Source organism: Eublepharis macularius, chromosome 3 (genome assembly GCF_028583425.1).
Source record: "Eublepharis macularius isolate TG4126 chromosome 3, MPM_Emac_v1.0, whole genome shotgun sequence".
Classification (NCBI taxonomy): Eukaryota; Metazoa; Chordata; class Lepidosauria; order Squamata; family Eublepharidae; genus Eublepharis; species Eublepharis macularius.
Window position 1 is genome coordinate 73,727,180 of NC_072792.1, and position 144,179 is coordinate 73,871,358.

Sequence of the window (144,179 nt, forward strand, 5' to 3'; positions counted from 1 at the left end):
GGCAGGGTCTTATAAATACATTAGCTCTTTTCAAAGAAAGTTGTGGTATGCTCATCTGTTTATAGTCATTTCTCAAAATACTTTTGAGCAGGTCGAGGGGGTCTTAGATGCTTCGCTAAAGAGTTAAGGTCCATAGACTTCACCACTACGTTGCCTTATGTACTATCTGTTGTTTTAAATATGTGTTCCTATTAACTAACTGTGCTTCATGTTGTCTAATGTCAGCCCTAGAATTGCTTATGTTCTGTTTCAGCATTTCTTCAACTCTGTATTGGATTCTTACTAATGCTATGTCTTTGTAAACTTGTATTTATTTACCCTATGGAAATGTCCTTGAAACTGACTGTTCTAATCTCACACTGTGTAATTCACCTTGAGTCTCAGTGAGAAAGGCAGACTATAAATGACATAAATAAAAATAAATAAAATAATAAATAAAATAAGAAGAAAATCTTTGGTGATTGTTGTAGGGAAGGAACCTGGGGGAAAAAGAGGAAACTCTTAAGATCTTAATAAGTTTATTGTAGCAGAATAAAAACTGTTGAATGCCCCAGGTGTTTTGATTAGAAATCTTAAGGGGCAATGGGATATGATATCCTTTTCTTGACATGGTTTCTCTTCTTTTGATTCCTGTTTTTTTTTTGTGTGTAGTACCCCACACCCTTCACCAGGCAGCTCCCGAGAGTCTTCCTGGAGTTTGCCAGCTTTCCTTCCAGATGTAGAAATCTACATAAGTTGTTCCGCTACTGTGGTACAGTGGGAGTGCTTAGTCTATAAAATAAAAATGAAAGCTTTAAAATGTCTAAAAATAGCAAGGAAAAAGAATGAGATGGACATCATGAAGGATGTCACAGCCTTAGGAACAGGATACCTTAGTCACACAGCCCCAGTAAACATAACACTTCAAATGGCAAAGGACATGCTAACTGTGGGGAAAATTGCATTTTGCCAGTGGAAAATATTGAGGTTTAAGTGCTAGGAAAATCTGAAACAGATGTGTTAGCTGGAGGAGAAGTCATTAAGATCCCATAAATACTAACAACTGCATATTTATCGCACAATAAAGCAATTACCTGAGGGGAAAACACCTAAGACTCCCATGCAGACTATTTACTGTAGAACCTCTCTGTGAGTTTGGATCTTTCCAGACACTTATCTTTTCCTACAGGGAGATAATGTTTCTCTTTGTTAGCATGAAACTAGCAGCAGCCACAGCTGGTGACATTCCTATCCCTTTGGAATAGGCTTCAGAAGGGAAAAAAAGGCAGAAAAGCCATTACGAGTTGTGGGCCACTCATAATGTAATTGGCATGGTCTAATCATTCCCTATGCTGCAACTGCAATCATCATCCCTAAACAAAAAAATGCAAAAAAAAGTATATCAAACTAAAAATTTTGTGTGGTGCTGTTTCCTCTGACCTATCCCTGTTTAAACAGGAGCTGTTAACACTAGGATAAGAAGTCATATTTCTGGTGAAATTGGCCTGTATCGTCTGAAGGGAGAAAGTGAGATAGCAAGGACAGATTGGCAGCCATATGCACAATTACTTGGAAGTAAATCCAGTTGAACTTATCGTGGCTTATAGACATGAATTCAATTGGGCTGCAAGCTAACTAAATGGGTAGATGGCATTTGTCAATTACAGCCAAAACTAATGTTTGCAAATATCACACCTTTTTTCATTTGAGAAAGTTGAAACAAACTAAAGATTTGCATTCCATCTGTGAACTGTCTAATAGAAAACGTCAGATCTGAATGTGATAGGGAAGTGTATAGCTCTCTTCCAGTTCCTAATCACAAGATCACAGGTATTGGGAAAGATGACGTTCTTGCAGTTTTCCCAATTCCCAAACAGACATGGTGAGCTACTGCTTCTGAATACGCATGAAGGGCAGGGAAGGAGAAGATAGATAACTGGCCATCTGTCTCACAGAAAGAAGAGCAGTGTATGCCTCTTTCTGCACTTACAGTATTTTCTCTATTTTTCATATATAGCTGGATAACTCTTAAGTCCTTGCAGAGATTCATCAGCACAGCTGAGGGTATCTTTTTAAAAAAATCTCTCATAGTAAATGTGATCTTTTCTCTGCTTTTGGAAAGCCTATAAATAAATACACTCTATTGTCCATCTAAGCTATTTTAGACTTCTTATTTTCAAAGCCAACATTACATCTTGTCACCTTTACTCTTCTGTTTTGTTTGGAACAAAAAAAAAGAATCCTAAGTTTTCTTTTGTCTGTGAGGGAAAACTGTTTCAACTTGCTTGTCAGCTGGATGTTTCAACTATAAATCTGGAGAACAGTGATTAAAAAACACTCCCATGTTGTGTTACCATTGAAAAGATGGCAGGAGGTGTATTTAAATTGCGCCGCTTAAAGGCTTGACAGCTCTTCTGTCGCTCAGTAATGCTAATATTTATATTCCTGATGATTTTTTTCTTTTCTAGCAATTCAGTTCTTAGATGAAAAAGGATGCAAATCACTCAGCAAAATTATGCTATTTAGTTAAGAAACTGAACCAAAATAAAAGAAATGGACAAAGAATATCATAAATACTGTAGGTTGAAGGGTAAAGAAGTAATCAGTTGCTGAATTCCATAGGGGAATATTTACAGATAACACAGAGCACATATTGATTCTTCTTATAGGGCAGGCCTTCATCTTATAGATATTTCATATTTAGTTCTATGACTAGTTGCAAAGGGTGTATTCTTGCTTTTGGTCCTGTTGCATATACAGTGTACATCTTAGTGGCTCTTTGATATGCTACCTTAGGTTCTTCTAATCACCATTCTCCAATGTGGCACCTACCCCATGTTTCAGGCAAGTGGGCAAGGCCCTTGCCCAGTGGGGCTTGAAGTTGGCAGTTGGTTCCCTGAGGTTCAGATCTCATAGCAGGGATGGAAATAAATGTGCCTCTTTTTTGGTTGATGGTAACTGCAAATATCTCTCTCCATGAACTATAGAGTAAGTACCACTGATCTATAGGATGGTGCCAGGGAGGATGGATTATGGCCTCATCTAATCTCTGTAATAAAACTCATGTCTTTATTCATCTCTAGATGCTGCTGCAGCTCCTCACACCATGGCTCCAACAAGTATAATAAGGCAATTTTCCTTCCAACCTCTTTCCAGCAGCCCACTGTAGATACTTCTGAAATGTGGGAAACAAATATATGCCAAAACACTGAAAGCACTGAAGCTCATGTTAACAAATGTTCAGTGTTTCCCAGCTGCAGGAGCTTGGTGCAGTGTTTTAAAAGAAATACTATGTTGTTATCAGAAAAAGAAAGGTTTGTGTATTAGTTCTATTACTGTGTTTAACTTGAACCTCACTAGTTTATAAAAAGCAGCTTACATCATAAATAGATCATACAATTGTTGTTATTAAAATATTTATTGAAATATTCCTCATACATGGCAAATATATTGAAAACAATATGCACAAAAGAATGGGAAACCAATTATATTTCCATCACTGTAATCTGAAGAAGATTGAGAATTACAATAATTAGTAACACGGAGAGATGTAATATCCTGTATTCATGATATGGCTTTTGTAATATTTCTTACAGAATCTTTTATATTATAATAGGTCATCTATGCAACTTGTTCCAAGATAACCTGGAAATTTAATCTTGTTTCAAGTTGAGTGGATGTTCCAATTTAAACATTTTCATGTGCATCCCTCTCACATCAGTCAATGCATGTTAGTATATTATACGTGTAGGTACTGGATGGGAACAAATACAGATATAATTCCTCAGTTTCATTGGCTTTATTTTCAGTATAAGCCAACTAAACTGGATATATGGGTTTGTTTGGTGGGCGAGGGACATGTTTTCCATCCTGAGCTCCTTGGAAGAGAAGTAAGATAAAGATTGACTTTATTTAGAGAATGTTTGACATACAAGTAAAGCAAGAAAATAGCAATACATAGCAACCTTATCCAGGAATCATGGGCGCAGGCAAGAGTCCTTCGAGGGAATCAAAACATGGTTCAAAGAGAAAGACTGTGGCATGCAGTCCAAGTCTGGTTTGGGGTGAGTGACTTTAGAGTCCATAAGGTAATAGTTCAAGTGATGGGACTTTGGGCAAAGCTCTGGTCTGCTATGTTGGTGGCTGGTGGGCCATGGTCATTCTTCTTCACCACTCATAGCCACCAAATGTGGATCCTGGGCATCTTCTCTGGGTGCAGGGTGTCTTCCTTGGGTGGTAGTGGTGAGGTCACTGACTGTTCCAGCCAGGTTTTGTCTGGGTTCAGGGAGTCCAAGAGGGACGATGGCGCTAAGTCAAGGTGAGAGAACAGGCTGAGGCCTGGTCTCACCTTTTGTCTCTCTTAGATTGTCTGGTACCATAGGCCTCCTCTGGCCCCCTTCATGAATGGAGAGAGATCAAGTGGCTGGGCCCCCTTCCACACAGGCAGGAGGGGGCAAAGCTTGAGCTCACTGTCTGTGGACGTAGCAGGGTGAGCCCATGGTGTTGGTGGCCAAAGCCTCTCCCCTCTAGAGTTAGAGAGCAAGCTGATGGAGGCTCCTCGCATAGGAGGGCAAGCCCAGGCCCAGAGCATGTGAGGGCATCTCTCCTCTGGGGTCAGGAGAGGAGGCCGGTTGTGGCTCCCCCCTCTGGGGATAAGGGGGAAAAGCTGTTTCTATGTACTGGCCATGTCCCAAGATATGCTGTACGTGAATGTCTCTGGACCACCGTACAGTGTCAGGCACCATAAGCCTGCTCATTAGCTTGACATAGCAGCTACCATCACCACAGGCTTACAGAACTGGTTCATTCTTCTTGTCCCAGATGGCGTCCCTCGGGCAGTGTTCCAGGGACTGTCTCTTCTTGGCAGGGATCAGGGCCAGTTCTGGAGGGTTGCTGCAAAGAAAGGCCACCATGGTGTAGTCCTTCTAGTTCCAGGCCCACTGGCAGCCAATCTGCGTGTTCAGGCAGCAAGTGGTGTTCCTCACATGGGTCCAGAGGGACAGAAAGTCACCACCATCTCAGCCAAACTCATCCTCCAGGGAGCCGCTGAGGTAGATGGCCTGGTCCTCACTGGAAGGGTCCCTTTCCAGCCTCTTTCTAGCCATGGTGTGGAGCTCCTCCTGGGCAATGGACTTCAGGGTGGAGTTGGGACAAGTTAAGAGGCAGAAGGCATGAGTCATCACTGCGATGTGGCTGACCTTCATGCAGTGGGCCCTGCAAGGTAGCCACCTGGCTTCCCCTGGGGGGAGAGTTTGGGCTGGTGCCACACCTGGTGGGCTCTCAGAGAGGGGCACCCCTAGCCCTGATTCCCCCCCCCCGAGACCTCCAAGAAGGCCTCTCCTGGCACCTTTTGCCTGCTAGAGCAAGGACTGGCTCCAGTGTGGGGGCCCTTAGGCCCCTTCATTGCGGCCTGCCCCAGACTCTGGCTGATCAACATGAGGGGAGTCTTCTCCATCTGCACTGTCTCTGATGCTGGGTTTTTGTTCTCCATTGAAGCCTGGTCCCCGCCGTCCATCAAAGATCAGGTCGAAGATCCAGAGAGGAAATTGGAGGAGCTTTTCAGGAGTAGATTTGTTGCTCATCAGTGTCCTTAAAAGGACAAACAGAATAGAAGGAAGCATGGTTCCAGCACAGCCAAACCAGCTTAAGAGTGATTGCTTCTGACAGTGATTTCAGCAGAGCATGCTCCAGGCAGGGCAGCAGTAGACAGGGAGAGATCAGTGGAGATCGGATCATATGCAGCCAGTGGGGGCCATGCCACCCTATTAAACTGATAAGAACAGATAACTTGGTCACTAATGTTTAGCATCTTAGTCAAAAGTCTGAAAGCAAGAAGATAGATATATACTAAATGAAGAAAACCCAATTTATAATTCACAGTTATAACAGAAAAGATGGTGTGGCTAAATCTTGTTAAATTGTCTTCCAGAGCAAAAAAGAGCAAGACACTAGATGTGAACACATATTTGGTACTCTTTAGTTCTTCTTTGTCCAAGGAAAATATGGCAATATCACTACTGTGTGTGTCAGGAAACATGCAAAAACAAAGGGGAATCACTCAAGTTTAATAAACATTTGCTTTAAGTTTTACCCTCACTGTACACTGACACTGTTCCCAGAAGAGCTATGCACTCTTGACCTTCTGAATTTGGCAAAGATCCAGATTTATGCCAGTATATCATCAAATGGTACAACTGTATATTTGAAGGTCAGTGTATCAGAGAAAGGTTAAAGATAACATTTTAGCCTGTTGAACATTCAAACCAAAACAAGCATGATTCTTTGTGCTTTATAATGCAGAAAGTACAGATAAAACAAGAAGAGCATCCTGAAAAGGTAATTTGACAGAAAACTGATTTAGCACCATTTTACATTGAAGTGATTGACTTTAAAATATAGCTGTAGATGAGGAATTTAAATGTAAAATAATTTTGGTGGAAGAACATTAGTCATGGCTGCTTCCACACAGAAAATTCCTCATGTAGCTCTCATTGCTGCTATGAATGCCACTGCACTTGCAACAGAAGTGGAGTATCCCAATGGAAGTTTTCCCAGCACTTTCCTTTCTGCTGTTCCTCTACCTGTGCCATCACTAGGCTTTTTTCAAGATTGGCTATAGCTATATTGCCACAGTGTTATATAATTATCTATTGAAACAATGTACTAGTTCCTAGCTTTGGTTTTGTAAAAAAAAGTAAGTCTCTAGCTCTTTTCATTGCAGGGTTATAAGGAAAATGATACAGCTAGCATATTTCCCTGGCCAGCTTAACTCCACAATGAAAAGGGCTAGATACTTACCTTTCAAAAAAACGAAAGCTGGGAACTACTACATCGTTGCAATATATTGTTATTTATTTATATGTTATTTATAGTCTGCCTTTCTCACTGAGATTCAGGGTGGATTACACAATATAAATCAGTACAATCAATGGCTGGGACATTCAATAAACAATACAATAGGGTATATAACTTGAAAACAAACATCATTCAAAATACAAAGATGAAACATTGCTTAAGCAAAGCATAAGTAATTTGACATGATATATTAAACAACACATAAAGTACCCAGTAGGAACATATTTGCATCAACAGACAGTATCCACTAGTACAGTCTCGATAGACCCTGTCCTTTTACCAAAACTTCTCTGAGCCATTTCTTACAACACAGCCCTGTTACCTGAATGAAAAGACCCCACTCTGAATAATTCAGTTTTGCATAGTTTATAGAAAGTCAAGAGAGTGGGACCTCTCCTGACATCAGACTAGACAGACAGACAGACAACAAATGTCTTCTGCAACATACAGAGGGGGAAGGGACCTCATTGGTATGCTTTGGCTCTTCAGCTATTCCAGAGATGTAGTCTCTTTGAATAGCTTGTTCTCATGATAATCTCACTTTCTTCTTTGTTCTTCTTTGTTCTTTGGCTCTTCAGCTGCATAAACTAATCAAAGAATTGCACTGAAAATGCGTTTCCAGATAGGAAGTTTGCTGATGCACTGAATCAACATATCTAATACCTACAAGTCATACACATGTTGTCCTCATGCAGCCAGTTCAAACAGACTGGCAAGATCAGCAAAACTGGCATAGAAACTGTTTAAAAACCAGAGATGGAAGCACAAAACTTGTGCTATCTGTCTAATACATTTTTGTCCTACCCTTCCTCCACGGAGCTCAGGGTGGTGTACATGGTTCTCCCTCCTCCATTTTATCCTCACAACAGAGAAAGCAACCAAGGTTACCTAGCAAGCTTCATGGCAGAGTGGAGATTTGAATCTGGCCTACCAGCTTCTATTCTGAAAGTTTCATCACTCCACCATAATGGTTCTCTAATAGCTATTGCTTTTAGAGTCTTCTTTTTTTACATTTATGCTGCTAGGAGGAATGCTTAAACATGGTTCTGAAAAACCATTTGACAACCAACCTTCATGATCTAGTGGTGGGCCAGGTTTATAGCGACTTACTTGATCTTAGATTTTTAAAGGATTGTAGAAATAAGTTCCTTGGTCCAGCAAAGGTAACAGGTAGACAGAAACAGACTGGGAGGGGGATGCATGTGAAAAAGGTTGCTGTGTGTCAGCTTCTGGCTCAGAGGCATTGGCGCATGGGGGTGGTGGGCCTTCCAGGTTGGCCTCCCCCCTCGTTCAGGTTAAACGGTGCCTCAAAATAGGGAGAGGAGTGGGGTTTACAGCACCCACTTCCCTCTCTCCCTCTGTCAGATAGACAGCACTCTCCTAACTCTCTCTCTCTGGCTTGCCTTGCTTCTCTCTCTCTCTTATCCACTTTATGGGGCCTTCCCCTATCTGGGCTCCGGCCCCCTCCAGGCACCAGTCTGTCCCTGATGTTCCCTTCCCCCTCCCAGAAGTATTGCCAGTACAGCTAGCCTATCTCTGTTAATCCCTCCCTCCCTTCTAAACCCAGGATCTGCCCCTTGCCTTCTTTTTCCTCTTGCAGGGTGTGGCTGTCTGGGCCACACTGGGCTTGGCCCTGAGTCTTCTGCCTTTCCTCAGCTTGGCCTAGGTAGGTTCCCTCCTGGGGGCTTGCACTCCTTGCTGGCATCCCTCCCCCTTTGCCAGGCTGTCGCAGGAGTGGTAGGTGCGTTGGGGGCTTCCTGGGCGGCTTCTGGTGTGCTGGTGGCTCTGAGTCGGGCCTGCACATTGGGGTTTTCCCTCGCTCTGTCTGCTGCTCCCCTGGCTTCTGCTGCCACCATGAGCCGGGCTGGTGCATCAGGGGCTTCTCCAACTCCAGCCCCTGCTTCCGCAGCCTCCGCTGCCACTGTGAGCCAGGCCGGTGCATGGGGGGGGGGCTTCCCCAGCTCTGGCTGCTGCTCCTGTAGGTGCGGGTAAGTCTGGGGGTAGCAGACACTTTCCCCAGGACACTGTAATTTAAAAAAATCTTAAACCTTGAATCTAAAGATGGAGCACTACATCCTGATGCTGAGGTTTAACTTATACTGATTTCTAAGCAGCAGCCTTGTTCCAGGGAGCTGTGAATGAGGGAATTAACCTTTTGCAATGTTCTGTAATTAAGGGCAAAAATAGATCCATGTACGTTTGTTTACCCATTCTGGACAGTGTGGGACAGTGTGATTTTTAAAACTTCTAGTCAGGCATAAGTCATATCTACAATGAGAATCTAGAAGCAGCGCTGAGTATTTATTATGATTATATCTGAAGTTTCCTGTCAGCAGCATCCTGCCAGCTTTCAAGCATCATAGACAAAGCAGAGAATGACTGAAAACAGAGAAGAGTTTTAAAGTTGAGGAACATTGTCTCCTGCCTTCAGAAAACACACAAGAAGTGATCTCCTGGTGGCTCTTATATTTTTCAACCATCTATTGCTATAATCCAGTTGAAAAGAACAGTACTTTTCCTAGCAGCTTGTCATAGAATATTGTTGAGGGAAAAAATGAACACTGTGAAGATATAATTTGTAAGAGACAGATGCTCAGTGTTTCTAAGGGAAGGACAACTGTATAATTCCCTAGTATCTGTTTCTCTACCTCTTTTTCTGTAATTTTGTAAAAATGCCATTTCAAACTATAATTCCTTCTCCTTGGTGGGAATATTCCCTCACCCCTTGCCATGTTATTGGTCAGTATTACTAACTTTTCAAATGTATTCTTTCTTTTCTCAATATTTGGTGATCTGAACTTGAAAATGCTGTAGTGGAATTACAATAATTTAAAAGCAGCCTTTTATCTGGAAGGTATAAAATAAAAACTGACAAGAGTAAAAAGTTTACCACAGTCTCTTTGTTTTAGGGTTTAACCTTTTTAAAAAAGTAGCTTGAAAATGGAATGGGCAGATGCTCACCACAGCCTTGCTTAGGTTTCCCAGCGCCCACCCTTGCCTCATGCAAGCTCTGGCTTTTAAAACAGTACTTGGAAAACGGGTGGAGCAAATATTTGGAGCCTTACTATATGTCACATTTTCCTCACATCCTGCCTGGGGTCTTTTTTGCCGGGGGTGAGGGGTGGGGGTGGGGAGGGGGGCGATTTTCAATGTTTTGGCCCCATACCTCTTCAGTGTCTCTTCCAAATTCTGGATGCTTAACTCCCCCTTCAGATTTCAATGTGGTGTTTTGAAGATTTCGCTTTGGATTTTTTGCCTGCATTTATTCCCCAATGTTTTTCTCAATGCAGTTTTGAGTCAGCTTTTTCAATCATGCAGAATTTTCCTTTTGTTTTCCCCCTCCATCCTCCGTTCTGCCCTCTTCTCCCCTCTGCAGGCCACTTCTCGCTGATTAGTCTCTCCATCCTCCTCTCAGCTCCTTCCTCCCCCTTCCCCCACCTCTTCCACCGTTCCCAAGGTGCTTCTCTTTTTTTGTGAAAAACTTTATGACGTTATGAAGCACTTTTGTGTGTGTGTGTGAAAAAAACCCTTTATGACCTTATAACAACATAACGTCATTGTTATTGTATTATGTTGGTTTGCTCCCTGGAGTTGGCCTCTGCTTCCGAGTTCTGGGCCAGCCTGCACGGAGCTCTCTGGTTTGGACCGTGGAGGAGGTAATAAATCCGAAACAAAAATGTCTGATTGAAGACTATCACATTTTTACAACAATGGCAGAGAGACTAAATGTTCTCCAGATTTAATACATGAAGATTGAACAGGATTTGTTCCAAAGTGATATATGAGAGATAGCATCAGATATTTGCTTGACACAATCAAATATTCAAGAAAAAAAAAGGAAAAAACGACATTTATGTTTTTGGATGCTGAGAAAGCTTTTGATAATGTGTCTCGGAAATTTTTGATGAAAGTATTACAAAGTATGAACTGTGGCATAAAATTTTAAAATTGGATGCAGAGCATCTATACTCATCAGCAAGCTAAAATTCTAGTAAATGGCTCTTTAACAGGAAAAATTGAAATAGCAAAAGGAACTTGGAAGAGATCTCCACTATCATCACTATTATTTATTATTGCATTTGAAATACTGGCTGTAAAATCAGGCAGGACACCAGAATTGCTGGATATAAAATGCTAGTGGCCTGGTGGAAGCGCAAGTACGGCACAAGTTTCCATGCCAGTGCTGGAAGGGGCAGGCCGTGAGTTAGTCGGCTTCCAAAGCCACTCTGGGCCCAGGAACACCCCCTGCAGTGGCAGAAAGTTATGCCATGAAAGTTATGCTCTGGCGTAGCCCATAAGCGTCAATTGGATGGGAAAATTTGGGCCCCTCTCCTGGTGCTCAGTCTCACCCACACAGCCCAAATGGGGCATAGGATGGTCACTACCGTGGGGACCAATCTGCATGTGCTTCTGGGGTGGGCAAGCCCCCCTCCCCACACCCAGTCACCTGCCCATACACCCCACAAAACCTCCAGCTGCGACGCTCATGAACTCAGGTGAGTGGGTGACCAGCCGCACTCCAGTGACAGCTGGAGTCTCTGCTGGTCAGTCCCCTGCTGCAGGGACTTTGTGCCCAATGTGGGAGAGTGGGTACTCACAGAGGTTGGTCAGGAGTGCATTGAGAAGACTCAGCAGAAATTTGGGAGCACTTTGCACTTGCTCAAGGGAAGAAGGTTAAAGTCCAGAATGTCTGACTAACTGTCACCACCCAAGTCCCCTTGCAGGTTATCTAACTCCAGAGTCCCTGCTCAGGAAGGAGCAAGAGAGCACTGACAGGTAAGAAGAAGCTGGGGTGGCAGCTAATCTGGCTTGCTGATTTGTGCCAGCTGCCCTCCTCACCTGAACTCTCCTGACCACCAGCCTCTGCAGGCAAGGCTCCTGGGGGGTGGGGCCATGGTGGCAGTGCTCACCTGCCACAGAGGCAACTGGCTAGAAAACTAGTCTTGACACAGCCATGTGGGAGGGGCTGCCTGCTACCCATTGGGGGGCTCTGTTAAGACTCCCTCTGCTGGGGCCCCTCCCAGCAGAGGAGGAAGTGCGGCCACGGGTCGGGGTGACTGGGGGTTCAAAATTCCTTGTTGCTGGAGGGTGCTCAGCCTCTTGACTTTCTCCTGCACAGGAGAAGAACATCCCAATGCAGAGCGCTGTCTCGCCAGAGGGTCAATCATCATGTGCTCGCGAGCTGCACCTGTGGAGCTGCCGCCACAGCACGCAACCATGGACACCCACGCATGGGTCACCCATGGCCTGGGTCATGTGCAACACATGTCTCTGTTTCTCTTGCAGGCAGGTTGCAACTCATCTGGGAGAATAAGGAGGACAGCTGTCCCAGCCCCTCGTAAATCTCCGCGAGTGCCATTCAGGTCCAGCCCAGGGAGCAGTTTCCCAGGGCAGCACGCATCTCGGCCATGCCCCCATGAGGGCTGGACAAGAGATCGGGTTTGTGGCTCAGAATGCTGCACAAAAACTGCCTTTGCTCCCTGTCTAGCTGAGACACCTTGGCAAGAAAGACATTCAGAGCACAGCTTCATCGTTTCCAGTTTAATAAAATGTGTATTGAAAAACAACAAACAACACAAACTGCCTGTCTGCTTGCATGCTTCCCTGCCATTGACAGAAGCTCTGCCCCAACTCCCCATCAGGATGTCTCTTCACACATCCCCGCAAATGTTTCATTGCTCCAGGCTGGGATGGATAGGATGGGCTCTGCTGCAAGAAGGAGCAGGTGTCAAGGGATGGCCCATCCCACTTCCCTGCCCTCTTCCCCCCCTCACTGTAGCTTCAGGCAATGGGGAGGGAGTTGAAGTGTGGCCCATGAATGTTTGGCGGGGCGGAGGGGCGCTCCACTGCAGGCTTTCATGCTCTGACAGACTGAGCTGCTGGCATCTGATAAGCCAGCCAGATGATTCCTGCATGCCGGGGAAGGAGGACGCTGCTGCCAGGAGTGACATCTTGGGATCTCCCGGGCGCCTCCTCTGGTGGGGAGAAGGGGGGAGAATGGACCACCCTCCTTTTTGCTGTTTGTGAAGGCAAGGACAGACTTGGGAAATCTGGAGTGGGGATGGGGGGACGGTGGCCCCTGGAGCAGTTTCTCTGCTCCTGTAGGTCATCAGTCCACTCTGGGGGGTGATGCCCTAGGACCAGAGAATGGCTCGAGGTCCAACCCGCATTCTCCTTACAACTTTGCGAGCAGTGATGTGTTCAAATGGAGGGGGGGGAACCTGTTTCTTACAGTGGCGGCAGCAGCGGGGGCGGGGATTTGCAGGCACACCGAGCTGCAGCCACCGGCCTGGCCCTCATTGGAAATAGAGGGTTGGACAGGTGAGATGGTGGGTGCTCAATCCACACTTTCAGTGTTACCTGCTCCACTTCTGATCCCAGCTGGGTTATGGAGGGGGGCATTGCCACCTGCTCCATGCCTGATCCCAGCTGGGTGAAAGCAGGGGGCAGGCATTGCCACCTGCTCCATGTCTGATCCCAGCTGGGTGAAGATGGGGGCTGGCATTGCCACCTGCTCCACGTCTGATCCCAGCTGGGTGAAGATGGGGGCTGGCATTGCCACGTGCTCTGCATCTGATCCCAGCTGAGTAATGTAGGGGTGGGCATTGCTATCTGCTCCATGCCTGATCCTAGCTGGGTGATGGTGGGGGGTGGGCATTATCACCTGCTCCGCTCCTAATCTCAGCTGGGTGAAGGCGGGGGACAGGCATTGCCACCTGTTCCATGCTTGATCCTGGCCAGTGTTTCCTGCCATGGTGTGCTCTCAGAGGGACGGGCTGCCTCTTCTGGGCATCTCTCCATGGCAGTGCCCTCTGGAAGTGCACCAGGGAAGAAGTTCTAGAAAGCCTAGAACACAGCCTTTTATATAGTAGGATAACCGCGCTCTGTACAGATTATTTCACTGATCACTGTTAATAGGTGATATAGAAAGAGGTGCTACCAACTGTCAACACACAAACCATGGCTATTTCCATATGGGTTATTTACTCCATGTGATACTGTTGGGAGAGTTTTTTCCCTGCTCTTCACAACATCATGGTGTATTGTTGTAACTCCTGGGGTTTACTCAGATTTTCTCTGATCTTTCCCAAACCTGCTTTCCTGCAAAGTTTGGGGAAAGATCTCAGCAAAGCCTGGTTGAGAAAGACTGGGTTTTCTCAGTCCAGCCCACACAACAACTATTTTCCCCTGCCCGGTCCCTGTAGTAGCGATTTCTCCCCCCCCTACTGTGGGGGGCTTTTTTGGCCTTTTTTTTTTGGTAATTCAGTATCATTAGATTGTTATAATGGAATAATAATCCATATGTCAGATTCTCTTTGGACCATTTTATCCTGGTCCAGATGCGATAATCCCAGAGGTGCTGAAAACTGATCCAGAGTGGTGGGCCCCTCTGCTTGCTTCTCTCTTCACTATGGTAAATAAGACTGGCCAGCTGCCAACTGCCTGGACCAATGCGATAATTGTTCCCATTTACAAAAAGGGTTGTCATCTTAACCCCTCTAACTTCAGACCAATCAGCCTTCTATCTGTTATTGGGAAACAATACGCTAAATTCCTGCAAATTAAGCTCAGCACTTGGATGTCATCTAGCAAAATATTAGGTCCAGAACAGGTAGGGTTTTGTCAGGGGAAGTCAGCTTTGGATAATTGTTTAGTCCTCGCTCATTTGATTAATAAATACATGAGTAGGAAAAGATCTAAACTGTATGTTGCCTTTCTGGACCTTAAGGGAGCCTTTGACTGTCTCAAGAGAACTTCTCTGGGCAAAGCTTGAGGGGATGTCATTAGATAAGAGGTTATTATCTCTTATCAAAATACTTTATTCATCAACGTCTTGCCAGGTCAGGTGTTCTTCCTTTGGGAGACTCTCACCCAGGATCTTTATTAAGAAGGGGGTTAAGCAGGGTTGCATTTTAGCCCCCCATTTGTTTAATCTTTTTCAAAATGATTTTGCCCCTTTTTTGTCACTGGTTGATGGTCACAGTCCTAGACTCAGCTCCATTTCTATCCCTTTGTTATTATATGCGGATGATGCGGTTCTTCTGCCTTCTTCCCGTGTTGGATTGAATCATTTATTGAACCGTTGCCTTGAATACTGTGTGACCAACAGACTGGAGTTGAATTATGAAAAATCTAAGGTATTGGTTCTTCCCAATTCCTAGGAACTGTATACCTAGATTGTCAATGGTAATAGACTTGAACAAGTTAAGCACGTTAAATACCTGGGTGTTTATTTCTAATCTAATGCTACTTGGACCTTCCACCGTAGGATGGCTATTAATGCAGCCAAAGTTAATGCTGCAGCAATATCTCTCTTTTATTTTTCTGACCAAGGTAACCAATATGTGCCTGCTGCTCTTAAAGCCTTCAATGCTAAAATTGGAGCTCAGTTATTGTACAGGGCCCCACTCTGGATTGATGCTATTGACAATTCAGTTGAACGTGTTCACTCTAACTTTCTGCATAAGATCATGGGGGTTCCTGTGTGTGTTCCATATGCTGCCTTATGCTTAGAGTGCAGTCAGAATCTGTTGGCCCCCAAGGCATGGTTTCACACTATCAAATATTGGTTGAGACTCCATTTTAATTCCGATCCCCCTAGTTATACATATCATTTATTATCTGAATTTGCCAACTTTAGTTGGTCAGCCTGTATTGAAGCTGAAATAAGTTCCTTGAACTTGTCTATAGACTCTTTATCCCTGCTATCTGAGTCTGAGGCCTTCTCAAAAATAAAATCCAGTCTTTTGGGATTAGAGTTACAAACTCTATAGTTCTGCTAATAGAACTTGTTCTCCCATAAACTTGGGGATTGTCCCTAATGTAAGTATCCCAGCAGTATACCTTTACTAACTCCTGGCTCCCAGTTTACATAGAGCCTTTTCTCTGGCCAGATTTAATGTTCTTCCAGCCATTTTATCTGGTAGATTTCATGGGATTCCTTATTATAGCAGGTGTTGTCCTTGTTTGATGGACTGTGTTGAAACTGTCTCCCATGTTCTTCTCCAGTGCTCTTTTTATCTGGCGCCACACTGGGATCTTCTACATCCTATATTAGCCCAACTTTCAGAGTTTTCTGATGATTTTAAGGTTCAGTTTCTGCTTGACAACCCAGATGGGGAAATAACTGAAATAGTAGCAAAGTTTCTCTGTGGTGCCATGGCTATACGCCCTGACAAGTAATATCTTATACTGATTTTGCTGTACTGCTGCCCTGTTCCTATCTGTAATTTTAATCTCATTCTGTATGGACTCATTTCTGTATTTAAAATCTTATATTTTTATATATGCCAATAAAGGTTTGCTTGCTTGTTTGTATCAGAGTCTATCAAAGAACAGAATGGACAACCATGAGGTATAGGCAAGGGCAGGAGTTTCTTATCTCACACTAGCTGGGGGATGCAGATGACCAAATAAAATTTTTAGGAGAACGTAGCAATAGTGTTAATTGCCCATTTTTCTAAGTCATTCATGATAATAAAACAGTAATTCATTCAAAGAAAAAAGTTCATCCAGAGCTGAAGGGCAAGCTCTTCTTCTGGTGTCCTTGCACTAAGGAAGTAGATGAAAGGGCAGGAGAGGGTAATTAAAGGAGGGCAGGGAATTGGCTGCAGGGCAAAATGGGCAGATTGCAAACAGCTGAATTGGAAGGGAAGGCATGGAAAATCTTGACTAATTATTTTCTACATGTTTATAAGGCCACATGGCATGCCACAACAGAAAAATCACCCACAAAACTATTGCACTGGAGAGAGATGCATAATAAACCAGCATGGTGTAATGGTTAAATTGTTGGATTAGCATCTGGAAGAACCAAATCTGAATCCCAGCTCTACTATGGAAGCTCACTGGGTGACCTTGGGCCAGTCACAAACTCAGCCTAACAAACCTCACAGGGTTGTTGTGGGAATAAAATAGAGGATAGGAGAATTATATAAGCCACCTTGGGTCCCTATTGTAGAAAAAGGTGGGGTATAAATAAAATAAATACTGAAGTGAATGTTGCTGGAATGTTCTTAAGTGAAAAACTGATGCACCTTCAGAATCTAATATAAGAAAAAGAATGAAAAAGGAAAATATAGAAAGAAATATAAGGCTTAAAGTCAAACATTGTGTAGCAGAGGAACCAAAATTTGACTGCGGCTTTTATTAGAGTAAGAAAACCTGGAATTTTATGAAAAACAGATATATATCCCCTCTGAAATCTGTTGATGAAAGAGGATCTTACACTTCTAGATTTTCTGATGGTGGTGTTCATAATGCTTCCCATCTTGCATCAGCTTATTCTGCACATGATGAAACTGGCTCTTGTAGATTACTGTTCCCGGTCACTGGCACTAGAAGATGCACCATAAGAAACTGGGTTGAAAAATGGGTTACCAGAACCAGGCAATCATCTGTGTGGATTAAAGACTATTATGTAATATTAGACAGTGGGCTTAATTTATTAGCCTAACATTATTATTTGTATCAATCTGTGCTATATAACTATCTAGGTAGAAAAATGTATAGATATACATTGCATTATCACATGACTAAGTTTAATAAACAAGAGAGTTCTTAAGAGAGATGAAAATATAGATATAGTAGTATCTATAACAACAGAGCTGAAAGCACTACCAGCTGGTAGATGTAATATAATAGGGTAGGAAATGTGAAGTAGAAGGGAGGACTTTACTGGGAGGGCGGTGGTAGGAAAAGCCAGCTGATCCAAACAAAGCTCTTTTTGAGGACTTTCTCCTCTTTCTCTTCCAGAATAATTGTGGGGACAGAAGAAAAATTCTCTTGTCTACCCCCTTCTGAAACTTGGGTCCTTGCTACTGCTTAGAGGAGAGGGAAGGGGAACTAATTTGTGCACATTATTTTTTGTGCATAAATCAATATTTTAAAAAAAATTCTGGTGAAACTGGCAAAGATTTCCCCTAAATTTTGAACAGTTTCATTGTGCTAGAAGTGCATATCAAACAAATGGTGCAGCACTGGGAAGGAAGGTAATACAGGAAGGTCAGGTTACCACCAACTCTTGTAGATCAGGTGTGTGGCAATAGAATTATATCAGTTTACATCTGAAAGGGTAACACAGCAATTCTTAGCAGCTAAATACATTGTCATAAATCATCATTTGAAGAAAACAGGAAAATACCTGGGAAAACACTAAAATGTAGTGATTTGAGAAGAACATGTTTGCTCTGTGTCAGATTTCTACTTTCTTGTACTGATTTACACTATGTAATCTGCCCTGAGTTTTGGCAGGAAAGGTGAACTAGTAATAATGACGATGATAATGATGTGTGGTGTAGCTAAAGTGACAGATTAGGCTTTGGGAGACCGAGGTTCGGTTCCCCCTCTGCTATGGAAACTTGCTGGGTGACCTTGAGCCAGTCACATACTATTAACCTAAGCTACCTCACAGGGTTGTTCTGAGCGGGGCGGGGGGGGGGGGGAGGAGGAGGAGGAGGAGGAGGAGAAGAGAATGATGTAAGCCGCTTTGGGTCCCCATTTCGGACAAAGGCAGAATATAAATGAAGTAAAATAAAATAATGTGTATTTGGAGTTATAAATCAGGGAATAAATAGTATTATTAATCGCCGGAGAAAGGTGGGTGAGTATTGTCTCGGCTGTGCGCAAGAAAGCGGTTATTTATGTAATGTAGTAATGTTTGGGGATCTTCCCTCTTCTGCTCGCTTTCTCTCATCCCTGTGCAGCATGCCCCACAAACGTGTCTTCCAATTCTCCTAGAGGCCTGGATTCCAACAGGTAGTCTTCGCGGCTGCGCCGTCTTGGGCGTCATGGTGACAGCAGGCGGTGCCTCCTGAATGGGCGGGGCGCGGAAGCTGGCTGCTTGTTGCCCAGTCAGAAGGCGGCTTAGGTCCGGAAGGCGGGCACTGACTATAGTCGCTGGGCCCAGCGAAGCAGCCGCAGGCGAGGACGAGTCAGCTTACTGCTCGCCGCAGTATTAGGGCAGGGAGGGCGAGCGTGCTGGCCGCTTGCGATGAGAGGGGGCGGCTACGCCGGCTCATGCCGCCCCCGCACTCTAGCTTGACTGTGGAGTGCTGGGCCGTTGTGACAGGCGCGAGGGCCGCCCCGCCCCGGTGTTTGTGTGCGTGAGCCTCTGCACGCGCCTGGCGGTTGCTCGGCCGGTTGTTCTGAGGCCCGTCTTCACCCGCCCTTCCTTTTCTCGCCATGAGGCTGTGCGGGGCGCTCCTGAAGAGCCCCATCCCCAAGCAGATCGAGTACTATTCCCGCTTTTCCCCGTCGCCGCTGTCGATCAAGCAGTTCCTCGATTTCGGTGAGTGAAGGAATGGCATCCGCCCGCGCGCAGCACCACACCAAACGGCCTCCCCCTCCCCCCTTTTTCCTTGAAGGGGCTGGTGAGGACGCTCGGTGCGAGGCGCCCCCTTGCATCGTGCCCGGGCTGAGGGAGGGCTTCAGTTGGGGACGCCAAAAGGAAAGAAGCCATCGAGGAGGCTTTGAGAACGACAGCAAGCTTGAGCGGGGCCTGCTGAGGAAAGAGGCCCTGGAGCCTCGCTTGAGCCGCGCAAGAGGGGTCCTGGTAGGACAAGGGCCTGTGGAGAGCAACCCCTACAAGAAGAACTGGGGGGAACGCTAAGGAAGTTAGGGCTTGGCTTCTCTTCCTTTAACAGATATGCGGTAGACAAAAGTTCAACAGAAGGGGCTTTTCTTTACCAGGGAGATGTGACAGGAATGTGCCACCTGTTGTGGTGTTATTTATTTAGTGCCTTTTTAACCAACCTTTCCTCCAAGGAGCACAGCCAACATACGTTATTTGGAGCTCTTCTGTGTTATCCGGACAGCAACTCTGTGAAGCTTAGAGTGACTAGCTCAATGTGTCCCAGTAGCTTTCATGCTAGACTTGGAGGTTGAACCTGGGTCTGCCAGATCCTAAATTTGACATTCTAACCACTGAAGTATGCAAGTGTTAGTGGGAGCAGATTACCCTCAGAAAAACAAGGTAGCAAACTTCAGTTACGCAGTTCACACATTCTGATCCTTCAAATACCAGAGGGCTGGGTCATTCACCAATCTAGTGTGACGTATCCCTTTTTCTTTTCTGTGTTTCTCCTACCGATAGTTTGTTATGATGCCTGGCTGGGCTATTAACAGTTACAGCTGACTTCCAGACTGTGGCTTAAAACCATGGGAAGTACGGTTTGAACATTGGCATGAACCATACTTATCTGATACCAGTTTCTATAAGATGAGAGGGCTCTTATTAAAGCTCCTTGGTACAACTGCCGTAGATCCTTTCCACAGTTGCACTTTTCCATAAAGCTAATTCCATTGTCATTGTTTCTATTTTCTTAAAGTTTTTTCCCCTCTTTGTTATTTCCCATTTTGCTCCTGTTAGCTTCTTACATTCCTCTTGTGTTTCCACAGTTCTCTTACAGATAGTTTCAGGTGGGTAGTCATATTGGCCTGCAGTGGAACAGGAAGATTCAAGCGTAGCGACACTTTGAAAGACCAACAAGATTTTCAAGATAAAGCTTTCCAGAGTCAGAGTTCCTTCTTTCAGATGATATCTGAAGGAAATTTTGACTCTTGAAAACTTATACCCTGAAAATCTTATTTGTCTTTAATGTGTCACTGGACGCAAATCTTATGGACTTAAATCTCATGCAATTCTCTTTGGTCCTGTTCCAGTCTTTACACTCTTGTCTAATGAAGTTCATGTATATTGCCACTCTGAAGCCCACTAAACCTTATAAGTAACCTTTTATGGCAACTCTGCTTAGGACTGCATTGTTAATTATGATGATCTGTGGACTTTCTGAATCCAACAACCGTTTTAATTGTTGCTAACTTGGATAATGTACTCAGCTTTCTGTCCGTACAGATTTGTACTGCATATGCAAGAGAAGTTGCACTATTGAACTTCTGAAAAACACTCTAGAGATTTTGGTATATAAGGAAAAACAATAATGTGCAGTGAGATGAGAAACAACTGGAATTTACATGTATCTGTTTACAGACAGCAAGAACAGAATGTAACCAGTTTAGTAGTAGGTTAAGTGGTCTTTGCTAGCTGTTTAGGAAGCCTAGCTTACTAAAGACAAGGGTATATGAAAGTCTGCCAAATGCAGTCTCTGAACAACTCCTATAAACTGTGGAAACTGTTGCTGTAGTTTATGATGATGTTCTGAAAGGGGGGCTTTAGGATTATTAGCCTGTGTTGGATAGCAATGTGTAAAACAGATAAAATATTTAAATATGTAAAGTTTTAGATTTCAAATCTGTAGTTGCATAATCTGGTTAATAAATTCTAGCCCAAATAAGTCTTGCACCAGTTGGCTTTGTAGAACTACCAATGGGACTTCTGTGAATAAACCATATTTATAGAATATACCATTCAGATTTGGCACATCAAAAAGTTATACTAAACTGCTCAGAATGTTTTCTAAGGTAAAAGGAGGTAAAAGCTAATCACTTAGAAAATGTTTCAGAATTACTTTGTCATTTATTTAAAAATGGTACTGTGAGATAGTGCAGTTATTTCTAGGAACACTTTTCTGCGCTTTACAACTGGCTAAATCACAAAGTAAAAGCCTTGGTAGCAGCAAGGTTGCTTACATGTGCACATTGTGTAGATTACAGTTCAACCTGGCTTGTGCTATCTGCTTAGGTTTAGTAATGATGTATACTTATGTGCTGTCTTGGTTGAGTTGGAAGCAGTTTTATGTAGCTTGGACAGGGCATTCTCCTTGAATGACCAACAAAACTGCAAAGACCATGCTTGAGCAACTTATGTAAATATATTTATTTAGATTTTTCTTTAAGATATACAAAACATATGCTTATAAGAATCCCCATCTAATGTATTGCCACTGAAAACATTTACAAAGGTCATTCACTCTTCTGGGAAGAAGATGTAGCTTCATTAGATCTTCAAGAAAGAAAGTTCTACACATTACTAAGTACACATTACTAAGAACATCATTTTAAGTGTCTCCCTTCCAACGTTCCATGCACTTGCTTGCACAGTCACACTTAAGTTTGCTCCGCACTAATATATTTACATATTTGATATCAGTTCTTCCTCAACTGCTAAAAGTATCCCAGTTTCCCCCACCCTCCACTACAGAACTTGACACTTTCTCCCAAGTTAAAGAAATACAAATTGGTAAACCAAAGGAGCCTACATTTATTTATTTATTTTATCGTATTTATATTCCGCCCTCCCCGCAAGCAGGCTCAGGGTGGGGAGCGCAGCGAAAATGGAGCAGAGGTGCAATCACACAAAGGGAGCTTTGTGAAAGGGGCATGCACATGTGCTGAGCAAGAACAGCTGCATGTGAATTGAGGACCACACATAAAATCCTGCACTTGAGCATCCCCAAGTATTTAGTAAAATGTGTTTCCACCCTTAGAGAGTACTTACTGAGAAGGCCTTCTCCTTGGACCATTGTTATATAGAGTGCAACCCCAGAATTGCATTCAGCTGACAAAATAGATATGCAAAAGGTCTTTCTGGCATAAACCATAATATGTATTTAATCTAGGAAGTAAATGAGGTGCCTCTCTTTTGGACATGTGTGCTTTTTTGTACATTCATGGGCCTACTAATAAGTGGTTGGCCATAGGATATATTGATTCAGCCATGTAAATACAAGCATCTGCAACTGTGGGCATCTAGTACTTGGTATTTTATGATATGGTTAGCTCAAGACACTGACTTTATGCTATTTTAAAAAATAATCATTTTTCCAGCAAGCTTCATTCACATATACCCAAGCTACCTAGTATGCTGCTGAGGACAGGACAGAATATTTGTAGTATGTTTATTGCTTGCAAAAGTAGCAAGTACTTAATTGTTGGAGAGATGTGTGGTTGTTGGGTTTTTAAAGTACCGCTGTATACACACACACATCCCAAACAGTAATATGACATCAGAAAAAAAGCCCCTTCAGTCCATATATTGATCTAGTAAAGAAGGCAGGAATAAAGTTTTTCATATTTCATCATGGTTGCTAGAGATGCACATCATATTCAACAACAAGCCATGTGCTAGCTGTTATAGGAATGAGTCTCGAAAATCCTCAGGCTTGCTTATTCCTACCTGTCCTCCTTCCTATTCCCTTATGGAAATTAATCACTTCCACTCCCATGATAAATCTTAGTGTACCATTCTCTCTGAATCATAATTGTGGTTTAGAGGTAAGAGGACATACTGTAGTTTCCTGCAAAATTGGAAATCATACATTTTGGATCTTTGCACAAGGTTTTGGATCTTATGCAAGTCTGAGGATTTTTTAAACCCTTTTTAAATAAAAAAGAAATTGTCACAGATGGGAATAATATCATTGTCTCAGAAAATTTTACTAACCTAATTAACAGTCTATAAGACATTAATATAGAAGTTGAGATAATGGAAATATTGAAACCGTGCCGCTTTTGGATAGGCAGCTTGATAGAAAACGAGTGAAATCCTAGCAGAGTTACTCCAGTCTGATTTCAATGGGCTTTGACTGGAATAACTGGATAGGATTGCACTGAACATCTCAGCTTTTATTAGGCATTGAAGAAAGTAGATTAAGTCTTGATTCAAACATGATGCTTATGAATCACAGGAAAGCAACAATAGTATAACTGCATACCTTATCTAGGATTTTCTGTTAGTCATTTAAATTTTAAAATTATTTTAAAGATATAGTCTCATATTGTGCATGTTTCACATTCTGTCCAGATAATTATATATATTCAGAGGAATAAATTATATCTAGTCATGGTCCTTGAGATACACTAGGAATCTTCATTTAGGCCCTGTGTAGACATAATGTTACCTGATCGTGTAAACTTAAAAGCACTCCTTGAGCTGTGCTCTCCTTTTTTTATGGGCATTTCCTTCTCTTTACTTTCTTGCATGGCCAGTTCTCCTTTTTTGTAACACTAGTAATTTTGCTAACTGTAGTTAACAAGAGCCAGAGTTTCCTAAACCTGCTTCTAACTATTTCTGCAAACCAACGGCGAGCAAAGATATCAGCCTAGTGTATGTTATGTGCCATCAAGTCGCCTCCGACCTATGGTGACCCTATGAATAAGATACCTTCAAAACGTCCTATCATTTAAAGACTTGTTGACATCTGCAAACTGGACATGTGGCTTCTTTTGTGGAGTCAAGCCATCTTGTTTTAAGTCTTCCTCTTTTCCTACTGCCTTCCACTTTTCCTAGCATTATTGCTAGGAAAATATAGCATTATTGACTTTTCCAGAGAATCTTGTCTTCTCATGATGAGACCAAAGTATGATAGTTTTGTCATTTTAGCTTCTAGTATAGACATGGCACTAATTAATGGCCTGCCATTTCTGTGGGTGCAAGGAGGGAAGGCTGTTTTTACCAATCTCCCCTCAAATAGGAGACATTCAATCCCCCCAAGCTATTTTCTGGGGGTCTTTGTCCCCCAGGAGCAGCACTTCAGAGAGTGTTTGGGGTTGACACAGGAAGGGTGAATCAGCAAAAATTACCCTCTTCATTGTTCCCATCTATATCAAGATGGAGTCCAGCCTATAGTTCCAAAATGTAAGGGAGGAGAGAATGCCAGCATGACAAAGGAGGAGCATGTAAGCTGTCAGAGTGCAGAATTACCCAGCCATAGTTAGGCAGTGGAGCAATGTTTGTATCAATAGGACTTAGTATGTCTTTGTCAAGAACTGTATCTGTTTCTGTATTTTCTCTTCAATGGAACCTGGTTTGAGCATTTCCCTGATTAAAGCTGAGAGTCTGCTTTCTTGTTTGGACTTGGTTTTGTTGGGCGTGGATAAGGAGAACTTTGCATCTGAGAGGGAGCTGTCTGCTGACTTTCTTATGAGGCTCTGTGGTCTTGTTGAAAAATTAATGTGTTAGATTGTTTTGTATACTGCCTTAAAAAATGAAGACAAAAAAATTGACAATCAAATTTTTGGGGTTTTTTTAGGCTGTGTATGGAACTAAAGTCAGAATGGTTAGGAAAAATTGTGGCGCATGCTTTGAAAGATAGGTTTTCATAGTCTGGAAAGAAAAATATTTTGGGATATGGTATATAGGTCCTTTGTTGTATCTTGATGTTGGGAGTCAAATCAGTCAAATGATTTGGAACATAGCAGTGCAATCCTAAACACAGTAGCAATTACTTCAATGGACTTAAAATGATATAACTCTGAGTGTCTCTACACAAGACGCCTCTGCGCGTGCTCATAAAGTGTAAGAGAAGCAATGTTAGCTGGGAAGCAAGCCATGGAGATCTCCTCAGAGGGTTTGTTAATTTCATCTTTGCCTCCCCAAAGGCTCTGTCAATTTTGCCTCTCCTGTCTAAAACTGTGTGGAATAGCAACCAGAGGGCAGCATGGAATGGAAATGGGGTGGAGCTGCCTTCCAGAGCCGGGCTTGAACCTGGAGAGATTATAATGGGCTGAAGTTTCCTTTCTGGCATTTCACAGCGCCTTCACACGGCTGTAGTGTATAATAAAGCTTTTGCCCTGTCGTCAGCTCTTTCTTTTAAAACTACCCTTCCCAGCTAACATTGCATTTCCCAACGTGTTGTTCACATGTCAGATGTCTCATGTAGAGAGACTTTCTGTTTAGGAAGATGCAGCTGGTTCATTAAAATATTTAAAGGTTAACATGATAGATGCAATTAAAATGAAGATTTATGTTTTTAATATTCCATTTCAAATGATAATGTTGTATTTTCAAGCAAGATAAAACTGTGTGCGAAGTTTTATAGGAAATAGCAACCAAAAATGTAGGAAGGGATAAACATAAAATAGATAATACTTTAGGTACAAAATAAAGACCATTCACTTAGAATCCCAGCAAGCCATTGAAGTAAGCAGTGTGTTGCATGTTGTCTTTATCTAAATGGCCTGCAATTACTAGTAAAAGTAGTGAAAATATTTGGAAAGGCTTCAGACTCCAGTAATCCAGCACAAACAATATAATCTAATCTTCAGATTAAAAAAATGTAAATATTGACTTGGCAGCATACCCCTGCTCAGTTCTTTAACAGGAACGAATGAGGAGGAGATAAATTTGTAACCTTGGATAGAATTGTCGTTTCTCATCACTTTAGTTTATAAAATAAAATCTTGAAAATTCCATTTGAATGGAAGGTGCATGTCATCAGTATTGAAGCCATTTATGTATATGGGAAAATGGTGGTTGGATCATTAAGATTAACTTAAACATTTGATGCAGCTGTAGAAACACCTGTGACCTATGACCAGTAATACTGATTTGGAGGAATAGTTGACTCAAAATTATGAAAAATTTTACAGAGCTTATAGGTTTATATGGTTAGTGACAACTATTTGTTACTAATATAATATGGGTAAGGTTATATATGCAATGTAAAGTTTAGCAGGGAAGATAATTCAGTATCAAAGTCAGTCTCAGTTAGCTATATTGATTCATTGCTTAAGCTTTAATATATACATATTTACTGTATGTATTTCATTAATCATAGAGTTAAAAAAAACATATCTTATTTCTTAATGTTTCTAGCACATCCAGTTCTTAAGACTAGGTCAATTACAAGTTAAAAATATCCACCTAAAATACTTGTTACCGGAAAACCCCTAAAATTTATGCTAAGCACCCCACCCTTTCAAAGTTGCCTCCAAATCCTGTCCAAATTAAAAGTATTTAAAATGCTTCTGAAAATTACTTGAGTCATAACTAGACATGGGCACAAACAGAAAAAAACCCCCGAACAGGCTGTTTGGTGTTTGTTCCCGATGACGAACATGAACAGCCGACTGGAACCGAACATGTCCCATTACTGAACGTGTTCAGTGTTCGTTGGCGCCAGAGCAGCCCCCTTAGCGCTTAGAGAGCCCATATTCACAGGGAATGTGCAGCAGGCTCTTCTCCAGCCACCACCCAAGTTTGGTCAAGATTGCCATATGGATCTTGGAGTTATACATTCCCAAATTCAACGCCCCCAGGAAACTCCCAATCAACACAAATGGAGCCACCCTCCCCAGTTCACTTGTGCCCCGTGCGGTGTTCCTGAAGGCGTGCCACCTCCCCTCTCAGGGACAGCGGGTCTGGCCACTCGCCGGTGGCACCCCCTCCCCATGTGCCTGCCCGCCAGGCCTCCAGGTCGGAGGCGGACAATGCATCAGCTTGTGCAGCAAGGTGGGTGAAGACTGCGGCTGCTGGGTGGCCAGGGTTTCTGGCTGCGGTGATAAGCTGCACCTGGAAGATCCTGCGAGGGGGACGGGAAAACCCTGATCTGTCAGCGGCTGCTGGCTTCACCCACCTCCCTGCCATCACGGAAATGAGGGGACAGGGCGGTGCAAGTGTTGGGGAAGGGACTCGTGGCAGTACCCGAGAGGGAGAGGAAGAAAGAGGGAACACAAAGTGGTCAGGGTGGGAGAGGGAGACCCAGGGGTTCTGGCCGCGGCAACGAGCCACACCTGGAAGTTCCTGCGAGGGGGACGGGAAGACCCCAATCTGTCAGCGACTGCTGGCTTCACCCACCTCCCTGCCATCACGAAAAGAAGGGGATGGGGTGGTGCAAGTGGTGGGGAAGGGACTCCTGGCAGTACCTGGGAGGAAGAGGTATGGACCGGGAACTGGAAAGCTCCCAAGCGAGAGGTATTTGGGAGGGGTTGGGGTGGTCCCAGAGAGGGAGAGGAAGAAATAGAGCAGTGGCAGCAGCTGCCATCCTTCCTACCTTTGCGGAAAGGACGGGAGTCACGGGACACATTCCCACCCGGCTCAAAGGGGTCCAGTCAGTCCTGTTGACAGGGGAGCCATCATGCTGTGCAACCAACTGTATCCCTATCCAGTACAATTGGCTGTGCGATCGCAACTGAGCTGTCCTTCGTGACCAAGGAGGGAGCAGTAACAGGATAGTCTCTCGTGAACCGGCGACTGACATGACCCGCTGTCCTACCTTTGCAGAAAGAAGGGGATGGGCAGGACAGGAGAGGGTCATAAGGGTTGGAGTGGTTCCACAGAGGGAGAGGTAGAAAGAGGGACCAGCAGCCCCAAGAAATGAGGGGGGCCAGAGCAGTTCCACACCACTCTGAGACACCTCACCTGTGCAGGCAGTACAGGCACTACTCATAACAGTTTGGGCGGCACTGCCAGACACCAACCGCCTTCCTGCCTTCTGTCATGTATGTCTCTGCCCAGCCATCCATGCCAATTTTGATTCTACTGCTCAGTGCTGGATGCTGGATGCCAATGTTTGTAAACAGAGGCTTGATGTACTTTGATTTGCTCTTTGTTAGTGTTATAACTGTTTCTCAAGCTTACCGGTGGCTATCTGCTGGACTCTACTGTTATGACCTTGGGCTTCCTCTCAGACTATGATAGTCTTTCTCCTTGGCAACGAAGCGTGATAGCACAAATATGTAAAATGTTCTCACAGAGAAGGAGCGGGGAAACTGCTGATAACTGGGAGAGGGAGGAGAAGAGTGAACTAGAAAAGAACTTTCTCTTTCTCGTGTCGTCATTCTGGTCAATCTCTAGTCAAGCTGCTTAGACGTTTATATTACTCCTAAGTAGACCTATGGAACTGTATATTGAAATGAACTGATTTCTGAATAAAATCCATTTGACTAAGTACTAGTATCTTATTGCAAATGGGCCAGAGATCTGTCTGCAGTATCTTGTCATCCATAGCCTGACACCTTTGCGGAAAGGAGGGGATGGACGGGACAGGAGACATTGCTTGGACAGGTCAGAGTGGTTCCAGAGAGGGAGAGACAGAAACGAGACAGCAGCAGCAGATGACATCGGCCACCTTACTGCCTTTGCGGAAACAAAAGGAGTCAAGGGACCCGTTCCCCCCTACTCAGAGGGCACAGCGTTTGCAATAGATAGATCCACCGTGCGGCTCGACTACATGTGCAACAGCTCCTGAGCTGTAGCAAAGTGCCCAAAGGAGCTGCCGCCAGCATCATCCACTTTCCTGCCTTCACAGAAAGGAGGTGTCATGATGATCTGGCTGTGCCAGGAAGGCCTATCAAGGTCTCAGAAGCCTGTTAGCAGTGGGAGTGGGCTTGGCTAAACCTGACCCAAACGTGCCAGCCCTCATTCGAGATACCCGCAGGACTCGACGGGCAAGGGTGTGCGGCGATGGCATGGAGAACCGAGGGGCAGGATGCTTTAGTAGCAGTTTAGTAGTTTGGGATGGGGACAGGAGGGATCTTTCATAAAACACAAACCATTCCTCCAGGGATCCGTCACCCACCCCCTCCTCAAAATGTTGAGAGAGATCCTCTCCCCCCAGCGGAAAGACCTCTTTGGCCTCCTCCACAGCCCCCACAGGTGAATTTGGGGGAGGGGGAGGACTCTCTGCTGCCCCCGTGCCACACCCAGTACTGCTTTCCACAAGTAAACCAGGAGGACTGCCTTCGCACTTCACCCCATGACCACCCTTGGTGGCCAACACAACAGGAAGACTCATTGTGCCACCAAACTAGAATTAAGGAGGACAGAAAAGGAGAGAACACTGTGAGCTCTTAGCCAAGGTTCCCAGTGAGCTTGGCCCCAGGGCCTGGCAGCAGCCCTGGAACCAGAGGGAGAGAGGGACTAGAGCCCTAGCCCAACACTCCCACAGACCTGACCAGATCAGGCAGTAATAATCAGGGTGAGCCCTCAGCCAAGGTGCCCACTGAGCTTGGCCCCAGGGCCTGACAGCAGTCCTGGAACCAGAGGGGATAGCTCCCTATCCCACCCACCACACACAGAAAAAAGCCCAGCTCCAATGCACTCTCCCACTCTCTCCTCCAAAACGCTATTAACAGCTCTGTCCCACTCCACTGCTTGCTGAAAGTAAAACCAGAACTGGGAGCGCAGTGCCCTTTTATAAGCTGAGGACTGATTGAGAAATGCAGGAGGCCTGTGGTTGGCAGTCACAACTGCCTAACAGGGTTTGCAGGGATGAGATTGGAGTTCCCATGGCCACAGAACACCCCCTTCCTCCCTCCCTTCCTCCCCCCTAGTGTCTGCTCCCACATTACCAATTGTTACCGATTTGCAACTTCACATGTGGAAGGAAGACCTGCCCATCAAGCTAAGGTGGGCTTTGATTGGGGTGTCCAGGGCGACGGAGTGCAGACAGAGTTCAGGCACTCCCCCCCTCCATTGCTGAGGCAATTGATTGAAGGCGCCTGAGTGTCTAGCTTCCCGAATGGAGGCTGAGCACAACGAGCAAGGCTTGCGCTGACCCACTGTTCATCTGGAATGGCGCATCACGAACAGTCTGTTCGCGAAAAGCCGAGCGGCCTGTTCATTGATTTTTTCCATTCGTAATGCTGTTTGTGCCGATGTCTAGTCATAACAATGGCAAGACTCCAAAGGGTTGTATAATTGTAGAACATCTTCAAGGACACCTACAAGTTCTAGATAGCCCATAGGTTTTGTACTTCCTTCTCTTTTTGTAAAGTATTAAATCATGCAGAATTCCTTGACGTTAGCAGTCTTTCGACTTGAAAATGGTAAGGTACATATAGTGAAATTATCAGAGTTACCACTATATTTATAAGTGTTTTCAGGATCAGATATATTACAAACTCACATGGTATACTGCTATATAATATGTTCTATTTGAGTACCTTTCATCTCTCTGTGTAAGATCTCAAAAGTACCAGCAGTGGATTAGACTATAGAATATAGAAGTGATCTGATTCTCTCCCAGTAGATCTAAAATCTATATAAGATGGACAGGACAGACATGAAAAGTTTATGCTTCACAGAGAAACAACAAGACTAAAAGTTGTGTCTGATACTGTGTTAAGTTTCAAGTCCTCTAAGGATATACATTGAAGGTAAGGCATACAGTTAAGCAATAGGACATTATGGAAGCCATTACTTTATAGGGTCGCCGTAAGTCAAAAGCGACTTGATGACATATAACACATGCACAAGGCATAGTTACAAATTTTTTTTAAAAAAAAAATCCTTAAATTACACAAGTTTTCAAAATTCCTTTTAACTCCTTTTTGTTGATGATGCTGTTAAGTTGGAATGTTTCAGTGAAAAGCAGGGTATTAAGGACTTCCTCTGTTCCCTCATTCCCTATAGCTCCTTAATTACATTGCACCAAAGTTCACCTCTATAGTTATCACAGACTTCAGAAATGACTTGTCAAGTGGTACAAAGGCTGTGTATGGAAATATGACTCTGAGATTCCCATGATCTGTGTGGAATTTTCCCACCTGGCAGCCTGGCTCCTGCAAAATACTACAGATAAAAATTCAGTTGGACAGTGTGTTTCTGCTTACTAGAATTTGAATGAAGGGCAAACATGAGCGTATTTGTTTGGTTTAAAACAGTGTTGAGTTAATGAACATCCTTTTTGAATGCTGAAGAATATAATAACACATTCAGATTCTTGAAAAAAATATTTTATGCAGCATTAATTTTGTTACCTAAAAATTATTAATACATTTTGATTCAGTCCATCCTTGAAAATAGGAAAGAATTTGGTTCATGGCTTATTGCCTAGGATTTAATCTTTTCTGGATCATTTAGTATAGACTCAGTAAAAAAGATTAGGTGCATGTTCTCACGCTGTGTCTTGTTTTTAAGAGAGAGAAATTGGGAGATGCAGTTATTTCCCTTTTTCTTTTTAAAATCAGCTTTGTAACAAAATTGGCAGCTATAACAGAGGTCTATTATGTAACGATTTTTCATTGGATCTTGCCAGCAACTGTGCAGGTACTTTCCTGTATTAGTAAAAAGTCCTGTAGAATGGTGTCAGGCAGATTTCATGATGATGTCATCATGTATATTAATGTGAATGCTTAAGTCAATCAGAGTATAATGCTATTAAGTATTAGTGAAATACAATTGGTGTAATCCACCAGTTTGCAAAATTAATTTCAATCATGATTTCTTAGAGTTCCTTGCATGAGTTCAGATGAAATGGTTGAGGGACAGCAGTGGCATGTAGATTACAGATAATTGTCTTCAAGGCTATTAAATATACCTAAAATGTATTAAGATTTCACAAGAAAAAAATTGGGTTTGATTCAACCAGCTTTTCTAGTGGTGTAAGAAGAAGGAGGGGCAATCATGCCAGGTTCCACTACTCACTGAAACATCCCATGTGGTTTTTTGTCCTTGCGGACCTCACAGTCTCTGAAATAGCTTTGAGGGTGGGGTGTCAAAAGGGGTCCATCCTACCTTTTTGCCAATAAAAGTACCAATTGTACTTCACTATAATGATGTGATTCATTATAGATGAATCACTATTTTATGTGATTAAATTTGATTGGTATATAATGATATGTAATGATAACATATACTGAACAAAAGTAGGAAATGAGGAATAGAATAGCAGGGGTTATAGTCCAGGCACACAAACATGGGCATTAGAAATAGACAAGTGGAGGTGGGGGGGGGGCTCAAGGACTTGCAGGGGGACTCTCATGTTTCCCTGTCCCCTATAGCCTCTCTTTTCTGCTTCCTTTTCTCCTTTCCATCCGCCTTTGTCTCCCCCCTGTTTTCATTTTTCCCTCTTCCACTCCAGGCAGTCTCTCCCATATGGCCCAGTTGCATAGTGCTGGCTGAGCTGGACCCAGTTACATGGTGGGGAACTTGTAAGGACTTGTGTGGGGTGCTTCACTTTTCCCTGTATCCTCTTCCACACATGATTTCCTTTCTCCTAGGAGCCCCCATATGCTCATCTTTCCTTATGTCCTTCTTCAAACCCATTTAAAAAACTTACCTTTATCTGCCTTCCATCTTCATCGGTATTTACTAATTTGCTTCATTTATATACTGTCTTTCTCCACAGTGGGGGCCCAAGTCATGCTTCTTGCCTCCATATTATCCTCACAACAACCTTGAGTGGTAGGTTAGGCTCAGAGTCTATGACTGGATCAAAGTTAACAAGTGAGCTTCCACAGCAGAGCAGTGATTTGAACCTAGGTCTCCCACAGCTTGCTCTGAAACTCTAACCACTACACTACGCTGGCTTTGGGAGGGGGCTGCTGTTGAGCAGTAGCAAACCAAACAACAAGGGATACCTCCGAACCTGCTGAAATGTAAAAAGGAGGGGGAAACCCCCGGGAGGCAATTTAGCAATTGTATAGTAGCTGAAGTCTTTACAGTACCCTCAATTACTTCGACAGTGAAAAACAATCACGTAAAACACTTTAACAGCCATTAATTGAACTGTATTAACAACTTTAGACAAACAAAATGTAGCAGAGATCACGACTCAATATACACAATTTAAATGCAAGTAAGTTACTAGTCCTTATAGAACTTATAGTTCAATGAGTCCTTACTTAGTTTTTTTCTTGTTTGTTCTTCCAGATGTGTGAGAACGGTTCTACTCCAACTCAGCAGCTTCATTCATATTCCACTGTAATGATGCAATAAAATGTTAATTTATTCCAACCTCATGTAGGATGTGTGATTTTTCACAACTAATTGAAGTCAGAATAGGGGAGAGCCTGGATAACCTCTTGATAGCCTAACGGGTGTGTGCCAGCATTCTCTTCCCGTTTCGTATTGGTCACTTTTTCAAAGGCATAACATTATACAATCATCTACCCAAAACGATAATATTATAGATCAAACAATGTACTATACAAGAATCACATACACCTCAATGTACTATCAGAGAATCCCAAAATCACAGAATGCAAGTGAAATCTAAACAGCAACATAGATTTCACTTGCTTTCTGTGATTTTCTTTAGTTGTAATTGTACTTACAATTGTATGCAAGTTTTTGCATTAGGCATGTGATGTCCCTTTAACTGAACTAACTGACTTTGTTTATTAAGCAATGATGCAAGCAGTGCACCATGGTAATGTCCATCAAAAACTACACATGGTAACTGGATGAGAAATGGCCCTACACCTTGTCCGCCCCCACAACTCGTCTGCCCCGTTTTTGCTTCGCCCAGCTCCGGAGCTTTTGCCCCTCCTGCTTGAAAGAAGGCAGCAAGCATGAGCGAGGCACAGGGTGGCTCAGGAATCAAAAGGAGGCAGCTCAGCCGTGGCTCCACAGCAGCTACCCATGTCCTCCACCACCACCACCTCTTCGCCTGCTCCAGAGGCCACTGACGGGCCCAACAGCAGACACTGGGTGCCTTGCAGTCACCCTGGTTGCAAGTGCAGAGTAGCAGCTGGATGCCTGCTGGCACTTCACATTCCCCCATCAGCAGCCCTTGGCTGGGCCCTGGCCGGGACTTCCTCCACTGTGCTCTGCCTGCTGGAGAGAGGGAGGGGCTGGTTGAAGCACTGATGCCTCCAGATTCCTGCATGGGCAGGAGGAGTGGGGAGGAAGCTGGCAGGGGATTTCAGGGACGCCCTCCCTTTCCACCCCTTCATGTTTCTCAAAATGGAGCAAATTGCAGCTCTGAGGAGCTGTTTTAAGACTGGGGAAATTATGCATGGCTGAGCTGGCAGCGGCTGGCAGATGAGACGCCTACACTTCCCATCAAAACTTGCAGGAAACTGACACATGTCCTCCTCATGTCAGGCGTCACTTGTAGCTTGGCTCGGTCCTGCTGCTTCAGTGAATGTGTATGTATGATGTAGTTTAACTACTCCGTTTGCCCATTTCATGTAATGATGTCATGACTGTATTGTAGAGAGATTAACCAGATTAATCCTTTAGGATGAAAATGTTGCCTTTATATCCTTAGGCCTGTACAACACATTATGCAGTGAAGCATGTCCTCTAGTACTTGTCTTTATATACAGTTGTATGCAAACAAATTTTTTAAGGCTTGGTATATGAAGTAAATAAATTTAGTATCTTTTTTATTTTGTAATTCTTGTAGTGGCTGTGGTGCACTGGTTACCATACACATGAACAGGCAAGACAGATATTTCTACAAACCTGTAAAAATGTCCCAGGTTTGAGAGGTTAACATTCCTATACACAAATAATAGAAGTGGTACCCATGTCTTTAAGAAATGAATGTCCTCAGTGGCCATTGCTAAGCATCCGCAACAGTATTGCCAGCCTTCAGGCCTTTGTTTCTGTTAGCCAAAGGCAAGGGGAGAGGACAGGAACTTTTCCAGGGTTGTTTTGATTTTTGGAGGAGGAATCATTGGGGCCAGGATCAGCAGCTTCCATCAGGCTGCTTGCTATCACATGACTGGCATGATTCAACCATGCCTAGCTGCTTGCTGTTGCTCAACAGAAGCCACCCCATGAAAGCCAGTGTGGTGAAGTAATTTGAATTCAGGCATGAACTGGGAGACCCAGGTTTGAATCACCAGTCTCCTGTGGAAGCTCACTGAGTTACCCTAGCCTGAGAATGTATAAATGTCCCAATATACCTCACAGAATAAAATGGAGGACAGGAAGATGATATAAGTTGCTCTGGGTCTCCATTGTGTTGAAAGGCAGGATATAAATGAAGTAAATAGATATAACTGAAGATGAGGGTAGGTGGGTGCGTAGATGGGAAGGACAGAAGGAGGCAGGGAAAGTGTGTGTGTGTATATATATATATATATATATATATATATATATATATATATATATATATATATATATATATAACATTCAATTTAAGTTGCTATTTTTATGTTCAGAATGTTGTTTTCTCTCTAGCATTTTTCACTTAATATTTGTCTTGGATTTTCTATCAGTGAATCCTGTAGCAATATTTATTTAAACTACTACTAGGAAAATTTTGATCATACTGGAATGAGATTGAGTAGGCTATTATTAGTTTACTATACTGAAGATGAAAAAATGCAGATCTGGCAATGGCTGCAACCTGGGCCTCCATAGAAAGTTTGGCATCCAGGAGCACACCCAGGCTCTTGGCTGTAACTACACTCCGTCAAGGACTGGGTTTTGTCATTGTAGATGAACATTAACAAACATATAAAATTATTCAATCATATAACTGTGCACAGTCATAAAACTTTATTTCTGACAAATTTAGTTGTTTATATAATCTCATGACCACTCTTGTCAAGTGAGTGAATTTGAGAAAAAACTTCACTGTTGTAGGCAAATGCTGCATTTAGTTGTCATGTGGGGTGAGAGTAAAAAAATTCCTTTTTTTCATTTTAATCACTTTCCTTACACATCAGTTTTTATTAATGTTGGCTGCAGTATAGAAAATGTAAAGGTTTTTTGCATGTACTTACTCCATAGCACAGGGTCCCCAATGTGGGGAGGGGGTGTGGTTCAGTGGTAGAGCAGCTGCTTGGCATGCAAAAGGTCCAACATTCAATCCTCAGCATTTCCAATTAAAAGGATCAGGTAGTGGGCAATGTGAAAGACCTCTGCCTGAGACCTTGGAGAGCCACTGCCAACCTGAGTAGACAATACTGACCTTAATGGACTGATGGTCTGATTCAGTCTAAGGCAGCTTCTTGTGTGTTCACTGTGACACTTTTTATGGCATCTGCCAAGCTTTTTTTTTCTGCTGACACATTTTCTGGCACCCACCAAGTCTTTTTAGAAAGTGGATGGGGCCAGATGAGGCTTTTGCCTAGCAAGGCTTCTGATTGGCCATTGGAGATCTGATTGGCTGTGCAGATTTTTTTTAAAAGGTTGCTTTGGCAGTACTTGCCACCACAACATAAGAATCTTCACTGTATAACTGAAAATAAGCTGTGTATATGTATGTAAGAAATTATTTTAAACCAAATGAAGTATTAGAGGTTGTAGCAATAAAACTAGATGCATTGTAAAGATTACATAGATACAGTGCACCTTAGCCTATACATAAATGTTAGTAGAGCAAATAATACAGGTGAGGATACAAATACAAAAATGTGCAATGTAGATACGATATAAAATTGTATACTCATAAATAATGGTGGTTGCTAGTGTGGAACCTGTTTGTTTGTTTTATTCTCCGGTGGTCCTAGGAGTGAGGCAGTCCTTACTTTTGGGATATAGCTCCTCCTCTCTGAAGGCAGGGTCAGTCAGCTGATTTTGATCCTGGAGGGGAGAGGCTTGTCCCTGGAATCACCAGTCTTTCTGGCCCTGCCCATCCAAGCAGGACGTCTTCAGCAACGCTCTGCAGAGCGTAGTGATCCTGGTGAAGAAGAAACTGCTAGAGATGAGCCGGGCGTGGCGGTGTATGCCTGTAATCCCAGTAATCAGGCCGAGGCCACAGGCAGTGCGGAGCTTGCAGGGGAAAGGAAAGGCCCTACCGCCTACCCCACCCCCATTTCGCTCGGAGTGACAGCGAGCATTAGAGCCAACAGCCCTAGGTTGTCCTAGGTTCCACAGCCACAACCGCAAAACTCCACCGAGGTTCCCCACCTTCAGGTTGGAAGGAACCCACCCCTCAGACGGCCAGAGGGTGCGGTGTTATAGTCTGCGGTAGCCTGTTGTAGAGACCGATACTATCGAGAACTCCCTCGGGCTTGGAAGGAGCAGCCTCCAGCAGCAGCAGAGGACCTGCTCCAACCCCGGCAGCCCCAACTGAACCGCGGTAAGACTGATCCTACAGGTAATGGGGGCAGCGAAAGGAAGGAGGGAGGAGAAAAGAGTAGCAGGAGCCTAAGAGACAGCTGGCCCTAAATAAAATGGAGCCCTCCTTTATTTCTCTTTCAGCTGGGATTTGTGAGGTACGCTTTCACTTTCATTTCTCCTTTGGGAGGGAAAATTTCTGTTGGCAGAATGTCAGTAAAGGCAGGCCTAGCCACCTCATAGGCCTCAAAGAGTGTAAGTCTGCGGCCTAGACTTTCCAAACTCCCAGGCCTCAGCCCCTCCTGTGTCTCTCAACAGGCCAGTGAAAGAGAAAAAGCCCAAGGGCCTGAACCCGTCAGGCAAGAACGCCTGGAAAATTTTCTGCTGGTGGTAGGTCAGCAAAGGCAGGCCTAACCTCCTTCCAGGCCTCAGAGAGTGCAAGCCTGCAGCCTAAACTTGCCCAATTCCCAAGCCTCTGCCTACTCCCCAGCATCTCAAGAGACTAGTAAAAGGGAGAAGGTCTGGGGTTTGCATTCACCAGGCAAGGAAGCCTGAAATGAGTTGCTGTAATGTTGTGGTTAAGTGTTGGGCCATGAATCATTACCCTGCTGGTCCGAGTCCCATAATTATTTGAACTTGGTGGCTGACCTTGGGTAAAAGTCTCAATTAACTAGCGGTTCTGGGGGAATAATGATGATTCTGACCTTATCACAGCCCCTGACTGTGATATCACAGTCCAGGCAAGCCAGGTTTCATCTGATCTCAGGACCTCAGCAGGGTTGGCCTTGGTTAGCAATTGGATGGGAGACCTCCAAAAAAGACCAGTGTTGCAGAGGCAACTATGACTGGATGACATTTTCCACCACTAAGGGGAAAGAAACTACATGCCCCCTATTTACATAGTCACAGCCATAGTTACTATTTAACAAACAAACTGGCATGGCCCAGGATGGAAATAAGGAATTCAAAGAGGTCCTGAAGGCACACCAATAAATAGTCTAGCAGCTAGACTCTCAGATGGGCAAGAGAGGCATTCCAATATGGGAGTCTGACTCCAGATAGGTAAAGGGGTGCCCGCTCCCCAGATTAAAGAGGAGACAAGGGCCATTAAGAGCACAGATCTTGGTTAAGCCTTCAACCTGAGGACCCTGAGCTATCAGTTTTCTTCCTCAGCCAAGAAGAAAGGGGAGCTGTTAAAAGAAGGGAAAATTCCCTAACAGGTCTTCCTCAGGAGCCGTATCCTAGAAAGCTCCCTAAGGTGATGAGGATCCTGGAGTCTTCTCCCTTAAGGACTAAGGGGCTGGAGAGAATCCTCCCTAGAATCAGGAATAATCCCATCAGGGGTTCCCAGTAGTCTCTCATACTTGTAGAAGTCTAAGTGGGAAACTTTGGCAAAACTAACTACTCTTATTTCCTTTTCCCCCAAGCCTTATACATTAGTTCCAGGGGTTACTGAGCGGATCAAGCTGCCATTGGTGGATGATCTGGTAACCAGCCTGCCATCTAACCCTGCGCTGCCCGTTGACAAGGACGGACTACCTAGGATTCTAGCATCAAGTGGTTTGAACTGACTGTGTGCAGAAAATTGGAAGTTCCTGCGACATCCTTCAGAGCATTGGTGACAGCTCCACTCCTTCCTAGAGTCACATTCTCTCGGGTCTCAGACCTGGCTGCAGTGAGCAGTAAACCCCTGCCAAAGAGCAAAACTAAGAAAATAGCCCCAGAAATATGCTATGCTGTGGTCAACAAGGACCATGGTTTTCAGGCAACCAGGCACAACACTTAGCTTAGAAATTGGAACGTCGACCATTTGCCCCAAAGCCAAAGCAACCGTGGTTCCTTTCAAAGATATCAACCTGTCTGGAGAAACTCTAAATAAAGGAAAGCAGACCAAACATCGAGAGGAGGGTAGTACCTGCTCCTTCAACAAATCCAATCAGAATACTAAAGGGAACTCAGTGTGTCTACACCAAGGCAGCAGGCGTGATGGTGTTTGGGGGATGCTTACAATGTTTGGCAAACCCTTGGCAGCTAATAATAAGAAACAGGCAGGTGTTGGATAATGTGATCAGTGGAATTCAGTTCTGTGCCACCTGGTCCCTTTTCTCCTAGATCCAAAGGAATTTGGTCAAATAAAATAGGTGCCTAGGAACAAGAAGGTCGGAATGGAAAGGCTAAAATTTGTCATGACTGCCATTCAGAAGGGAGATTGTCTGGCTTCCATCAGTCTCTCAGAGGCACTTCCAACACTGGGCCCTTTCCTTTGAGCTGAAAACGCCACCTATGGTATTCTTCAGAATCCTAGTATCACTGATAGCATGGCTAGGCCATGGAGAGTGGCTCCTTTCCCATATCCAAACAACATCTTGATCTGTGCACTTCAGGAATGCCTGTTGCCATCCCATGGGGTGTTAGATCACAAGAGGTCCAGGACAGTTGAATTGCCAGAGATCCTCAAACAGGAAAACAGCCAGTGGCTGAACCTCATTCAGTCCCACAATGGTGTCTCACTCAAGGAACCAGAGAGAACAGTGATGACCATGGACATATCTTTGGGGATGGGAATCCCACACCCAAGGAAGAATGGCATAGGGCATCTGGCTGAAGGACAACAGGGTAAACCCTTTGGAATTCGGAGCCATCAGATACGGTATGGTGGAATCTCAGAATCTTCCCATAGGTCACTATATGTTTATACAGAAGACAACTCTGAGGTGGACTGGCTAAGCCAGAGAGTGATGAACCAAGCAGAATGGATGCTATCCAGAGAGATTCCCCAACTGGTCTACCACAGTTTTCAACAAGGCGCAAGGAGAAGAAACCCTCAAACCATAGGGATAGATGATGTGAGCAGCAAGCTGCCTTCACACGTCCTGTATGTCTTCCACAGTACAGCTGTTGCACAGAGCTGTTCAGAAGATCACACAGTAAAGTGCAGAAGTGATGCTAATAGCAACCTTCAGGTCCAGAAAGACATGGTCTCAAAACCTGAAGAATCTTTCAAGCATGGATCCCTGGCACCTCTACTGAAGGAGGGCCCATTGATGCAGGGATCAATATGACACCTCTGACCAGCTCTGACAAGCCTCACAGTGTGGAGGTCGAGCACAAACAGCTAATAGGGCTGGACTAAACAGAAGGCATGATTGGTACTATGCTAGCCTCCAGGAAGAGTTCTACAGAGTCTATAAAAATTCCTGCCAAGTTCCCAGAAGAGTGCATGCATAGAGTCATGTAATCTTTTGGGGCTAATTAGGGAGTTACTATCCTTTCTTCAAGAGGGGTTGAAGAAAAGTCTTAATACCAACACGCTTAGACAACAGGTAGTGACCAATTAGGGGTTCTAGGAAGGGATGTTCCCTTATATATCACCTTCATGGCAGTGGATTCTAAAAGGGGACCTGTTATGACCTTTACTTTTGGGGGGTAGATTTTTCTTTTAATCTTCCCCTTACACCCTCTGGGTAGTTAGCTGCCACCAGGAATATTATATTCCAATATGTTTTAATTAAGTTTTCCCTTTGGTAACGTTCCTAAGCGTCAGGCTTCTTCGTGATTCTATGTGGCCCTGAGGATAGGAATGGGATATAACACTGACAGCTACTCTGGGATATAACAAAACAAAATAATGTTTATTTTTCAAGAAGCGTATTGGTTTCTTAAAAGTAGTTCTTAGTTCTTAATGTTACTTCATTTAAACTCATTCACACAGATCTCTTGTAAGGCTTCACACACAGTTAGCCTCTTTCTCTAGGCTCTATATTTCTCTCACATAAAACTCCTCAGGCAGCACACAGCTAGCCTCTCTTTCTCTTATTCACAGAAATATGAAACCTGCTCAGGCAGCACACAGCTGGCCTCTCTTTCCCTGACTGAGTGTCCTTTCACAAACATGCTCAGTTCAGGTTCCACACAGGTTATATTTCTCTCATAAAACACTTCAACATATTCAGACAGCACACAGCTAGCCTGCTTTCTTCTGACTGAAAACCTTTCTCTTTCCTCTCAGTCTCAAACTGCATTCGCCCACACTCTCAGTCATCAACCAATCACATCACTCACTCTTCCCTCTCTCAACCCCACTCTTCACCTAGCTCAAACCAAGCATTTAAAGACACATGCACCCATTTCTTGAAATCATTACAGGGCCTCATTGTAGAATCTTCCAAGGATTCGCTGTTTTTCCCCCACGTGAAATTTTAATCTGGTATTGAGAGCCTGATCCAAAAGATGCCTTGAACCTATGACCTCATGTCCCCTAAAGGAACTGACCTTTAAAGCCATATTTCAGATGAGAATAAAATCAGCTAGACAAGTGTCAGAATGGCAGGCAGTAGCAGTAGAGAGCCACGCCCTTTGCTCCAAGATGGTAGGGCAAATTGTGAACAAAAACAACTTTCTTCGAAAGGTGAACTTCATGTTTTCATAGGACAGGAGAGATAGTACTTACCTCCTTCTAATTTAATCCAAAATACAGGAAGGAAATAAATAAATAAATCTCACTATCTTGATATATGTAGAGATGTGAAATTCCACTTGGGCAGGACTAAACAGTGTTTCAGAAGTCTGGGACGCTAGTTGTGTGTTTGCAGGAGGCCCTTCTTGGGACCCAGAGTGTCCTTTTCTTGGCTAAGCAGGTAAAGCAGAGGGTAAATAATTCTGGCATGTCAAGCCAGAGGTCTGGAGATGCCCATAGATGTCAGGGCACACTCACTAAGGGAAACAGTGACACAGGCAACCTATAAATCCTTTAGTCATTAGAAACTATCAATAAGGTGGTCACATGGAAATCAGTATATTCTCTCATCAAGAAATATAGGATAGATAAGTTGTCTTCCCCAGAGACAACCTTTAGCAGGAGGGTACTAATACACACTCTCTAGGCCTGGAAGCTGGACTACCCACCCTGGGGTACACTGCTCTTGTATGTCCCAAAAGTAAGGACTGCCTCACTCCTAGGACCACCGGAGAATGGAAGATTTATATTCACTTACCGTGAAGCTTCCTTTCTCAGTGGTCCAGGAGTGGGGCAGTCCTGCCCACCTGAGTTTCTTGTGGGGCAGCTTCTAGGATTGGATGAAGAGTTAGGACGATGGTCTTCCTCCCAGTGGATTCAAGGGAGGGATCTTTCTATTAAAAAAAATTGAGAGTTATTATTTTCCCTTCTGGTATCATGATGGGGAGTCAGGGCTTGGGAACAGACTGGTGATTCCAGGAACAAGCCCCTCCCCTCCAGGATCAAAATCAGCTGCCTGACCCTGCCTTCGGAGAGGAGGAGCTATATCCCAAAAGTAAGGACTGCCCCACTCCTGGACCACCAAGAAAGGAAGCTTCACGGTAAGTGAATACAAATCTTCCATTCTACTTATACCCTGCCCTTCCCACGAGTAGGCTCAGGACAGCTTCCAACAAAATATATTATTAAAATACAATAAAACATTATTACAAGTAGCATAAAAACCAATATTAATACACAATTATACCAACAGCATAAAAATCCAGACACCACTAAACAAATCTGGCTACTACAGAATCACCATAACCATGGGCACCGCCATGATGTAACTCCAGGGAGGCTGCAAAAGGAGGATGTGATGGTCAGAAGAAGGGCCAAAAAGCCAGCCCCTAGTCAAAGGCCTGGCAGAACAGCTCTGTCTTGCTGGCCCTGCAGAACTGTAAAAGGTCCTGCAGGGCCTGGATCTCCATCGGTGAGCATTCCACCAGGCCGGGGCCTGGGCAGAAAAGGCCCTGGCCCTATTTGAGGCAAGCTGAATGTTCCTCAGTCTGGGGACCACCAGAAGCTGTTTATCTGCAGAGCGCAAGGCTCTGCGGGGGGCATAAGGGGAGAGGCGGTCCTGTAAGTACGCAGGTCCCCGTCTGTGAAGGGCTTTAAATACTAAGACTAGTACCTTGAACTTGACTTGGAACTCAACCGGGAGCCAGCACAGCTGGTGTAACACAGGACGGATGTGAGCCCTAAACAGAGTCCCTGTAAGGATGCGTGCTGTAGCATTCTGGACCAGCTGTAATTTCCAGGTCAAGCCCACAGGCAGCCCAGCATAGAGCAAGTTGCAGTAGTCCTATATTGAGGTGACCGTTGCATGGATTACAGAAGCTAGGTCCTGGGACGAGAGACAGGGCTCCAATTGCCTGACCTGCCGAAGATGAAAAAATGCAGATCTGGCATTGGCTGCAACCTGGGCCTCTATAGAAAGTTTGGCATCCAGGAGGACACCCAGGCTCTTCACCGTCTACGAAGACTGTAACTGCACTCCGTCGAGGGCTGGGTTTTGTCATTGTAGTTGAGCAGTAACAATCATATAAAATTGTTCAATCATATAAATGTGTGTGCTGTCATAAAACTTTATTTCTGACAAATTTAATTCATAATAGGAAAGGTATCCCATGTCTACTACATGCAACTTTAAAGAAAAGCCTGCTTCATGACTTAAAACCAATCTATTCTTTGAACTTTAACTTTTTTTCCTGCAATAAGTACCCTTTCATTTACACACACAGGAAAGTCTGATGTAGAGTTTTGTCCTAGCAGAGGTGAAATGCTGCTGACTCTTTTACAACGAGGTATATGAAGAATATATGAATACCATGAGATACTGTAGAAGGCTTTCCATCAAAATGTGTCTGTCTTGTGAAAAAAGAGATACGTGGAAGTGTTATCTTATATTCTGTCTTGGTTCTAAGGAATGGTAAAAGTGCACTGGGCAACTTTTGTTTTAATTTGTTTGGGTTGTTTTGAAAAAATTTTATTAGGTGAGAATATTAATACATACAACTTTCAAATAACATCTCAATATCATTTCCCCCCACCCTTTCCCTCCCCCCTTTTTCAGGACTTCCAACAGCTTTCCAACCCTATATCTTAATCTATTCCTAATCTATTCCCTTTTTCTATAACTTATTATATCGTGTTTACATTCTGCTTTGTTAAGCTAAGCTCTATCTGTTAGCTTCAGATCTATTATTATTAACTTAAAATCTGTTATCTATTACTATCTGTTAACTTCAGATATATTTAAATTTAAGCTAACAATTAAATAAAATATCTACTTTATTAATTTTACCAATATCTATTAACTCCAAATCCACTTAAATTTAAGCTAACAATTAGCTAATACTTCACTCCATATGGTAAAGATTCCATCTCTTCCAATCAAAAGAAACCCATTCTAATAATTTTCGAATTGCCATAGTTCCCCTTTCACGTCCCACTTCTTTTCTAAATATGTTTTCAGTCTTCCCCAATCAGTAAAGAATTCTGCCAGATTCTGATCTCTCAGCTTTCTTGTCATTTTATCCATTTCTGCCATGTACAGCAATTTATATATCCAGTCTTCAATAGTTGGTATTTCTTGCACCTTCCATTTCTGCGCATATAAAAGTCTTGCTGCCGTCGTCATGTAGAATAGTAATGTTCTGTATTGCATAGGAACATCTTCCATACTTAAATTCAGTAGCAATAGCTCTGGGTTCTTCTTTATTTGGGTCTGCAAAATCTCATTTATTACTTCTAATATCTCCCCAGTACTGTCTAGCTACATCACATGTCCACCACATATGATACAATGATCCTTCATGCTTTTTACATTTCCAGCATTTATCTCACATTTTTTCATTTCCAAGCACAATTTTCTTAGGCGTTAAAAACCATCTATAAATCATCTTATAGACATTCTCTTTAATACTGGTACAAGTTGAAATCTTCAATGTAGTTTTCCATAAATATTCCCATGACTCCATTGTTATTTCTTTGTGACAGTTAATTGCCCACTTCACCATCTGTACTTTGACTGTCTCATCCTCTGTATACCACTTCAAAAGTATTTTATACATTTTAGATATCTTCTTTTTATTTTCTTGTAGTATAGTCTCTTCCAACTCTGAGTTTTTCCATTTGATTCCTCCTTTTGAACAATCCGAGTTGTAAAGGTCTCTAATCTGTCTATATTGGAACCGTCCATAACAGGAGGATAACTCTTCCTCCGTTTTGATTCTTACCGTTTTTTGTTCCATAATGGTAAACATTGTTCTTCATTATAGATAGCTCTCGGATAGATCACTTCAAACGGTACCACCCAAGAGGGGATACCTTCATCCAGATATTTTTTATATTTTTTCCAGACCGTGAAGAGGCTCCTTCTAATATAATGGTGCAAAAACATAGAATCAGTTTTTATTTTATCCTGCCACAAGTAGGCATGCCATCCGAACAGCTTCTTACAACCTTCCAATGTTAAGAGCTTACAATCTTTCAGTGACATCCACTCTTTTAACCAAACCAAACATATTGGTTCATGATATAATCTTAAGATTCGGCAACTGCAGTCCACCTCTTTCTTTAGCGTCACACAGAACTTTCATTTTTACTCGAGGTTTCTTGCCTGCCCACACAAAGTCAGAGATCTTCCTCTGCCATTTTTCAAATTGTTTGGTATCTCTAATAATTGGAATTGTTTGTAATAGGAACATAATCTGTGGTAACATATTCATCTTAACTGCCGCTATTCTTCCCAGCCATGACAGATTTAATTTATTCCATTTAATCAAGTCTCTATCAATCTGTTGCCATAGCTTTTCATAGTTGTTCTTAAATAAATCAATATTTTTCGCAGTTATCTCAATTCCAAGATATTTACCTTTATGTGTTACTTCACAATCAATAAGTTCCATTAACTCTTGTTGCTTTTGTTTAGTCATATTCTTGCATAGTATCTTTGATTTCTTCTTATTAACATAAAATCCAGCCAGATCTCCGAACTCTTTTATCTTATCAAGCAACTTCGGCATGTTTTGTATTGGATCTTCCACTATGACCATCACATCATCCGCAAAAGCTCTAATCTTGTAGGTAAATTCTTTAATCTTTATGCCTCTTATAGTATCATCTTCTCGTATTTGAATCAATAGCAGTTCCAAAATCAAAATGAACAACAATGGAGATAATGGGCACCCCTGTCTTGTACCCTTTCTTATTTCCAATTTTTTTGTTAAATCATCATTTACTACAATTGCTGCACATTGGTCTCTATATATTGCTTTTACTGCTTGAATAAAATCTTTTCCAATTTGCAGCCTCTCCATTGTGGCAAACATAAAATTCCAGTTCAAATTGTCAAAAGCTTTTTCTGCATCCACAAAGAAGAAACCAACTTCCTTTTCACAATGTTTATCGTAGTATTCTATAGCATTTACTACAGTTCTCAAATTGTCTCTAATTTGCCTGTTTGGAAGGAACCCTGCCAGCTCTTCTGCAATAAACTCGACTAACCAGTCCTTTAATACTTTTGTTTTAATTTGATTTTTAAAAATCTGCTAAAATGTTCTGAATAATTTGACTTTAAAACAACATACCCGCTGATTAGTTGATTTAGACCAAAGACACATCTTGTAGAGTGAAAATTGGCATTTAATGGTTTTTAGTGTAGAGCTGTAGCTGACAGTGATTTCACTCAGGAGTACAACCACAAGTGCTTGGCAGCTTTTGTATATCATGAAATAACTGTGATTTTTATTGGGTGTAGCAGCCTTGCAAGTTTGACAGTCCAATTCTTGCAACAAGAGTTAAGAAAAGGAAAACTGGAAGAGAAATATACAGAGAGGCTGTTGGAATATGTATGTATTAACTCAATGGTCTCTCTTCCTTTTCTGTAATTCAGTTGTTATTGTACTGCACTAGTGCAGATTTGACATTCCAGATCTCTTATCTGTGATTAGGAACAGACTGCTAGATCACGCATCCTCTCCTCTCCCTATCCACCCCAGTTCTTCTCAGGACTGAATTCCCTGGATATCTACAATTAACTTTATTTGCAGTCAAGTATCTCACCAGCTACATCATTAATAGTGGTTTGCTGTAATCAGATTTCTGCCTTAACAGGGATTCTGAATCAGTTTCAAACCTTAGTTTAAGTGGGATAGCTATGTTAGTCTCCTGCAGCAAAACCAAGAAAGGAATCTTTCAGCACAGTAAGGACTAGTAGGTCTGCTGAATAATATGCATTTGATCAAGGGTTCTAATGCATGGAAGGTTATACATCAGTAAATCTGCAGTATTTAAGGTTCCTGGTTTAGAAGGAACTATGGCCAGTGTTATCTGCATCCCATCTGGGGTGTCTAGCAATAAATAGTATCAGGTACTGGCAGGCTAGGTAAATAAACTTTTGGGGGGCATTTTTCACAAGTATGCTTTGTTTTGTGACAGGAAATTGTGGTGTGGGCAGATAGTCCTCAGTTAATTCCAAAATCAGTATGTGCTACCATTGTGAGGACAATGACAAAGGGCTGTGGAGGGGTTTTCCTACCAAAATATATTTAGTGCCCACTCCTGCCACCCCAGACACCCTCATGTTGCTATCTGTGTCCTTGCAGTTTGCTTTTAATATGACTTTATGTGATCAGTTACTGTGTTTTTATGTTTTTGTAAATATTTTGGGTACTATTTCAGGGACCTCTGATGACAAGCTGAATTTCTTCCTGGTTGTTGTAGGGCTGGTGGATCTTTAGTGCTGCTGTATACTGGTATTATGTCTGAGTTGATCTTGCTGTTCTGATGCTGGGGCTTCATTTCTCCTCTGTGGTGATCCTGGCCTGAAAGTGCTGGAACTCTCCTTGCAGTTTGAGAGATCTGAAGTTCTAGTAGAGAGAAGTCATAATCTTTTGTGATATAAGTGGTTCAGATGACTGTAATGGAAATTTGGCTTCTTATAATCAGAAATGGCTTACTTAACTCAACCAGCTGGATAATTTGTTGAGTTACAAGTCAGCTGTGTCAGAAAAGTGGAGAGAAATGATTGCAGACAGCTCTGGGTGTTGAGGAAACTTCTCACAGATTAATTACACAGGAGACTAGAGCTTCCATCTTATATAATATACTAATTCTTGACAAAAAGACCTCTGGCAGAAAGAATATGTGCATATATGCAGGTGAACAGGCAAAGGCATGCATCAATAAAATACTTGCAGTATCATATCTAAAACAAAAAAATTACTAAGCTATAACAAGCCATTGTCAGGCATGCCTTAAAGGAGCAAGAAAAACTGGGTACTTAAGGAGGGGGAGTTGATTGGGCTCTATCCTGCCAATGTACATTATCTGTGAACAGATGCTGAATGATGTGCTGTTGAACTGATTATAATGGGACTGCCTTAAAAAGTATGACCTTGATTGTGCCAGTTGCACTACACTTAAGGATTTTTCAAATTGCAAATCTTAGTTATTATATGCATAGCGATGCTTTTAACATTATTTCCTGGGCTGCATGAACATAACTTAATCAGTACCTTGTGGCACTTGTTCATTTTGAAGGCAGTTGTCTTTTGTGAGCATGACTAACACATTTGCAATCTTTCTCTTGCCTAAAGTGGAATACTGACAGCTCATTACAGGTAAAACACAGGTCTGTGAGTTTACCTGGCCTTTTTGAATATTACTGTGGAGTTGTCTGCTCTTTGGGAGGGGGTTAGAAAAATGAAAATATGTGTAGTCTCTAGTCTGAAGCCTAAATGTCTGACTGCTGGGTACTGTCTAGAACAGCCAAGGTGTTTTAAAATACCAGTGCATAAGCCTTGACCAGAAAAAGAGAAATTTATCATCTGAAAGCTCTATACTGAGTGTTTGAATTTTTGCATACTATAAAGTGTTCATAGCAAAAAGTTGCAGTGTAGTAAAAGTTAACACACACACACACCCCGTCTCACTGACATGATTGAGAGAGAAGTATGCAGTTATATGCTTCATTTTTATTGATGTCAGTGGGACTAACCCACCTCAAAATTATGATAATTTGTTTTGCAGATTTTTTAAACATACTTTACCACCCTATGCATTATCAGCCACTGTATCACAACAGTGTGTGTTATGATTGTTACACAGTTCTCTGCATGCAGCCTTCTGGTGTCTGTGAAGTTTTATGCAGTGAGACTCTAATCCAAACTGCTATTATGAGGATACTGAAATAACTATTAGAGGGATATGGTGAAATGAGTGGAACGGTGCTACTAGAAGACAAGTAGTATGAGAACAATAAAATGAGTTGTGGCAATATGGCATTATAAGTGAAGAAAGTTTAATTAAAATCTTTCCAGAATGGTTTTTAACTGTTAGTAAAAGTCATCCTGCTATGGTATTATTGATCTTGTCACCAACAGAAGAGTCATCATGATGTAGTGGTTAGAATGTTGCACTATCATATGGGAAACTAAGTTTGAATCTCTGCTTTGTCGAAGCTTGCTCATATGGGAAACTAAGTTTGAATCTCCACTTTGTCATGGAAGCTTGCTGGATGATCTTGGATTAGTCACACACTCTCAGCCTAACCTACCTCACAGAGTTGTTGTTAGGATAAAATGGAGGAGATGAGAACTGTGTAAACCACTTTGGGTTTCCATTGGGGAGAAAGGTGGCATATAAAAGAAGTTGGAATCAACAAAGCAGTTAAATAATATTAAAAATCAGAGCCATTAAAAATTTCCAATTTAGTCAGCATAGTAATATTTTATAGATTATAGTACGTAAACATTATAGACAATTATCAATTACTGATCTACACAATAATATTCCTTAGCCCTGCCTACTGCACTAATCCCCTCCAGAAGAGATGAGAGGGGACTCATCTCTATCTGGCCCCTGCCTTCTGCAACAAAAACTTGAAAGCAGTCTTGTATGATTCAAGCTGACTTTTTGTCACATAAATCAGTCTTGCTTTAACTCAACACAGTCTGCCATGTGTATTTTCTTTTTTGTTTATGCATATAAATTGTCATTAAAATGCTTGTTGAGACACTGTGGCTCAGTTCAGACATCACACAAAACCAATTAAACTGGGATAAATGTGATTGTCTGAGAGCATGTGTCTAAGTGTCTAAGTGCATGCTATGATTAGTTAGGGTCCATCAAGCCAAGATCTGGTTTATTAATTATAGTCATAATTGTGGTTTCACAAGATGTCTGAATGCTGAAATCCTGGCTTGCTTTCTGACATCACCATCAGAAGCTACAGAGAGAAGGCAATGTAATCAGCATTTGTCAAGAGTTCAGCATCAGGGTTTCTGGGACTCAAAGCTGCAGAGGAGTTAGCCGTGTTAGTCTGTAGTAGCAAAATCAAAATGAGTCCAGTAGCACCTTTAAGACTAACCAACTTTATTATAGCATAAGCTTTCGAGAATCACAGTTCTCTGACGAAGAGAACTGTGATTCTCGAAAGCTTATGCTACAATAAAGTTGGTTAGTCTTAAAGGTGCTACTGGACTCATTTTGATTTTGGGACTCAAAGCATGATTGTAAATCTAAGTGGCTAAGAGCTGGACTCATATCCAGGTCCCAAACTCAAGACAAAGACATGGCTGAACAAAACCAACCTTTATTCCCAAAACCCCAGCAAAGGGAGCAAGATTAAATTAACGAATGACATTGACATAAGGACATGAGGCTCTGCAGCTGAATCAAGCTCCTTCACCATTGCCCATCCTCTTCTTGAGAACCAAACTGACCCAGATAAGTTAATGATATGGAATGTTGTCCAGCTATGCTGTCCTTGGGTGCCTCAACTCCCTTTCTTGGCAGTTTCAAGGGAGACTTGCACCTGGGACAGATCAGCTTTGTGAAGTCTGTGGAAATGATAGTCTTTCCTGCTAATGCTTACACAGAAGGTATTGATCCATAAGGTTTCAGGAGACTCTGATCAGGCAGGCACAAACTTTTAGCATGAATTAAGCCCAAAGTAGGTCTGGTTTCTACAGTGGCCAGACTCGGTATTTATCACAGTTGATTTATTTTATGGAAGCAATGCAAAGGTAAATGTTCTTACATTGTTTAAAGTTAGTGCTATAAATTATTATGATTGCGTAAGCACTCATGACATAATGGTTGTTGACCAGTATAAGGATCAGATCATGCATAGAGGTATTAGGCCCAACATCAACATTATAGTGCTGCTGCTTCCACTTCTATTTACGAGCAGCTGTGGATGACAGAGGAGGGAACCACAAGTGCCTCCTCCCTGTAAATGTTGACTTTTTGCAAAATGCCTTAATGTTGGCATGAGGAGAAGCCATGGCTTCATGAGGGTCCTGATGTGGTAGAGAAGCAATAGCATGTTAGTGCAGTGCCTTAATAAGGCTGTCAGAAGAAGGAAGAGTCTTCTCTCATATTAGAGTACAAAATAAACACAACAATTGCTTTTTCCTTTGTGTTCTTGCATTCTTCTAATATGCTTTTTTCCTCTGTCCCTCCAGTTTGGGATCTGCAGTAAATTTGTAATATAATATAAATTAGTTTAATTGGTTTAACTGTAGTATCTCTGGGAGCCATTTATCAGTGTAGGGAGTCGAGAGAGAATTCTCAGTCCCTTCTTAAAACTAAAATTGGTAGAATCCTTGAGGGAAGCCACGACACCTACACATTTTTAAATATAATTTTAGATTTATATTGCAGATGGAGTTTAGCTTCTAGTGGATGCTGGTGTTTTGGGGACTCAACAGATATTTGTGGTTTTGTTTTTAAATCCAAAGCCTGTGGGATGGGTTCAGACAGAAGAGAATTCCATAAGATAGAGGTCCTAATAGTTAAGAACTTACCACAGTTACTAGAGGTGACCCAGGCCTATATAAAGGTGACCCAGGGTCTATATAACAGATCTCAAATTAATATATGCAATATCTAGGCCATTAAGATTAAAATCAACATTTGACATAAATATCAAGCATGTTCTGCAGGAGCCACAACAGTCTAGGACTGGTTAACTATTCCTCCATTAAGCAGCAGTATTTTGTAGTTTTTCAGGGTATAGCTTTATAGTTTGTATTACTTTTTGTTCCTTAACAGTGCAATCCTAAGAAGTCTAAGCCCATTGAAATCATAGACGAATAACTCAGTTTAGGATTGCACTGTAAGTATCTAGTAATGAATTGTCACCTCTTCTTCCTCCACAAAAAGATAATGACTGTATAGCAGGAACCTGTTATAAACCATATTTTTGACACAGCCTACAAATCCAAGAGTTCTGTTAAGCTACAGACCAGCTATCTGGAGTGGCAAGACTCCGCAAACAACAAAAATTTTCCCATTCCATGGATTATAGAGGATATATTTGCCATCATTGCTCCTATCATGTCAGGATTCAGTTCAATCCCATTAACTCAGTCTTTATTTTTAGGCATTTGCTGAAGACTGAATAGATTGGAAAAGGAAGCTCTGGATATCACAGTCAGAGAAACTGTCCATCACGCATGTAAACAGTAAAATTATATGGAAACAGTGGAACAGCCCATAGAAATTGAGCACCCCTTATGGGAAACCATCATTTCCTTTTTTTTCCCAGTGGCAATTTTTTTTTTTACAGAGGGACATTAGAATCCCACTTGGAATGCAGCAAATGACAAATCTTGTTCATCTTAAGGTAATGCCAGATGTGCTCAAATATAAAATTATATTAGTAGACTGATTAGTGCGATCGCATAATGGACAGGAAGCACCATGTGGAGTTCCAGATCACATACAGTATATGTGAAATGTTACATGTATGCTTAACATTTAATTCCCAATTACTTGATTGAATGCAGATTTAGTAGATAAGTAACTGTTTATTGCTGATTTTACTCTTACGTTCAAATGGTGCATATGTATTTTTAAAAATTGTTCTTGTCTTGGTTTTTGTGTTTATTGTTTTGCACGTATTGTAAACTGCCCCAAGCCCACATTTGTGGGTAAATAGAAGTACTGTAAACAAAAGTAAAACCTCTGTTGTTTTTTCTTTCCGTAGGGCGTGATAATGCATGTGAGAAAACATCATATATGTTTCTGCGAAAAGAACTTCCTGTGCGGCTTGCTAATACCATGAGAGAAGTAAATTTATTGCCTGACAACCTGCTGAATAGACCTTCAGTTAAGCTAGTCCAGAGCTGGTAGGTAAAGGGAATTGTTATGAATCTGTGAATTAGACAAGCAAGGATGTTTTGCAGCTTGGACAACTATAGTAGCTTTTTCTCTTTTCCTATGCTGATACCGAATACACTTTTTCAAATACCAACATTCATTATCAAACCAATTAATAAAGAAATTCTCTGTTACAGATATAGCTTCGCTTCCCATCCTTTTCCTTATGCACTCCCTTGTTCCAGCTCTATTGTCCTTCCAACTGTAGACTATGCATCAGTTTTTCATAGCTGAAACTAGGAACACTTCATGCCTGAGTGGGTAGGATAAGGACAGGGAAAGGGGAAGCATTACTTATACAATACTTTCATCCCATTTTACAGCTGAGAAATGCTGAGGCACAGCAGTAAATTACTTATTAAAAATCATAGTCCATGGCAGAGAATTCTTGAGTTTTCCCCTTCCCACTAAGCAGCTACAATTTCTCTCTTGTCCACCAAACTTTGAAGTAAGGAGTTTACACAGAAGTAAGGAGTTTACACAGATTAGTGCACCATCTATATCAGTTAATCCCTGATCCCGCTTACGTTGCTAGCAAACTTCATTACATAATTCATCATCAGTATATCTACTTCTCAACATGGCCCATCAGTGGATACTTAAATCCAATGATTGGGACCATGAACATACAAGACAGAGCTTTCTATAAACATGAGAAAAGCCCCAGGTTTGCAGAACAATCTGAAAAAAAATCAAATAATAGAAGCAATGCCTGTAACTTTAAGAAACAAATGCCTTCTCAGTGGTTGTTGTGCAGGGCTCATTTTGAAGGAGAACGCACAGGTACGCAGTTCCGGCAGTTCCCTAAAGAGGTCTCATGTCAGGTGGCCCCGCCCACTTGACTCTCAGCCATTTTGGGCCCTTTTTGGCCTGTATTGGGGCTGAAATGGCCTGGATCGGGCCTCTGATGGGTGATGGATCACTCTCCCGCTCAACAGCAGCCCGATCCTGACCATTTTGGGCCCCTTTTCAGCCATTTTCATCCCCTTTTTCTCATTTTGGGCCACATTTCGACCCTGAATGGCCAGGATTGGGTCCAAAACAGCCAGGATAGGTGATGTCAGGGGTGTGTGGCATATGCAAATGAGCTATGCTAATGACACATTCCCAGTGATGTCAAGGGGCATGGCATATGCAAATTAGTTATGCTAATGAGTTCCTCCAGCTTTTTTTCTACGAAATGACCCCTGGCTGTGAGTATTGCTAGGAAACCACAACAGTATTGCCGGGCTTCAAGCTTTGGTTTCTAGCAGTAAAAGGTAGTGGAAGGGGGCAAGTCTTCTTTTCAGGGATGTTTGGGCCTTTGAAGTAGGAATCAAGGCCAAGCCTGTCAGCAACCAGTGGGCTACTTGCTCTCACCCAACTTGCATGACTCATCCAGGTCCTAACCCAGGCCTGGCTGCTTGTTACTAGAGTGCAGCCACTCTGCTAAAGCCAGTGTGGTGTAGTGATTAGAGTATCAGGCTAGGTTCTAGGAGACCAAGGTTTGAATCCCCATTCCTCATTGGGTGGCCTTGGGCCCATCACACACTATTAGCCTAAACTATCTCACATGTTCTTGAGAAAACATAAGCTGTATTGGGTCCCCACTGGGGGACAAGAGGGGTATAAATGAAATAAATAATAAATATAGCTGAAGATGAGAGGGAGGCAGGTAAAAGTTGCTTGGTTGGTTTGTGGGTGGAAAGGAAAAGATGTTGAGTTTGCCTGGAGAAGGGAAAGAGGATATAGTGAAAGTGGTCCATAAGTGTTGGAAATAGTGAAAGTAAAGTGCCTCCCACAAGGCTTTGCATATTCCCCACCACACAGTTAGGCCACCAGTCCAGTGACCAGCATGTGTAGAGTTTTCCCAGGGAGAGTGAAGGACAGAAGGGTAAAGATAGGCAGATAAGGTTGGCAGATGGGTTGGAAAGAGAGAAGGAAGCAGGCGAAAGAGGAGGGGCTATAGGGGCTTTCAAGAAATGGTAAAAGGGAACAAAAATAAGATGACCCTGACATGTCCTTGTGGGTCTCCCAGTTGTATATTTTATTTGCCTTCACACAAAAGTCAACTCTTAGTTTTTCCTTTTTTTTCTTTCTAGTGCCTGTTCAGAAAAATGGGCTCTCTTTTTCACAGCTCTACATGCCCTTTGCCTCTCCTCTAAAGTGGCCTTCCTGCTAGCTATTACATCAGTCAGAAAAGTTAGTGAGCTCCAAGCATTAAGAGTGGATTCCCCCCACTTCCTACAGGTGCATCCTCACAAAATGTTGATGTGTACTATTTTGCAATTCCTGCGGAAGGTAGTGTCTAGATTTAATGGGTCTCAAAACAAAACCCTTCTTGTATTTTTTCCTAACCTGACAACTTCACATTAACATATGTTACACATTTTGAATGTAAAGAGAGGTTTTTTTTATTTTATATGGACAGAACACAACCCTTTTGCTAGTATAATACTTAGGGGGATTTTACTTAGAATACATGGGACAATGAGAATAGTTAAACATATATTAATGTGGTATATTATATATAATACATTATGATGGGTTAGTGGATCAGATTTTATACTATACTATGTTATTGTGTTATATTATGTTGTGTGCTGTGCTACATTGGTGGCATAGCATACAATATATGTTTTATAATATATACTATATTGATAGTATATCTGATAGAGCTACATTGTGTTATGCTACATTGAGTGGTATATGATATACACCATATTGACAGTATATTTGATAGAGTTTATGTAAAAGAATTAGAATGCGCTTAGAGTAAGAGGTATTATGATTTATAGGTGGTAGGATAAGATAAATGAAATAGATTTAAGTAATAAGAAGGGTTAAGGGTTGGAAAGCTGTTGGAAGTCGAAAGGGAGGGGGGAGGAAAAGGGTGGGGGATAGAGTAAGGGGGAAAAATGGGATTATATGTACTAAACTTGGAAATCTTTCTTTTTTTCCACTCACCAATAAAATTAAAAAAAAAAAGAACACAACCCTTTTGGAAGGAATCTGCATTTTTTTTGTTTGCGATTCTGGCCCCAATAAAGGCAAAGCTTGGTCCTCTCAGACAATATCTAGATGAGTGTGTACACAAACAAGGCACCCAAAAGCTCCTGTTCTAGGTGCTGACCCACAACCATACCAGACTCTTTAGGCAAAAGGAACGTGCCTGTTCATTTTAATTGTGAGACTTTTCAGTCTCGGGCCGTTCTGAGGTTGTACCTGCAAGCAACAAGTAACTACAGGCACAGGCTGAAATAAAACATCTTTTAGTTTATTAAATACAAGTTGCAGAGAGTATTGGCAAAGCATGAAGCACTCTTTAGGCAATAGGCAAGTTAAAACAAATTAACACTATTGCTAGCTAGAATTATCTGTCTAAACACTTAAAAACTTGCTATCTTAGCGTCTCTGACATAGCTTCTTGACTTACAAGTAGGGGTGTGCATCCCCAAAAGATTTGGGTTTACCTGCCTGCCAACTGAAGCCAGCCCCGGGCCCCGAAGCAATCCGAATGCTTCAGGAAGCTTTGATTCAGGAATTCCGAATTTTTACAGATCAGATCCGATTCAGGCATTTTTCCTAAATTGGATACCCAAAGCGCACACCCCTACTGACAAGTTCTCACCATTAGGTTTAGCAAAGGAGTCCATTTTTATGCCAAGTAAGTCAAGGCATCTTGTTGGTAACAGGAATGGAAGCAATCTTCCCTCTCACATGACGGTAAAGGAATAATGCCTAAGAGAAGGGAACAGTGTATAACAGGGAGCCATCTTTTCTGCCCTGTCACACTATGAAGCTAAGAGCCAGTCAGGGCACACCTGGTTAATTGGTAATGCTAGCTGTGTAAAATTAAAGAATACAGCTAAGGAAGCTGAGAGCCCGGTTCATCCAGGTCGCTTCCCTTGAGAACTGGTAGAGGTCCACAGGTGCTGGAAATTTATAGGCCAGCACATTTGTTCTCAAGCTAGGCCAGAGCCAAGCCTTCAAGAACTTACAGATGAACCAAAGTTCAGTGACACTGACCAAGATATTAAGGGTAAATGGGCCTGATCTTTACAGAGTGGTACTTGCTGTTAAAATGTGTAATAAGTTTGTTCAAGTTCCTTGTCTGTTTACTCTGCTTTCCAATTTAACAAGAGCACAGGCAACTTCCACTGGTGTTCCTTTATGGGGTGCCGCTGGTGGACATCTGTTGAGCAGCGATATGGTCTTCAGTGGATACTTTCATCAAGCATTATGCAATGGATGTTAACTCTAGAAGAGAAGCAGCAGTGGGTAAAGCAGTCCTAAATCTCTTTGTGTGAGAGTATCACCACACCTGTTTTGGTGAATAGCTTGCTATTCTCCTAATGTGGGACTGCACTGAAAACAGGGTTGCACTTACCTGTAACTGTTGCTCATTTAGGTCATTATGTATGCGCATATTCCCTTCTGCTCCGCTGTGAGCTGTCTACAGTAAGTTGATTGGGAGGGTTCATGGTGGCACAGGAGAACTGAGGGAAGAAGAGGGGCAACCTCTCCGTGTCACATGACAGTTTTTCGGTGTGAAAAACTGCTCTGGAGTAGCCCAGGGTGGGAGGAGTTTCCTCCTCAGTATCCTGAAAGCTAGAGAGTCCTGTTCTGAGCGACTGGCCTGCTCAGGAGCAGTCCCCAATGTGTGCTTGCATGAAGACCTAGATGAACAACAGTTACGGGTAAGTACAACCCTGTTTTACTGCCCTCATCCACTTGCAGCCACCACATTCTCCTACCCCATATGCCACTGCTGGACTTTTTGCCAGCTTTTAAAATAATTGGTAGCTGCTGTAGCCTTATAATGCTAAAGCGATATAACTACTGATATTTTTAAAAGCCAGCAAATGGTTCTCTGGTGGTGGCTGAGGACCATTTGCTGGCTTTTTAAAAATATTGATAGTAGAGGCATAAGGGCTGACCAAGGAAATCATGGAGGAAACTTCCATGTGGACACTTCATTGCTACTCTTGAGTGCTTTTGCATTTCCAGAAGCAATAAATCCAAATCAGAGAATTGTTGCTGTGTGGGTACAGCCTTAGTCCAAAGACTAAGAAGTTCAGGACCATTTTTAAATTAATGGACAAACAAAATCTCTTACCATGTTTCTTTGGAAAACTCACATATTTTTCCATGGCTTTTCGTTGAATAATTCTGTGAAATGTTCTCTTCCTGTCTATTTTAGGTATATGCAGAGCTTTATTGAGCTTTTAGAGTATGAAAATAAAACCCCTGAAGATCCACATATTCTAGATAAGTAAGTGATTGGGTTTTTTTAAGTTAAAATTGTGGAAGCAATTTATTAATCTGTTGCCATAACTTAGCTCACAAAATTATCTGGGCTTAGCCTGAATATTTTAAATTGGTAAATGATTTTACGTTTCCCTTAAACTAAAAAGACTGCTAGTTTCCTAACTAAGGAACATACAAGTATTCTCTGTTTTTCACTCAGACCTAAAATAGTGTAAGGATGTGTGTGCGTGTGTGTAGACAGGGAGTTATGCGCTAAGTCCTGAACATCTCAGGGCTAGTCTAAACAATGCACTGATACTTGGGAGATTTCCGTGTTCATGTGCTATACCTGTTTGTTTAGAAGAGTTATCAAGCACATTTGGCATGTTAAGTTGTTAGCTTGCAGCCTCAAGAATCTATCGTAAGAATTTTGTAATAGTTTTATATGACACTTTTAGCCTTCTAAGCATTTAGATTATGCTTATGGGGAACTAGGCTTCTCTGGTGGTTGAGGGTGGTGGGGCAGTCTTCACTAATGAGACAAAGCTCCTCCCTGGAGGCAGTCAGGATTGCTTTTTTGGTGACTCCAGATGGGAGGGTTTTTTCCCTTGATCACCCAGCCCTCTTTGGCTTGCAGGCAGATAGTTACCAGCTCGGCTTGTCAGATAGCATGGTGACTCTTTTTCTCCACAGCCTTTTTGTTACTCTTCTTCCTCTCTGTTTCTGTCAGAGAGGGTTTCAGTGTTTCACTTCCCAAGGTGGTAATAATAATAATATTAGATTTACATACCGCCCTTCAGGGTGATTTAACATCCACTCAGAGTGGTTTACAAAGTATGCTATTATTATCCCCACAGCAGAACACCCTGTGAGGTGGGTGGGGCTGAGAGAGCTAGAGACTGACCCAAGATCACCCAGCTGGCTTCCAGATTAGAGTCCTGCGCTCTTAACCACTACACCAAACTGGCTCTCAGTTAGAGGCAGAGGTAGAGGCATGCTTGCCTCCAAAGAAATTGAACCCATCCCTCTCAGCGGTTGCCAACAGGGGGAAGAGGGAAAGGCTGCAGGGACTCCATGCTTAGGAGGAGCTTCCTAGTTGCTTTTATTCCTGGTGAGGACAACAGGAGTGTCAATGATAGGAACCCTGTCAGTTTTGCCCCACTCTAGTCTGGAGCTGGCAAGGAGGCTGTATCCTCTTCCTTCCCACCTGAGCCGAGGAAGTTGGACCTTGAACAAAGGCAAGGCCTATGCCCTCCAATTTGCTACAGGGCGGCAAAGAGCCTTTTTGCTCCTGCTCCTGTCTGGGACAAAGGAGTGTATGGCTGTGAAAGTACCTATAAGAGCCCTGTTACCTGTGCCTCACCTCCACATGAACTGGCAGAGGCACTCTTCTCTTGCACCTGGGCCAGATAAGCCCACCTTTGTGCCTGAAATAGGCCAGAGTTCCCCCCTCCCTTGATGCAAGGCACAGAAAGGATGGGGAAAGGCCTTAAGCCCCCAAAGCACAGAAGGGTAAGAAAGGGCCTGAGATGGCACTGCACACAGGTGACGCCTGACATGAGGTGGACATGTGTCATGTTCCCGAAAGTTTTGATGGGAAGTGTAGGCGTCTTTTCTGACTACCACTGACAGCTCAGCTCCTTCTCAGCCACTGGGGGTTGGAGTTTACCAAAGGAATTCACATAGTTAACATAAAACCCGTCCAACTTGCAGAGTTGGAGGGAGAGTGCCTGCATAGAGATTGCTAGTATTTACAGCAAATGTTTATTACAAGCAAAGCCCATTGGCAGTTTGGTGCAGGGAGCTCACCTTCTGCCAGCCCAAGGGAGCCCCTGGTAGTTGCCACTGCTCCAAGCCTCCTTGTGCTGTTTTCCCAGTGGTTGGCAAAGCTGCCAGCAGCCAGGACAGTTGGGAGCTCTCCCACCTTCCGCAGTGCAAGAAGCTTCCCATGCTTCGCACACCCCACACCTGCTTCACCCGCCGGCAGCAGCGCACCCCTTTCGGCCTCTGCGACTCCCCCTCCTGCTCTGTCTTGGACCGGAGAGCCATATGAGATCAGGCAGGAGGTGAGGCAGCTTGTCTCAGGAAGCTTCCCGTGCCTCACACTCCCTCAGCTCTCTCCCCGCCCTTGGCTCTCTTCAAGCACCTTGCACGCCCTTGGCTCTCTCGTTTGGCTCCCCAGCACCTCTCCTGCTGCCCACCTGCCTGCCTCTCTCCGCCAGTGCCTGGCTTTCTGGACGCCCCCCCTCTCGTTGGGCGAAGCAGGAATGGGGTGTGCAAGACACGGGAAACTTCCTGCACCGTTACCGTTTCGGCAGCAGCTGGCAAAGCTGCTGGCAGCTGGGACAGTTGGGAGCGCTCCCACTGGTGGCAGCGGCAGGAGAGTTGCTGGGGAGCTGAAGGAGAGAGCCAAGGGTGTGTGAGGCACAGGAAGAGAACCGAGGGCGGGGAGAGAGCTGAGGACGTGTGAGGCACAGGAAGCTTTTTGAGTCTCCCCACCTCCTACAGGATCTCACATGGCTCTCCAGTCTGAGACAGGGCAGGAGGGGAGCCCCAGAGGCTGGAAGGGGTGTGCTGCCGTGAGCTGGTGAAGCAGGCGCAGGGTGTGTGAGGCGCGTGAAGCTTCCTGTGTTGCCACTGGCGGGAGCGCTCCCAACTGTTCCGGCTGCCAGCAGCTTTGCCAGCCGCCCACGAAACAGCGTAAGGAAGCTTGGAGCAGTGGCAACTCCCAGGGGCTTCCTTGGGCCAGCAGAAGGTGAGCTCCCTGTACCCCGCCACCAGCAGGCTTTGCTTGTAATTAACGTTTGTTGTAAATACTAGCAATCTCTATGCAAGCACTCTCCCTCCAACTCTGCAAGTTGGATGAATTTTATGTTGTTAACTATATGAATTCCTTTGGTAAACTCCAGCCCCCAGTGGCTGGGAAGGAACTGAGCTGTCAGCAGTAGTTATAAAAGATGCCTAGACTTCCCATAAAAACTTTTGGGAACCTGACATGTCTCCACCTCGTGTCAGGCGTCACTTGTAGCTTGGCTTTTAGCCCTGTCTCCCAAAAGTTTGAGGCCTTGGCTGAAGCTTTGATGTTCAAGTGAGCAAGACTTTTGAAGATGGCATAAACCTGTAGACGAAAAGGATAAGAAAATGGTGCTGCTGACATACAGGAAAGAAAGTAAACTGAAGAAGAGGTTCCACTTTTATAAGTCCCAACCAACCATCAGTTTCAGGTCCTTCAAATCCAGTAATGGAAAATGGCAGCAGCACAAGTAGATGAGTAACTCAGGCTGTACCTTTCATAAGGCCTTCTCTCAGCACGAAGGAAGAAAGAAAAATTCCTCTGCCTGACACCATGAGTGCTGGCGCCTCCAGAGCCCACAGGCAGACATCTACAATCTTTCCCCTGCAATTGGAAACTCTTTATTAGTGATCAGTGAGTAACAGACATGGTTACGAAAGCGTATGCCTTTCTGCCAAACTGATTCATTCAGGTCCCAAAACACCGCTGCCGAAATAAACATCACCTCTTGTCCTCAGCTATAGAACACCTTCTGGCAATAGGAGCAATAGAACCAGTCTCAAAGGACCAAAAGACATCTGGGGTCTATTCTCTTCATAGCCTTGGGGAAAAAACCCAGAAACTTCTACAGTATCCTGGATCTGAAATGGCTGATCCACAGGTGGGGGGGGGGAGAGAAAATTCAGGATGGAAACTTTCAGATCAATAATTGCAGGGGGAATTTTCTGGCATTGGTGGTCCTGACAGAAGCATACCTCCACACCCCAATTCTCAAGTTTCACAGGAGATTTCTTCAGTTTGTCTACACAGGATGACACTTCCTGAACTGATCCTGTCATTCAGGCAGAAGAAAGCCCCTGAGTCTTCACAAAGGTTCTGGCTTTCCTAATAGAGCTGCTGCAGACACACAGGATATTCATATTCCCTTACCTGAATGACACCCTCATCAGATCTCCCTCCTTTTAGCAGCGGCTGAGGAACTTGGAACATAGCATTACCCATCTCCAGATTCATGGCATGGTGATCAACAAGGAGAAAAGTTGCCTGGTTCCCTGTATGGTGCATAGTCCATTTTGGGGGTGGGTCTCCGTAGATACCCAGCAAGACAAAGTTTTTCGGTCTCAAGAGCAACAACTCAGGATCCAAGAAATGATTCAAGAGATCTGCTAGAAACCTCTGAAAGATGTGATAACACTGGCAAGGCTCGTGGGTATGTTATGTAAGTATTCTGCCAAGATATAATTCCTTGGGACAAGTTTCCACTTGAGGCCCCTTCAATATGCCCTTTTCTCATATCAGACTGAGATAACAAGCCACCAACACCTAGTCATTCTCTCCAAAGTTGTCTTCAGTGGGATTTCCAGTGGTGGCTATTCGGAGTCAGACTTAAGATGGGCTGTCCCCTAAGGGAACCATCCTGGAGGCTGGTTACCACAGATGCCAGTTTGCTGGACTGAGGAGCACATTCCCAGGGACAGATGGCACAGGGAGCATGGTGTTACCCAGAATCCAAATGGAGCATCAACTGCTGGAATTCAGGGCAATCTGCCTGGGCTCTTTGTTTCAAGAACTCTTGAAGAGAAAAGACAATATGACCACAACATGAAATCAGGCTCTTCATGTGGAAGCATTCTAATCATGACCTGGGCAGAGTTTCACCAGGTGTCCATCAAGGCAATACATATAGCAGGGACATTATCACCATGGATTGGCTCAGCAGACGTGGTTAGATCAGTGAGAATGGATGTTGACCCCAGAAGTATTCCACATGGTTTGCAGATATTTTGATAAGCAAGTGTAAATCTGTTCACACTGCCAACAAATCATTAGGTCCTGAAAGTTCGTTCGTTCGTTCTTTCTTTCTTTCTTTCTTTCTTTTTTTCTTTCTTTCTTTCAAGCAGAATTGGTCCTGATTGCACCATTTTGTCCTCTTCTGGCCTGTTTAAAGACTTGATGAGCTGGTCATTCAAGGACCCTTGGAGTCTTCTGATAGGAAGGACCTGCTGTCCTAGGAACCCCTCTTCCATCTACAACCAGAAATGTTAAAACTAACATCATGGAAGTTGAGCAGCAGCAGTTTAGAGAGAAAGAGGCTACTCTCATTAGGTAATCTCAGTCTTATGCACCTCCAGGAGGTCCTCCACCAGTAGAATTTATATCAATACATGTCAGTTTTTTCAATCTTTGTGTGAAGAGAGGGCAATTAACCCATTTAGGGCACAAATTAGAAAGCTTCTTATGTATCTTCAATCTGGGTTAGATAAAACATGCCATGTTGTGGCACTCTCAGCCATAGTGTGAGCCCAAGAAGGGGCAGGGGATTTGTAGCCACCCTAGTGTCAAGAAATCCATCTGGGGAGTAGCATCCTCTGAACATCCTCCTTCCCCCAGTAGTTCATAGATTCTCTACTTGGAGCTTAAACACAGTGCTGAGGGCTCTCTTCAGGACTCCCTTTGAACTCATGGCCATTTGTCATCTTAAGAAACTTTCCTTTAAAACTGCTTTCTTGGTATCAATAATGTCAGCCCATAGGGTTTCTAGGCTTCAGACTCTATCAGTAGACAGGGATCTCTGAGTTTTCTATTAAGGTTGTGCTGCACAGACCCAGCATTTATTTCCAAAGTAAACTCATCCTTCCATAATTCTGAGGAAATGGTCCTGCTTTCCTAAGAATGCATGAGAAAGAGAATGGCATTATTTGCTCATAAGAAGGACCCTGAGCTTGTATATGGGTAGAGCTCAAGTCATTCAGGAAGACAGATTGCATGTTTGTGTCTTTTAGACAGGCCTCCTTAGGAACTAGAGTTTCGATATCATAGGTTTTATTTCCTTAGCCTATAAGGTGAGGGGATTGGAAACCCCAGAGGGGATTGTGACAGCACCTGGTTGTCACAACAGTTTGTGCTGTCAGTGGTTTTACATGTGCCATAGCCCTGATATGACTGGGGAAGGAGAAGGAGGGAGACCTGAGAGGAGACTTCTGAGGTAAAGGAATAAATGTACAGCTGGCTTACACTCTATCCCCACAGGTTTCTTCCACTGGGAGTTAATTTGTTAAATCTGAGCCTAAATTGACAACACAGACCCTGAGAGGAGAAATTAATGCTTTTTTTCCAGACATTGCTCCTCAGCATTTAAGATTACTTTGTATCCCTTTATCACAACTGACAGGCTCCTACTCTTTTAAATTTTCAGAGAATCTGGCCTCAGAACCAATACCAGAAAAGTTAGGTTTGGGGCAGGCCTTTTACAGGGTGCTTGTTTAATTCCTTAAAACAAGGTTTCTACCTTGTCCTGATCACAAAATCCTAACTAAAAAGCCCCAAATAAAAAAGCCTAATTTAGCGTATGCCCTTATCCAAGAAAGCATTATTCCTGTCTGAAGGAAAATGTATCAATCTTCCCTTTTTAAACTGTGGCTCACAACCCTTCTCTTCCAGTGAAGATCCAGGGGCTTTGTTTGGCTGGCCAGTCTCGGGTTTGTCTGAGGGCAGAATCCTTAGGATTGAGTCAGAGACCTAGAGAATAAGTAGTACGTTGGGGTTGCTTACCACAGAGTTGCCCTGACCTGGATAGCCCAGGTGAGCCTGATCTAATCAGATTTCAGAAGCTAAGCAGAGTCAGCCTTGATTAGTAACTGGGTAGGAGACCTCCAACGAAGACTAGGGTTGCAGAGGCAGGCAATGGCAAACCACTTCTGAAAGTCTCCTGCCATGAAAACCCCATCAGGGGTTGCCATAAATCAACTTTGACTTGAGGGCACTCTCCATCACCACACCACAGGGTTACAGCTTACAGCTCGTTCTCTTAGGAGGGTGGCGACTAGGGGTATCCAACCCAGATCTGGGATTCGGGGGGGGAAACAGATTTTCACCCATCCAACTTTCCCAAATCAAATCAGAGAGCCCTGATCTGATCTGGGAACCCAGATTCAACACTGGATAAATCCAGGAAACGTGGCTTCAGCCTCTGGTTGGCTCTTTCCTGGGTTTCTCTTACTTTTTTTCTAAGAGGGGAGCGGAAGGAGGGAGAGGGAAATAATGCAGAGGCAGGTGGGAGGGGTAGTGAGTGGCCAATCCATGCAGGAGCTTTCCTTGTCTGCCAGGCTTCTGTGCATGACACTGGTTCAGTTGGTCTAAGTGTCTCTTGCTTCATTTTGGTTTGGATAGAATTCTCTGTTTTGTCATGATTCTTTTGTTTGATATTGGTTCTCTTCATTCATTGTGGTTCTGGGGGATTCTATCCATTCCCTTGTTTCAGTTTGGTTCTGTCGGGCTTCCTCTTGCATTTGGGAGTGTTTCTGCCTGAGAGTCTGCTTGGAAATGTTTTCTCCATAGGAAACAATGGAGAGTGGCTGGGGGCACCTTCTTCAGAGGCCCATAGAATCGACCCTCCAATCTTCCTGAAACTTGGTGAGTCTTTAGAGGACAGTTGGGAGTAGAATCCCTGAAAATTTTGTGGAGTTTGCTTGAAAAATGACTCCTCCAGCCCCCCAGATAGTTTTTCTGATAGGGAATAATGGCTGAATTAATCCAGGATTCTCTGATCTGCCTTAACTAGATTAGAGAATCTTTTCCACATTTCAGGAATTCGGGATTTTGGGGGATCCATGAAACCTGAATCTATATTTGGCAACCTATGCTGCCTACATGGCATTCCCATCCTTATATGTTGTGTGCAAGACAGTAACATGGAAGTTCATGCACACCTTCACTCACCATTATCACATTGATAAAATGGCATCAGCTGATGCATCCTTTGGTAGAATAGCCCTTCAGCAGGTGATGAAAGGTCAGTTTGTCCACCCAGGCATACGCTGCTTTTTAAAACCCGGTTAGTGAAGACTACCCTATCCTGAACCACTAGAGAATGGAAAATTTGTTCACTTACTGTGAATTTCCCATCTTCGTGGTAATAAGGTGAGGTAGTCTTACCCACTCTTGTTGGGAGTACCTGAAAGGGGGGTACCTTGAGATAACCTGGACCAATTCTGATTCCAGTGTAGTAAGTTTAATCCTGATGGGCTGTCCCTGTGTCCTTCTTCATTTGTTCTTATTGTTTTCCAAGTTTGCTTTCTGTTTACTAATGGCTGTTTATAGAGTTTTTCAATATAGTTTTTTGGGAGTTGGATTTGGTTCTGGACTGGTCTCAGTGATTAAAGGAGGAGCTCCTGCCATCTGGGGCTAGCAACCCTGACTGCCTCCAGGGAGGAGTTTCTTCCCATTAGTGAAGACTGCCCCACTCCAGGACCACAGAGAAGGGAGATTCACAGTAACTGAACAAACCTTCCATTTTGGTGTCTTTTACCAAAGAGTTCTGATTCCACTCTTGTTTAAGGTGTACCTGATTTAAGACGAGGTACAGTGATATTTCCTGTTTTCAAGGGCAGCATTTTGGACTGTTTCATACTACAATATGTGATATGGGCTAACTAGTAAAAAAGGATTAATGGGCAATTTTATGAAGTTAATGTGCCACTGATTGTATCTCAACTTCACATAATGCTTGGTTATAATATATATACTAACAACTCTGCAAAATGGAAATATATCCCAGACACAAAAAGATTTATCTTAGTACACAAATCAAGACTAATCTACTATCTTCAGGATAATGTTCATATAAAACATACAATTACAGTGAAAGAAAACCTACCAAATAAATAGAAAAAATCCAAATATCAATAATATTTGATGTTGTAGTTTACAAATCAATCCTACATTCAGCAGCTTGCTCCAGTAAAAACTGCAGAATGCATTTTATCAGGGGCCTTCATGAGCTGCTGTTCTGTGAACTTCAGATTACCATCTTCAGTGCATATTCATAAAGAATAGTTTATATTTTTATCCCCTGGAAGAAAGACACTCAAAAGATGAAATTTCATATGGATCTAATTCTGGAATAATCCTGTATGATCCTACTTTCCGAGTTCATAAATTATATCAACTTTTGTGATTAATTTTTATTTGTTTGTTTATATTTGGTGACAGCAGTGATAAGTTTTGCAGTGTCTACTCTGAGAACCTCAAGAAGCATATGAAGTTCCATGATACTGGTTTTGATCCACTGGTATTTTCTGCTGGTGCACAGGATTTTGGTCATTGGAGTGTGACTTCTAGGCCATCTGACAATGACATCCTCCTTTACACCACCAGCTCTTCAATAGAAGGCACCTTCCCCAGGCCCTGCACCAGCCTCTCTATTGGCACCTCAGCTTTCGATGCCTCCACAAAGCCTCATCACAGTGGCAGCTGCTAACACCCATGCCCAATCCTGGCCAGCAACCCCCAGTAATGCAGCTGACTCACCTTCCTTCCACAGCTGAGGAGAAAGGCAAAGGAGGCGGCAGTTGGAGTGTGCTGTTGTTCCTAGGACAGGAGAAGGAACAAGATGATGCAACCCTCTTCCCTGCTTGTCTGAGGCCTGAGGACAGCTGGCTGGACAGCAGTCAGCCATACAGTGTCATTGGTGAAGAAAAAGCCTCACACAAGCCTCTCATGGGAGCAGAAAATGCCCCTTAAAATGCTGCTCCCAGAGGATAGAGGACCCCCAAGAACAGCATGTGTGTGAGACAATAGTCTGCAGTAATCACCCCTCACTTCCATTCACAGAAATCCTTTGATGGATCCATATTATTGAACACAGTATCAGTTCACTCTTATGTGTCCCTCAGGCACACAAAGGGGTGTATGCAGATCAGAAAAATAATCAGTAGCATTTGTGTTGATTGATAGAGATTTCTTAGATGATATTTGTAGATGACTCTTTGTGTAATCCTAAACAGAGCTATGCACTTCAAGCACATTGGCTGTAACAGACTTAGAAGGGTGCACCTCTTCTTAGCTTAACACTATTAATTTTCTTTACCCTGATCAAACATCAGGTTTTAATAAGCCTGCATTTGAAAGAGGTGGAATTGGAGTTCTGAAAATAAGCCCTAATTCCCTTGTGACCAAAGCTATCCATTAAAATTGAGGTTTTCATTTTGTCTTTTTTTAAAGGACAGTCATAAAATAGAAGAGAAACCCAAAAGCTTCATTTCCATATCTCATATGTCTGCCATATATATACACACGCACATGTGCGCACATACACATACACACACACATGCATACATATATACTAAGAAGACTGTCCTTTAATAATTAGATTTTCTCATATACAAAAAGATAATTTCCTCATTTGAAACTATGAAGTACAGCAATGGACTTCTCTTGACCTTAACTCTCAGATCCTTATAGAATCTGCAGGATCTAATCTAGCTGAAACTTTTAAGCATTAAAATAATTTTCAAGAAGGGGTGCTTGTCCAATCAGCAAGGCAGGTGAGTAGGTTAAAAACCCTCCTTGTGCAATTTGAAGGTTTTGAGATTTGGGATTAGGTTGTTACTGTTCATATTTCTCAGTTATTATTTTTAGAGTAACGGATCATTTGAAAACCGCATGAGGAATTTGGAAAAGTGCTTAAGCATTGCTGATTAGGCAGGAAAATGGCAAGTAAGGTGTCTTTAAAAGAGGAGCATTCTTTCACAATCAGAAATGTATTTTAGAAAAGTACCTACAAGGAAAATGGATCTGATTTTATTATATGATAGAAAATGTTATATTTACTTCTCAGCAGTTCTGTGAGCTAGAATAACTTCCTGACACCAGAAGTGAAACTCATAACAGTAAATGGATAACTTGCATTATTAATGGGAATGAAAAAGTAAGGAAATGAATTTAAGCATTATTTTTCTTTCGCAGCCAGTATTTATTGTTCTTAACTGAATGTATAAAATTTGGTTATTGGAAAGGAGGATGCTTGCTGCTAAAGTGGACCTTCAGAATGGCAATACATTGGACCACTTTGTGCTTAGGAAAATTCTTTCTTTCATAGAAATGAAATTTGTGCAGGTTTTCTGATTTTGAATAATTCTGTTTCTGGAAGGAGATAAGAGCTCGCTGATCACATTCTCTCAGCTCTATGAGCAACAAACAAACTAACAAATGAGCAAAGATACTCAGGAGGCTAATAGCTGTGCCTTCTTTTAAATTGTATGGTAAAATGAGCGGTACTGTATTTCTTCTTTAGAATCCAACATATAGTATGCATTGTTTATTTCACAGGAGCCTTGGGTTGAATCCAGAGGTCATTTTCCACCAGAAGAAACTGGGAATTTTTTTGCTAACCCTTTCCACTCACTTTATCCCTGCACAGTCCCCTTTGGGTCCCCTTTCTCCCAGGAGCAGTGTTTTGGGAGGTGCAGTGGGCAGGAGTGGGGAGATGGGAAAATTCTATTCCATGGGAGAAGTGTCTTCCATTAGGCAGCAGTGGGGGAGCAGAATGAAGCTGGAGGAAGAACCAGAGATCAGTATGGGTGGGTGAGATTTCTGCTCCATGTGGTACCAAACGGAGAACAAGAAGTTTACAAAAAACCCTTTTACACTGTTAAATTGCCCATTTTGAAACTGCTGTGTTCTCTGCTAAGTGAAGAGTGCTGGAGGCCCAGGACTGAAGCTTAATGAAATGTTATTTACTGCTCTGAATTTCCTGGGCAAAAATATTTTGCAGTAATTCAAAATATATACTTGGTCCTAATTAAAACTTCAGGTATTTTCAGAGTATAGATTAACGTTTGTGACCATAGTAAATTCTCCGGTGGTCCTAGGAGTGGAGCAGTCCTTACTTTGGGGATATAGCTCCTCCTCTCCAAAGGCAGGGTCAGTCAGCTGATTTTGATCCTGGAGGGGCTTGTCCCTGGAATCACCAGTCTTTCTGGCCCTGCCATCCGAGCAGGACGTCTTCAGCAACGCTCTGCAGAGCGCAGTGATCCTGGTGAAGAAGAAACTGCCAGAGATGAGCCGGGTGTGGTGGCGCATGCCTGTAATCCCAGTACTCCGGGAGGCTGAGGCCACAGGCAGTGAGGAGCTCGCAGGAGAAAGGAAAGGCCCTACTGTCTACCCCACCCCTATTTCGCTTGGAGCGACAGCGAGCATTAGAGCCAACGGCCCTAGGTTGCTCCTAGGTTCCACGGCCACAACCGCAAAACTCCACCGAGGTTCCCCACCTTCAGGTTGGAAGGATCCCCCCCCTCAGACGGCCAGAGGGTGCGGTGTTTGAGTCTGCGGTAGCCTGTTGTAGAGACCGATATTATCGGGAACTCCCTCAGGCTTGGAAGGAGCAGCCTCCAGCGGCAGCAGAGGACCTGCTCCAACCCTGGCAGCCCCAACTGAACTGCGATAAGATTGATCCTGTGGGTAATGGGGGCAGCGAAAGGAAGGAGGTAGGAGAAAAGAGTAGCAGAAGCCTCAGAGCCAGCTTGCTCTAAATAAAAAGGAGCCCTCCTTTATTTCTCTTTCCTTTCAGCCATCACTTGTGATGTACGCTTTCACTTTCATTTCTCCTTTGGGAGGTAAAATTTCTGTTGGCAGAATGTCAGCAAAGGCAGGCCTAGCCACCTCACAGGCCTCAAAGAGCGTAAGCCTGTGGCCTAGACTTTCCAAACTCACAGGCCTCAGCCCCTTCTAGGCCTCTCAACAGGTCAGTGAAAGAGAAATGTCTAAGGGCCTGGATGGCAGAATTCAGCAAAGGCAGGCCTAGCTACCTCCCAGGCCTCAAAAGAGCATATGCCTGTGGCCTAGATTTTCCATACTCCCAGGCCTCAGCCCCTCCTGGGCCTCTCAACAGGCCAGTGAAAGAGAAATGCCCAGGGGCCTAGATGGCAGAATGTCAGGAAAGGCAGGCCTAACCATCTCCCAGGTCTCTAAAAGTGCAAGCCTGCAGCCTAGACTTTCCAAACTCCAAGGCCTCAGCCCCTTCTAGGCATCTCAGTAGGCCAATGAAAGAGAAAAAGCCCAAGGGCCTGGGCCCATCAGGCAAGAATGCCTGGAAAATTTTCTGCTGGTGGGAGGTCAGCAAAGGCAGGCCTAGCCTCCTTCCAGGCCTCAGAGAGTGCAAGCCTGCAGCCTAAACTTGCCCAATTCCCAGGCCTCGGCCTATTCCCGGGCGTCTCAAGAGACTAGTAAAAGGGAGAAGGTCTGGTGTTTGCATCCACCAGGCAAGGAGGCCTGAAATGAGTTGCTGTAATGTTGTGGTTAAGTGCTGGGCCATGAATCATTACCCTGCTGGTCCGAGTCCCATAATTACTTGAACTCGGTGGCTGACTGTGGGTAAAAGTCTCAATTACCTAGCGGTTCTGGGGGAATAATGATGATTCTGACCTTATCACAGCCCCTGTGATATCACAGTCCAGGCAAACCTGATCTCATCAGATCTCAGTACCTCAGCAGGGTTGGCCTTGGTTAGCAATTGGATGGGAGACCTCCAAAAAAGACCAGTGTTGCAGAGGCAACTATGACTGGATGACATTTTCCACCACTAAGGGGAAAGAAATTACATGCCCCCTATTTACTTAGTCGCAGCCATAGTTACTATTTAACAAACAAACTGGCATGGCCCAGGATGGAAATAAGGAATTCAAAGAGGTCCTGAAGGCACACCAATAAATAGTCTAGTGGCTAGACTCTCACATGGGCAAGAGAGGCATTCCACTGTGTGGGCCTGACTCCAGATAGGTAAAGGGGTGCCCCCTCCCAGATTAAAGAGGAGACAAGGGCCATTAAGAGCACAGATCTCGGTTAAGCCTTCAACCTGAGGACCCTGAGCTATCAGTTTTCTCCCTCAGCCAAGAAGAAAGGGGAGCTGTTAAAAGAAGGGAAAATTCCCTAGCAGGTCTTCCTCAGGAGCCATATCCTAGAAAGCTCCCTAAGGTGATGAGGATCCTGGAGTCTTCTCCCTTAAGAGCTAAGGGGTAGGAGAGAATCCTCCCTAGAATTAGGAATAACCCCATCAGGGATTTCCTTACAGTAGTCTCTCATACTTGTAGAAGTCTAAGAGGGAAACTGGCAAAACTAACTACTCTTATTTCCTTTTCCCCTCAAGTCTTAAACATTAGTTCCAGGGGTTACTAAGAGGATCAAGCTGCCATTGGTGGATGATCTGGTAACCAGCCTGCCATCTAATCCTGTGCTGCCTGTTGACAAGGACGGACTACCTAAGATTCCAACATCAAGTGGTTTGAACTGGCTGTGCACAGAAAATTGGAAGTTTCTGCTACATCCTTTAGAGCATTGGTGAAAGCTCCACTCTTTCCTAGAGTCACATTCTCTCGGGTCTCAGACCTGGCTGCAGTGAGCAGTAAACCCCTGCCAAAGAGCAAAACTAAGAAAATAGCCCCAGCAATATGCTATGCTGTGGTCAACAAGGACCATGGTTTTCAGGCAACCAAGCACAACACTTAGCTTAGAAATTGGAACGTCGACCATTTGCCCCAAAGCCAAAGTAACCGTGGTTCCTTTCAAAGATATCAACCTGTCTGGAGAAACTCTAAATAAAGGAAGGCAGACCAAACATCGAGAGGAGGGTAGTACCTTCTTCCTCAACAAATCCGACCAGAATACTAAAGGGCCCAAAGAAGGGAACTCAATGTGTCTACACCAAGGCAGCAGGCGCAATGGTGTTTGGGGGATGCTTACAATGTTTGGCAAACCCTTGGCAACTAATAATAAGAAACAAGCGGGTGTTGGATACTGTGATCAGTGGAATTCAGTTCTGTGCCACCTGGTCCCTTTTCTCCTAGATCCAAAGGAATTTGGTCAAATAAAGTACATTTATGCGGATGCAGCATTTGGACGGAGAGTGCTACAACACGTGCTACTAGACGAAGAGACAGACCCTCCCGATTATTGATCCACTGCTTTGGGAACACCCAAGATGTCCTCCGCCTCAGAGGGAGAACGGCCCCTTGGCTACTCACCGTGAAGGGTCCTTCTCCTCTGAGGACAGGAGGACATCTTGCCCTCCCATGCTCTTCGTCGTTCACATTGGCAATAACCCTTCCTGTGCACGTTCTGCTGTTTACTTCCCTTACACCTTCTGGCTGGAAGAGGCACGTGCTGGTTTCCTGGCGTGACCTGTCTACCTGACATACTCTCTCGTATGTTTGTTTATATGTTGCCTTTGCATGTTGCATGTTGCTTACCTGTTCCAAGTTATCTCTTTCTAGTATATTATCTTATCTAAGTGAGTGGAGTTCCTGATACTGCTGAGGGGATTCACCCGAACTGGAGATCAGAGGGTGGTCCCACCTACCAGAGGAAGAGGAAGCAAGATTGTTAACTTCCTGCCTCCCCGATTGGACGGTGGGAATCACCCAAGATGTCCTCCTGTCCTCAGAGGAGAAGGACCCTTCACGGTGAGTAGCCAAGGGGCCGGTCTCACGATGGTTTTTCACTCAAGGAACCAGAGAGAACAGTGATGACCATGGACATGTCTTTGGGGATGGGGATCCCACACCCAGGGAAGAATGGCATAGGAAATCTGGCTGAAGGACAAATGATCAACAGGGTAAACCCTTTGGAACTCGGAGCCATCAGACACGGTATGGTGGAATCTCAGAATCTTCCCATAGGTCACTATATGTTTATACAGAGGACAACTCTGAGGCGGACTGAGAGTGATGAACCAAGCAGAATGGATGCTATCCAGAAAGATTCCCCAACTGGTCTACCACAGTTTTCAACAAGGCGCAAGGAGAAGAAATCCTCAAACCATAGGGATAGATGATGTGAGTAGCAAGCTGCCTTCACATGTCCTGTATGTCTTCCACAGTACAGCTATTGCACAGAGCTGTTCAGAAGATCACACAGTAAAGTGCAGAAGTGATGCTAATAGCAACCTTCAGGTCCAGAAAAACATAGTCTCAAAACCTGAAGAATCTTTCAAGCATGGATCCCTAGCACCTCCACTGCAGGAGGGCCATTGATGCAGGGATCAATATGACACCCCTGACCAGCTCTGACAAGCCTCACAGTGTGGAGGTTGAACACAAACAACTAATAGGGTTGTACTAAACAGAAGGCATGATTGGTACTATGCTAGCCTCCAGGAAAATTCCTGCCAAGTTCCCAGAAGAGTGCATGGATAGTCATGTAATCTTTTGGGGCTAATTAGGGAGTTATTATCCTTTCTTCAAGAGGGGTTGAAGAAAAGTCTTAATACCAACACCCTTAGACAACAGGTTGTGACCAATTAGGGGTTCTAGGAAGGGACGTTCCCTTATATATCACCTTCATGGCAGTGGATTCTAAAAGAGGACCTCATTGTAGAATCTTCCAAGGATTCGCTGGTTTTTTCCCCACGTGAAATCTTAATCTGGTATTGAGAGCATTATATGCCTTGAGCCTATGACCTCATGTCCCCTAAAGGAACTGACCTTTAAAACCATTTTTCAGATGAGAATAAAATCAGCTAGACAAGTGTCAGAATGGCAGGCACTAGCAGTAAGAGAGCCATGCCCTTTCCTCCAAGAAGGTAGAGCAAATTATGAACAAAAACAACTTTCTTCCAAAGGTGAACTTCATGTTTTCATAGGACAGGAGAGATAGTACTTACCTCCTTCTAATCTAATCCAAAGCACAGGAAGAAAATGAATAAATCTCACTACCTTGATATATGTAGAGATGTGAGATTCCACTTGGGCAGGACTAAACAGTGTTTCAGAAGTCTGGGACGCTAGTTGTGTGTTTGCAGGAGGCCCTTCTTGGGACCCAGAGTGTCCTTTTCTTGGCTAAGCAGGTAAAGCAGAGGGTAAATCATTCTGGCATGTCAAGCCAGAGGTCTGGAGATGCCCATAGATGTCAGGGCGCACTCACTAAGGGAAACAGTGACACAGGCAGCCTATAAATCCTTTAGTCGTTAGAAACGAACGATAAGGTGGTCACATGGAAATCAGTATATTCTCTCATCAAGAAATATAGGATAGATAAGTTGTCTTCCCCAGAGACAACCTTTAGCAGGAGGGTACTAATATACACCCTATAGGCCTGGAAGCTGGACTACCCACCCTGGGGTACACTGCTCTTGTATGTCCCAAAAGTAAGGACTGCCCCACTCCTAGGACCACCGGAGAATTGAAGATTTGTATTCACTTACCGTGAAGCTTCCTTTCTCGGTGGTCCAGGAGTGGGGCAGTCCTGCCCCACCTGAGTTTCTTGTGGGGCAGCTTCTAGGATTGGAAGAAGAGTTAGGATGATAGTCTTCCTCCCAGTGGATTCAAGGGAGGGATCTTTCTATTAAAAATAATAATAATAATAAATAAAAATTGAGGAGAGTTATTATTTTCCCTTCTGGTAATCGTGACGGGGAATCAGGGCTTGGGAACAGACTGGTGATTCCAGGGACAAGCCCCTCCCCTCCAGGATCAAAATCAGCTGCCTGACCCTGCCTTCGGAGAGGAGGAGCTATATCCCAAAAGTAAGGACTGCCCCACTCCTGGACCACCGAGAAAGGAAGCTTCACGGTAAGTGAATACAAATCTTCCATTCCCTGATGTATGTATATTGAATTGCACTAAAGAATGTGATGGTGGTAGTGATTGGCTGAGCTGAACAGAATTCACAGAGAATTTTGGCAGGCAGATGACTTCTGTGATTGGCTGAACTGCTTAGATCCCAGAAATGGCCAAAGCAGGCTTTAGGAAAAGTAGATGTAAATGGCCTTAGAAGGTGACCCAATCAGAGAAACATGGGGGCCACAAAGAGGAGGACAAGAAGTGTTTCAGAGGGATATGAAGGCAAGAAAATAAGACCTCCAAGGAAATGGTAGATGAGAGAGAGTGGACAGGGAAACAAGGTGCACCTGACCTTGAATTATAGAAATGAGAGGAGCCAAAATTCAGATACGATTTGAAATAACCAGCCAAGTCTTTGATTGTAGTTTTCTTTTAATGGTACTGACTGGAAGTTCTGAGATAGATTTTGTATTGTGAATGAATATTTTAAATTCCAGGTTTTAAATAAATAAATAAAGTTCAATCTAAGATGGAGAGATTTTAGCTACTAATACTATAGTATTTTCTTTCTAACTTTTTTCCATCCAGTTTCTTAGATGTCTTGATTAAAGTCAGGAACAGACACAATGATGTTGTTCCTACTATGGCCCAGGGAGTGATCGAGTACAAGGAAAAATACGGCTTTGACCCTTTTGTGAGCAGTAACATCCAATATTTTCTAGATAGGTTCTACACCAACCGCATCTCGTTCCGCATGCTTATAAACCAGCACAGTAAGTAAATACTTTCTAGTTTACCATGCTCATTAGAATTGTTGCTTATGAACTGAAAGAAACACTGGCCTGGCTTTTGCTGCAGCAGATCAAATTCTGTTCCAATATATGTTAAAAAGGCATATGGAAAATTGTGCAGGAGTTCTTTTACCTGTGTGTGACCTTGGGTTTCAGACTTTCTCCGTTTCCATTACAATGCAAGAGGTTGGCAGGGTAATCAGACTGAGGGTGTTTAGACCAACACTATTCGGTTTGCAGCATTCATCTTGCCTGCGGTTTTGCAGTTGTGGCTTCTTCTGCTTCTGAGATTGCCAGTGTGGTATTGCAGTTAGAGACTAGGACAGTGGGACCCAGATTCTAACCCCTGCTGTGCCATGAGGCTCACTGAGTGATGCTGGGTTATGCACTCTTAGCCTGACTTACCTCTCAGGGTAGTGTGAGGATGAAATGGGGAGAAGAGAGCCTTGTATGTTAGTCTGAACTCCTTAGAGGAACGTCAGAATTAAAATATAATTGACAGATTCTGAAAGGGCTTGTTCACACAGGTAAAGCAGCCAAAAAAAATTAATTGCAAAGGAAGATCTCAGATTTTATGTGGTAAAGTGAACAGAGCGTTGATGGACCAGCAGATACGTAAGCATTCTGTTACAGGTTTTCCCTGAAGATTTTTCCTAGCTATTTGGGGGGCAGGGCAATGGTGGTAGCAGTCTATAAAACAGCTTCAGCAGAAAGCAACTGAACAGGAGAAGGTATTGATAAAGAATAAAACAAGTCTGCATTTGGGTTTCTACTGTCATTGCCTGGTAGAGTCACAAAAAGATACCTAAATGGTCTTTGCTTAGTTTCACATGTAGTTGATGTTTCAACTTGACATTCAGCAGAGAGCAGCACCACACAGAGGATTGTCTAGGAGCTGAGTGTCAGATCAGTACTCAGCAGGCTGTAAAACTGCATCTGACTCACTGCCCATTAGTTTTGTTTTGTCGCTGTGACTGTACTCATATTTCAACCTAGGTAACAAATACACAGAAGCTATCTTTTAATGCCATATTGCGTATGCTGGTTAGAAGATCTACACGTGACTTTTGACCTCAACTAGTGAATTTATTCTGTGCAAGTATTTCACCCTTTGTTTCATTCTCCATCCAATTAATCTTTTCCTTGTTGTTGAAATACTGGTGGCAAAATATACATTACTACCATGAAACTTGCAAACTGGAATTTCCTTCCCTTCCCTTCATGCTTGATGAGTTTGTGTGTGCATCTGAGGGAACCAAATGAACTGTGGGGTAGTTGAGCTTCTCCAAATTGACTGGGAAGAACTGTAGAATAATACATTACAGGGGGCAAATAATGCTGAGGGTGGTGCCCAACTTATGGCCTCTCATATTTCCAAAGGGAATGGAAGAAGGCTAAAAGCCCAGGCAGGATTAGCAGACGGATCAGAATTGATGTGATCTGTGAAAGCCACAGAACTAGCTAGAATATTTTGTTGAGCTTGCACAGGTCTGTGATAGGAAGCTGCCAAATGGCAGCACATAAGGAGAGAATATTTGGGGTTGGCATTGATCAGCAGTGCATCAAGGCAGTGAGGATGGGCTTGGCCCATGTATCAGTTCTGTTGTGCATTTTAAGACTAGACTCATCATTTTTACTATCTTCTCTTGAGTGTTGTATTGCTTAAGGCCCGTCCTGATTTTTCCAAAAGGTAAAATAGCAGTTGGACTGGATAAATGTGATAGAAGTCCTACAAATATTTGCATGATGCTTCTAATGCTGACTATATTCTTTTTGTAGTTTTTAATATTTTGTTCTGTTCTTAAATTTGTTCTGGTCCGCATTTTAGCTTGAGAAACTTTTATACAAAGATGATCGTTCACTTCCTCTAAATAGTTCTCTTGAGATGGCTATAATTTAACTTCCATGACTTATGGTGAAATTCTAAGCCAAGTTACTCCAGTCTAAGCCTATTGATTTCAGTTGGCTTAGACTGGAGTAACTCTGCTTAGGATTTCACCATTAGTCCCCCAGACACGTTAAGTAAGGTAGTTTTCCCAGATTAATTCTTATTAGTATTATTTTCCTTCAAGAAATGCATTTATTGTCATTCAGAATTTTCCAGAGCTTGGACAAACTGGAAGGCCAAGCTTTGTGAAAATTTTTGTCCCTGCCTCCCCGCACCGCATTGTTTACCCTGAGGTTATCAAAAGCATTGGTAGAAGGAGAAAGCAGGACATTTCTTAGTATATCGGCCAGTGCCCCCTGTTTTTTGCTGTGCTGTGAAACCACTATAATGCAATGTTGCAAAACAGTAGACATAAGCCTGGATTTCCATCTTGTCTGTATCTACACTAGATTGCTCTCATTGGGTTGTCCTTTGATCACTTGTTCTGATGATCATTTTGTTGTGACTATAGCTGAACAGGGGCTTTAAAGTGGGGACTAGTGTAACATTGTTTTCTCTCATGGATATCACAGTGCAGTCAAATCTGAAATTGATTTGACTTTGCTTGCCTTCACTGCTAGCACTACATAACCAAATCTGATTGGTTTTCTGGAATCTTGGCATCATCACATTCATTACATAGTACCTGATTAGCTTTCATTAAATTAAGCTGGTTCCATGGGCTCCCTTTCAAAGACTTCTCATTTAGTGAAAGTAAGTCTTTGAATCTAACCCATTGTGAAATAGAAAAAAGCAGCTTTTTTTAAAAAACAGCACTGCGGATTGGGGAAATTGTTAAGAAACAAACAAAAAGCGTAAAAATATGGAAGATTTTTCCAGGATGCTTTTGTCATAAAAATTCATTGTTGCTGTAATTTTTCTGTTTAAGATTTTGAAAGAAGAGAAGGAGGGGGGAAATCCCTCTGTGGTAAGGATGACCAAGATACAAAATATCACAAATCCTAATGTTGTATATTTCTTGCAACCAGAGGAACCCCTGAGGAAGCTCTGCGAAACGGGCCACCTGCTAACAACCTGTTGGGGCCATAGTGATTCTTGTAAGCTTCTCCAGGACCTGGGGTAACCTGTAAAACAAGAAATATACATTAGGACTTTCACACAGATTATACAATTGTCACTTATCTCTGATCTAAGAAGCTGCTTTCTGTTTGAAGACTGGTTTTTGCAGCAGGAGAAAAGTGTCACATTGTATGGTCATTGTTGCCTCAACCAGTAGAAATTGTAATTGTGACATATTTATTGTGATATTTTGTATCTTGGTCATCATTACTCTGGTTATCTATTTATTAATGTATATATATGATATTTATTACGTTTGTAGCACTTAGCTCATTTGCACTTTAAAGACATTAGTTTTTCAATACTTGTCATTGGTATTGATTGTTTACCATGGAGGGATTTCCCCCTCCTCTATTTAACCTGCGGTAGCTTCTTCATTTGTTGCTAGATTTTGAAAGAAGCCAAGTTTTACCTATACTTGTAATTAGTTTCTTTAACCTTTGCTGTCTAAAAGGTAATGCTGCTTTTATTCATTTCTGCCTTTATTTCCATAGCATTGCTTTTTGGTGGGGTTACTAATCCTGCTCATCCCAAACATATTGGGAGTATTGATCCTACTTGTAATGTGGCGGATGTGGTAGAAGGTAAGGATAAATATAAGAATGCTTTTGTACTTCAGATTCAGCAATATGCACACGTAATCTTTGAACTGTCTCGAGTAGTAAAACCAGTAGATAGTAGTTCACTTCTCCTTCCTCTGTTGGCTTGATCCTTGGCCTAGCATTACAACAGTGCTAATGAGAACCATTATTAATGCTGATCAGATATTTATGTGAATCAACATTATCATTCCATTTACAAAGTCTGATTAAGATGAGAGCCAGCATTAGCCATATTTAATTGCCTTTTGCAGAATACTGCTGAGCTATGGTTAAAGCAGACAAGGGAATGACATTTGTTGACATTTATAGAGTTGCCTTTCTTCCCTCTTTCAGTATCACTCCATACATATATGCTATTACTGGTTATTTACAGGCTGCAATTTTATAAAACCATTGTAAGCTACATTTTATTTTTTCTACTATTTATATGAATAATTTCACAAGGTGTATGGGTGAAAACAATGTTTTTTCTAATATATTTTTAAAAATTGCTTTGCCCAGTGATCATGAAGACAGCTAGTTTTTTTATTGTGTTGAAACTTTTTGTCACTAGATGGAGATATAGCATAGTTAAGCCCCCAAGGAATGTAATCTTCAAAGCATTCACAAAATTATTTTGATTTTTTTTATTCTTCCACAAAGTGATATATTGATAGGAGTCAAGAAATCTAACCACTTGCATTTTTAAGTGCAGCATTAACATTGATAGTGTTTGAAACGAGCTTAGTTGTATATTTGCTTGTTTAAACATGCTGAGCCTGAAAATGCTTACTATCATATTACTGGTTTACAATCATAACTTTTAGTTTTTCTACCTATGAAATATTGTAGCTAAGCTTTAGATTGACTTTTTAATGCAGAATTAGGAAAATAAAATTTATAAAAGGTCAGATCTTATGCTTCTGTTTGGTTGGGATAAGACCCTCCAGGGGATGGGATTTTCACCTGCTTTCACATTTCCACTACAGCTCCCTGTGTTGTGTGTAGGGTTGTCAGTCCCACCCTTCATCCCCCACTCCCGCTTACCTGGCTGGCAGGAGCGGGACACACCTCCCGGGTTGTGCTCCCATGTCCAAATCAAGCTCAATTTGGGGCCGAATCAGCCCAGATTGGGCCCCTGTGGAGCGCGGGAGCACGCTCAGCCACAGAAGACAAGGTAGGTGCTGGGCCTTCCACCACCTGCCAGGGGGGGAGGTACGGAGACCTGGAAACCTAGTTGCATGGCCATGAGGGACCCCCAGCATTGATTTTGGGGCAGGAGGAAAGCAGGAATGATCTGATGCTGCTCATATCTTCTGCTAGTTCCTTTATAGGATTTAACCCAATACATTTACAGCAAAAAAAATTATTATTTGCAGATTAAAAGTAAAATTCTACTTTGGGCAATATCTGGTTTTAGTCATTTTTAGGTAGTTGTGAAAGAGAATTAATAACTTCTTTATTTATCCAGAGGAGTTTGCCATGTTAGTCTGTAGTAGCAAAATAGTAGAGTCCAGTAGCACCTTTAAGACTAACCAACTTTATTATAGCATAAGCTTTTGAGAAGCACAGCTCTCTTCATCAGACACATCTGTAGTTCTCGAAAGCTTAAACTACAATAAAGTTGATTAGTTTTAAAGGTGCTACTGGACTCTTAACTATTTTTGTTTATTTATGAAATTTGTTTTCTTATATGTAGTTGCATATCTGCAAAAGTTAAATATTGCCTTTTGAGTTATATCTTCTATAACAGATGAAAAAGCACAAATGCCTGTGGATGATATAGTTCTGGTAATTGTACAGAGCTGTTTATACCTTTGGAGGAAAAAAAAGGAAGATTAGTATCATTAACTTTGCTATTAAGTGAGTTTCTTTTAGAAGGGAAACACCATTACTAAGCTGTGCAGATGACATCTCATACAATTAGTTGAAATATCAGAGACATTGTATAAAATAGAGAAATATAAGTTGGGTGCCCAGAATGAATTGTTGGGAGGGGGAAGAGGAAGTAAACCTTTTAGAAGTTCACTCTCTCCAACTTAAATCTTCCTCTAAAGGTTTTTTTTTTCCTCATCATTTTTACCAAGCCATATATTTCTGTATGTCTGGAGAGCCTTTAGAATTTGTAGAAACCTGTGCCATCTAGTTTTACTGCTTTTGTGATTTGCATGAGCCACTCACTTCATTATTAGATTATAATAGTAGTAGTGTATAGCTTCCCAGCTTTTGACATACAGAATATAGTGTTACATAATTGTGTAATTCTCTGTGTATAATTGTGTGATTCTCTGTTTTTCCCCACCTTCCCAGATGCTTTTGCAACGGCTAAAATGTTGTGTGAGCAGTATTACCACGTAGCACCAGAACTGGAAATTGAAGAATTCAATGGTAAAAGTGAAGTTTGTTGCTTTTCAGTGCTGCTATTAAGTATCTAAAGTTTTGTACAGTACTGTCAGTTTTAAAATTTTTATGTAGATCATTTGAATCAAAGTCATGCCAAAGATACGGAGTTTTGTAAGATACACCATTTCTGTTTTCTGTCTTACTCTTCTTTTGGAGATACTTTTAACTGCTTCAACAGCAGACGTTTCTGGAAATATAAGCAGGTATTTAATATCTCCCATTGAATCTAATGTTACCAAGAGAACTCTTTGAGTCAGTGAGTCTCAGCATGCACTGCAGCTAGCCAAATGTGCTATTTTACAGATGGAGAATCCACATCAAGTACAGAAGCAAAGTTGTACAAGGCTAAGTCTGTGATTCTGTACACAAATACTAGGAAGTAAGCCCCAGTGAGTTGAATAGGACTTCTGTTCAAGTAATCATGCCTAGGATTGTGCTGCAAAATTCTTACAGCAAGTCTGTCTTGATTGCAGTCTGTCTTTACATGACTTAGAGCCAAACTAGACGAGACAAATTCCACGAGGTCATGCGAGTGTCTACAATCATGTCTGTTCCTACCTACCCATGTCCATTTTACCTCTGGTGAACACGTGTCCTGGTAGCCCTTATCCATGCACGTGTCGGGTAACTTGTGTAGTCGCGGTTGCGAGTGTCTGTAGTCATAATCAGCAAGTTGCCATTGCAGAGCATCAATTTTGAGCGGCTTCTGCTTCCCTCTCCCCTCTTTTTGCTCTTAGATCCAGCTTATACTCAAACTGTTTTGCTTTTAATCTAGCAAGTTTTAAATTCTCCCATTTTCTAGTTGACACTTCCGTCTCCCTACTCCTCTGTCCTGCCCCCTCCTTCCCTCTTAACTTCCTCCTCCTCCTCTTCATACAGTGACTTCGGTCGGGATGAGGAGGTGGGAAGAAAGATAGTGACAACACAAGCATATGAGCAAAACTTGAGAAACATGCCTGATACATTAACTTGAAAAGGACGGGGAGTGGGGGGTATTCATTCTCCAGTTCAGCTTGGCAATACAGAGCAAATTGGGTAAAATTTGGCCATTGTTTTCAATGGAAAATGTGGTTTGGGGCTTTCTGGGGGTCTGAGGGGGCATTTTAGGACCAAATTTAACCAAATTTGCTCGGAACCTACTTCTAGCTGTTCTCTAAAGACTCTCTAAGTTTCATGGGCTTGGGGGGGGGGTATTTTACGGGCCCCAAAAGAAGGTGCCCCCAGCCACCTACAATCTCCATTATTCCCTATGGGGAAAACTAGAGGAGATATCTAGGGAGATAGGGGTGGCATTTTGCAAGCAAAATCCAACAAATTTGCAGGAGAGCTAGTCCTATCTGTCCCCTAAAGAACCCCAAGTTTCAGGGAGAATTGACTCCAGGAAAGGCATGAACTGTGGGTTTCCCCAGTTCCTGTCAAAATTTTCCTCACAGTAGGAGCAAATGGGGTGGCACTTTCTTTGGAGGGAGGCAAAAATGGCTTCCCAAGGTCCAATCTCCCTGAAACTTAGGGGGTCTTTAGAGGACATTTAGAAATAGGTCCCTTGAAAATGTTGTAGATTTATTTTGCAAAATGCCACCCCCCCATCCCCCTGGATAGCCCCCATAGTTTTCCCTGTAGGTAATAATGGAGATCAGATATGGCTGGGGACAAACATGCAGGAAACAGTTGCTTCTGGCCAAAGCAAGAAACGCTGCCGCGGCTCCTGAAGTGGGGATCACCCACCTCCCTTTGCATAGATGCCCCCTCTTCCTGGCGGGCCGAGCTGCAAGATCTCAGCAGAGGTGTGGAACCCCCGTTTTTAGCACATACCCCAGGAAACGTGGTGGGTTTTTTCCCTGACATGTCCAATTGAGTAAACAAATCTCCCTCTCAGAAAAGCTACTGAGGAAGGTTTGAGCATGCGCAAGGAGAAGGTGCATCATGGGATATCATCTCTTGTCTGGGAGGAATGGAGAAGAAACACATGCCAGTCCAAGCACGGGATCGAGTGCAGATCAAGTGCAGTGTTGCTGCAGTGTGCAAGTGAACAAGAAAGCAACAGGGAAACACGTGTAAATGTGTTCACGTGTCATACACAAGTAATCCCTCTTGTGTAGTTTGGCTCCTAGCTGTATGATCCATATTTCTTTGACTAAGTTTTCATGTTGTTAGTCACTTGAAAGGAGGATAAAAAAATCTGTGAACTTATATTTTATTTATTTCAGGGTTCTAGTATAAGAGATAAGGAGATTGACAATATAAGGTGGTTTTTAATTTGAATTTTTGGTTAACAAAATGTTTTATCTGTGTTCTTTAGCTAAAGCACCAGGCAAGCCTATTCAAGTAGTCTATGTACCATCACATCTGTTCCATATGCTTTTTGAATTGTTCAAGGTAGGTAGAAGCATCTCTGGGGAAAGAGACTAATTTTACTTCCGTACTTGTATTCCTCCCGCAAATTGTGGAGAAAACATTTTTCTGGATTAGCTTGTGGCTGTGTGGCTGTGGCTTCTCATGGAATGCATTGGCCCTCCAAAAGGCTTAGTCCTGCAAATTACTTTCTCTAGTCATTTGCAGGGTTTTTTTCATCCATGTCCCTTGAAGTGTACAAATGGCTTCAGTGTAGAAAAGTAAAATGTCATTCTTAGACTCCAGTGTATTGTGTAGCTTTCATAGTTGCTATATGTATTTTGCAAAATCTACAGGGGAATAAAATTAAGTTAGCATATGTTGTATTTGACATACAGAAGGTGAGATTTTGGTAAGTGATGTTATCTCTAAGAAAGAAAAAAAAATGTGGTGACCAAAAATTGCACATACCTTTAATAATGGTAAATCATTTATTCTGAACATAATTTCTGTTCATTACAGGTAAACTTTCCGACATCATGGAAAACTGCTAACAGTAGCTCCCCCCACCCCCGACACACACACACACAATTTCACTAAAATGAACACATGTGCATTGCAAACAGGGATGTGAGATGGAAAATTTTCTGCAGAATTTTTTTGATGCGGTAGATTTTCATGGAAAATTAATGAATTAATTATTTGTGGTTTTGATTTTTAAGAATAAGTTTCTGAGATATCAAGATAAGACATAGAAAAAAGATATTGAGACCACAAGCTAATTGATAATAAAGAGGGAAGTGTTGTAGGCGAAAGCTGTAATGGATTAATAATATGCCTATTATGTTTTTTTACTGTTTTTTACTTTGTAGATTGATTTGTAGGCCATTCTTGGCCCTTTGTAGTTGTCTTCTTGTTATGTTTCACTTTCTTTCTCTTGTTCTATCTTTTAACTTTTCCACAATAAAAATAAAAAATAATTTTAAAAAAGAGTTTCTGTACTTTTAGATATTTGATACCATGTACGTTTTACATGGCTCAAACTGAGTTCAAATCAAAATATTCAATGAAAGAGCATAATACAGAGTAATTGCAGAGCTTTGCAGGCATTTTGATGCAATGTAGATCTCCTAGTATGCATAACAATCTTATTTTGGTGCAATGTTGCAGCATCTCCGTGTGTACACAAAGCAATTATTATCATTGCACTAATCAAGGAAGCTTGGGCTTGCCAGGAGCTTTGTGTGTATGTTATATATGTGTATGTTGTATATGTGTATACTTAATGCCCCCAAGTAGCCTAAGTATAAAAATGTATCTCAGATTCACAAATTTATTGGTGCTGGTCTTTTTTAAAATCCTGTGTAAAAAATTTAAGGATAGCTTATCTTTTATAATAAAACAAAAACATGGTTGTAGTCAGAGTTCCGTAATACAACAGTTATTCTTGTTAATATTAAAAGGTTTTTTTAAACTTCCTTTTTAAATTTCAGAACTCAATGCGAGCTACAGTGGAATTATATGAAGGTAAAAGTGAAGGCTATCCACCAGTTAAAACCTTACTTACATTAGGTAAAGAAGACCTCTCAATCAAGGTAAATTACTTGCTAAATAATTGTTTCATATGTAACCTGAGGCAAGAACTTATGCAGCTCTACAATGCAGCTTGTGAGTTAGTTTGTCAGAGGCCAAACTCATAGAAAAAAGTTTCAGAAATTATCATGACAGTAGCAGAGGATGGTGGGTGACAGTACAAGAGGGCCAAGAAAATTAGCTTTTTAGCAAAGAATTCCCTAAAGTCCCAACTAAAAACTTTGGGTACCTCTTTGGCATTTCACTTTGAGTCGAGTTTTCTTTGGTTAACATTTTACTTAGCTGTACCATGAATTGAACAAGCACTTCAAACATGAGCTATCTTGTTCATATATGCTCTCTACTTTATAGTATACTATAATCAGGATAATGTTGGTTAGCCTGTAAAATGTGATAGAGTGCATAGGCCTTCATGTTCTGGAATAGTTGATTCAATGTTTATTTCCAGACCTAGAATTCTCTTACTCTGTTGCTCTGAAATATTTCAAATTTTGCTGCTGTTGTAGAATGTCTTTTTTTGCTTTGTTATTAATGCCAAGTATTAAATATTGATTTCTCTGACTCCAATAATGTAAACTGTGTCACGTCCTTGGAGGACCTGTTTAAATGAAACCTTGATTTTGTTCTGTAGATAAGCGATAAAGGGGGTGGTGTGCCTCTGAGAAAAATAGACCGTCTATTTAACTACATGTATTCAACTGCCCCCAGACCTAGTTTGGAGCCATCAAGAGCTGTACCTTTGGTAAGTTTGAGTGGTAAGCTAACAATTTTTTCCAATGTTACATAGATTCAGTCTGTCTTTGTTTCCTAATGTAAACTTTGTCTAGAAACAAGTTTGTAATCCACAAGTTTTTCTCCTCCATTATCTCTGGTGAGCCTCAATTAGATCATGTCAACCACCCAAGGGAACGCTGGGCCAGTGGAGTACCGACTCAGATTCAAGGTTTCGATACTTACCTATAAAGGCCTATGCGGGCTGGGACCGGCGTATCTGTGGGACTGCCTCTCCCTATACTTGTCCCAGAGGATGCTTAGATCAGGTGCCAAACAACTGTAAGTGGTCCCTTGCCCCAGAGAGGCCCGCTTAGCCTTGACCAGAGCCAGGATCTTTTCAGTCCTGGCTCCAACCTGGTGGAACGTTCTGTCCAACAAGACCAGGGCCTGGCAGGATTTGTTATCCTTCCACTGGGCCTGCAAGACAGAGCTGTTCCTCCAGGCATACGGTTGAGTTTGAGCTGGACCCCCATTGGCCAAATAGAAGTGAACACCCTTCCTACTAGAGGCATCCACCATCAAACTGTTTTAACCTACCACGCAGGTAATTTTAATATGGTAGAGTAGGTGGCAGACTTATTGATCAACTGACTACTCCTGCGCTGCTTTTTTGTACCTTTTTAAATATTTATATTTCACTGTTTTATATGGTGGTTTTAAAATGGTAAAATGTAAGTTTTTAGTGTGTTTTGTAGAGTGTAATCCGCCCTGAGCCTGCTAGTCGGGGAGGGCGGAATAGAAATCAAAAGTAAATAAATAAATAAAACCAACTAAAATTAATTTACCTATGGATTTTTCTTGAAAAACAAAACAAATTCTGTAGCATATAATTTGACAGATTTATAACACATGAGCTTTGATTATCCTCTTTCCAGTATACGATCTCTGGTTTATTGTTTTATACATTTTTCATTTGTCTAATGATGATAATAAAAAGTTGTTATTTAAATCACCTTAACTTGTTTAAAAACTCCTGTATAATTTCTCAAGTTGCACTGGGAGCACTATCAAGGCTCTATTTCAATTTTCTGCTCAGAATGTTTTGCGTAGAGGATATCTCAGGGTACAACTTAACTTTATCTCAGCAACTCTGACCCAAATTTGGGTTTGCCAAATTAAAAATTAACTATCACCAGGGCTCTGGTATATATCCAAGAATTATTAGAGGACTCAAAAGTTAAATTGCTGCTCTCCCAACAAAAGATGAGTCGATAAAATTGTCCTCTGTATAGGGAGATTGAAAAGTACTAGTGTAACACTAATTACTTAAAAGGAATCCATAGGGTAACTGGAAAACTAAAAATGTCTCAATCTAGCTTCTTTCTCTATAAATTGATAGCAAGCACTATTGCAAATGGAACCATGTTGGGGGTGGGAGTTTATGGGTCACAACAGGTTGGATAGGGGCTTTATGTCCCCTTGGGCCAGCACTTTCAAAAACAAACATGGAACCTGGGATGCTGCTGAATCACAAGGGTTTTATTGAGTTTCAAGCTCAGTCCAAAGGGTTCCCTGAGCAGGCTCTGAGAGGTAGTTGCTTCATCTTTCATGCCACCTTCTCAGGCCTCCACTTCCTTTCCTTCTAGTTCAGTTCTATCTCCCTCCTTGCCACCTTTTTAAGGTCACACACAAGCATGCATAACACACAGTTCCTGGAAGCCCCTGCTGACCTTGCTTCATCTCTTACCATTCTGAGGGTGTGTTCCCACATCCTGGGTGGTACTCTCAATGCCAACCAGCCTCATCCCAACTTGGCCATGCATAGCCAGACTGCAGCCACTATCCTCACTCTCTTCTCTGTCTTGGTCTCAATGTTTGACCATTCTGTCAATAGGGCCTCTCTCTGTCCCTGTTGATTGGTCCCAACAGTGGCCTGACTAGTCGGTAGGGTCATCCTGCCGTAACTATTAAAACCTAGAATACTTTAATATATAGAAAAATACATCTTGCTAAAGTAGAATCTGCTTGATTTTTGCAAAGATATGTCCTGTCTTACCAACATTCTGGATTTGATTTTTGTCAACAAACATGTAATTGTGAGTGGCCCAAAAATATTGTGCACTTGAATGTTCAAAAAGCTTTTGTCTTCAGCAAAGACTCATATGTAAATGTAGAAATCATGGAAAAGAGATCAGGTCCTCATAGATTTTAACTGGTTAAATAAAAGGATCAATAAAGGTGCATTCCCTTTGTCCCTTTGAAGACAAAAATTATCCACAAATGCCTCTAAAGTGACATCTGTCCCAAACCCAGACTTGAAGGTGGTTTGAAAAGGATCAAAGGCAGATGTCTCATCCAAATATTTCTGGAGTTGCTTGTTGAATAATCTTTCTTAGAAAGGGAAGGTTTGAGACATATCTGTAATTAGCCAAGACCTGCTTACAGCTGCTGCGTTGAGTAAAGGCCTGATAACTGCCTTTCAGTAGATTTTAGACTGAGAAAAGTAAGTGCTTCCTCACAATGTACAGCTTACGGAATTCATTGCTAAAAATGCAATGATGGCTAATAACTTCTGTTACTTTCAAATAGTTAGGCACATTTTTGAAGTATAGGCATTTCAGTAACTATTAGCCATGGTGATACCTCCACATTAAGAAGCACTATGTTACTTAGCCAGTTTCTGAAACAAGCAGTAGGGAAGAGCTGATCCCTTGTTTGTAACTTCTCTTCTACCCCATCTCCTAAAGATGGTTAGGAGCTAGGAAGCAAGCTGCTCACTCATACATCCCTCTTCCCTCTGTGATTTGCTTTAATGAAGGTATAAATACAATGCTACACCAGCAGTAGCCACAGCTCATACTGACAAGGGTTGTTTGTCTAACTATTGGTGGCAAACTCATTTCAAAATCTACCTACAATGACAGTCTGGTTAGCATTGGATCCTGATGTAGCATTACACCATGATTAGAGCAAACCATGAATGGAGGAAGGTATACAGTGTGAGCAAGTCTACAAACTCACAGCATGCTGCTGATCTCATCATGGTTATGAGATTAGGAACATTACATCTTCACTGGATTTCATATTACTTTCAAGTCAGATAAGTCTTTCCTTATACATCTCTACCTTTTCCCATCATAATTCTCTCTGGACATTAGATTTTGGAAGCTCTGATTTCATGTTGTCCCATACCAAAATCATAGCCAACTATGAACAACAATAGAGTGTGATAAGTGGGCTTCAGGAAACAAAAATGCCAGGGGAAACTCCCTGGTACTGGAGTGTTTGGTCAGCATTACAGAACACTGTGGAAACGTTTGAGGAAAGAGTGATTGCTTTAAAATTTCTATTGCATGACAACCATTGCTTTTACCCTCTTTTAATGTTTGCTTTTCTTTTTTTCCAGTCTAAACTCCTTGGAACAGGAGTAGGTTAAAAATGGAATGTATAATAATAAAATTCTTTAAAAAGAAGCACAAACAAATGTTTAATGTCAGGTTTGATAATCTACATTGATCAGCATTTGACAGAACTGTGGCATTTGTATTGCTAAGCAAAAGAGTACTCTAGTGTGCAAGTCAAGACAAAGCCACGGTAGAAGGCTGATGTCCTTCAGCTTCATATGTTGTTGTGACCCTCAGGCTAAGTTTTCTTTAGAGAACTGTTAACGGCTTCAGATACAATGATGGAGGGAGTTTAGATGAATAAACAGTTGCCTCTCTAACCCCAGTCTGTCACACCCCAGAATCCTTTCCAGTAGGGTAAGATGAACTGGTGGCTGGAAAACCATCACCATCTTTGATGTATCACACATCCTTCATCAGGTAGCCATGTCCCACTTGCCTTGGAGACTATGAGATGAGGAAACAGGACATTGGGTAGAATCACCTCACTTTCTTTGCTGTGGTAGCCTTTTTGTGTGTGTTGTTTATTTGAAGGGGGTGTTGTTCTCTCAAACATATTTGGCACACAGTTAGGCTTCTATATATCTAGGATTACTTCAGTTGATAAAATTGCAAGTTTTATTTTCTCCACAACTTTGTCTTTCTTCCATTGCTTTGCACTATTAAGAATAATTGATCTAGCAGAGTGAACTAACTGAAGGATGCAGTCACAGCTCTTGCTTTTTTCACATTTTCTGTGTGTGGAGACTGCTGTCAGTAACAGTCCTAGGTAATAAACTACCATCAGGAACTCAGTACCACTGAGCAGAGACTTGTGATATTGCAGTACTGGCTGCCACTGTGGAGAATCCTGAAAGACTATCAATCTCTTTGGATGGCTTGGGGATTAGCATCAGTGCTGTTAAAGCAACTGTGTCCTTGGGGGCAGAACAAAATCCACATTGTCTAAAGTCTCTGCAGTCAGATTTTCTATTCATTTGTTCATGTTGTCAAAATTGTGCAGTGGGATAGTTATTTTTCTGCCTTGTTCAAGATAATACATTTTCTGTGACATGAAATCCTTAATGCTAATGTTTAAAGTTTGTCAGGAAAAATAATATTGTTTAAAAAGCAGAATTTATTTACTGACTCTTATCCATATAGATGTTTAAGCCAACTAACAAGCAATTATTAAATAAAACCAACAGTTAAAATACCATAAGATCAAATTTAAAAATCCCAGCAAAGTTTTAACATAAATAAAATAAAAGACTCCCATTGTATCAATGTGGAAATGTTTTTACAAATGAAGTCTTTTGTTAAACATAGCAAGACTGATGACTTATCTCTGGAGCCTGTTCCTTGAAGAGCCACCAGTGATGATGCTCTGATCAGTATGCTGTTGTCATATGTAGGATGGCACAACAGACGGGATAACACTCCCAGTTCTCAGGAGCCCAGGGAGGAATTTATGGTTGAAGGCAGCATATGCTAGACCTTGGCTTTGTGAGGCTTCAAATACAGTAACAAAAAGAAAATATTGCCATTTTTATTTTAAACTCATATTACTACTTTTTTCCATTTTAGGCTGGATATGGGTATGGTCTGCCAATCTCTCGTCTTTATGCAAGATATTTTCAAGGTGATCTCAAACTGTACTCAATGGAAGGTGTGGGAACTGATGCTGTAATTTATTTGAAGGTAATAACTTGATTGCTTTATAAGGAATACTGTTGGTAAAACCTCTTGTTTCTCTTGCTTGAGTATTAAAGTCTCATAATATCAGAAGACTCAGCATCTGTGCAAATGGTGTATTCACTGTTTCAATGTTATATATGTTTTTATTAGTCCAGTTTGTACCAGACAGTAAGATTTTATGTACTTATGGCGGGCTACAGGTTTTTCCTCATTTTAAGCCTTTTTTGACAGGCTCATATGATTTTTCAGTCATACTGACACTACCCAGGTCAGAAGGGTTTCAGTATCAAATAAGATTAAACTATATGGCAAGAGGACATGAATCAGCTTACCACAATGGCTACAAAAAGAATTTAATGAGAGTAAAACCTCAGTCCTGCCTCACACCTGCATATGGTCATCCCTCACTTGAGTATTCTAGTCTCTATAAGCATTATCATATTTGTAGGAGCCTGAAGTACCATAACTCACTCTGCTTTCATTTTTAGGCTCTTTCCAGTGAATCATTTGAAAGACTGCCAGTTTTTAATAAGTCAGCCTGGCGACATTACAAGACTACACCAGAAGCTGATGACTGGAGTAACCCTAGCAGCGAACCTCGGGATGCTTCCAAATATAAAGCTAATCGATAACTTGCCAATTTTTTCTATCGTGATGATGACACCTGCATTTGGAAATGAGTCTCTGCTTTGTTCCAAATTCCTCTAATCAGAAGTAGCCAATTATTTCCATAGAAATACCTGTTGTAGGACTGAAATAGCAAGAACAGAGGGGACTGTAAAAGACTGACATGAAGCATTTTTGGTGTGAGTGAGTTATTGTAACTACTTTGCCAAAACATGCGTGATAAGTTTGGTCACAAATGAAAAAATGGTTGCACTGTGACTGCACTTAGATGATACTATTGTATAGCAAAAGGGTGAGGTTCTATTTTTAAAGATGAGTTTCTAGTCTTAGGTAAGAAGTGGCAAAATTGTTTTTTGACTCCTTGTTTGACAGTAACCAGCAATATGATATAACAAATTCTTATGTAGCTTAATGTGTGCTTAGGAAACTCACTGTGCTGCATTTTTATATGGCACAATGTCATCATTATATTAGAAAAAACCCAGGATCTTCAGTCCTTACCATCAGCATCAATATATATATCGTTCTTCTAATTGTCGTTCTTTAAAATGATTTTTTTTGGCCATTTCATTCTTGTAAAGCAGTGAAACTTCCAATTTGTAATAGGCATCCACCTTAATTGTGGATTTGAAAAAAACTTTTCCTTCTAAGCCAACTTCAGTAAGGAAAAATACCAAGCCAGTCAGGTTTGTATAACTGGAAAAAAATTCTAATTGATAAAGATCAGTGGCCATTCAGGTTGCATCAAACAGCCCTTGTTTTAGACAAGCCCTCCAAGAAAACAGCCAGCCAGTTTGGCTTTAAGTTGCAGAATGTTGAAAACCATTTAATATTAAAATGGAATAATTTGCAAAATGGTAAAAAAATAAAGACTGTTTGAAGATTTAGAGCCTCAGAACATTGGATTTAGTGAGACATGAGTTAAAATAGCTATCTAAAATCATAACAGGAGAAGGAAACTTTGTACTAAGTGGAAACAAAAGGTTCATGTTGAAAACTAGAAAAATGATTAAATGAACTTTTGCCTCCAAAATTATCGATCTATAGAAAATGTGATTTGGGAAGCAGTCAGGGAAATTCTGGTAAAATCCTTTCACAACAGTGAATCTGGAATTGACAGAGGGTCAATGGAACACCAAGACATACTTCTCCATATCTTTGTGTTGTATTTTTATGTGCGAAATGTTGACAGTAAGAGACTATGAACAAAAATTCTGTTGAACACTATTTGGTCTGTTATTACAATTACTTTAATATTTTAAGAAGATGGTTCAAGCTTCCCTTCAATTCATTATTGGAATATAGTAAAATGCTTTATTAGCAAGCAGAGTACCCCAATTTAGCTTGCACTGGATATATGCATGATTCCTAACCATGTGTGTAAATGTTTACAGTATTGGCACCTATATATGTATGTTTTTCTAAGCAGCAACATCAAATTTTACCCTCTAAAAATCAAATTTCTGTGGAAGGAATTTATCTGCATTTTCAGTGGCCTAATGATTTCATTAAAGGAACATATGTGTTAGGATGGAGGTCAAATTAATAGAATTACAAAATATAATAACTATATAGAAATATGACCAACACTTAAAACTTCCAGTTTGTATAGAATGTGTAAAGGCTGCCACATCCTGTCATGGCACCTAAGTCTGATAATAAGATGGATAGGATTTGCATCAATAAAACATCAGTAATTCCATACCTGTTAACTTAAAAGGAATAGGCTTTCAAAATCCCATGTTATGGTCATTAAGATATAGAATCATTAGGGTTGGAAGGGATCTCCAGGGTCATCTAGTCCAACCTCCTGCATAATGCAGGAAATTCACACCTCTTCCCCCCACACACACCTAGTGACCCCTGCTCCATGCCCAGAATATGGCAAAACACCATCAGGATCCCTAGCCAAACTGGCCTGGGGAAAATTGCTTCCTGACCCCAAAGTGGCAATCAGCATTACCTTGGGCATGTAAGAAGGGGCCATGAGAACTAAGCACTTTTGTAACCCTTCCTGCCCTTCCTCTCGTGATCTGCCTAGGTTCACAGAATATACATTTAGATAAAGTTCAATTTGGTAACAGATGCAGTTGTATCAAATTACCTGTGTCCAGGGCCATTTCCACATGCTTTTAAAGAGATGGGCCACTTAGTGAACACTGGCGGTTTTTTTCACAAATTCCAGACACCTCCAATTTCAAAGCAGAAGCAGGCAGTTTGGCTTCCGTTTGTTCAGCGTTTTTTAGCAGGTACAGGAAAGAGTGGGAAATCCTGTTCTCAGAAAAGACGCTGAACACATGGAAGCTAAACTGCCTGCTTCCACTTTGAAATCGGAGGCATCTGGAATTTGTGAAAAAAACCACCAGCGTTCAGTAAGTGGCCCGTCTCTTTAACAGCGTGTGGAAATGGCCCAGTTTAGAAGTGTCTTGTTCCATCTTGATGATTAGTGGGTCACACTGCAGTCCTAAGGACACTTTTCTGCGAGTAAGCCTTATTGAGTAGACTTGCTTAGGAGTGCTCAGTTAGTTTGCTAAAAACCAATCACTTTATAGAAAGTGGTGTTTAAATGTATGTTTGATTCTGTGCCTCTTTATGATTTAACTTTATGTTGCTACTGTTTGATACCTGTAGAATGTAATTCATACCATGCTCTCGGGGCTCACTTTGATGTTATGGAAGAGTTTAATCTCCAGTTTATTCTGCATAACCCCCCGATACAGCCGCAGTTTAATGTAGCATTTTAACCTTGAAAGAATTGTTATTATATTCCCTACAGAACAGCTTGGGGCCAAACTAGATGCAACATAGAGTTCACTACATTTTCTGACTGTAAATTCCACAGTTTAATTCTCTTAGAAGTAGAACATTATTTCCTTTTGTCCATCCAGAATCTACTGTCCATTATTTTCATTGGCCCACAAATTCTAGTATTATGGGAGACTGAGAGCCAAACTAAAAGTGACGTCCTACACAGGTTGGACACTAGTTGGCTTCCCTCAAGTTTTGATGGGAAATGTAGGCATCCTGGTATTGCAGCTGTAATGGTGAGCCAAGCTGTAAAACCAGGGTGCCCACATTTCCCATCAAAACTTGAGGGAAGCCGACTAGTGTCCAACCTGTGTAAGACGTCACTTGTAGTTTGGCTCTGAGAAAATGTTCTTTCTATCCACTTCATCCACTGGTCCATAATTTTATTATAAATCTTTTCCTAAAACTGAATCTTCTCAAAAACTTAAATTCTTCCTTGTAGGGAAGGTGCTCCATACCCTTAAACATTTTGGTTATTCTTCACTTTTTCCAGCTCTGCAATATCCTTTTTGAGATATGCCAGGTAGAACTGCAACAGTATTCTAAATGCAGCTGCAACATAAATCCATACAAGGGTGTTACGATACTGACCATTTTATTTTCAGTCCTGTTTCTAATAATCCCAAGCATGGAATTTTCATTATTCTCTGTTGCTGCACACGAATCCAATATTTTCACTGAGCTATCCACCACACTCCTAAAATCTTTCTGATCATTTGCTACCAGTTCATATTTTATCAGTGGAAAATTGCCCCAATGTCCATCACTACATTTCAATTGATCCTTGATACATTGTTACCCAGGCGCCCAGTTCAGAGAGATCCTGTTATAATTCTTTGGAATTCACTTTCGTTTTCAACATCTTGAAAGTTTTTGTTTTTCACTTCAAATTTGGTAATTTCATTGTGCACTCCCAATTCCAGATTATTTATGAATGAATTAAACCACAGTGGCTCAAATACAGATCCTGGAGAGAACACACTGCTTCTTCCTGCCCATTATGAGAACTGTCCATGTACTATACCTTTTGTTTCTTGGTGCACATGTTTGCAATGGTGGATCAGAAATTATGCCTAGGGTTTTTGCTTTCCCAAGAGTCCAATGAGTTGTTTGTATACCAGTGCTGAGTTCCAGACAAGTCTGCTAAGAGTGTTTAGTTTAATTATTTTCTCCAGTCACTTGGCAAATTTATCTGCTCCAGTGTCTGGCTTTTTATAAGTTTTTTCCCACTTAAATATCTGAAATCTGCACAAGAAGGTGGCTTTCATGACTGACACATGAGCCAACAAATCAGTGGTGGGCAGAACTCTGCTTCATGAGCTCCTACTCTAACTGTGCAATCCTAAGCCCATTAACTTACTCCGGTCAATGGGCTTAGACTGGAGTAACTCTTCTTAGGATTGCACTATAAACCTAGAACACGAGGCCCCTGTGAACTCTTTCCAGACAAAAGAATAATATAATACAAATGGTTTGAGTACACTTTCAGAGCATTACTATAGGGTCAGGCCAAACAACCCAGAGGATTTTTTACCCATGCACTTTGAAGAGTAGAGAATGAGGCTTTTTGGTATTTTTATATGTATATTTATTGTTTAAAAGGTACTGTAGATTGCTGTGCATTCTAAAAGTGGAAAGTTTGGTTTTGGAAGCAGAAATTGCATCCCTTGATTATGTCATGGATGCTCCTTTTAGAAGCCACACAAGCACTAATGTCTTTGCTCATAGTTCAGATTTAGATCCTAACTAAACTCTCTTGATCTTTATTGTGAAGCATGCTAGAATATGTAAAAAAATAATGTGGATTTATTCCCATTATGGAGGAGGAAAGAAATGGAGCTATTGAACTTTAAACGAATAGGAAAGCCACTTGGTCACAACCACAGAATTGGGCCCTGCCACAGCTCTATGAAAGGCTATGTTTGCACACAGTTGTAAGTGATTTATATAATATTGTGGCTATTATATCGCTAACATTTGAATGGCTAAGTATACCTTATATTTAAAAGTAAATCAGTTGAGCAATAAAACTGGTTTCCTCTTTCAGCTTCTCAGTACACAGTCTGTAATGATGTCAGGGTAGTCACACTTTGGTATCTGGCGACTTTGTTGCATTCCTGCTGATTTCAACTGATTTAAATTCATTTGGAAATTATGCTTCTCTACGTTGGTAGGCTGACATTGTGCTTTCCCAAACATCATGAAGAATAGAGTTGGACTTTCAAACTCAGGACCCTTTCTAACACCCTTTTTTATTTTCTACCCACTGTGGAACAGGTGCAGACATGAGCACAATTAGCCTTCTGCCATGGGTGAAGCTAGATCGAGACACAAATGGAATCTAGAACCCCTCCTAAACCACATACAGGGAAACAGGCTAAAACTGCAGCTGTAACATTTCCCACCTCCATCCCCACGTTAGAGTAGGGTCATACAAATGTGGAGCTATGGTCATACTGTACAATTTTAAAGTGTATCTTTCTGTTACATTTTAGCTAACCATTTCTCCAAGAAGCTTAGGATGGCATATTTAGTATTCCTTCATTGTCCTCACAAACACCTTGTGAGTAAGGTGAGGCAGAAATGTGTCTGGATCAAGGTTACACCTTGAGCTTCCTGACTGAGCAGGGCTTTGAACCTGGGTCTTCTTGGTCCTAGTCAGATATTCTAAATACAATACCACACTGACTCTCTTCTCCCTGGGGATATTTAATCCATCCAGTTCTCAGAACAATCTAGGAAGCTGCGAGTCGTGGGCGGGGGGGGGGGGGATGTGGCACACTACACTTCCTGAGTTTAAAAGCTTGCTGTTAGGATAGAACTGGTAGAAATTACCACCTGCGGACAATTTCACATTTTCTTTGCAGGCAAATTGCAGTGCCAATTCTTAACTGGTGGGAGGACATGGTTATACCTGTCTTAACCACTTTCTGTGAGGTCTCAAGTCTCTCTCTGACCTTGCTGTTCTGTGTTTGAGAACATGGGGCTAAAATGTCATGCTTTCCATCATTGCCTTCAAAGCTGGAATTAGTCTGTGCTAGATTTGTGGGTTACCTTTCCTATCAAAATCAGGCTGTAACTGCTATTTATATACCACTTAACTCCGGAGTAGACCTTACTGTGACTTAAGGACCAGTTTGCTTTAATATATTACAGTGAAATCATTTAAGGACTGTGGCATTCGATATTCTTTTAAATTTCTCTAATATTCAGTAGTATTTAAAAGTTTCATTAGAACTGGGGGCAGGGCTTTCGCTGCATTATTTTCTCTGGAGTGGCTTGAAAAATTGCTTCAAAGTAACTTGAGATTAGCACTGCAGTTTAGGTGGAGGCATCTGGTTCAATCCCTGCTATATACAGGGAGGGAACATCCCAGATAGATGAGCTGCAAAAGACCTCTCCCCAAACTTGACACTTTGGGACGTCACTGCCAGTTAGCCAATAATACTGGCATATAACAACCAGTGTTAAAATTTAATATGTTAGCTTCATATGAATTTGATTATGTGGTTCAGTGTGGAAGAAGATAAATGACTTTTCAAGAGGCTCCAGGTAGATAAGGGTTCTTCCTCACTTGCTATAACTTGCATTGAAATTTCAGATCCACTGTATATGTTATTCTTTCATTGTAAATGCTTCTTCCCCATTGTCCTTTTTCACTGTGCAATAAAGAACTATTAAAATTATCCTTTGTTGTTTATGTGGAATTTAGGGGGTTGCAAGGCTAAGTATATTTGCTTTAAAGCAAATCCTGATGAAAATGGACCTTTGGACACTTACGGTAAAGGGTCATCTGAGGTCAGGAGGACATCTTGGTTGATTCCCACCATCCAATTGGGGAGGCAGGAAGTTGAATTCTTCTTCCTCTTCCTTGGTGTGTGGGACCACCCCTTCGCCTCAGTTCAGGTGAATACCAAAAGCAGTGCCATCTCGAACTTGGCATTTAACCTGGAACTACAACTGGAACTGCGAACTATTACCCAACTGGAACAGTTAAAGAACGAAGAAACAATAGACCAACAAGGTGAAATTAGGTAGATCAGACAGAAAGAATAGTAGGAGAAGATCTAGGGAGGGCAGGATGTCCTCCTGACCTCAGAGAAGAAGGACCCTTCACGGTAAGTGTCCAAAGGTCTATTCTCCCTCTGAGGCGGAACTCCCAAAGCAGTTCTACATGACCTTGGTGGGTTAAGATCTTCGTCTCCTACTACATGTTGAAGTACTCTTCTGCTGAATGCAGCATCCGCCGATGCGTAGGCGTGTAAATGATAATGTTTGATGAAAGTAGATAAGGATGACCACGTGGCTACTCTGCAGATATCTTCCACCAACACATTCTTGCAGAGAGCTGCATTAGTCACAGCACTTCTGGCCGAATGAGCTGTAACCTTGAATGGAACTGTGAGCTTAAGGGTCTTATAAGCCTCCCTGATACACAGTGTGATGGAGTAGGCGATGACACCATACGTTGACCAAGTTTTGGAAGAGCGACATTGATGAATAGCACATCAGTTTGGTATATATCTTTGGTTCTGATGAGGTAGGCTTTTAGAGCTCTCTTCACGTCCAGAGTATGCCACTCTCGCTCCTTAGGATGCCTCGGATTCAGACAAAAGGAAGGTAGGACAATCTCCTCGGCCCAGTGAAATCTAGAATGTACCTTCAGTAAGAAAATTGGGTCTGTCCATAGCACGACCTTGTCTCTATGGAAGATGCATAAGTCTGACCCAATGGATAGGGCTCCCAGCTGTGAAATGCGGCGTGCCGATGTTATAGCTATTAGGAAGATAATCTTCAGTCTTAACCAACGTAAAGAAACTGTCCTTCATCTTCGTTCTTCTGTGCCTCCACACATGGGACTGCGCAGCCGCAGGCCAGCCACCGGAAGATACTTTACCACTTTTTTGAGCTCTGAAGGGGCCGTTGGTCGCGCGCCTAAGTGACCGTTTCCCGCCCAAACGGTCACATGCCCTAACAGCGACCAGCGGCCCCTTCCCTCAGTTCTCTTCTTGCCGCCACTTGAAATGAACGTCCGCTTCGTAGCTCCGTGCTTGTTTAGTGAATGTTAGGGGTTTTTTGGTATTGACTCGGATTTCGGACTTGACTATTCTTCTCTCGCTGATTTGGACTGGTTCTGGACTTGGTGTGTATTGACTTGGACTGTTTTGACGACGCGTATTGCCTGAGCCCCTAAATGGGGGCCTCTAAGGCCTTATTCAAGCACTGTGCTCAGTGCCAAATGAAGATGGCCCAAACTGATGGGCATGATCTGTGTCTCTTTTGCCTTGGGGAGGGGCATAATGTCCCAGCGTGTAAAATCTGCCAGAAGTTTACTCATAAATCCAGACAGGAGAGATCCGCGCGCTTGAAGGCGTTGTTATGGCAGAAAGTGCTGGATGGAGAAGAAACTCCCAGAACTCCCTTCGGTGGCGGAAAAAACTCCGTTATCCTCCCCAAAGGCTAGCCACAGCTCTACTCCTGCCGAAAGGCACTTTAGAGAGGGTTTGGTGGCGTCTGCTAAGTTGGTGTCGACATCTCGACCGACGAGTAAAGCAGCCTCAAAAGCGGGGTCGCAGGTGGCAATGTCCCCAAAATCGCCAAGAGAAAAGGCGTCAAAATCGGATCCGAAGAAGTCGGCGTTGAGATCAGAGCCGAAGGGATCGGATCCTACCGTGTCGACTCCGATGTCGGATCCGAAAGCTACCGTGACTCCAAGGCCGGAGGCTGCTGGTAAGAAGTCAACCACCAAAAGGGATTCGGATCCGAGGTCCAGTTCGGAACCGCCGTCGAAGAAGCCGAAGAAGTCCAAGCATCGGCATTCTCGGTCCCCACGGTGCCGATCGGCTGATGATGTGGTGTTGGTATCTCCACGTACGCCTTTGCCTCATCTACATTCTCCGGACCGTTCTGCTCCTGAGGATGAGGTACCGGATCCGGGTGCGTTTGTCGTGGTTTCGAGTGAACATCATTCCCCGTCACCAGAACCGAGCCCGACTACCCATCGTTGGATCTGACAGGCGATCAGAGAGCCATCTCCCGCCTCTCCGGCCTTATCCACTCAGAGCCGACACCGTTTATCCGAGGAGGTGAGCGCAGGTTCAGAGCGTTCCCTAGTGTCACGGCACCGACAGGCCTCCTATATCCCGACCGCGTACCGTTGCCAGTGGAAAGGGGCCCCGGCAGGGTATGACACCTCGGATCCGAGGCCATCAGCGACCAGGCAGCGTGAATGGCTACCTCCACCGTTTCCAGCAGACGATGTGTCGGCCCCTGCTTCTGATGAAGAGGAAGCTGATGCTGACTACGAGTATCGATCTGGATCGTTGTCGGAACCTTCTCCAGATGACAACGTGGGCCCGAGTACGAGGTCTCCCTTTGAGGATCTCCGTATCTATGCTGACCAGATGGCCCGTATGGCAAAGGCGTTGGAGATTGGCGTATCTTCGGCGGTGCCTAAGACGAAGGATAAGCTCCTGTGTCGCATCTATGGTGATAACCCAGCTACAGTGGGTTTCCCTATGTTGGAGGGCTTAGAGGAGATTGTGGAGAAAGTGTGGAAGGTGCCTTCAGATCTGCCAGCTACATCAAAGCGCATTGAGCAGATGTACAAGATAAAGCGAGGCACATAGCAATCCCTTATCAAACATCCTCCACCATCATCCTTGATAGCTGAGGAAATCCAGCACCGACGGTCAGGCTCCTCTTCCGTCCCGCCAGATAAAGAGGGAAAGAAGATGGACGCCCTGGGCAGACGCCAATACTCCATCTTGGCACTGGCCCTCCGTATAGCCAACTACCAAACCATCATGGCTGGCTATCAGTTGTACCTGTTGGAGAAGCTGGCATCTTATGTCGCTGACTTGCCTGCAGATAAGAAGGCAGTGGTGTCCCTGCTGCAGAATGAAGCCATTCGCCTTTCACAGCAGCAGATGAATGGAGGGAGCCATGCAGCTGATACTGCGGCCCGTGGTATGTCATCAGCGGTTATCCTGAGAAGGCACTCTTGGCTGCGGTCAACGGCTCTCCTACAAGAGGTGAAAACAAAAATTGAGAATCTACCATTTGAGGGGGATTCTCTGTTCTCCAGCACCACGGATGAGGCGTTGAAGAAAAAGAAGGAGGATAGGCAGACGGCTCGGACGTTGGGAGTGACCTCAGCAGACAAGTCTGCGTTCAAGCCATGGTACTCTACAAGATACAATCCATATCAGTACCATGGAAGATATCAGCACCGTCCCTACTTCCAACAATACCCTGCTTCGCAACGCCATTTCACTCCTGCGCAGCAGCCCAAGAGGCGTAGGCCTTTCAAGCCCCGTCCATCACAACCTCCTGCTCAGCAAAAAGATCTGCAAGGAGCAGGGAGGCAATTCTGACAGACTGACCCACTCACAGCCCTGAATTTTTCAGACAGGCTGAAGCCTTTCTTATTTGTATGGGAGTCAATAACATCTGACTCATGGGTCTTAACAATTGTGAATAAAGGATATGGGCTGGAATTTACTGAACTGCCTATGTGTATTTCACCATCAAGGGCTGTGAATAATACCTTGGTTGAGCTGGAGGATGAGATCATATCTCTCTTGGCTAAGGGTGCTGTGGAGGAGGAGGCATATGAGGAGTCTGAGAAAGGCTTCTTTTCTCGTTTCTTCCTGGTCCCCAAAAAGGATGGGGGGTTACGTCCCATTCTAGATTTAAGGGGACTTAATGCTTTTCTAAAAGTGACAAAGTTTAAGATGGTCACACTGTCTGCTGTAATTTCCTTGCTAAAGAAAGGGGATTGGTTTGCTGTCCTTGACTTGAAGGACGCCTATTTCCATGTTGGAATACTAGGGGAGCACAGAAAATTTCTAGGTTTCGTTTATAAGCGAAGGGTGTTCCATTATTGGGTGCTTCCCTTTGGCCTATCCACAGCGCCACGAGTATTTACCAAGTGTGTGACTCCTGTGGTATCTTTCCTTTGAGAGAAAGGCTGTACCATCTTTCCCTATCTCGATGATTGGCTTATCGTAGCCGATTCGGAATCTAAGCTATTGCAAGATGTGGAGTTAGTACTGAACACTTGCAAACGTCTAGGTCTCCTTGTAAATTTTGAGAAATCTAAGCTGGTACCTAGCCGTACGGTATTTTACATTGGTGCTGTATTGGACTCAGTAGTGGGTAAAGCACTAGTGCCTCAGGAAAGGGCAAGGTCTCTAAAGGGCCTGATTTCCATGTTTAAAGGAAATCATTTCCAATCTGTGTGCACAATACAATGCTTACTGGGTCATATGGCAGCTGCTACCTCAGTGGTACACTTTGCGAGACTGCGTATGCGTCCGCTTCAAAATTGGTTTGTGCGGAGGTACAATGCTCTGCAGCACCCTCCGTCTCTCAAATTCTCCATACCTAGGGTCATATTATCCTCGCTTAATTGGTGGCTGTCGGATGAAAACTTGTTTAAGGGAACGCGGTTTGGCTATCTGCATCCAGAGGTTACAGTGACCACAGATGCATCCTTGCAAGGATGGGGGACCTATTGTGGGGCTGTATGTGTACAAGATGTATGGTCAGAGAGGGAAAGACATCTGCATATTAACGTTCTTGAATTAAGAGCTATTCGTTTTGCACTTGTGTCCCTTGCAGCGTTTCTGCAGAAGCGTCGGGTGTTGGTGCAGACGGACAAGACGACTGCCATGTATTACCTAAACCAACAAGGGGGCACAGCATCTTGGATTCTCTGCAGGGAGGCCATGCTCATTTGGGAATGGGTGATCCAGAATGGTGTGATGCTTCGGGCTATACATGTAGCGGGATCAGACAATGCTAAGGCAGATGCCCTCAGCAGACTACACATGTTGGACCACGAGTGGGAGCTAAACGTAAAGTACATTGGGCCGATCTTCCAAATGTGGGGCCAACCGAGCATAGATGTGTTTGCAACGTCAGCAAACACCAAGGCCCAGATATTTTGTTTAAGAGCAGGGAGCGACCCCCTCTCTATTGGGGATGCCTTCCAATTTACGTGGACCCACAGGTTGCACTATATGTTTCCACCATTCCCGCTAATACCAAGGGTGTTATGCAAAATAGAGAACGACAATGCAGATTGCATTCTGGTAGCACCTTTCTGGCCAAGACAGGTGTGGTTCCCCAAACTGTTACAGATGTCCAATCGAACATATGTGAGTCTACCTCCCCGGCAGGATCTCCTGCTGAACGGGAGTTTGTTCCACCACAAGCCCAAGAAGTTGCACCTGTCTGCCTGGCGGATTCTACCCCGCCGGTAACTTATTCTGAGCAAGTGGAGAAGGTCTTGCTGAATGCAAGGAAACGCTCCACTAGATGGACTTACAAAGCTAAGTAGCTTAGATTTGGAACTTGGGCAGTTTCAAAAAATGTAGTGCCTATTAGTTGCCCCTTCGGGGTTAATCTTTGACTACCTATGCCATTTAAAGGACCAGGGGCTTAGGGTTACCTCCCTGAAAGTTCATCTTGCGGCAATATCCGCGTTTCACGATCAGGTTGACGGTTGTACAGTGTTTTCACACCACAAGTCTCGTCAGTTTTTGAAGGGGATGTTTAATCTCTACCCACCGGTAACACCACCGGTGCCTCAATGGTCTCTCTCCCTAGTGCTATCTAGGTTGATGCTACCTCCCTTCGAACCGTTAGCTACATGCCCTTTGGACTTATTGTCCTACAAGGTGTCGTTTCTGGTAGCTGTAATGTCTGCCAGAAGGGTTAGCGAGTTAGCAGCACTTAGGGCTGACCCTCCGTTCCTTCGTTTTCATACAAATAGGGTGGTTCTACGACCATGCCTTAAGTTTTTACCCAAGGTGGTGTCTGCCTTCCACCTGTCACAGGAGATCACTTTCCCTGTGTTCTTTCTGAATGCGTCTACTAAAGGAGAAAAGGCCCTTCACACTTTAGATTTGAGGAGGGCTTTAGCCTTTTATTTAGACAGGACTAAGGAGTTCCGTAACAGTCCCCATCTCTTTGTTTTGGGATTAAGGACAAGGGTCACAAAGCATTGTCACAAACGGTGTCCCGATGGATAGTGTCGGCCATTAGAAAGGCCTATGCTTTGGCCAGGGTAGATTGTCCATTGGAGATCAATGCCCATTCCACACGGTCTCAGGCAGCGTCATCAGCACTTATCGGGTGTGCCGCTGGTTAGCATTTGCAAAGCAGCTACATGGTCATCTGCTGACATGTTTGTAAAGCATTATGCTATGGATGTCAATGTAGAGCAAGATGTTGCTGTAGCCAAGGCTGTCCTCCACTTCTTGTTCTCATAATGGTACACTGGAATGCCTTACTCCAATGATGAGAATGAAACTTTGTATATAGATATATAGATATATATTTTATTGACCAACTTTAATGGTTTTGAACAAGTTTTTTTGTACTACTGCTTGTGGTATATAATAAAATAGAGTTGGACTTCACCCCGCCTTCCTTATTGTATGAAGCTTGGTACTCTCCCATGTGTGGAGGCACAGAAGAACGAAGATGAAAACAGGGTTAACATACCTGTAACTTATGTTCATCGAGTTCTTCTGTGCTGACACACATCCCTCCCTCCTGCCCCGCTGTGAATTCCAAAATAATAATAATAATGAGATTCTCTATATCTATGTTGGATAGCGGCGGCAAGGGAGAACTGAGGGAAGGGGCCGTTGGTCGCTGTTGGGACATGTGACCGTTTGGGCGGAAAACGGTCGCTTAGGCGCGCAACCAATGGCCCCTTCGGAGCTCAAAAAAGCAGTAAAGAATCTTCCGGCAGCTGGCCTGCGCCTGCGCAGTCCCATGTGTGTCAGCACAGAAGAACTCGATGAACATAAGTTACAGGTATGTTAACCCTGTTTTATCAGTTCGAATGGGGCCTTAGTGAGGGCAGACAGAACTACATGGAGTTGCCAGGTCGGGAAACAATGAATCGAAGGTGGGTTCAGTAAAGAAGCCCCTCAAAGGAATTTCCAAACGTGGATGGAGGGCAAGGGGCTCTTTCTCCGAAGTAGGAACTATGGTACTGACTGTGGCTGTTTCTTCAGTGTAGCTGGCTTAAGTCCTCTATTCAGCCCTTCTTGGAGAAAACCTAAGATGCCCCTAGGGATAGCTCCAGTGGATCTATCCCTTTACGTCTACACCGCCAGGTGAATGCCTTCCAGGCAGAGTTGTATATTTTAATGGTGGATTTATTTCTGGAGGCTACTATTGTGTCAGTGATCTCCGTTGAGTATCCCTTCTGCCGAAGGCGCTCCCACTCAATCTCCAACCTGTCAGTGCCGGCCACTCAGGATGTGGATGCCAAATCAGGTCCTGATGTAATAAGTCTGGTTGGACTGGAAGATGAAGTGGCCGTATGATGGACATCATTTGCAACATCGAAAACCATGGTCTCCTGAGTCACCATGGCACCACTAGAATCACCTTTCCTGTCCTTGTATCTTCTGAAGTAGTCTGGACATCATTGGAAGAGGTGGAAAGGCATACGGCAGTCCTTGTGGCCACTGTGAGGTTAATGCATCAGTGCATTCCACCCTCGAATGGAAGTATCTCGAATCGTGGAACCTGACGGTTCGGGTGAGAGGTGAACAGATCCATCTCTGGTGTCCCAAAGTGATCTGTGATGAGACGGAATGTCTGTCTGTTGAGGGCCCATTTCCCCAGATGGAGGTACTTGTGGATCAGCCAGTCTGCCTGTACGTTGAATACCCCCCTGATACGTTCCGCTTGAATTGGCAGGAGATTGTTCTCTGCTCAGCTGAGGATCCTGTGTGACTCCCGTTGTAGCTTGGAAGATCTGGTCCCCCCCATTTGTTGATGTAGCATTTGGCCGCCATATTGTCGATACGGATCAGGACATGACTTTGAAAGAAGATCTGCTGTTTGAAATGTTTCAATGCTAGGTAAATGGCCCGCATATCCAGCACGTTGATCGGCAGCTGTTTTTTCTTCCAGGACTATTGTCCCTGGACTGGAAGCTTGTTCAGTGTGGCTCCCCATCCTAGCAAGCTGGCATCCGTGTAGATTTGGATCAGTTGGGGCGTGAGAAACCCTTTTCCCCGTAGGATATTGGCCTCGATAGTCCATCATTGCAGGCTGTCCTTGATTGAGCGCGAGACCTGTACCCTGATGGTCTCTCTCTTTGCTATTTGGAACTGAAAAGGTCTTAGGAGGGACTATAATGGTTTGAGGTGAAAACGACCCCAGTAGATGGCTTCTGCATCTGCTACCAGAAGACCTAGAAGCTTGGACAACTTCATGAGAAAGGATGAAGGCTGCCTGATGACTGTAGACACTAGGCGCCTGGTCTTGAGAGACTTGTTCCTGGATAAGACAAAAGACTCCTTCTTGGTGTCTATTATAAGACCCAGGTGATCGTCGTCGTCCTTCTGTGCAGCCCCACATTGGGGACTGCGCAGGCGCAGGCCAGCCGCGGAGAAGATTCTTTTAGCTTCTAGAAATGTGACGGGGACGTTCGGGCCCACCGCGCATGCGCGCCGGTGTTCCCGCCAATTTTGAAGTACAAGTACCCGAACGTCCCCGGCATTCCCTCAGTTCCTTTTTCGCCGCCGTTCGAAAAGGTTCTTTAGCTGTCGCTCGTGTCTTCGGACTGTTCGTCGCTTGTGAGTTATCGCTTCTTTTCTGGGACACGCCTCCACCATGTCCCATTCCTCTCTATTTAAAAAATGCCAGCAATGTGGCACTAAGATGACCCACTCAGACGGTCATGACCTGTGCCTTATCTGTTTGGGCGAGGGGCACGTCGTGGAGCGCTGTAAGTTCTGCATGGCCTTCACCCCGAAGGCGCGGAACGACCGCAAGGCCAGGCTCCGAGCCTTCCTTTGGGACGCCAACCTTCTGCCGCCCAAACCGTCTGGATCGTCCGGGAGCAAGCCCAGCTCTGTCGCTCCCTCGCCGGCTCCGCGTAAGTCGCCGGAACCGCTCCCCTCGGATCCGACGGGGCCGCCCGTTCCGGAGGGCTCGACTGCCTCCGGTTCCGTGAGTGTTCCGTCCAGTCGGAAGGCGAAGAAACGCGCTTCGTCGAAGCCTTCTTCGAAGCCTTTGGCCACTGCGGCTTCTTCGGAGCCCCCGCCAAAAAAGGCAAAGGCCAAGTCGAAAGCCAAGAGCCGTGCTTTATCGCCGGCCCCGACGTCGTTGGCTGGTTCGCCTCCCAGATCGGCCCCTCCTGCTGAGGACGTCAGGAGTCTCCTGCACACCCCTTCGCCTCCTCGTACGCCTCCTCCGGTGGTTCCGGACGACTATGAATCGTTCCCTTGTTTTTCGGAACCGTTCCAGGAGTTTGAACGCTCCCTGCCATCTGCTCCGGTCCCGTCGGAGGTCTCCGTTCCGGCGCAGCCAGTCTTGTCGGTCCCGGCGCCGTTTCACCGATCCGTTCCAGTGCCTGCTGCTCTACCTCCTTGGCAGCCTGTCCCGGGCTTTGGGAACGTGGCCTCCTGGCAAGATTTCGTGGCTTGGATCCAGCAGTCCGCCCCCTTCCTGCCTGGCCCATCGGCGCCCTTGACCTCGGTTCCGGCGCCGTCGACTCTGCCACTTGCTCCGCCTGCTGCTCGGCCGCATCGCCATCTTTCGGCTCCCGAGCCTTGTACCTCGGCTCCGACGGAGCGCCCTTCGGTTCCGACGCAAGCCCCGGCGGTTTTCTCCGACTCCGAGGATGAAGAGGGCCTGGCGTCTCCATCTGAGTACTCCTCGGACGCAGCTTCCGACCCTTCCCCTGATGATGCTGTGGGGGAGCTCCGTTCGTCGTCTCCTAATGACGACTACAGAGTGTTCGCGGAGCAGCTGGTCCGGATGGCCGCGGCACTGGAGCTGGATGTCGCCTCTTCCACCTCAAAGCCCAAGAGCAAGCTGCTGGAGCCGCTGTACTCTGGCTCTCCTGCCTCGGTGGCGTTCCCCCCTGTCGAGGATCTCGTCGACAATGCCCTCGCGCTCTGGCAGACCCCTGCTTCCGTTCCGCCTACGGCCAAGAAGGTCGAGAAATATTATCGGCTCAAGCAGGAGGATTGCCCTTACCTCTTCACCCATCCAAAACCCTCTTCCATCGTGGCCGAGGAGGGTCAAGCTCGGTTCCGACGCAGTTCCTCTTCGGCTCCGTCGGATCGGGAGGGCAGAAAGCTAGATGGCATTGGTCGGAAGGTGTATTCTTCGGCTTCCCTGGGGTTCCGTATCGCCAATTTCCAAGTGATAATGGGCTCCTACAATCTCTTCTTGTGGAATCGACTATCCTCCTACCTCTCTGACCTTCCCGACGATCGCCGTGCCTTGGTCAAGGCTCTCCAGGCTGAGGCTTTCCGGTTGTCAAAGCAACAGATGACAGCTGGCAAGGACGCCGCCGACTCTGCTGCACGTGCGATGGCATCCTCCGTGCTCTTGCGTCGGCACGCCTGGCTTCGATCTACGGGCCTGCCCCCCGAGAAGAAGGCCAAGGTCGAGGATTTCCCGTTTGAGGGTCCCCAGCTCTTCTCAGAGAAAACGGATGAGTCCCTTTCCCTCATGAAGAAGAACCAGCAGACGGCCAAGTCCCTCGGGGTTGCGCCTTCGGTTCCGCAGACGGGTCCGAGATATCGGTACGGCAGGTTCCGGTCCTATCAGTCACCCTACCAGCAGTTCCAACAGCGCCAAGGAAGGTTCTCCTCCGGTCAATCCTATGGCCACCGTTCCTACTCTGGTCAGCAGCGCCACTCTTCGAGACGCTCCGGCCGGTCCAAGGGACGACAGCAGCCTCCCTCGCCCAAGCCCTCGACTTCGGCGCAAAAGCCCACGGTCTTCTGACTAGACCAGGACGCTTCCCAGTTGGCCTACAAGGAGACTGTTAATGTCTTGTTCTTGGACAGGCTACGGCCTTTCTTGCCCCATTGGCGGCTCATTACTACTGATAACTGGGTCCTCTCTATTGTGGCCCGTGGTTATAAGTTATCGTTTACCACTGCACCCCCTCTTTCGCACCCCCCTCGTTGTGCTTCTTGTTGTAATGTTGTGTTACAAAATAATGTTTTGGAGTTGGTTAACAAAGGTGCTGTCCGGGTGGTCGATGTCTCTGCTTCCCCTTGGGGATTTTATTCAAGATACTTTCTTGTGGATAAGAAAGATGGGGGGTCTCGTCCCATTTTGGACCTTCGGGCCCTTAATACTTACTTGAGGGTGGAAAAGTTTAGGATGCTTACTCTGTCACGAGTATTGGAACTCTTGGAGTCAGGCGTCTGGATGGCCATTTTGGATCTCAAAGACGCCTACTTCCACATTTCCATCTTTGAGGGCCACAGAAAATATCTCCGTTTTGCCTGTGGAGGCGCTGTCTATGAGTACACAGCCTTGCCCTTTGGCCTGGCCTCGGCGCCCAGGGTGTTCACTAAATGTATGGCCACCGTGGTGGCGCATTTACGGTCTAGTGGCTGTTTTGTCTATCCATATTTGGATGATTGGCTCCTGGTGGGTCCCTCCTCTGATTCCCTCCGGGCCTCTATCGCCCTCACCTTGTCCGTGCTAGACGGCCTGGGGCTAGTGGTCAATTTGGGGAAGTCTGTGTTGTCCCCGGGTACGAGCATTAGGTTCATCGGGGTCCACTTTGACTCTCTGCTGGGCCGGGCTTATCTACCCCCGGACCGCTTGAGCAGGCTGTCCTGCCTGGCCCGCCACTTCGTGCATAACCGGTTCCAAACTGCCCTCCTGATTCAAACCTTGTTGGGCCTCATGGCCTCCTCCACAGGGGTGGTGTGTTTTGCACGCCTGCACATGCGGCCTCTGCAAAACTGGTTTGTTCGGGTTTTCAACCCTCTCGCTATGAGTCAACACTGTGGGTTTTCCATCCCGAGGGTGATACAGCGGTCCTTGGTGTGGTGGACTGTCCCTGAGAATTTGTCCAAGGGTTGTCCTTTTGGTCCCTTCCTGCCGGAGGTCACCGTCTTTACGGACGCTTCCAATCTAGGCTGGGGAGGGCGTTGTGGGCGCCTGTCTGCTCAGGGTGTTTGGTCCTCCCTTGAGGTAAACATGCACATTAACCTCTTAGAGCTTAGAGCGATCCGTTACTCCCTTGCTTCTTTTGCAGATGTCATTCGGAACAAGAGGGTGCAGGTCCTGTCGGACAATACCACAGCCTGTTACTATCTCAACAAGCAGGGAGGAACGGTCTCGCTCAAGCTCTGCAGGGAAGCGACTACGCTCTGGAATTGGGCCATTACCAACAACGTCCTGCCCAAGGCCGTTCATATTGCGGGGGAGAGCAACACAGCAGCAGACGCGCTGAGCAGAGTGTTTTTGCCCCAACACGAGTGGTCCCTCAACAGGGCTTACCTCCATGTGGTTTTCCGCATGTGGGGCACCCCGCTCATCGACCTCTTCGCCACAGCCCACAACACACAGGTTCCACTGTTCTGCTCCCGTGCCGGGATTGGCCATCGTTCACTGGGGGATGCCTTCCAGGTACCCTGGTCTCCAGGGCTCTTTTATGCCTTCCCGCCCTTCCCACTCCTTCACAAGGTCCTCTCCAGGATCAGAGCCTTCCGGACCCATTGTATCCTGATTGCCCCTCGGTGGCCTCGCCAGGATTGGTTCCCCCTTTTACTCTCCCTGTCACAGGGGCGGTGTCTCCCGCTTCCACACGCCCCAGACCTGCTACTCAGGGACGGGGTGTGGCATCACGATGTGGCAGTGCTAAATCTGACTGCCTGGCTCCTCTGCGCCCCAGACTAGGCCTCTCTGCTAGGGTGCTTAACGTGATCTTGAATGCCCGAAAACCGTCTACCAGGTTGTCCTACCAGAGGAAGTGGTCACGTTTCTCTAGGTGGTTAGCCCCCAAAGGGGTTTCCCCTTTCACTTGCCCGCTGCCTGTCATTCTGGACTACCTCCTGGACCTGTGCTCCCAAGGCCTGGCGTTCTCCAGTGTTAAGGTGCACATGGCTGCTATCTCTGCCTTCCATGAGCAGATTGATGGGAGGACTGTGTTTGCACATTGGCTGTCCAAACAGTTCCTGAAGGGCCTACTGAAGTCCTTTCCTCCTAGGGCCCGTCCTATTCCTCAGTGGAGCCTGACCCTGGTGCTCTCCCGTCTGATGCTCTCCCCTTTTGAGCCCCTGTCTACCTGTCCCTTGCCTCTGCTCACGCAGAAGGTGGCCTTTTTGGTTGCAGTCACTTCCTCCAGGCGGGTTGGGGAGTTGTCTGCTCTAAGGTGTGACCCCCCTTCCTGCAGTTCTTCCCCGGTACGGTCCTGCTCCACACTAGTATGCAGTTCCTGCCCAAGGTGGTTTCCAAATTTCACCTGCGTCAAAAGGTGGTCCTTCCTTCCTTTTTTCCTACAGCCTCTTCCCCAGAGGAACGTACTCTACACACATTGGATGTGAAACGTGCTTTATTGTTTTATTTACATCGCACCAAGTGTTTCAGGAAGTCTCCTGCTCTGTTCTTGTGTTACTCTGGCCCTCGCAAGGGCTCGCCAGCTTCTGCCCAGTCCATCTCTCGCTGGATTGTGTCTGCAATTAAACTTTGTTATCAGCAAGCTGGAGTCCGGTGCCCGTTGTTGATTACTGCTCATTCTACTCGAGCACAAGCTGCCTCTGCTGCCTTCCTGCGAGGAGTGCCACTCCAGGACGTCTGCCAAGCTGCAACGTGGTCTACCGCTGACACTTTCATTAAACATTATTCTGTAGACGTGAATGCACGCCGTGAATCCGCTGTTGGCACGGCTGTTCTGCATTCTTTGTTCACATAGACACTCACACCCGCCCCCATTGGTGAGATGCTAGCTATTCTCCCAATGTGGGGCTGCACAGAAGGACGACGACGATAAACAGGGTTTCTCACCTGTAACTGTTGATCGTCGAGTCTCTTCTGTGCAGACACACATTCCCTCCCGCCTGCCCCGCTGTGAGTGCTTGGTTTACTCCATTGTTTCTCCGGCGGCTCAGGTGAACTGAGGGAATGCCGGGGACGTTCGGGTACTTGTACTTCAAAATTGGCGGGAACACCAGCGCGCATGCGCGGTGGGCCCGAACGTCCCCGTCACATTTCTAGAAGCTAAAAGAATCTTCTCCGCGGCTGGCCTGCGCCTGCGCAGTCCCCAATGTGTGTCTGCACAGAAGAGACTCGACGATCAACAGTTACAGGTGAGAAACCCTGTTTTTCTAGACGCTGAGATGGCTGTAGAGAACACTTCATGTTGATCAGGAATCTGTGTTTCTCTAGAAACCGAATTACGAACGCTGTCTCTCGCTTCCCTGGTGTCAGCTCTTATCAACAAGTTGTCCAGGTAAGGCTTGTAAATGGAGACCCATCTCCTGAAGTCTAATAACTGGAATCACCAGGAGCTTGGTGAAGACCCTTGGGGCAGTCGATAACCCGAAAGGCATTGCTCGAGACTGGAAGTGCTCATTTTCCACACAGAATCAAAGGAACTGTCTGTGAGTTGATGCGATGGGGACGTGTAGATATGCCTCCATTAGGTCCATGGAGGTTAAGAATTCCCCCGGGCGCAAGGCCTCCGCTATCAACTACAGTGTTTCAATTTTGAAGTGGCACAGTCTGATGAAATGATTTACATACTTCAGATCTAGTATTGAGTGCCAGTCCCCATTCCTCTTGGGAACCATAAAGAATATTGAATAACCGCCCCCCCTTCCACGTTCGTTGAGGGGAACGTTCAACAGTGTTGATGTCCACTAGGTGATGGATGGCCTTGAGGGTAATCGCCCGTCTGTGAGGGTCCTTCTTGAGGGGTGACTTCAGGAACTGCTCAGGTGGAAAGGAGGTGAATTCTATGAAATAGCCCTTGGATACTACTTCTCTGGCCCAGTCATCTGCCTGAGACTCCTTCCACGCCTCCTGAAAGAGAAGTAGTTGTCCACCCACCAGAGCTCTTTGCAAGTCAGGGCTTCTGCCCTTTGTCGTCTGTCTCAAACCTGTTGGAACAGTTCATGGCTTGCCTGTGAGACCTGGATTGGAAGGGATCATGTCTGGTTCCTCTGGAAGTTCCAGGAATGCTTTGGGTCATGCTGTCCCCTTGGAAGAGTATGTTGAGACCAGAATAGTCACCTCTCAGACCGTTTCAGTGATTTTGGTATGGCTTTCTTCTTGTCCTTGGCTTCCATGAGGATCTTTTCAAGCTGGTGTCCAGACAGCTTCCCTCTTTGGAAGAGATAAAACATCAGAATGACTTTCGCTTGAAGATCTGCCGGCCAGACTCGAAGCCACAGTAAGTGCCTGGTCACCGTGGATGCGGCCATGGCTCTGGACACAAAGGAAAGGGCATCCAAGGTGGCGTCTGCTCTAAATTCACTAGCTTTTAGAAGTCTGCTGGCCCCTTCGAGAAGACGCTTGTTGTTCTCTGGAAGCAGCTGGATCAGTCTTCTAGCCCAGACAACTGCAGCTCTGGAAATGATTGATGAGACAGCTGAGGCTTTGATGGCCATGGACATGGCTTCATGAGCCCTCTTCAGGGCGGCATCTCCTTTTTTGTCTAGACTATCTCTGATAGTCCCTGATAGTAAACCCTGTGACTGCAGTGTTGCTACCGGGGCATCTATGACCAGCACCTGCAACAATTCATTAACAAAGTTAGGTAAGTTGTACAGTTTTTTAAGAGCATTGGGAAAGTTTTCATGCTGCAGGCATAGACCACTCTACCTTGAGTTGGCGTTTGAAATATTCTGGGAATGGGAACACTTTGACTCTTTCCTCTGCTCTGGGAAAGAATTCCCTATTCCCCTTGGGACTAACTTTGGATCTCCCAGCCTTGGGTTCCTCCTCATCTCCCAGTTTAGCCTCTTGAAGGTCTAGGGCTGAAAGGGTTTTTGCTAGGAGGTACTGATAATCCTCCGCCTGAAATAGCCTATTAGACTGTTCAGCAGTGGGAGCCTCCTCCTCCTCATTGTCCTCCGGCAAGAACTCCCCTTCACTTGGAGAGGATACCCCCCTGAGCGCACCTAGTTGACCTGTCTAAGAATGCAGCCTGGGGTTCTTTTCCAGCAGCTTTTGTAGGCCATGGGCTAACCTGGTCTTTACCTCCCCTGGAGGGGCCAGCCAATGATGTGGATGGCCCATTATCAGAGAAGGGTTCCCCATTGCAAAGGGACAAGATCTCATCATTTGCTTAATAGCAGACAAGAATTCCGGCAGTAAAATAGAGAGTGAGGCACTTACACAAGCTTCTTGTGCTGACCGGCTGGAGCTGTGTGTGCTTGAGTTGCTGATTTGAGCAATTCCTCCCGCCAGGAGGTTGGCGAGCACATCTTTGTTTGCTGGCAGGAAATCAACTACCACGTCGTTCATTCCCGCCAAAATCGAGCTCCACCCATTGACGCCACTTTTGGCCTGCTGGCTGTAGCACGCCTGGCTAAAGGCCAGGGCCATTTCAAGGGTCAGTTGTCCGTTTCGGCTGCCTGTTGGCCAGGAGCAGATCGGCTTGAGGGGGCTTGTTGGTGCCAGCTGGGTCTGTTCGTGCCGCCAGATGGACAGCTTCTGGGACCCTCTCCAAAAAACTCTCCTTGGAGTCCGATGACTCCCTCGAGTCCATGGTCTTCCTTTCTTCCCCCTTTTGTCTTTCTTCCTGAAAGGGTTTTTTAAAAAATAAACTAGATTAAAGGAGGGGGGAAAGTCAGAAAGGAAGGAGAGGGTTGGAATAGATAATGAGAAGAGTAAAGAAAGAATAGTTAGAGAGGAAATATTAATAGCAAGGTGAAGGTAGCTAAGCTAATCTAAGAACCAACTGTTCTCCCCAGAGGCAGGAATAGAACTGAAAGGTGAAGAGGTGGTCCCACACACCAAGGAAAAGGAAGAAAATTTCAACTTCCTGCCTCCCCAATTGGATGGTGGGAATCATCCAAGATGTCCTCCGCCTCAGAGGGAGAATGGTTTCTTAATCAACATGTTTGATAAACGGGAAGCTGTCTTTTCCCATTCTCATGTCTACTCGGTTCAAAAGGACCTGAAATATCCTGGGGGGCGTGAATTTGTCTCATAAAAGGCTCTATGCGCCTAAGTTCCTCAATGAGATAAATACACTTAGGTTTCTCCAACACTGCCCAGGTCTGTCTCAGGTTGGGAAAACCGCAGAGGGAAGGGTGAAGCCTTTTCTCCATGTGTCCCGCAGTCTCAGTCCAAATCAGGGGCCCTGCAAGCCTTGAGTTTCCCAGGACAAACTAATAATGCAGGGGAATGTATGTGCTACAGAATAGGAAAGTGATGTTTTCAAGCAGGCCTATACCAGAGAGCTTATGTATAACGCAGGTCTAATGGAGAGAGATGGTCACAACCCAGGGCAGGCATAACCTCTGTACTTCCCTCTCAATGTATTATTTACTTCATTTATACCCTACCTTTCTCCTCAACAGGGACCTAAAGTTTACATCATTCTGATCTCTTCCATTTTTTTCTCACAACAGCCCTGTGAGGCTGACTGTTTGACTAGTACACAGTGACCCAGCATGCTTCCATGTAAGAGTAGAGATTTGAAGATGAGTATCCCAGATCCTACACCCCAAGTACTAAATCACATAAGAGATGTCATAATGTCTTCTGTCTTATTTATTTATTTATTTATTTATTTATTTATTTATTTATTTATTTATTACCACGCTCCCCATCAGATGGGCTCAAGGTGGTGTAACAACATACAATGTATAACATACAGTGTAAAACAATAAAAACATTATACATAAACATTTAAAAACATTATCCATGTGCAATAACATTTCTCAGATGGCGGATAGAAGTATATGTCACACTTTATGAGCTCCTGCGTGGGTGGTGGACGGTCTTCAGTGGTATGGCTGGCAAGAGGACAGCCTAGCCCCCACCAAATGCCTGGCAGAACATCTCCGTCTTGCAGGTCCGGCGGAAAGAACAAATCCTTCCGGGCCCTAGTTTCCTCAGACAGAGAGTTCCACCAGGTCGGAGCCAGGACTGAAAAGGCCCTGGCTCTGGTAGAGGCCAGACGGACCTCCCTGGGTCCAGGGACCATCAGCAACTGCTTATTAGCTGATTGAAGCGACCTCCGGGGAACGGGAAGAGGCGGTCCTGAAGGTATGCTGGACCCAGTCCACATAGGGCTTTATAGGTCAACACCAAAACCTTGAACTGGACCTGGTACTCAACTAGTAACCAGTGCAGTTGACAGAGTATGGGTGTTATATGTGCCATGACTGGAGCTCTGGCAACCACTCGTGCAGCTGTATACACTGCAAGGCCTGTTTGATTCTGTGTGACTCTGATGTTAGAGGCTGTTCTCTGCTTGGAATGTAACAGCCTGCTGTTATCTCTTTCTCAGCCTGAAGTTTCTCTTTCGCCTGAGAAGACGAGCCTTGGAGTTTCTCACACATCATCTCTACTGTGACCTGCTGCTCATTTATTAAACAGAGATGGCAGATCCCTCTGTAGGCAGTTTTTGAGGAGGAATTACCCAGAGAAAGTGGTGGAGCATGCTTGGCAGAGAGCAAGAGTGAGAGAGAGAAGATCCCTGTTTGAATCAGAAAGAAAAACACAGGAAGACAGGATAGTCTGGGCTTTGGACTTTACTCCCAGGGCTAACCAGATAAGGAAGATCATCTCCCACCATTGGAATATTATAGAGAGCATCAAAGGCTGTGAATTGAAACCAAGGGTAGGCTACCGTAAAACTAAGAATCTTAAGGATGTATTAGTTAGGGCTGATGTGTGCAGTGAGACCAACTTATGCCGCCTCCCTAAGGGGAATTTTAAATGCAGGCACTGCCAGATTTGTGATCTGTTTGTGGAGGGTAAAGAGATCTTCATCAGGGGATTTAAGCATAGTTTTGGCCATTTTGCCAATTGCCAGAGTAAAGGAGTGGTTTATGCTCTGGAATGCCCCTGCAACTTGTTTTACATCGGCTGCACGCTCAGACCCGTCAAGGTCAGGATACTGGAGCACATGGCACGTATTCGGAACAATGTCGTAGAAGCACCACTGACTCAGCACTTTAAGGAGCAAAAGCACCAAGCTAATAGCCTTAAGATTGTAATTTTAGAAGTGGCTGCCAAGGGCGAACGAGAGGGAATACAATCGTGGCTTCTCCAACGGGAGGCTTACTGGATATTCAAATTTGACTGTGTGAAACCAAAGGGCTTGAATAATGAGCTGTTACTGAACTGTTACCTGTAAGTTGCACATCATAGTTGACTTGTATTTTGTAAGCCTGTACCTTTAAGTTGTGAGTTTCCAATCAAGGAGTAGAGATAAAAAGGTCTAATGAGGGGACTATGCACGCGTTAAAGAACAGGCAGCAGCCAGACTCCAGGTTGACTAATTAGTAATCTTTATTGTGAATAAGAATAATGGATGGGATATGTGAGTATGGAAATGAATTGGGAACAGTGAGAATTGGGTTAGGTTGATATATTGAGGGGAGTGATTGATATAATCTTTTTCACGATAGAAATCACGCTCCTGATGAAGTGGGCACGAAATCTGTGATTTGCAGCCGGCCCCAGATTGAGCGTGGAGGATAAAGGTCTTAGCTTCTTATATATCCCTGTTGGAAGAATATGGAATAAAGGACAGCAAGAACATCGTCATTAGGAGGGGTTTACCTCTGTAGTCTGTGCATACTTTTGGACACTTTCTGTCTATGCTGCTATAACTACTACTGTAGAGTTTATCTGAATGTTTACAACTACTACTGTAGAGTTTATCTGAATGTTTATGCTACTGTACATGAATGTAATTTGAATGAATTTGTTACTTTTCATGTTAAAAGTTTGCAGTGCATATTGCACTGGCACTTTAAGAACTTTCAAAGTTTATTAACTGATTGGTGTTTTGTTTGGTTTCCGTGGGGGTTTCCCCTCTGTGCTGCTCAGCATTTATTAAACTTAGCTGCTTCCTAAAGTGGGGTGGGAACCTGGGAGCTGGGCTTAGAATCCTATATATGTTATGTGCTTGTAGTGAATTGCCATTCCTGGCAAGGAGTGTAATAGGGAATGAACTAGTAGCTTATCAAATAAAATGTTTTAACTCATTCAATTCCTGCACTCAGGCAGTGAAGTCTTTGAGAGTTACTTGGCAGAACCTGACAAGAAGTACAATAGCAGCCCATGTTTTGCCAATCAGTGCAGAGCAAGGGCAGAAAAGCACTGAGAGTTACATTCCATGTGTGGAGTGTTAGTGTTAGTGGTAGTATCATTGTGGCAATGTGCTTTCACAGTTTTTTGTTTATAGACAATAACCCTCAAACTTTGAAGGTATTCAAGGTGCATTTTTTGGCTTTCCCCTGAAAGTGAGGTAAACCACCCACTCAGCTTACACTTTTGAAGTTATAGTACGCATGTTGGGGGGGGGGGGATGAAATATTTTTTTTAAGTTGAGAGTCTGACAGTGTAAGTTCTTGATCAAAAGGAAGTTTCAATTAAAGGCACAATAGGCTGCTACTTAAAAAGCAAAGCTCACCTTGTGGACAGCAAGAGGCAAAACAGCAAAGCTTAGATCAGAACTTTTCCATCAGTAGTCCTCTAAGCACACATGGCTGACAAACACAATATAGGGCATGTCTCTAAATTGCTAGCAGACTCAAGAGTAGAAGGTGTACTCATTTGAGCCAAATTTTTAGTTCAGGCCATGAGAATTCTGGCAATTTATAAGAAATCAGCCTTTTGGGGGTTTACACATTAACCCTCTCTGGCCTTTCTTTCTTCATATTTTCAGTTGTTTGATGAACCCTACTTAAGACTTACAAGTCAGAAGAGGGAAGGAAGGAAGAGTGAGTGAGCGGGCATTTGGAGCCTCTGTTGCCCTGGTGTTGAAAACAGCCATGAAGATCTATAGAAAGAGGTATAGCCCAGGGCAAATATGTGGATCTAGAATATCCAAGGTCCACAGTTCAAGCCATACATGCAAATTGCCTCCAGGAAGCCCTAAAAGGAGCCCTAGCTGCACCTGAAATGTTTGTACCATCAGACACAATCATTTGGGATGGGCTTCCCATCACACAAATCATTTTGGACAGCAATTCTCCGTGTACCCTCCCTCTGCTACATTCAGGGGGGTGATTACTGCTACCTGTTCCTATTAATCCCAGCAACCTTTGTCTTTCATCTCTCTCCACCTCATCATTAAGACTGCAAGGCAGTTATGTAGTATGAGAAGCTTCCCTTCCCACTAGAGTACAACAGTGCAGGCAGAATACAGAGCAGGGTTGGGGGCTGTTACATCCTGTTTTCATCCGGCGTTCCCTTAGCAAGCTCAGACCAGATTAACTTCAGAATACAGAGTAGTGTTGGAGGCTGTTACATCCTGTTCCCCCCACCAAAGTCATCATTCTCTCTATAGGCCTCCCTTGCCCCTCCATGGGCTGGCTTAATAAAGGATTGTCTGGGAGTGGGCTGTCCCTGGACTCCCCAACTGCGCTCTCCTCAGGGGTAGGCCCAAGGAAGGGTTACCAGCCTTCTTTACCTGAAAAGTGGGGGCTGGAGGGTTGATAGGCATGCACAGGGCCCTGATACACCTACTTTACATATGTGCTTTGGAGGCCCCAATGATGCCGCTTCCGGTTGGAAACTGGAAGCTATGGAGTCTCAGTTGGGCCAAAATCAGCCCCAAACATAGCATTTTCTCTATATTTGGGGTCAATTTGACCCCACCAAGATCCAGTAGTATCTGCTTTTCAACTGGAAGTGTATTAGGTTGTCCAGAGAGCATCATGTGTTCCAGTTTGCTGCATGCCCTGTGGCTCCCAGCCTGCTCCTTTCTCCCCCACTGGCCAGGTGAGCAGGGCCAGGGGGCAAAAGGTGGGGGCGGAGGATCCCCTGCACCCACCAGTGGGCTGGCATCCCTAGGCCAAGGTGCATGAAGAGATTCTGGACCAATGGCCTCCTGGCTGGGCCTTCCCTTCTGTCCCACTCTCAGAGGTTTTAAGAGGCTGCTCTGCCTGCCTGCCTACCCAGGGCTACAGGAGGCCCCAACTGCTACTGGCCTCCTTCCCAGGCCTGGTGCAAGGTGCAGTTTGCTGCTAGAGCCCTGCTTCCGTTTTGATGTATGCGCAGGGCCTGCGAGGCTCTGAGACCACAGTTGGTGCATCTCTCGGCATGGCTCACCTTTTCTTCTTTCCCTACAACCTTTTGTAAAGCTGCCTGCTACAGCAGTGCCTGAGCAAGGCTGCCCCCTATCAGAGCCTACTCCAGAGTAGGTGAGTGGAGGGGTGGGGCCACCAGCCCCTGACAAGAGTACATGGTTTCTTTACTAGTCCAGCATTTTTTTTTTTTGCAGTTATGCAAAACCATTATGGAGTGGACTGGGGTGGGGGCAGGTATGATACCAACTAACAGGCTTGTTCTTTTCTAGGTGCTGCCTTATCTACAACATATCTCCCACTTGCACCAACATATCTCTGAGATCGTCTTCGTCCTTCTGTGCAGCCCCACATTGGGACTGCGCAGGCGCAGGCCGGCCGCGGAAAAGATTTTTCTAGCTTTAGAGATGTGAAGGGGACGTTTGGATCCACCGTGCATGCGCGCCAGTGTTCCCGCCAATTTTGAATGCATATATATCCGAACGTCCCCGGCATTCCCTCAGTTCCTTTTTCGCCGCCGTTTGAAAAGGTTCTTCTCTAGCGTTATTTGTCTCTTCGGAGTTATCCATCGTTCGTTCTCTCAGTCTCTCTTCGGAGTTCTGGTAGGTATCTTTCCCCTGTCAGTCGGGAGGTACCGTTCAATATGTCTCAGACGTCTTTGTTTAAGAAGTGTCTGAAATGCGGCACTAAAATGACGCACTCGGACGGCCATGAGCTCTGCCTCATCTGCCTGGGCGAGGGGCATGTCGTGGAGCGTTGTTCTATTTGTATGTCCTTCACTCCGAAGGCAAGGGGTGATCGGAAGGCCAGGCTCCGTGCCTTCTTGTGGGATGCCAACCTTCTCCCCCCCAAGCCATCGGGCTCATCGGGAGATAGGCCCCGCTCCGCCGCTCCTTCACCGGCGCCGTCTCGTAAGTCGCCAGAACCGCTTCAATCGGAACCGACGGGGCAACCCGTTCCGGAGGCCCGGTCTGACTCCGGTTCCGGGGATCGTCCTTCAAGCCGGAAGGCCAAGAAGCGTTCCTCGTCCAAGCCAAGGTCCTCCTCCAAGGCTTTGGCTAAAGAGGCTGCTTCGGAGCCCCCGCCGAAAAAGGCCAAGGCAAAGTCGAAAGCCAAAGGCCAAGCACCGTCCCCAGCTCCGTCTGTGCAACCTGGTACTCCGGCCAAACCGGTCCTGATACCCGACGATGTGGTGAGTCTCCACACCCCGTCGCCTCCCTGCACGCCTCCTCCATAGGTTCCAGAGGAATTCCTGCCATTCCCGTCTTTCTCGGGGCCGTTCCAACCCTTCGAGCGCTCCCTGCCATCCGCCCCGGCGCCTTTGGAGGCCTCCATTCCGATGCCGTCTACTTCGTCGGTTCCGACACCATTTCGCTGGCCTGCCCCGATGCCTGCTCCTCTGCCTCCTTGTCAGCCTGTCCCGGGAGTTGGGAACATGGCCTCCTGGCAGGATTTCGTGGCCTGGTTTCAGCAGTCTGTGCCCTTCCTGCAGCGCGCTTCGATTCCGCAGCCTTCCGTTCCGACTCAGCCGGTCGGGCTCCCTGCGTCTGCTCCTCCAGCGAATATCCTTCTCCATCCTTCGGTTCCTGTGGCTCATCCATCGGCTCCGGGCGATCGCCGGACTTCGGTTCCGACGCAGACATCACCGGAATTTTCGGATTCCGAGGATGAGGAGGGTCTGGCCTCACCGTCGGAGTGTTCTTCGGATGGTCCTTCTGACCCTTCCCCGGATGACACCGTGGGTGAACTCCGTTCGTCGTCCCCGAACGACGACTACAGAGTGTTCTCCGAGCAGATGGTGAGAATGGCTGCCGCTCTGGAGATTGACGTTTCCTCCACGACCTCCAAGCCGAAAAGCAAGCTGCTAGAGGCGCTGTATTCTGGGTCCCCCGCATCGGTGGCGTTTCCCCCCGTGGAGGATTTCGTAGACAACGTTCTTGTGATCTGGCAGACTCCGGCGTCCCTGCCGGCGACAGCAAAAAAGGTGGAGAGGTACTACCATCTGAAACAGGATGACTGCCCGTACCTCTTCACTCATCCTAAGCCCTCTTCCATCGTGGCTGAGGAAGGTCAAGCTCAGTTCCGTTCTGGTTCCTCGTTGGCCCCGGCAGACCGAGAAGGCACGAAACTGGATGGCATGGGCAGGAAACTCTACTCGTCCGCGTCCTTGGGATTCCGTATTGCCAACTTCCAGCCCATAATGGGATCCTACAATTTGTTCCTATGGAAACGGCTGTCCTCTTACCTTTCCGATCTCCCCGAGGATCGCCACCACTTGGTGAAGGCCCTTCAAGCTGAGGCCATAAGGCTGTCAAAACAGCAGATGACAGCGGGCAAGGACGCTGCCGACTCTGCGGCGCGCACGATGGCGACTTCGGTGGTCCTGCGTCGGCACACATGGCTTCGGTCCACGGCCCTGCCGCCAGAGAAGAAGGCGAAAGTGGAGGATTTCCCATTCGAGGGGCCCCAGCTCTTCTCGGAGAAGACGGATGAATCCCTTTCCCTGATGAAGAAAAATCAGCAGACAGCAAAGTCCCTGGGAGTCGCCCCCTCAGCTCCGCCGTCGGGTCCAAGGTATCGTTATGGTCGGTTCCGATCCTACCAGACCCCTTACCAGCCTTACCAGCAGCGTCAAGGGCGATTCTTCTCGGGCCAGTCCTATGGCCAGCGGTCCTATTCTACCCAGCAGCGTCATTCTTCCAGGCGCTCCGGCCGGTCCAAGGGCAGGCAACAGCCCTCCTCACCTAAGCCTTCAACCTCTGTGCAGAAGCCCTCGGTCTTCTGACTAAGCCTGAACGCTCCCCAGTTGGCCTCTGAGGACACTCCCTCTTCTGCCCGGTTCTTGGACAGGCTTCGGCCTTTTTTGCCCTGTTGGCAACTTGTTACCTCTGACACTTGGGTCCTGTCTATTGTGGCCCATGGTTACAAATTGATGTTTACCGATGCACCTCCCCTTTCTCTCCCTCCCCGTTATTCTCCATGTTGTGATGTTGTGTTGTTCAATAATGTTGTGGAGTTGGTTAACAAAGGTGCTGTCCGGGTGGTCAATGTTGCTACTTCCCCTTGGGGATTCTACTCACGATACTTCCTTGTGGATAAGAAGGATGGAGGTTCTCGGCCCATATTGGACCTTAGGGGCCTCAACGGGTATTTGAAGGTTGAAAACTTTCGGATGCTGACCCTGGCACAGGTCATAGAGCTCCTGGAGGTGGGCGTCTGGTTAGCCATTCTAGACTTGAAAGACGCCTACTTCCACATTTCCATCTTCGAGGGCCACAGGAAATACCTGTGGTTTGTCTATGGGGATTCTGTATATGAATATACGGTATTGCCCTTTGGGCTGGCCTCTGCACCCAGGGTTTTCACGAAGTGCATGGCCACCGTGGTGGCATACCTACGGTCCAGCGGTTGCTTTATCTACCCGTACCTGGATGACTGGCTCCTGGTGGGACCCTCAGCTGATTCCCTCCAGGCCCATATTGCCCTCACTTTATCTGTGCTGGCTAGGTTGGGCTTGGTGGTTAATGGGGATAAGTCTGTCCTGACTCCGGCCACAGCCATTAGGTTTATTGGGGTTCACTTCGATTCTCTGCAGGGCAGGGCCTACCTGCCCCCGGATCGCTTGACCAGGCTTTCCTCTTTAGCCCGTCATTTTTTGCACAACCGGTATCAAACTGCCCTTTTGATCCAGACTTTGCTGGGCCTTATGGCCTCCTCCACAGGGGTGGTTTTCTTTGCACGCCTGCATATGAGGCCTCTGCAAAACTGGTTTGTCCGGAGGTATAACCCCCTCGCTATTGGCCAGCACCAGAGATTCTCCATCCCCAGGGTGGTGCAACGCTCCCTGTCCTGGTGGACTGTCCCTGAAAACCTGTCCAAGGGATGCCCTTTTGGCCCCTTCTTGGCAGAGGTCACTGTCTTTACTGACGCCTCCAACTTGGGATGGGGAGGGCGCTGTGGGCGGCTCTCTGCCCAAGGTATTTGGTCCCCAACTGAGGCAGCCATGCACATCAACCTCTTAGAGCTTAGGGCGATCCGTTACTCCCTTGCTTCTTTTGCAGATGTCATTCGGAACAGGAAGGTTCAGGTCCTGTCGGACAATACCACGGCCTGCTATTATCTGAACAAGCAGGGAGGAACGGTCTCGCTCAAGCTCTGCAGGGAAGCAACGATTCTCTGGAAATGGGCCATGGTCAACAACGTCCTTCCCAGGGCCGTGCACATTGCCGGGGAGCTCCACACCACGGCAGACACATTGAGCAGGGTGTTTCTGCCTCAACATGAGTGGTCCCTCAACAGGGCTTACCTCAACCAGGTTTTCCACAAATGGGGTACACCGGTGATCGACCTCTTCGCCACGGCCCACAACAAGCAGGCCCCACTGTTCTGCTCCCGGGCCGGAATTGGCCGTCACTCCCTAGGGGATGCCTTCCAGATACCCTGGTCCCCAGGGCTCTTTTACACCTTCCCGCCCTTCCCGCTCATGCACAAGGTCCTCTCCAGGGTCAGGGCCTTCAGCGCCCACTGTATCCTAATTGCCCCGCAATGGCCTCGCCAGGATTGGTTCCCTCTCTTGCTCTCCCTTTCATTGGGGCGCTGCCTGGCGCTGCCACCGGCCCCGGACCTATTAGTCAGGGATGGGGTCAGGCACCACAACGTGGCAGTTCTGAGTGTGGCTGCCTGGCTCCTGTGCGCCCCGGAGTAGGCCTCTCCTCGGAGGTCCTTAAGGTCATTTTAAATGCCCGGAAGCGGTCCATCAGGCTGTCCTACCAGAGGAAGTGGTCACGTTTTTCCCGCTGGTTGGCCCCAAAAGGGGTCTCTCCTTTTGATTGCCCTTTGCCTGTGATTCTCGACTACCTCCTGTATTTGTGCTCGCAGGGTCTAGCCTTCTCGAGCGTTAAAGTCCACATGGCTGCAATCTCTGCTTTCCATGAGCAAATTGATGGGAAGACCGTTTTTACCCACTGGCTTTCCAAGCAGTTCCTGAAGGGTCTGTTCAAGACCTTCCCTCCTAGGGCCCCTCCCATTCCTCAGTGGAGTCTGTCCCTGGTTCTCTCCCACCTAATGCTCCGGCCCTTTGAGCCTCTGTCCACTTGTCCCCTGCCTTTGCTCACACAAAAGGTGGCCTTTCTGGTGGCGGTCACGTCCTCTAGACGTGTTGGGGAGTTGTCTGCCCTGCGGTGTGACCCTCCCTTCCTGCAGTTTTTCCCTGGTACGGTCATGCTCCACACTAGCATGGAGTTTCTACCCAAGGTGGTCTCGAAGTTTCACCTGCAGCAAAAGGTGTTCCTCCCTTCCTTTTTCCCAACACCTTCATCCCCAGGGGAACGGGCACTGCACACTTTGGATGTAAAAAAACAGGGTTTCTCACCTGTAACTGTTGATCGTCGAGTCTCTTCTGTGCAGACACACATTGGGACTGCGCAGGCGCAGGCCAGCTGCGGAGAAGATTCTTTTAGCTTCTAGAAATGTGACGGGGACGTTCAGGCCCACCGCGCATGCGTGCCGGTGTTCCCGCCAATTTTGAAGTACAAGTACCCAAACGTCCCCGGCATTCCCTCAGTTCACCTGAGCCGCCGGAGAACAATAGAGTAAACCAAGCACTCACAGCGGGGCAGGTGGGAGGGAATGTGTGTCTGCACAGAAGAGACTCGACGATCAACAGTTACAGGTGAGAAACCCTGTTTATCGTCGTCGTCCTTCTGTGCAGCCCCACATTGGGAGAGTAGCTAGCATCTCACCAATGGGGGCGGGTATGAGTGTCTATGTGAACAAAGAATGCAAAACAGCCGTGCCAACAGCGGATTCACGGCGTGCATTCACGTCTACAGAATAATGTTTAATGAAAGTGTCAGCGGTAGACCACGTCACAGCTTGGCAGACGTCCTGGAGCGGCACTCCTCGCAGGAAGGCAGCAGAGGCAGCTTGTGCTCGAGTAGAATGAGCAGTAATCAACAACGGGCACTGGACTCCAGCTTGCTGATAACAAAGTTTAATTGCAGACACAATCCAGCGAGAGATGGACTGGGCAGAAGCTGGCGAGCCCTTGCGAGGGCCAGAGTAACACAAAAATAGGGCAGGAGATTTCCTGAAACATTTGGTGCGATGTAAATAAAACAATAAAGCACGTTTCACATCCAATGTGTGTAGAGTACGTTCCTCTGGGGAAGAGGGTGTAGGAAAAAAGGAAGGGAGGACCACCTTCTGTCGTAGGTGAAATTTGGAAACCACCTTGGGCAGGAACTGCATACTAGTATGGAGCATGACTGTACCGGGGAAGAACTGAAGGAAGGGGGGGTCACACCTCAGAGCAGACAACTCCCCTACCCGCCTGGAGGAAGTGACCGCTACCAAAAAGGCCACCTTCTGCGTAAGCAGAGGCAAGGGACAGGTAGACAAGGGCTCAAAAGGGGAGAGCATCAGACGGGAGAGCACCAGGGTCAGGCTCCACTGCGGAATAGGATGGGCCCTAGGAGGAAAGGACTTTAAGAGGCCCTTTAGGAACTGTTTGGACAGCCAATGTGCAAACACAGTCCTCCCATCAATCTGCTCATGGAAGGCAGAGATAGCAGCCATGTGCACTTTAACACTGGAGAACGCCAGGCCTTGGGAGCACAGATCCAGGAGGTAGTCCAGAATGACAGGGAGCGGGCAGGTGAAAGGGGAAATCCCTTTGGGGGCTAACCACCTAGAGAAACGTGACCACTTCCTCTGGTAGGACAACCTGGTAGACGGTTTTCGGGCATTCAAGATCACGTTAAGCACCCTAGCAGAGAGGTCTAGTCTGGGGCGCAAAGGAGCCAGGCAGACAGATTTAGCACTGCCACATCGTGATGCCACACCCCGTCCCTGAGTAGCAGGTCTGGGGCGTGTGGAAGCGGGCGACACCGCCCCTGTGACAGGGAGAGCAAAAGGGGGAACCAATCCTGGCGAGGCCACCGAGGGGCAATCAGGATACAATGGGTTCGGAAGGCTCTGATCCTGGAGAGGACCTTGTGAAGGAGTGGGAAGGGCGGGAAGGCATAAAAGAGCCCTGGAGACCAGGGTATCTGGAAGGCATCCCCCAGTGAACGATGGCCAATCCAGGCCCGGGAGCAGAACAGGGGAACCTGTGCGTTGTGGGCTGCGGCGAAGAGGTCGACGAGCGGGGTGCCCCACATGCGGAAAACCACGTGGAGGTAAGCCCTGTTGAGGGACCACTCATGTTGGGGCAAAAACACTCTGCTCAGCACGTCTGCTGCTGTGTTGCTCTCCCCCGCAATATGAACGGCCTTGGGCAGGACGTTGTTGGTAATGGCCCAGTTCCAGAGCATAGTCGCTTCCCTGCAGAGCTTGAGCAAGACCGTTCCTCCCTGCTTGTTGAGATAGTAACAGGCCGTGGTATTGTCTGACAGGACCTGCACCCTCTTGTTCCGAATGACATCTGCAAAAGAAGCAAGGGAGTAACGGATCGCTCTAAGCTCTAAGAGGTTAATGTGCATGTTCACCTCAAGGGAGGACCAAACACCTTGAGCAGACAGGCGTCCACAGCGCCCCCCCCCCCCAGCCTAGATTGGAAGCGTCCGTAAAGACGGTGACCTCCAGCAGGAAGGGACCAAAAGGACAACCCTTGGACAAATTCCCCGGGACAGTCCACCACACCAAGGACCGCTGTATCACCCTCGGGATGGAAAACCCACGGTGTTGGCTCATAGTGAGGGGGTTGAAAACCCGAACAAACCAGTTTTGCAGAGACCGCATGTGCAGGCGTGCAAAACACACCACCCCTGTGGAGGAGGCCATGAGGCCCAACAAGGTTTGAATCAGGAGGGCAGTATGGAACCGGTTATGCACGAAGTGGCGGGCCAGGGAGGACAGCCTGTGCAAGCGGTCCGGGGGTAGATAAGCCCGGCCCAGCAGAGAGTCAAAGTGGACCCCGATGAACCGAATGTTCGTACCCGGGGACAAAACAGACTTCCCCAAATTAACCACTAGCCCCAGCCCGTCTAGCACGGACAAGGTGAGGGCGATAGAAGCCCGGAGGGAATCAGAGGAGGGACCCACCAGGAGCCAATCATCCAAATATGGATAGACAAAACAGCCACTAGACCGTAAATGTGCCACCACGGTGGCCATACATTTAGTGAACACCCTGGGCGCCGAGGCCAGGCCAAAGGGCAAGGCTGTGTACTCATAGACAGCGCCTCCACAGGTAAAACGGAGATATTTCCTGTGGCCCTCAAAGATGGAAATGTGGAAGTAGGCGTCTTTGAGATCCAAAATGGCCATCCAGATGCCTGACTCCAAGAGTTCCAATACTCGTGACAGAGTAAGCATCCTAAACTTTTCCACCCTCAAGTAAGTATTAAGGGTCCGAAGGTCCAAAATGGGATGAGACCCCCCATCTTTCTTATCCACAAGAAAGTATCTTGAGTAAAACCCCCAAGGGGAAGTAGAGACATCGACCACCCGGACAGCACCTTTGTTAACCAGCTCCAAAACACTATTTTGTAAAACAACATTACAACAAGGAGCACAACGAGGGGGGTGCGAAAGAGGGGGTACAGTGGTGAACGATAACTTATAACCACGGGCCACAATAGAGAGGACCCAGGTATCGGTAGTAATGAGTTGCCAACGGGGCAAGAAAGGCCGTAGCCTGTCCAAGAACAAGATAGCAACAGCGTCCTTGGAGGCCAACGGGGAAGCGTCCTGGCGTAGTCAGAAGACCGAGGGCTTCTGCGCTGAAGTCGAGGGCTTGGGCGAGGGAGGCTGCTGTCGTCCCTTGGACCGGCCGGAGCGTCTCGAAGAGTGGCGCTGCTGGCCAGAGTAGGAACGGTTGCCATAGGATTGGCCCGAGAAGTACCTTCCTTGGCGCTGTTGGAACTGCTGGTAGGGGGACTGATAGGACCGGAACTTGCCATACCGATATCTCGGACCCGACTGCGGAACCGAAGGCGCAACCCCGAGGGACTTGGCCGTCTGCTGGTTCTTCTTCATGAGAGAAAGGGACTCATCCGTTTTCTCTGAGAAGAACTGGGGACCTTCAAACGGGAAATCCTCGACTTTGGCCTTCTTCTCGGGGGGCAGGGCTGTAGATCGAAGCCAGGCGTGCCGACGCAAGAGCACTGAGGATGCCATTGCACGTGCAGCAGAGTCGGCGGCGTCTTTGCCAGCTGTCATTTGTTGCTTTGACAACCGGAAAGCCTCAGCCTGGAGAGCCTTGACCAAGTTACGGCGGTCGTCGGGAAGGTCAGAGAGGTAGGATGACAGACGCTTCCACAAGAAGAGATTGTAGGAGCCCATTATTACTTGGAAATTGGCGATCCGGAACCCCAGGGAAGCCGAAGAATACACCTTCCGACCAATGCCATCTAGCTTTCTGCCCTCCCGATCCGACGGAGCCGAAGAGGAACCGCGTCGGAACCGAGCTTGACCCTCCTCGGCTACGATGGAAGAGGGTTTCGGATGGGTAAAGAGGTAAGGGCAATCCTCCTGTTTGAGCCGATAATATTTCTCGACCTTCTTGGCCGTAGGCGGCACGGAAGCAGGGGTCTGCCAGAGCGCGAGGGCATTGTCGACGAGATCCTCGACGGGGGAACGCCACCGAGGCAGGAGACCCAGAGTATAACGGCTCCAGCAGCTTGCTCTTGGGTTTAGAGGTTGAGGAGGCGACATCAAGCTCCAGTGCGGCAGCCATCCGGACCAGCTGCTCCGCGAATACTCTGTAGTCGTCATTAGGGGACGACGAACGGAGCTCCCCCACAGCATCATCAGGGGAAGGGTCGGAGGCCGCGTCCGAGGAGTACTCTGATGGAGACGCCAGGCCCTCTTCATCCTCGGAGTCGGAGAAAGCCGCCGGGGTCTGCGTCGGAACCGAAGGGCGCTCCGTCGGAACCGAGGTACAAGGCTCGGGAGCCGAAAGATGGTGAGGCGGCCGAGCGGCAGGCGGAGCAAGTGGCAGAGTCGACGGCGCTGGAACCGAGGTCAAGGGCGCCGACGGGCCAGGCAGGACGGGGGCGGACTGTTGGATCCAAGCCACGAAATCTTGCCAGGAGGCCACGTTCCCAAAGCCCGGGACAGACTGCCAAGGAGGTAGAGCAGCAGGCACCGGAATGGATCGGTGAAACGGCGCCGGAACCGACAAGACTGGCTGCAACGGAACGGAGACCTCCGACGGGACCGGAGCAGATGGCAGGGAGCGTTCAAACTCCTGGAACGGTTCCGAAAAACAAGGGAACGATTCATAGTCGTCCGGAACCACCGGAGGAGGCATACGAGGAGGCGAAGGGGTGTGCAGGAGACTCCTGACGTCCTCAGCAGGAGGGGCCGATCTGGGAGGCGAACCAGCCAACGATGTCAGGGCCGGCGATAAAGCACGGCTCTTGGATTTCGACCTGGCCTTTGCCTTTTTTGGCGGGGGCTCCGAAGAAGCCTCAGTGGCCAAAGGTTTCGAAGAAGGCTTCGAAGAAGCGCGTTTCTTCGCCTTCCGACTGGACGGAGCACTCACGGAACCGGAGGCAGTCGAGCCCTCCGGAACGGGCGGCCCCGTCGGATCCGAGGGGAGCAGTTCCGGCGACTTACGTGGAGCCGGCGAGGGAGCGACAGAGCTGGGCCTGCTCCCGGACGATCCAGAAGGTTTGGGCGGCAGAAGGTTGGCGTCCCAAAGGAAGGCTCGGAGCCTGGCCTTGCGGTCGTTCCGCGCCTTCGGGGTGAAGGCCATGCAGAACTTACAGCACTCCACGACGTGCCCCTCGCCCAAACAGATAAGGCACAGGTCATGACCATCTGAGTGGGTCATTTTAGTGCCACACTGCTGGCATTTCTTAAATAAAGACGATTGGGACATGGTGAAGGTGTTTCCAACAGATGGACGAGGAAACACTAACTTACAAGAGAAAAAAACTCCGAAGAAACAAGCGGCAGCTAAAGAACCTTTTCAAACGGCGGCGAAAAAGGAACTGAGGGAATGCCGGGGACGTTCGGGTACTTGTACTTCAAAATTGGCGGGAACACCGGCGCGCATGCGCGGTGGGCCCGAACGTCCCCGTCACATTTCTAGAAGCTAAAAGAATCTTCTCCGCGGCTGGCCTGCGCCTGCGCAGTCCCCAATGTGGGGCTGCACAGAAGGACGACGACGATCGTGCTTTATTGTTTTATTTGCATCGCACCAAATGTTTCAGGAAGTCTCCTGCCCTGTTTTTATGCTACTCTGGCCCTCGCAAGGGCTCGCCTGCCTCTGCCCAGTCCATCTCTCGCTGGGTTGTGTCTGCAATTAAACTCTGTTATCTGCAAGCTGGAGTCCAATGCCCTTTGTTGGTTACTGCTCACTCCACTCGAGCGCACGCTGCTTCTGCTGCCTTCCTGCGAGGAGTGCCGCTCCGGGACGTCTGCCAGGCTGCGACATGGTCTACGGCGGACACTTTCATCAAACATTACTCTGTGGACATGCATGCACGGCGTGAATCAGCTGTTGGCACGGCTGTCCTGCAGTCTTTGTTCAAGTAGACACTCACACCCGCCCCCATTGGTGAGATGCTAATTACTCTCCCAATGTGGGGCTGCACAGAAGGACGAAGACGATAAACAGGGTTTCTCACCTGTAACCGTTGATCGTCTAGTCTCTTCTGTGCAGACACACATTCCCTCCCACCTACCCCGCTGTGAGTGTTTGGTTAATTTAATTTCTCCGGCGGCTCAGGTGAACTGAGGGAATGCCGGGGACGTTCGGATATATATGCATTCAAAATTGGCGGTAACACCGGTGCGCATGCGCGGTGGATCCGAACGTCCCCTTCACATCTCTAAAGCTAGAAAAATCTTTTCCGCGGCCGGCCTGCGCCTGCGCAGTCCCAATGTGTGTCTGCACAGAAGAGACTCGACGATCAACAGTTACAGGTGAGAAACCCTGTTTTTAACACCAGTCATAGAATCATAGAGTTGGAAGGGGCCTTACAGACCATCTAATCCAACCCCCTGCCCAATGCAGGAACACCCTAAAGCATCCCTGACAAGTATTCAGCCAGCCACTCCTTGAAGACTGCCAATGAGGGGGAATCCACCACATCCCTAGGCAGCCAATTCTAGTGCTGTATCAGGTTCAGTATCAGTATACAGGGCTTAGGATCCAATTATAAAACTGTAAAGTACTTGTAGAAATAACTCAGCTTGAGGGGTTTTTTTAAGCCAATAATTTTTAAAGGACCATGGAAACAAATTTAAAAATGCTTTTCTTGTATCACAGTTAATTTTCTGTCTGGTTAATCAGGCTTAATTAAATGTAGTTAGACTTTTGTCAGATACTGTAAATCAGAATAAGATTTTAAATACACAGAAGATAATGTATTCTGATGGAATGTTTATAAGTACTTCTGTTAAGAAATAATAAGGATGACAAATTCAACCACAGGAAGGTTAATTGCTGGGAGCGTTTAGCAGATTATTTTTCAAGTCTAAATTGTTTTTGTTTGAAAGACTGGATCTGAATGGAGAAGTATGTTGGTTTTCTTTGAATTTGTTACTTTTGTGTATCAGGGTGTGTGCACAATGCTATGACCTAGCCATTTGTTCCTATTTTTGTCCAGTTGCATCTGCTTAATTTATTGTGCTTTAACTGTCTATAGTCAGTATCTGGAGTGCAAAAAATTTAATTAATTATTTCTGGATAAGCAAGTAATAACTATGGAAGTCCTACGGTTAGATGTGGGTATCTTTCCAATGGTTAATTAATGTTTATATGTTACCCATTTGCTGCAACTCTTTCTCAAGGCAACCCTCCTGTGTCAAGAGTATGCCATTTTCCCCAACACTAAAAGCACTATTTATTTGCTGGAAAAATGTGGTTTTTCCTTTCTCCCACCTACTTCCAATCTAGTGAGTCTGGTGCTATTTGCGAGCACTGTGAAAACTATATTTGTATGAATGTCACAGAGGGTATTTCTAGGACAGTGTCTGTGACATCACTAGTGACAGGGAACCCACAACGTAACACCAGCTCAATGACAGCACCATGTTTTGTTATCATACTGTTCATCTTCGTTCTTCTGTGCCTCCACACATGGGGACTGCGCAGGCGCAGGCCAGCCGCCGGAGAATTTTCTAGAGCTTCCATGGCTCCGAAGGGGCCGTTTGTCGCGCGCCTCAGCGACCGTTTTCCCGCCCAAACGGTCACGTGATCCTCCAGCGACCAACGGCCCCTTCCCTCAGTTCTCTTCTTGCCGCCGCTTGGAGAGAACGTGAGCTTCGTTGCTCTGTGCTTTTTTGTGCTTCGTGCTTTATTCTGACTGATTGCTTGGCTTTTGACTTCGGACTTCGTGACCTCGACTATTCTTCGGATCTCGTTTGGACTTTGTTGTGGACTCGGTAATTTGACTCGGACTGTTTGTTGACCTTCCTTTTGCGTGCCCCTGAAGATGGCCTCAAAGGCTCTCTTCAAGCATTGCCTCCAATGCCACACTAAAATGGCCAGGACCGATGGCCATGAACTGTGCCTGTTCTGTTTGGGGGAGACCCATAATGTAACGGCCTGTAAGATTTGCCAGGGCTTCACCAGCAAGGCCCGACAGGAGCGCAAGGCCCGTCTTAACTCCTCCCTGTGGCAGAAGGTCATGTCCGGAGGCGCCCCGTTGCCCTCCTCCAAGGCCGGCCCTAGCCCCTCTGCCGAACGGCATTCCGGAGCTGGCTCAGTGGCCTCCGCGAGGTCGGGGTCGAAACCGCGTCCCCCGAGTGCCTCGGCGTCGAGAACGGCCTCTCCAGCGCAGGGACCGGTGCGGCCGCCCCGTAGCGCATCTTCCACCAGGTCGGATCCGAGACCGACATCGGAGCCGAGGATCCGTCTACCGAGTCCCCGATCGGAACCGACGACCGGGTCGATTCCGGTAAAATCTAAGAGATCGAGGCCGAGGTCCCCTTCGAAGGCGAGGAGCGCGTCGGTTCCGAGGTCTTCTTTGGAACCGGCGAAGAAGAAGAAGAAGACCAAACATCACCGGTCGCCACATCCCGCTCCCCAGGAAGAGGTCATCGTGCTTCCTCACACGCCTTCCCCTCATCTGGATTCCCCGGAGCCAGAGGACATCTCCGTGCCGGTGCCGGATCCGATGGCCTTCGAGACGGTGCCTGCAGAATTCTCTTCGGGACCGGAGCCGAGCCCGCGCCGTCGGATCCGAACATCGCCTGCTCTTCGGTCGCCGAGGCTGGAACCGAGCCCGTCTCCTCGTCGGAGCCGTCCGTCGCCTGCCCGTCCGTCTCCACCAGCTGCCGGTCGTGAGCGACGTCGGTCTGGGGACAGTGTCCGATCGGTCCGGTCCACCGCGTCCCGACATCGACAGGCCTCCTACCTCCCCTCGCCATACCATTGCCAGTGGGAAGGGGCACCTGCAGGTTTCTCCGTGTCGGAACCGAGGCCTTCGACATCGAGGTCGACGTGGGCTCCCCCTCCGCACCAGGTTCCGGAATCCCAGCTCGGTTCCGATGAGGAGGATGTGGAGAGCTTTGGCTACCAGTCGGAGTCCTGGTCCGAACCATCGCCAGCTGAAGAGCTTGTACCATCTGCGGACTCGCCATTCGAGGACCTCCGCATCTACGCCGACCAGATGGCGAGGATGGCCAAGGCTCTCGAGATGGACATCTCCTCGGCGGTTCCCCAGACCAAGGACAAGCTCCTCAAGCGCATTTATGGAGACAACCCGGCATATGTTGGCTTCCCCATGCTCGAGGGTCTTGAGGAAATCGTGGAGAAGGTGTGGCAGGTGCCCTGCGATCAACCTCCAACATCCAAGAGGATTGAGCAGCTTTATAAGATCAAGCAGGGTACCTGGCCGGCGCTGGTGAAACACCCTCCACCTTCCTCCTTGGTCACAGAGGAGTTCAACCCCAGGCGATCGGGTCACTCCTCGGTACCTGCTGATAAGGAGGGCAAGAAACTGGATGCCATGGGCAGGCGCCAATACATTGTTTCTTCCCTAGGTCTGAGGATTGCCAACTATCAGACCATCATGGCAGGGTACCAGCTGTACCTCTGGGAGAAGTTGGCATCCTATACGCGAGACCTCCCTCCTGAGCAGAAGGCTGTGGTGTCCCTGCTGCAGACAGAGGCTGTGAGGCTGTCTAAGCAGCAGATGAACGCTGGAAGCCACGCTGCTGACACTGCTGCTAGAGGAATGGCTTCGGCGGTGGTCCTCAGGCGCCACTCCTGGTTGCGGTCTACGGCCCTGTCCCAAGAGGTGCGTTCCAGAGTGGAGAGCATGCCATTTGAGGGGGACTCGCTCTTTTCCAAAGCGACCGACGAGACCCTGAAGAAAAAGAAAGAGGACCGGCAGACGGCGCGGTCTTTGGGCCTGGCTCCAGCGGACAAGCCCTCCTCCAGGTCACGGTACGCTCCCCGATCTGGTCCTTACCATTACCAAGGCAGATACCATCAACAGCGGCCAGGCTACCAGCAGTATCCTGCCTACCAACAGCGGCCTTACCCTCCCGCACAACAGCAGAGGAGGCGTCGGCCCTTCAAGCCTCGTCCGGCACAACAACCGGCCCAGCAGAAGGATCAGCAGGGCACCGGGAGGCAGTACTGACGGGTCACGCCAGCCGTATCCCCGAACTTTTCGGACAGACTTAGTCCACTCCTCTCTGAGTGGGAGTCAATAACATCTGACTCATGGGTCTTAACTATTGTTGAACTGGGATACGGGCTGGAGTTCGTTGAGCTGCCTAGATGCAGTTCACCCCTGACAGCTGTCAATAACACTATGGCCGAGCTGGATGCGGAGATCGTGTCGCTCTTGGCCAAAGGTGCTGTGGAGGAATTGCCCTATGAGGACTCTGTAAAGGGATTCTTCTCTAGGTTCTTCCTGGTCCCTAAGAAGGATGGGGGCTTACGTCCCATCTTGGATCTGAGGGGCCTTAATGCCTTCCTCAAGGTGACCAAATTCAAAATGGTAACGTTGGCGGCTGTGCTCGCCTTGCTGAAACAGGGGGATTGGTTTGCGGTTCTTGACTTAAAAGACGCATACTTTCACGTGGGCATACGGAAGGAGCACAGGAAGTACCTGAGCTTTGTTTACCGGCAACGGGTTTTCCGGTATAAGGTGCTCCCCTTTGGCCTGTCCACTGCCCCACGAGTGTTCACTAAATGTGTGGCCCCTGTGGTTTCCTTCCTACGGGAAGAAGGCTGTACCATCTTTCCGTACCTCGATGACTGGCTCATCGTGGCTGAATCAGAGTCTAGGCTGGTGCAGGACATTGGCTTGGTACTTAGCACTTGCCAACGCCTGGGGCTCCTGGTGAACTTGGAGAAATCCAAGCTGGTGCCCAGCTGCAAGGTGTCCTACATTGGTGCACTTTTAGACTCTGTGGAGGGTAAGGCCCTGCTCCCCTTGGAGAGGGCTCGGTCCCTAAGGGGTCTAGTGTCCATGTTTAAAAAGAACCGGTTCCAGTCTGTGCGCACTATCCAGTGCTTACTAGGGCATATGGCAGCGGCCACCTCTGTGGTGCCTTTCGCTAGGCTGCGTATGCGCCCTCTACAGAACTGGTTTGTGCGGAGGTATGATGCTCTGTTGCACCCTCCGTCCCTCAAATTCTCTATCCCGAGGGTCATCCTCTCCTCCTTGGACTGGTGGCTGTCTGACGACAACTTGTTTAGAGGGACCCCTTTCGGGTATCAACACCATGACATCACGGTTACCACTGATGCCTCTCTGTTGGGATGGGGGGCTTACTGTGGTGATGTGTCGGTGCAAGATGTCTGGTCTGACAGGGAAAAGACCCTCCATATCAATGTGCTTGAACTAAGGGCCATTCGTTTCGCACTTGTGTCTCTTACAGCACTGCTGAGAAATCGTCATGTCTTGGTGCAGACGGACAACACGACTGCCATGTACTACGTGAATCAGCAGGGGGGCACAGTGTCCATGGCCCTGTGCCGGGAAGCCACACTCACTTGGCAGTGGGCTATCAAGAACGGCGTGTCGCTCCGTGCTATACACGTGGCTGGGTCGGACAATGCCCGGGCAGATGCCCTCAGCAGGGTCCCTTTACTGGAACACGAGTGGGAACTGAACGTAGAGTGCGTTGGGCCGATCTTCCAGATGTGGGGTCATCCAGTGATAGATGTGTTCGCCACTGCGGCGACCACCAAGGCCCACACGTTCTGTTCCAGGGCAGGGAGCGACCCCCTCTCTATTGGGGATGCCTTCCAGTTTACGTGGACGCAGGGCTTGCACTACATGTTTCCTCCGTTCCCCTTGATTCCCAGGGTCCTGTGCAAGATAGAGGAGGACGGGACGGACTGCATCCTGGTGGCCCCCTTCTGGCCACGGCAGGTTTGGTTCCCGAAGCTCCTGCGAATGTCCCAACGGACATATGTGAGTCTGCCCCCTCGGCAAGACCTTCTCCTAAACGGGAGCCTAGTCCACCACGATCCCAGGAAGCTGCACCTAACGGCGTGGCGGATCATTCCTCCCCGGTAGGCTTTACTGACGAGGTGCAGAGGGTCCTCCTGAATGCTCGTCGACCATCCACTAGGCGCGCTTATGCGGCCAAGTGGCGCAGGTTTGAGCTCTGGGCACTTGCCAGAGGGGTGGTGCCTGACAACAGTCCCTTGGGGGTTGTGTTCGAGTATTTGTGCCACTTGCGTGGCCTGGGCTTGAAGGCTTCCTCCCTCAAGGTCCACCTGGCAGCGATATCAGCTGCTCACACCCGAGTTGAGGGTGCTACGGTATTTTCTCACCCACAATCCCGCCAGTTCCTTAAGGGCATGTACAATCTTTACCCACCTGTGTCAGCGCCAGTGCCTCAGTGGTCGCTGTCCTTGGTGCTCTCACGTCTCATGTTGCCTCCATTTGAACCGATGGCTACATGCCCCTTGGATATGCTATCCTATAAGGTAGCATTCTTGGTGGCCGTCACATCGGCCAGAAGGGTCAGTGAGCTGTCTGCACTGAGGTCTGACCCTCCCTTTCTTGTGTTTCACCCCAACAAGGTGGTCCTGCGTCCCTGCCTTGGGTTCCTGCCTAAGGTGGTGTCCGCCTTCCACCTCTCGCAGGATATCTCACTGCCTGCATTCTTTCCTCAACCCTCCTCTAAGGGGGAAAAGGCCCTCCATACCCTAGACTTGAAGAGGGCCCTAGCCTATTACCTGGATAGGACGAAGGGATTCCGCACCTGTCCTCACCTGTTTGTATGTTTTGGGGCCAAGGACAAGGGTAACAGGGCTTCCTCACAGACCCTGTCTAGGTGGATTGTGACGGCCATTGGCAAGGCCTATTCCCTAGCAGGGGTGGCTTGCCCGCTTCATGTCAGAGCCCACTCCACGCGGTCCCAAGCATCCTCTTCGGCACTCCTCAGGGGGGTGCCCCTGGTTAACATTTGTAAAGCAGCCACATGGTCCTCTGCAGACACCTTTGTCAGGCATTACGCCGTTGATGTCAATGCGGAGCAGGATGTATCTGTGGCCAAGGCTGTCTTACACTCCCTTTTTTCCTGAGGGAGTTTTGGAATGACTTTCTTGGCGTACCTGTTGGGTACCCTTGAGTGAAAGTGTGTATATATGTACCTGGGGGTGTGTATATATGTAAATATTGAATATTTATGTGTCCTTACACAGTATTTTTACATAGATGTATATATGCATATCTATTTATTGTTGATCTTGTTTGCTTAATAAAATTGTGTTGGACTTCACCCCCGCCTTCCTTATTGTGTGAAGCTTGGTACACTCCCATGTGTGGAGGCACAGAAGAACGAAGATGAAAACAGGGTTAACATACCTGTAACTTATGTTCATCGAGTTCTTCTGTGCTGACACACAACCCTCCCTCCTACCCCGCTGTGAACTCCAATGCACGGTATTGTGATGGCTGTAACGGATATTGGTGTTTTTAAGGTGTTACGGCTGAAGTGTGTTGGTCAAGCGGCGGCAAGGGAGAACTGAGGGAAGGGGCCGTTGGTCGCTGGAGGATCACGTGACCGTTTGGGCGGGAAAACGGTCGCTGAGGCGCGCGACAAACGGCCCCTTCGGAGCCATGGAAGCTCTAGAAAATTCTCCGGCGGCTGGCCTGCGCCTGCGCAGTCCCCATGTGTGTCAGCACAGAAGAACTCGATGAACATAAGTTACAGGTATGTTAACCCTGTTTATTTGTTTGCCTTTTTAATGTCTATGATAAATCTAGCTACAGATTAAAAGTCTGTGCCATTGATTCTGTGTTTAAAACTTGTTTTAATGTGAAATATAGTCCTTCAAAGGAACAGTAATCAAATAGAAATGAATTGGACCAACTGGGTTCTAAGTATTTCCAAGCAATTCACTTCACATCGGTTTGCTCATGAGACAACCTGTTCTCAGTTCAGGTAGTCACAAGCACTGATAGTATTACACCTTTGTAAGTGATCTATGAGTTGTACCTAGCCCTACAAACTTTCCAGCTACAAGTGGTCCCTTTGAATCTTGGGTAATGTTTCTGTGCATTAACTGCTTTTGGCAATTTTTTTACTGTGATTTGCATCAGTTTGACTTACAAAGAGCCTGATTAGGTTAACGATCATCCTTATGCAAGGTTTCTTTTGCTGCTTTTTATTTACACATACAGTATGAATATTAAAAATACTCTCCTTGTTGGTTGTATTCCCAATAATATTATGCACACCTGAGACCCTTCAGATAGCTAAATCAGAAAAGTCAACTCAGCATAAATCACCTCAGTAATGATGAATAGCTTTACATCTTAAAATAAGTATTGGATCACATTTGTTTCCTGATTTGCATAAATAAGATTTGTTGACACTTCACTTATTTAATTGTCAGTTGCAGTGTTCCAATTGCTGAACCATATGTAAAAACTGAAAGCCTGTCATACATCAAGTGCAGAAAATCATGGAAGGGCTGTGAAAAGGGTGCTGTCCACTGTTTTGTTTATTTGGAAGGAACTGTATTATTTTTAAGACAGTCAAGATTGTTAAACTGAATTCTTTTGCTAATATTATGAGCTATCTGCTTCAGCAATGGAGGCAGATGATTCTGAATATAATTTTCATAAGTGGATGATGGCTTTTATCATTACATTTAATTTGTTACATTGACTTTTTACATTGAAAGAATTTGGGAAACGTGATTAGAGATTCATACAGAACATATTAAAATTATGGCATTTACTCTATAACAGTTTATTTCACTTAAAAATGGTTCTGTGTTTCTGTTCTCTCTCCTGGAATCCTGTTTCTGTTTTTGTAAAGCAAACAGAACTTGTGAATTAACGCAGCGAAGGCTGTATTTGGATGTGGCAAAACCTGGCTTATGGTCATCCAGCAACCGTCATGGTAGAGTGGGGATTTGAACCTGGGTCTTCCAGTCACACTGGCTCTCACCCAAAATGGTAGAAAACCACAAAAAGTGCAGGAACTTTTAATATTTGCAATCAGACAGTCCCAACTTGTTTTGAACTAAAGTATTTCTTCTTTTCCATTACTACTGATTGCCTTCTTTATGTAGGTCACAGTTTAGAACAACGTGCTTCAAGGGCTTTTGTAAGGAAGAGAGAAAGGTAGGACAAGAGCAGAAGATTCTAAAAAGGGTAGATGATGGAAGTTGAGCAAAAGATATGGGACTGGCCATTATGAGAAATCTGGAAGTAAGGAGGGCTTATGTGCATTACCACTGAAAGTGTTCCCAACACAGACCAACAGTCCCCAACAAGTGGTCCTAAATGCAGATGTTCTCATGCTCATCTCTTCACAATAATGCAGTCTGGTTTTCATCATAACATTATATTTATTTTACCATAATCTAAGTACCTCGTATAGGAAGGTAGCATTAACACTCTTCATATCTTCTTAAAAGTCCTGTGGCTTTCCAACACAGAAATATACAACCTTTTATATAATATTGAATATACAAAGGGCAGAAAGGAAAGCAGGGAATATACAACATTCATACATTTGTAATACAAAACAATAAAAAGTTGGCTCAGGATTATTTAAGAAAATATGGTTGAACAAGACGTATGTCAGTTGTGTACCACATAAGGAAAATGTGTACATTAAGTTCAGAAAATGATTGTGCAAAGGCTGATTGTTGAGGGCTTAATATTTAACCAGTGCAAGGTGACTAAACAAATAGGGGAACAATGTGAACAAACAGAATTAGGAATAATGGGAGCCCCTCCAAGCACTGTTTATGAACCTGTCTCACAGAGCCAGAAAGCAGGAGAGGTTGAGGTATATATGTATGTACGTGCTGGATTATAAATCCAATAAATTCTAAACTGAATACTAGATATAAGTGTAGCAAAATAATCAGAACACAGAAGTGGGGTCCTGCATGAGGCTGGGGGGGGGGGTTCCCCTCATATTCCTCTGTACTCCCTCCTTCAATATTTCTTCCTTCCCTTTACTGGCAGCCCCCATAACTTATCCCCCTTTCCTGCTTCCATCTCTCCTTCACACCCACCAGCCAAACCACATTTTGCTGTCTCCCCTCCCACCCCCACCCCCAGTCTTCAGCTTGCCTTCCTCTGACATCTTCTCTTGTGAAGAGGTCTGCCCAGGATTGCAAAAGTCACAGGATGGCTGCTGGTCTAGATTGTGTGGTGTGAATCTTCCTGCCTTGGGGGACATGGCAGGGAATGGTAGCGCGGCTTTTCCCAGGGCTGTTTTGGCCTCCAAGTCCACCACTGCTCTCTCTCCCCAGCCATGTCTTGACTCTGCAGAATCAAAGGCTTGTAAGGCTTGGCAATATTCAGTACAATCCTAAGCACAGTTACTCCAGTCGAAACCCATTGAAATAAATGGGTTTAGATTCTATAAATCTGTTTAACTGATTGTTCATCTTCATTCTTCTGTGCCTCCACACATGGGACTGCGCAGGTGCAGGCCAGCTGCCGGAAGATTTTTCATTGCTTTCCTCAGCTCCGAAGGGGCCGTTGGGCGCGCGCCTCAGTGACCGTTTCCCACCCAAACAGTCACATGTCCCAACAGTGACCAACGGCCCCTTCCCTCAGTTCTCTTCTTGCTGCCGCTAGAAGGGAACGTCTGCTTCGCAGCTCCGTGCTTTATAGTGAGCCGGTCGACGGCTCTCCCGCAGGAGGTGAAGACCAAAATTGAAAATCTGGCCTTTGAAGGGGATTCCCTCTTCTCAAGCACCACGGATGAGGCGCTGAAGAAGAAGAAGGAGGATAGGCAGACGGCTCGGTCGTTCGGAGTGACCTCGGCAGACAGGTCTGCTTTTAAGCCACGGTACCCTACGAGATACAACCTGTACCAGTACCATGGAAGATACCAGCAACGTCCTTACTTCCAGCACTATCCTGCTGCTCAGCGCCATTACACTCCTGCACAGCAACCCAAGAGGCGTAGGCCTTTCAATCCCCATCCATCTCAGCCTCCTGCTCAGCAAAAAGATCCGCAAGGAGCAGGGAGGCAATTCTGACGGGATGAACCGGTCACAGCCCTGACTTTCTCGGACAGGCTGAAGCCTTTCCTGTTTGCATGGGAGTCGATAACACCTGACTCATGGGTCTTAATGATTGTGAACAAAGG

General features: G+C 45.2%; 1 protein-coding gene across 2 annotated transcripts; it reads left to right on the top strand.

Annotated features, from left to right (window-relative positions):
• Positions 1-18,732: 18,732 nt before the first annotated feature.
• Positions 18,733-95,002, top strand: PDK3 (pyruvate dehydrogenase kinase 3). 2 transcript variants are annotated; one of them, XM_054973990.1, is made up of 11 exons: positions 18,733-19,123; positions 52,975-53,116; positions 58,330-58,401; positions 76,311-76,495; positions 80,015-80,104; positions 82,412-82,489; positions 84,804-84,880; positions 86,329-86,430; positions 87,060-87,170; positions 92,113-92,226; positions 92,712-95,002. In XM_054973990.1, exons 1-11 carry the CDS (start codon positions 19,018-19,020, stop codon positions 92,853-92,855), a joined length of 1,221 nt encoding a protein of 406 aa, XP_054829965.1. In that variant the 5' UTR covers positions 18,733-19,017; the 3' UTR covers positions 92,856-95,002. The 2 variants fall into 2 exon arrangements, with proteins under 2 accessions (XP_054829965.1, XP_054829966.1); XM_054973991.1 differs by lacking the exon at positions 18,733-19,123 and adding an exon at positions 52,592-52,611.
• The last annotated feature ends 49,177 nt before the right edge of the window (positions 95,003-144,179 follow it).

What these genes read in the sequence shown, in the direction of transcription:
- PDK3 (XM_054973990.1), top strand. Translation starts at nt 19,018, where the DNA reads ATGAGGCTGTGCGGGGCGCTCCTGAAGAGCCCCATCCCCAAGCAGATC. An exon ending in GGAAATTGAAGAATTCAATG is followed by an intron (nt 82,490 to 84,803) that starts GTAAAAGTGAAG and finishes TGTGTTCTTTAG; the next exon opens with CTAAAGCACCAGGCAAGCCT. An exon ending in CATCAAGAGCTGTACCTTTG is followed by an intron (nt 87,171 to 92,112) that starts GTAAGTTTGAGT and finishes TTTCCATTTTAG; the next exon opens with GCTGGATATGGGTATGGTCT.